The sequence below is a fragment of the Acinonyx jubatus genome, chromosome B4 (assembly GCF_027475565.1).
Source record: "Acinonyx jubatus isolate Ajub_Pintada_27869175 chromosome B4, VMU_Ajub_asm_v1.0, whole genome shotgun sequence".
Classification (NCBI taxonomy): Eukaryota; Metazoa; Chordata; class Mammalia; order Carnivora; family Felidae; genus Acinonyx; species Acinonyx jubatus.
This window is the reverse complement of record NC_069387.1, coordinates 94,443,722-94,587,900: the sequence shown is the minus strand read 5'-3', so window position 1 is coordinate 94,587,900 and position 144,179 is coordinate 94,443,722. Positions and strand designations below refer to the sequence as shown.

At 40.9% G+C, this 144,179-nt stretch overlaps 1 protein-coding gene across 1 annotated transcript; it reads right to left on the bottom strand.

Annotated features, from left to right (window-relative positions):
- Positions 1-24,391: 24,391 nt before the first annotated feature.
- TPH2 (tryptophan hydroxylase 2) lies at positions 24,392-128,747 on the bottom strand. Its single transcript, XM_015063626.3, has 11 exons — positions 128,412-128,747; positions 125,724-125,876; positions 123,019-123,202; positions 122,808-122,908; positions 117,778-117,845; positions 96,171-96,367; positions 91,085-91,220; positions 65,159-65,285; positions 35,795-35,890; positions 26,380-26,513; positions 24,392-26,249 (listed from the first exon to the last, which is right to left on the bottom strand). Exons 1-11 carry the CDS (start codon positions 128,514-128,516, stop codon positions 26,075-26,077), a joined length of 1,476 nt encoding a protein of 491 aa, XP_014919112.2. The 5' UTR covers positions 128,517-128,747; the 3' UTR covers positions 24,392-26,074.
- Positions 128,748-144,179: the final 15,432 nt, after the last annotated feature.

Genomic DNA, 144,179 nt, shown 5'->3' with positions numbered 1-144,179 from the left:
GTGGGAATACAAACTGGTGCATCCACTCTGGAGAATAGTATGGAGGTTCCTTAAAAGTTAAAAATAGAGCTACCCGACAACCCAGCAATTGCACTGCTAGGTATTTATCCAAAGGATCTAAAAATGCATGTCACAGGCACCCCAATGTTTATAGCTGCACTCTCAACAATAGCCGAATTATGGAAACAGTCCAAATGTCCATCGACTAATGAATGGATAAAGAAGATGTGGTATATATACACAATGGCATATTACCTGGCAATCAAAAAGAATTAAAATCTTGCCATTTGCAACATCATGGGTGGAACTAGAATGTATTATGCTAAGCAAAATAAGTCAGCCAGAGAAAGATAAATATCATATCATATGATTTCACTCATATGTATAATTTAAGAAACAAAACAGACAAACATAGGGAAAGGGAAGCAAAAATAATTTAAAAACAGAGAGGGAGGCAAAGAGTCTCATAAGAGAACAAACTGAGTGTTGCTGGCTGGGAGATGGGTGAGGGGATGGGCTTAGTGGGTATTAAGGAGGGCACTTGTTGGGATGAGCACTGAGTGTTATATGTAACTGATAAATCACTAAATTATACTCCTGAAACTGTTATTACACTGTATGTTTACTAACTTGGATTTAAATTTTAAAAAAAAAGAATAGAAAAAAGAAAAAAATTTTAAAATAAAATTCAGCCCAAATATAATTACCTTGGTGTATTTGGGTCCCTCGGATCTGTGTTAGTTATGCATTGCATTTCCACCATTTGAGATCTCTATTGTGGGAAGGAAAATGCTGCATTTGCTAATGAAAGAAAATGCATGGGCCATATGTAGGCCAGATATTACTAAAACTGTATTGACTGTCATTTAACATGACTTGATTTCAACGAGTGTCAGAGAAGAAGCCATTGCAAATATGAAAGGAGTGTATAAGGGACTCTGGAGAAAATTAATTCCCATATTCCACACTCTGAAACCAATGTTGAAATCGAAATGTGAGTGAGATTAATATGTTTTATTTTTCCCATAATTTTCTCTCCCTCTTCTAAGATGGCCACCGAGTCTTTATGTTTTCTTCTTACGGGAGTTCATGTTGCAAGGTCCAAGCAAAAGTTGCCTTAAGATTTTGCATCTTTCTGGACTTTTTTTCCTAAAAGCTTAAACTCATTTAGAGAGTTATGCTAAGTCTACAGGGGAAGAAAGGAAAGAAATAAGGTGAGTGCTTGGAGGGAGAACTCCCAAGACAAAGAAAGGGACTGAGATCTGTGAGTTCAACAACAAAGAGGTCCTGCAAAGACAGAAGATGGCAGGGCCCCTGAGAGAAATGATCGCCTGGTGTTTGCTGAGTGCCCAGTAGGTATGTAGGCACCCAGCCTCACAAAGACCCACACTCCAGCATGTAGCAAAAGCAGAGAGAAAGACAAACAACTGTGTGGTATCGCTTATATGTAGACTCTTGGGGAGAAAAAAAAAAGGCAAACTCAGAAACAGAGAGTAAAATGGTGGTTTCCAGGGGCTGGACATGGGCAAAATGAAAAAATCTTGGTCAAAGGGTACAAACTTTCAGCTGTAAGACGAATGAGGTCTGAGAAGCTAATGTGAAGCATGGTGACTATAGCCAGTCATACTGTATTATATACTTGAAATTTGCTAAGAGGGTAGATCTTAAGGTTTCTCAACACCAAAAAGAAAAAAAAAAAAGGAACTGTGTGGTGATGGATGTTCCTTTACTTAATTTTGGTAAACTTCACAATGTATACATATATCAAATAATCATGTTGTGTACTTTAAATATATACAATTTTATTTATGATTTTATTTGTAACTCAATAAAGCTTTAACAAAAAAAAAAAAAGCAGAGCCTGTCCCTATCCAAGATAAATGTGAGCTCAAGTAGACATCCATCTGAACCAAAGACAGGAGAATCATCCCCAAATATTCCCACTGTAGGATTCATCCCCCACCCATCCCACTTCACCAGCACTTTTGCCCAATTTGGCAATAGAGAAATCCAAAACCCACTGAGGTTGAATTTCCAGCCAACACAATGAGATAAAGGCTTGGATCAGATTAAATTTGATTTAGAGAAGTGAAAGAAACTTCTTCTACCTAAATGTTAGGGTAGAATAAAATATATTGCTGCTGACCCACTTTTAATGAGTCACTTTAATTTTGTAGAGTTCAGTCACATCGCACATTAAATGCAAAGTAGAATCATTCTTATTCTCAGCTTCCTCCACTCCCAGCTCATGAGCTACAATGTGTGAGACACTTTTCTCAACACTTCATTGCAACTCTATGAGGGAGATACTATTATTGCCCCCCTATTACATTTGAAGAAACTGAGGCACAGAGAGGTTAGATAACTTACCAAGACTGTAGCTTGTGAGCAAGAGAAGAAGGACTCAAAACCTGGCAATTTGACTTCAGAGGCCATGGTCTCTACCAGCTGGCTACTACCCTGACTGCACAGGCTGGGTGGGGCCTCCTGCCTTCAGACAAGAATCCAAATCATGTGGAACAAAAAGTTCCTTGTGCCCTCAATGTCCTGGTGTAGCCATATGATAACAAATGTGAAAATTGAACGTTAAAACAAAATAAGCCTCAGTGAATAGCTGTTGATGAACTGAATGTTTTCCTGGACAATCTCCAAAACCAGAAACTTAAAATCTTTTTCTACAATAATGCTTCTTCTAGTGCTTTTAAGTTTTAAAAATAGTGTCCTGAGATCCAACCAGTCCCTTTTTTTGTTGTTGTTTTTTAGTTTTCCACAGAAATAGAGAAAGCCCTATCAGCACCTCTTTCATTAAAGGCCATGTGGCTTCACACAAGGGAAATGCCATCCCCCACCCACCATCCCCCCACCCCCACCAGAGCTTGTGGGCATGGCTCCAGCAAGGAGGAAAACCAGAGCCAGTGGCTGGGCCAGTAGACTGTCACAAGGTGGGAACTGGGAAGGGGAAGTACATAGGCACCACCTTGTCTCTGAAGTGCGAACTCCCTCCACTCTAGACCCAAGAGGAAGACGAGGGCTGGCCTGTCATTCTGGGGAGGAGTATTATGAGGCGGGAGATGGGGTGGTAATAAAAAAGGAGCAAAGATCTGTTTAAAATCCTCAGCATATTCCCAGTCTAACCTCTTTTTTTTTTTCATTTCAACACAATTTCAGCAATTATGTTTATCCCTTAAATGCCTCCTCTTGTTCATAACTTTGATGATTCTCACATGGGCTGTAGACTGTTTACTCTAATTGTGTTCTTATTAACATTCCCATTTTAAATGGCTAAAAATAAGACTTTGACCTTCCAAAGTGAAAGCCTGTTTACTGCCCTTCCTCTGGGAGAAATTAACTTTGGAAATATCTGCAAGTATGTCCAGGGCGATATGTCCATTCATTTTTTTTTCCTATTTGGTTCTTTAAGGTAGAGCCTCTTGTTTCTTTCTGGAAGAGACATGGGGGCAAAGACTCACTGGGTCCCCAAAGAAATATCACAAGACACTAGGGACAAATGGAAAAGGTTTTCACAGGAGAATGCTGAAGTGACGACTCTTTCCCACATACCCACTGATCTATTGCTTTTGGCTTCAGGAAAGAGACCAAATAATGAAAGTAAAGTATTTCTCTTAATAGGTGCCAGCCATTAAAAATGATACCATTTAAGTTCAATTTTTTCATGTAAAGAAAACTATCATTTGATCATTCCAGGATGAAAAAACATGCATTTCTACCAGGAAAAAAAAAACCTCCTCTGAAATGTCAACATGAAAAAAGCAGGATAGTGAGGATTTTTTTCCTATACAAAACTGAAGTTTAAAAAATATGAATTAACCAACATTTAAATATGAATTAAAACAATCAAAGATCAAAAGAGTTATTTTCAAAGACTTGGAAAACCTAACCCAACATATTCCCTGTGCCTTTATAAATGTGTGTGATAAGTGGTGAGTGTCAGTGCCAAATAATAATTCTATACATTTTATTGATAATTGTCTTCAGCCTGACATATGGAAAGAAACATAATAGTTGCAGGAAATTGCAGCAATATATTTAGTTCCTTTAAACCTCTACTTCAATCACCTTTCATAAAGTAAAAGAAATGAAAGGAACTTTGTAAGATATACAAAGGAAACTAAACTTATTGATATATGCTAGGAGACCCAAACCAATTCCTTTCATCCAGACACACATAATTCTTACCGCAGACCAGGCTTTATTTTTTGGATGAGCAGTCACTCCCTCCCATTAGAGCTTGGGAAGAATGACTATCTGTGATCATGTATCACTATCATTAAAACCAAGGAAATATGCCCATCCACCCCTTGCATATGAAAGGGAAGAAAAGTAAAAAATAATCATCATCAGTGCTTCCAAGCACTGACTTTTTATATCTTTTACAGAGATCATGAATCTTCCAAAATTAACGACAATGGATAAGCTTCCTCAAAGATTTTGCAGGATGCTGCTGGCACTTTTCTGCAAGGTACAGCGATTTACTTTGCCCTCAGAGGAGGGAAAAAAGGGAGGGCTTAGAAAAATAAACTAGCTTGAACATAAAATTATAAAGCTGAAGAAATAACATATGAAAGAAACATCCCACCTATTCTCAATTTTAATCATCTCAAAACCTAAAGGAGAATTAAAGTTATTTATTTCCCCAACTGAGGCCATTTTTGCTGAAATTGCAAAACCAGTCATTTTGCAAAAGAAAGGGAACAAATAATAAAGATTTTGTGCTGTCCAGAGTAAATACTATGGATTAAAGAAGGAAAGATGAAAATAAAGCTCAGTTGGAAAGAAGTAACTTTAATAAATACATTCTCTACTATGTGCTTTAATAATAATTGATTAATCAACATCCAAATTATAAAAAATTTTCTGACAAAATAATTCCTAAATCCACAGCTGACTGCAGGAGATTATAAGTGATCAACAATATTTTGAAAGTTAAATATCCCTAAGATATTTACTGGTAATTATTCACAATTAAGCAAAGGAATGCTTTTTCTGCCCATTATGAATTAAACACTGATGAAACAGTAAAATTCAATTCAATTATTTTTTCATTCAAAAAGTATGTATTGAAGATCTGCTACGTGCCAAACATTCTTCTGGACACTGGACATACAGCAGTGAACAAGGCGGGGGAGGGGGAATCTCAGCTCGAGGAGTGTAAGAATAGAGCTTTTATTCCAATAAAGGAAGACCAAAAATGAATAAAACATATGCATGTTTGGCAGTGGTAAGTACTATGGAGAAACAATATAGGAAAGGATGATGAGAAGTGCTGAGGGTGGCAGGATTTGGGGAGAAATGGAGAGGGAGAATTGAAAAGTAACACTTCACTCAGAAGGTAGTTTTTGCGGGGTGCCTGGGTGGCTCACTCGGTTAAGCGGCCGACTTCGGCTTGGGTCATGATTTCGCGGTCCGTGAGTTCCAGCCCCGCGTCGGGCTCTGTGCTGACAGCTCAGAGCCTGAAGCCTGTTTCAGATTCTGTGTCTCCCACTCTTTGACCCTCCCCCGTTCATGCTCTCTCTCTGTCTCAAAAATAAATAAACGTTAAAAAAAAAAAGGTAGTTTTTGTGAAAATACCAGATATCTAGAACAAAAACATTTCAGGCAGATTAAATAGCAGGTGCAAATAGCAAGTGCAAAAGCCTTGAGGCAGGGGTATGGTTGTCATTTTCAAGGAGCATCAAGGAGTGTATTATTTCTGAAGCAATGTGAGGTAAGAGAGTAAAGATGACCTCATGGAGGGAAAGGAACGAGATTAAGATTGTGGACCTTCTTCTAGTCCATGGTAAGAATTTTGGCTTTTTCTCTAAGTTGGGAAACTTTTGGAGGGTTTTGAAAAGAATGACAGTTCTATTTCAACAAGACCACTCTGGTTGTAGTATTAAGGAAGACCACCAAGAGAAAGGGACAGTAGAATGGAAACCAGATAAAAGGTTATTATAATTAATCCAAATCAGATATGATGGTGGCTGGGACCTGAGTGGTATAGCAGGGAAGGTAGTGAGATGTGATCAGATTTGGGGTGTATTTTGAAGGTAGAGTCAACAGGATTTATTGATTAAATGTTGGGAGCCAGTATGAGAAAGAAGAATCAAGTATGACACTGAGGATTTTGGTTGAATGTGGTCAACTGAATTATTGACTTTAATTCCTCATGTCTCCCAACATCAGCATCCTTCTTATTACCTTAATATGGGCATCATCTGTTTCTCCACCCCTTGACCTTGGGCTCAACCACAAGCTCAAATTTGTCCAATGACATGCATATAGAAGTGACTGCCTGCTGGTTCCGAGCCTAGGCCTTAAGAAGCCTTACACGTTGTTTCTTGCCCTCTTATATCTTTGCCATCAGCTTGAAAAGAACATGCCCTACCCTGCCTGCTTGTTCCAGAAAAATCGGAAACAAGTGGAGTAGAGGTGATCAGGTGACCCACAGACCTGCACCAGGAAGGAGAACCGCCTTGGCCTCTGAAACTTGAAGCAGAGGTGCCTAGGCAAGGCCAATCTAGATTAGCCCATTCCAAATCAACCTTTAGATACATGAGTAAGAATAAATGATTATTGTTTTAAGAGTATCCTTTGAGAGTAGGATAATTTGTTATGAAGCAACAGCTAACTGATACACTGAACAACTTGATAGAGATGTGTTTACTAAAATAAGGAAGCCTGAAAGACAGTCAAGTTTGGGGGAGAAAACCAAAATCTTAGTCTTGGACATACTAAATTTGAGTTGCCCATTAGACTTTAAAGTGGAGATCAGATAGAAATTACACATATTAGGCAAGAAGTTGAGGCTAAAACATAAATTTAAGAGTCATAGGCACTTAGATGTTATTTAAAGCCATGAGGTTGGTTAAGATCTCCAAGGAAATGAATATAGGTAACGAATAGGCGAAATCCAAGCCTTGGGACACTCCAATGTAATGAGTTTGAGGAAAGGAAGGAGACAGAGTAGGAGCAGAGGTGTAGGAGCAAACCCAAAAGAAGATGGTGCCTGGAAGCCTAATGAATCAAGCCATGTGCGGAGTAAGAGAGCCACTGGACCAATTTTACTGATAGGTGAGGTGAGATGAAGACTGAGACGTTACCGTTGGATTCTGCAGTGTGAAGGTCTGATGACTTACTAAGTTTTGGTAGAGTGCTAGGGGTAAAAGCTTGGCTGGAATGAGTTCTAAAGAGTAGAGAAGATGGGCATTTGGGTGGCTCAGTTGGTTAAGCATCTGACTTCAGCTCAGGTCATGATCTCATGGTTCAGGTCATGATCTCAGGGTTCATGAGTTCAAGCCCCACTTTGGGCTCTCTACTGTCAGCATGGAGCCTGCTTCAGTCCTCTGTCTCCCTCCCCCCACCTCACAGGTCTGTGCTCTCACTCTCTCTCTCTCTCTCCTGCTCAAAAATAAACATTCAAAAAAAAAATAGTGGGAGAAGAAGAAAGTGTCAGTATATATAGATGGGTCTTTAACAAGTTTTGCTACATAGGGGAGCAGAGAAATGGGGAAATAGCAAGAGGAAGAAATGAGATTTTACAAAGAGTTTATTGGATTGTTGTTGTTTAATGGTAGGGATAATGGCATTGTTTTTTCATATGCTGATAAGAATGATCTAGTAGAAGATGAAAATTTAATGAAGGGGAGAGGGGGACGATTGATAAGCAGGAGAGAAGAGGGCATATATGGAACTAGGGCTAGAAGGCAAATAGTCTTGGATAGAAGCTTATGGAAAGCCTCTAGATTGCTTGTATTTTCTCAATGGAATAGGAAGCAAGGCCAGCGAAGAGAGGGATGAAATACGCAATATGGGAGTTTAAAGAGAGAGGAGAAAGTAGGACATAATGTGAGAGAGTGGAAAAATACATGGACCACATAAGGTCAGGCTGCCTGATCCCCACTTGGGGTGAGTGATCACAGATTGAAAGTGAGACCAACCACACACTTGTGTATTTGTCTACAATCACAGTCTGTTGCATGGTTATAGGCGCAGAGTAGAAAGATGGTAAGATTTACCCAAGTTGGGATTTTCCCCAACAAATTTCAGAAAGCAAGAATGTGCATCAGGGCAGCTGAGGATGTATGCAAGGGAGTGATAATTATTGACCCTGGAATTTAAGCTGGAGAAGAAGGGAAATGTGGACAAAAGGCAGGTGAGGGAAAATGAAAAGAGGGAACCAGGATTTTCAGAGTTGAGGTTACTGAAGGGAGCTGCAAAGTTGGGGTGTTAGCGGGAAGTAGTTCAAAACAGAACCTACGGAGAGGTTGCAGTTATTGGCAACAACAAAGCCGGGACATGAGTGACAATGAAGAGCTGCAGGAGGCTGGAGAACAGAACATGTGGGGGGGGAGGAGGGGAAGGAAAGGAGAAGTCCGGGTGTTGAAAGATTCATCCAGGCTCTGCTATCAAATTGCGAAGAATCCCATCAAGAGGAGTGTTAGAGAGAGCGCCAGTGAAATAAAAGATAAAATCTTCCAGAAACTCAAATTAAAAGTTTTGGGTTTCTGCAAAATATTTATTTCACACCCTAACTGAGTTCATAGTAAGTAGCATTTGAATTTCCCTATAAAACATTTAACAGGGATCCTGGAAGTATAGTAGAACTCTGTTAACCTACCTCCACTTAACCAACTTGCCAGGTTACCTGATACTCCCTGGATCCCTGTAAAGCTCTTCTGTTGGAGCCCAGAGCAGTGGGACAGCCACTGGCAGAGGGCACTCCCCAGCCAGCTACCTCGATGCCATGCCCATCAGCCGAGCTGGAGACTCGCCAAGAGGCAGCTATGTTTGTTCCCAGCACTGTACATGTCACTTAAACTTGTTTTTGTAATTGCATAACTTAATGAAATACCATCTAAGTCCACGATATTTGAATGCAAAACAGTCATGGCTTCTTTGAAAACCATGCTGAATGCTTTGAAAAGACTTTATAAAAGTGAGTCACTAAAAATATGCTGTCAGATTAGATGTGAGTGAGACAATTGGAGAGTATTTTTAAAGAATCATAAAAATGAAAGTGTCAGCACCCAGGTTGCTGTGCCCATGTCTTAGGTTATTGCTCTACATGAAGAAGCCAAATCAGAATTTTCAAATCATGGGTGTGGTTGATGGAAGCAAGGTGATGCAGAACTCCAATCAGGGGACACATACCCAAAATGAAGACAGTGGAGGGGCTCTTGGACAGCTCAGCTGGTAAAGCATCCAACTCTTGATTTCAGCTCAGGTCATTATTTCATGGTAGTGGGATCGAGCCCCTCGTAGGGCTCTGCACAGATAGCGTGGAGTCTGTTTGGGATTCTCTCTCTCCCTCTCTCTCTCTGCCCCTCTCCCATTTGTGCATGCTTTAGAAATAAATAAATAAATAGATAAATAAATAGATAGATAGATAATTACCTTTTAAAAAATGAATACCATGGGTCTACATTATAATACTGGTGAATGAATATAAATTTACATGTTCTTAAGGCAGGTAAAATCTATAAGGTGTCTTTTTAAAATAATTTCTTGCTTTAAACAACTTCTTCAATTAACCAATTTAACTACTGCCATGATTGCATTAGATTAAAAGGGTTCTGATGTTATTTTAAACTAGACCAGAATTTAGACAAGCAAACCACGGAGATGAAACAATTCATTCCTAAAGCAAGTCCATTATAAACATGGGAAAACGTCACCTGGTTGAACTGGGCAGTGACTTTGATCTTCCTTGTTATTTGTGTAGTCTTGCCATTATCAGAATGGGAACAATGTTATAGGAGCATCAAGGCCACACACTTGCCTTTAAGGCAGACTGCTCCTGAATTCCTAAATAAATGAGAACCTCTGCATTGAAGTTTCCCTTTGATTCCTTTTATATTAGAATATGAGTTTTGGTATGATGAATTATGTTGTAACTTTACATTCATCATTCACCAGTGTAGGCTGCATGAATGTGGTTATGAAGAAGGTAAATAATTAAACTGACCTGCTCTAGTCCAGAAGGATATATAACAGTGTGACATAGGAAATATAACAGTGATTATGCTGCTGCACAATTTGACCCAGTATTTCCACCCAATTCCAGAATGCTAGATGAACCAGGCAGCCCACAGGACAGAGAGAAACTCTACAGAGGGCTCTAAAAACAGGGCAAATATTGCAAGGGTAGTAAGGAACAGATGAAAGGTGTTCAGCATGGTAAAAGAGGAAAGCCATCCCTTTTGAACACTGATGGACTCTATATTTTAAGAAGCAGAAGGAAACTAAAAATTTGCTGCAAATAGTAAGAAATGTCCTGTTCAAAGGAAGTAGCCTTCTAAGTGGAACAAGAACACCATGAGATACACAGAAAAGGATCCAAAAAAAAAAAAACTTGTATGATACAAGGGATAAAACTAGAAACAAAACTATTTGCTCAGTCACATTCAACTAAGGCTTATACACATTCTTTAATAAGGATGATTGAAATTCTGGTCTCATTATCATCATTTAAATTTTATATGGCTATATTTAGGTTAACCAAATACTAAACTCTATATATTCTTCATCTCATAGCATGAATTCAGTCAAAATGAAAGTTCAAAGTTAAAGAACCCTTCCAGGTATTGTAGGAGCTGTGATTCAAGACTGAGTTATAGTCCTATTAACTACTGCAAGCAAAATTCTGGTACCCATTGCTGATAGCATCTCTTTCACAACAGTTTAGTGATATGTATCAGGTACTATAAATTCTTCATACCTACTCACCAAGTGATGCCCCATCTAGGAATTTAGTCTACAGAAATGGAGAGTGAATACACATTTATCCACAAAGGTTTGGAAATAATTCGAATTAACAACTATAGAGAAATGGTTAAATGAAGGTACATTGATATGTTGTAGGGTCTTCAGTGAGACCAGAAAAGTAGCAAAATGGTCAATGTGTATGTATATAGGGGATAATATTTGTTATTTTGAGAGTTGGGCCTTGAGTTCTTATTAGGATAGAAACGATTTCATCATAGGAAAGAAGGAGCAAGCTCATATACCCCAAGGAGGGAAGCGAGTGACATGGGTGAGTGAAATGGCCCATGTCTCAGAGATAACATGGAATAGTGGTAGTGGGGGTGTGGCTTACTGAAGAGCAGTTACCTGCCTATAAAGACAACCAATCCTCAGCTCCATCTACTTATATCTGGGAATGTGCACTTGTGTATCTGGAAATGTTGCCATCTCTTCTGATTTTTTTTTTCCTGAAGGAGCTAACCACCTGGATTTTTTATGCTTTTTGCTTTATGGTCAATATTATACAGCACTACTCATAGCTCAAGGGCTGCCTAGGTGTCTTGGTGAATGTGTATGTGCATGCACGGTGTGCATGTGTGTGTGTGCATGAGAGAGGGAGAGAGAGAGAATGAGAGAGAGAGAAGGAAGCTCTCTAGGGATAGCCTGGATATGCTGGGACCAGTCAAAGAGTAGCTAGCTAAACTGCCCTGCAAAAAAAAAAGTTTAATTTGGGGTTGGGAGAAAGAAGAAAAAGGGAGAGAGGAAAGGAAATAAGAAACCAGCTAACATAGCAGCAGATGGGGTAAGGGCTTGTAAGAACAAGGATTTTTTTAGGGGTGTCTGGGTGGCTCAGTCAGTTAAGTGTCCGGCTCTTGATTTTGGCTCAGGTCATGATCTCACAGTTCATGAGTTCAAGCCCTGTATTGGACTCTGACAGCGTGGAACCAGCTTGGGATTCTCTCTCTGCCCCTCCCCCATTTGCACTCTCTTTTATCTCTCTCCAAAATAAATGAATAAACTTTACAAAAAAGAACAAGAGTTTTTTAGATATCCAATTCTTTGGGTTGCACAAACCTTCAGCAAAGTATGCCATGCATAAGGACAGAAGCTGTTTTTTCTTCCACCGGGATTAATGTGGTCAAGAAAAGAACCAAGTTGAGAGATAAGTGAGTTTCAAGGCTTTAATAAAACAGGAAATCTGGGGCATCTGGGTGGCTCAGTCGGTTAAGCGTCCGACTTTGACTCAGGTCACGATCTCGCAGTCTGTGAGTTCGAGCCCTGCGTCGGGCTCTGGGCTGATGGCTCTGAGTCTGGAGCCTGCTTCCGATTCTGTGTCTCCCTCTCTCTCTGCCCTTCCCCTGTTCATGCTCTGTCTCTCTCTGTCTCAAAAATAAATAAACATTAAAAAAATTTAAAAAAAAAACAGGAAATCAGAGACAGTACCATAAAAATATAATTGGACATCCATGACACAGAAATTAGTGGGTGAATTAAGGTAACCCTACCTGCTATTCCAAGATCTCAATGATTTAAAACATAGAATTTTATTTTTCCTACACATCATAGTTCAATTGGTGGTGGATAAGAGGGTAGAAGTCCTGCTTCATACAGTTATTCAAATTCTCAGGCTGACAGACAATGCAATGCATGGATTCCAAGGTCACTCTGGGCATTCAGCAAGTTCTTGATATGAGAGAGAAAGTAGAGAATCATGCAAATTATTTCTATGGTCCACATTCTACTATCCATAATTCAATCATATGGCCATACCTAACTACAAAGAAGGCTAAAAATGTAGTCTAGACATATGCCCAGGAGAAAAGAAAAACTAGGTTCTCTGACTCAGTGAATTCAAGCCAAGTTTGTTTAAATCTTAAAGAACTGGTAACATGTACATTGATAGATGGATGGACGGATGGATGGATGGATGGATGGATGGAGATAAGGATATATGGAGGAGAGATCCCCAAATATTTGTGTATATATTTATATGTCTACATCAGGGGGTGAGGGGGGGAAGTATATATATTCATATACAAATGGGCACTTTGTATGCCTTTCCCCTTCTTCGTCTTCTCCCAGAACCTCTAAGATATTGCCATGGTTCCCATGATCTTGCCTCCCCAGATGAGGGCTAACTAAATATAACAGATATCTTACTCAACGTAGACCAATCTGAGCCCCATTAAAGAGAGTTTGGAATTAAAGAGGAGCCACAGTTTGAGTTCTTGAATTAGGAAGTCAAAGCAGAAACTGCTGGTTATCCACCAGTCCCCTTTGTCCACAGCAATAGGATTGTAGCTGGGCACCTGGCAGCATACCTAGATTTGACATTTCCCAGCCTCTAGTGGCAAATTGTGGTTAAGTGGTTTAGTTCAAATCAAAGCACTAAGAGTAGAAGCTAGCTATACAACTTCTGGATTATCTGCTACTTGAAAGATGAGTCATTTCTCCTGAAATGGTGCTCCCCTGACTCCCTCCCATGAATTGGAAACCTGGATATGCCCATGAACCAATTTCAACCAGGCAGACTCTGTCAACCCTCTCGGGAATGGCAGGGCAAAAAGATGGAAGAAACCTAGAATCCAGAATGACTGCATGGAGCAGACCTGCCCCATCGTCCTGGAGAGAGACAGAAATAAACTTCTTTTAAGCCACTGCATTTTGGGGGCTCTTTGATGCAGCAGCTCAGCCTTTACTGAAACTAATACAAGGCCATGAACTAGAGTAGCCACATGCATGTCCAAAGCTGAAAAAATTAGCGTGCAAGAGCAGTAAAATACCAAAAAGAAGCAAAGATAAGAAAACATTCTCTCTTAGAGAAATGAAAAGAGCAAACCCTTCTTTCTTGATGTACTTGAATTTTACAGATGTCCTTTCACTAAATGTCCATTTTTGCTTGAGCTCATTTGAGCTTCTGTTGCTTCTAGCTATAAAACCTCTAAGACTATAAGACAGCATGAATGTCAAGAGCAGGTGTGTCTGTGAGGTAGGTGTGCATGTCATTTTATTTACTTTTTTTGGTAATTTCCCCAACACCCTATAATGAAAAGGCATTGTTTTTTTGTTTTGGGTTTTTTGTGTTTTTTTTTTTTTACAGGAGAAAGGTTATATTGAAATTTTTTTCTACAACAAGAGGGGTTAAATAGGAAAAATAACCCTTCTAACAGAATTCTCTCTTAGCCATTCTTCTTGTCTGGGTGTGCCAGAAAATACATTAATAATAATGATACTCTTCCCCATATATCTGTCATGTGTAAGACACTGTACTATGAATTTTTACACATTATTTCATCTTTGCACCAAGTATATGAGAAAAATAATATCCCATTTTAAGATAAAGAAATTGATTAGCTTTCCCAAGGTAGCAAAACTATGCCCCCTTCCAAAATGTCCATATCCTAATCTCTAGAATCTGTGGATATTTTAAGTAACATAACAAGAAAGAACTAAGGTTGCAGATGCAATTAAGGTTGCTAATCAGCTGGCCTCAAAAAAGAGATATTATCCTGGATTACCAGGCAGACCCAATGTATTCACAAGAGTCCTTAAAAGTGAGGAAGTAAAACAGAAGAGTCAGAGAAACAGATATGATCACAGAAGCATAGTCAGAGGGATGCAATAAAAGGTTCTACCCACCATTGCTAGCTTTGAAGATAGAAGAAGGGGTCATGAGCCAAAAGTGCATTAAAAAATCACGATGTTGGAAAAGGAAAAAAACAAAAACAAAAAAAGATTCTCCCCTACAGTCTCCATAAAGGAAGGCAACCCTATAAGCACCTTGATTTTAGCCCATGAGACCCATGCCAGACTTCCAACCTAGAAAACTGTGTTGTTCTAGCCACTAAGGTTGCAATAGTGTTATAGCAGCAATAGAAAAGTAACACACCATGAACGTGACAGAGCTGCTTGTGGATGTAGGTAGAAAAGAAAGCTAAAATTAAAAAGAGTCTGAGACGAAAGAAAATGTGTCTGCCTGTGTGACTCAAACTGGCCTCTTCCTAAAAATGGTTAGAAAGAATTGCAATTAGTGACTGAGGTATAGAAGGGAAGGGACTGGTGTGATATAGTAGGCAAACCCTGAGAAATATTCGAGAATGTTAATATGCTTTCTGGCAGATTAATCAGCTCTGAAAACACCTGAAAACCTTGAACAGCCATATGACAGAGGAGCAGATGGGTTTTGTGGAGTCTGGACAAAATCTGGCCTACAGATACTATTATAGATACGTTAAATAAATTTTGAAAATGCAAGTAGTCTTAGAAGCTATATAATCCAATCTTCTGGTTTCCAATTTATTTATTTATATTTTTAACAGCTTTATTGAGGGATAATTGATATACAAAAAGCTGCATGTATTTAATGTATATAATTTGATGAGTTTGGACATATGGTGAAACCATCACCACAACCAAGGTAATAAACATATCCATCATCTCAAAAGTTTCCTCATGCCCTCTTATTTTTATTTTGGTTTTGGTTTGGGGATTGGGGGTTTATTTTGGTGGTGGGGGGAGGTTCTGGTAAGAAAACTTAACATAAGCTCTACCCTCTCACCAAAATTTTTAAGTGTATAATTCAGTGTTGTTAAGTATAGGCACAATGATGGGATATCTGGGTGGCTCAGTCAGTTAAGCCTTAGACTCTTGATTTCAGCTCAGGTCATGATCTCACAGTTTGTGAGTTTGAGCCCCACATCAGGCTCTGTGCTGGCAGTGTGGAACTTGCTTGAGATTCTCTCTCCCTCTCCCTCTGCCCTCCCTGCTCTCTCTCTCTCAAAACAAATAAATAACTTTAAAAATTTGTTTAAAAAGTATAGGCACAATGTCATACAGCAGATCACATAAACTTCATCTTGCAAAACTGAAACCATATGGTTTCATACAGAATAGAAATCATACAGAATTTGTCCTTCTGTAGTTGGCTTATTTCACATAACATAATAGTCTCCAGGTTCATCCTTGTTGTTGCATATAGTAGGACTTCCTTCTTTTTCAATGCTGAATAATATTCCATTGTGTGTGTATATAACACAAAAAAAATTAATCTCATTTCCCATAGAAAGGAAAACATCACTCCTAGAATAAGGCAGGAATCTGAGTAGGAACATATAGCCCATATGCATGGAACTTGATTGGCTATGTTCATGATTACATCCAGTACACAGGTGCTACATTCATACCTCCAAGGGCTGAAGGCTCAGTTCTTTGGAGTCCATAGCCCCATAACCCTTAAAGCTCTTCTCCTTTGGCTTCTAGGACCACACATTCATGACCCTCCTACTTTTCTTGATGCTCCTTCTCTGTTTCCATTGTCTCTCCTCTCTGCTCACCACTGTAAGAGCCCACCAAGGGACCTTTCCAACCTGCATGTTAGATTGATGATGTCAAATACAAAAGTGGGTAAAGAGTAGAGAGGGGGAGAATAGACTGGCCAAAGGTGGTGTTGACCACTAGTATAAGCTCACTTCACCCACTCCAAAAAAGGGAACGTTTGATGAGAAGTTAGCACATCCAAAGGAAGTGATAAAAATAAGACATGGGGGGTAAAGGTCCACCCCAAGTCTGGTCATTTAGGACCTAAGGACAAGCTCCATCAGGCACAATGATTTTTTTAATGAGGCAATAGTTGTAGTCTGGACTATAAAAACCCATTTGGGTTTCTTCCCATGCCATCTTCTCCCAGAACTGCCTCCCTGCCCACAGGAAAGGATCTCTGCAATTATATTTAAACCACCTTACCCTTCCACTCTGCCAACAGTCAACTGAGCCAGGAATGGAAGCTGACCCACACCAGATCAATCAGATTCTCTTTCCCAAGAATTTGAAATTTGAAATCAAGCAGCACTTTCAACAATAGCCAAATTATGGAAACACCCTAAATGTCCATCAACTGATGAATGGATAAAGAAAATGTGGTTTACATATACAATGGAATACTACTTGGCAATGAGAAAAAATGAAATCTGGCCACTTGCAGCAACGTGGATGGAACTGGAGGGTATTATGCTAAGTGAAATAAGTCAGGCAGAGAAAGGCAGATACCATACGTTTTCACTCATATGTGGATCCTGAGAAACTTAACAGAAGACCATGGGGGAGGGAAAGGAGGGGGGGAAAGTTACAGAGAGGGAGGGAGGCAAACTATAAGAGACTCAAATACTGAGAACAAACTGAAGGTTGATGGGGGGTCGGGGAGAGGGGAAAGTGGATGATTGGCATTGAGGATGGCACCTGTTGGGATGAGCACTGGGTGTTGTATGGAAACCAATTTGACAATAAATTATATTTAATATTAAAAAAATTTTTAATGAAATTTGAATTCAGAGGCAGTGAGTCTGTCTTTAGCTAAAACTATAACATGTAAAACTCAGGAGTTTTAAAGTCACCATATTCCACCATGCAGATGGGTAAATAGAAAATCCCATCTGCAGGTTTTCAAGAAGATAAAAAAAAGTTCCAAAAAGTAGAATTAAACAGATGTGCAGGGAAGGCAAAGGTGAAGACAGAAAATTCTGAAGTCTTTCCAGTTACCAGCACTAGGCTTTTTTGGAGGCCCACTACATCCCTGTTCTTGGGTTCCATGAGTCATACGTAATAAAGCTCCCCATTGTAAACTAACCCAAATTATGCAAATAATACAAAAAAAAGTCAACGAAATAAACGTTCAGGGTGGAAAACAAAGCTAATAGTTGATCAATATTTTACTATAATGTTTACTGAAATGAGGATCCATTTCAGTTCATATGTCCAATGTCCCTTCTCCCCATGTGTCAGTTATGGTCCCACCTAACCTAGATCCTCATGTAAAGGCAACCACAAGGATAATTGCTCTGTCCACGCTGGTGATGAGAAAGTACAGTATATTCAAAGTTGTTTCATTTAAAACCAAGATGAAAAGGATGCAAAAATGGAGCTCAAAGTAAAATTGAATCCAGCTACTATTCCCCTTCCCATATTAGAATATTTTTCTGAAAGTGAATTCTCCAGAGAAGAGGACATCACAAAGGAAACAGATGGTTATTTTAAGGTAAGTAGGAGACACTCCATATTGCCTTTCCCTTGCTCCTTCCTTTAACAGGAAGGATTTAAGCAGTTATGGTTATTCCTCACATACATTTCAGCCATCCTGTTTATGCGGTGCAATAGATAGACAGATAATTGTGCTCCTGCACTACAAAACAAGCAGCTGAATGTGGAATGGGACTCCGAAACAGAAACCTTGCTGCTTAGCGTTAGTGAATCATCACATGAAACAAATTGTTCACTTTTTGTTCAGTCCATTAGCTATGAGGATGAAGGGAATTGCTCTCCCAATACATAATATTCCAATTTCCTATTTTCACTTAGCACTTCCCTTTCCTGCTTTACAAATAAAATGCATTTATATTCTGAACTTAATTTGTTTCCTCTGACCAGGACTTTATTTTCATTGGAGACAGCCCCGAGCAACTGTTCTCTGAAACAGAGCCTTGGGAATGCAGTACTTCTGACATAGAATGGGTTGGCTGGGCCTGCCTTGTAATACATGGACTGGTGACTAGAACATGTACCCACCAACCATTCTGCCCTCTCTTTCAGCTTTTCTGAGCTAGAACTGCAGAGTGGCCCTGAGCCAACTTGCCATGATTCAATGAACTACAAATAATAGTTTGATTTGCTTAGTGTGTTTCTTCCAGAAAGTTCCAACCTTATATATTGTTTCATTAATTTAAGCAGGCTTTTATATTTTTATTCCCACTTCATAGATATAAATTTTGATGTCCACAGAGAAATGCAAAACATCTCTGAGGCCACTGAATCGGTTAGCATCCATTGCTTTAGAATTCCCAGGTAGTGATTTAAGGCCATCATGCAAATGATCACAAGCCTACAGATTCACACCTAAATGAGATTCAGTCAGTTCTATTAAGATCTGGTCAAATAAAAGTATGAAGAGTCACAGAAATAAAAACAATGACCCATAACACTGGTGTCATACTTCTTTGGACCATGAAGGTACAATGATTTCATCATCTACAAGTGTGGGACAAGCTGGAGATGTTTAAGTGCTGATAGATTTTAAAACAAGAAGAGAAGGAAATTAACATTTATTAAGTAATTTTTATGGTTAGACATATATATAATATTTAATTATGATAATTCCATAAAAAAATATATTCTTTCAGTCCCACTTAGAAACAAAACAGAAAACAAAACAGAAGCTCAGAAAGTGTCAATATGTCTATAGAGATCACTGAGGTAGTAAGCAGAAAAACAAGACTTTGTACTTCTGTGTATCTGATTCCAAAGCCCATGTTCTCTTGCCATACTCTGAGGGAGAATTTTTGTTTAAAGCTGCTCAATTCCATTGAAAACGAGATCCTCCCAAGAGTTATGGTGTTAAAAGAAAAAGTAAGAAAAAAAAACTGGTATGAGAAAGTCTTATACAGGTATCTTTTTTAAAATTTTTTTAAGTTTATTTATTTTGAGAGATACGGAGACAGTGCAAATGGGGGAGGGACAGAGAGAGAGGTAGAGAGAGAATCCCAAGCAGTTTCCACACTGCCAGTGCAGAGCTCAATGTGGGGCTTGAACTCACAAAACCTGAGATCATGACCTGAGCCAAAACCAAGAGTCGACACCTAACCAACTGAGCCACCCAGGCACCCCATGGTATCTTAAGTTTAATTTGTCTTGGTATTCTTTTTCCATGGAACAAATCATGGGCTACAGATTGAACTGCAAGTAGCCACCTAGAACCCAACTAAATGCTTCTCTTGAGCAATTTTTCTGGCCACGTCTTACCGGAAGACGTCATACCATTCCCAGCACTCGAGGACGCGAAACAGGTCAGACATCCCATATTTCTCTGGCATAGACTAAGCCAGAAGAATATAAATAGTACTTCTTCATGAAGTTGTGATTTCCAAAACCAAGTGGAAAAATGTGAAGAAAGCAAGTCTAAAATCTCCTGCCTCTCCTTTTGTGCTTTTATCCTGGGCGTTAGTACTTTTTTGGAGCCAGTGACAGCAGCAGTAAAATGAGAGCAAGGGAGGAGGGAGCATTTATTAGCTCACGGACCTGGAAAGTCTAAAGGTACATTTAGCTTCAGGCACAGCTAAATCCATGGGTTTAACAATGTCATTAAGACATTGCCTCTATCTCTTATCTTAGTCCTACATTCCCTACATGGTGGCCCCTAGTAATTCCAGACTCATAAACTACCACCTTCCAGTCACAGAAGAAAGCAGCACACCTCTTTCCCAATGGTTCCAGAAAGAGCCAGGACATGGCTCACCTCATGGACATGGCCCATCCCTGCACCAATTGTTGTAAGATAGCTCATTGACCAAGCCTTGGCCATGAGCCCATCCCTGGAACTGGGAAGTGGAATCAGCTTCACCCAAGCTATGAACAAAGCATAGGGGTGGGTGGTTCACAAAAGGAAAGGGTGGGGGGGGGCTGCAGTTACTGGTAGATACTGGCAGCTGGCCAGTGTATGCAGAGTGACAAACACCCTCAAAGGCATATATCCAATGTGGGAAAACCTCCGTCCAGTCTACGTAGGACTCATGGGGACTTTTCCCTCTGTTCCCAGGCAGAGACTCAAGAGGCAGACTCAGTCTGGCAATTAGCTGTCCGCTGATCACCAATCAAATGTGCTGGAGCGGGCTGTGCTGATGATTTGCACTTGCAGTAATCATTTGGCTGGGTGAATCAAATTATACTTTCCAATGCCACTTCAAATCAGGATTTCTATGTCTGCACTCGTTTTCAGCAGTAAGTATTACCCTGCAAGTTATTTTCTTTGATATTGACTATACGTGGGAAAGGGAGGAATTTCGGCTTCTTTTAAATTCTGCTCAACAGGAAAGACCAAAAAGTTTTAGAGATTTGTGAGGAGGCTAATTAGGATCCATTCCAGCTTAATAGCTAGGCTTTCACACTGAAATGGATAGGGGAACATGTTCTGCCCTTACAAGGTAGAGATTTTTCTTCCAAGTATCTATCTGATTTGGGAACCTCATTCTTTCATAATGCCATGTGCAGTGATCAATCAGATGTAATGATCAAAAGGAAGTTTGTTTCAATCAATCCCGATAACAAATAACTGCTATAGTGGCAAACCTAATGTGTTCTTCACTTCAAATTCACTTGCCAATAATTGGCCTCATTAACGCCTGTGAAGTTAGCTGTTCCCTAAAATTGGGCAAGCTGTACATTAGATGTGTTCAGTGGTTTTCAAACCTTTGGGAATAATAGACCTACTGAATCAGCATCTTGCTAGTTCCATGAAAATTAACAAGCTAAAAAGTAAAGAGACTGCAAGGGATCTGGAAGGAGGCACCAGGAAATTCCCAGCACCTTCCTATAATTAAGATTATCTCTCTCAACCTAAAAATGAGGGCTAGGTTTGCATCTTTTTTAAAGATTTGATTTTGACAGAAAATGAACTTGATTTCTTTGTGCCACAAGCTTTCAAATTACCCTACCCACATCTGTCAGATGTTTCCGTTGTTCAATTATAAAAACTGTATCCAGACTGGATTATGAGAATGCTGTTTGCAGGCACCATAACCACAGACGCCCTTAGGTTGAACATCAGGCTCACTATGATCTTCCCAAAGAAGGAAATGTGCATCCAGCTGCTGCACCAGACCCGTCCTTCTTGGAAAGAGGAAGAAATGACAGCAAGTGAACCTTTCTAGGGTATCTGAAATATACATCTGGGGAGGTAGAAGGCAGCAAGAATAGTGGAAATAGACAACTGATTCGCTTTATGAGGTCTATTCCCACAGAAATGGCTGGATGGCACGGTGAACACAACTGTATAGTGTGCTTGGAAATAAGGGAGCTTTTTTTCCTGAATTATCCTAAATGTCAGCACCACCAATTGTTCACCTACAATGCCTCATTTTCTACTTCATTTTTGCTTATGCAGTTAATATTTGTGGGTCACGAGAAAAAAAAATTGCATGGCTTTTTATCCCTAAGCTTGCCAGAAAAAGTTTAATCTAATATTACTTTGTCAAAGGAAACTTTAAGTATTTGCAAAAGACACAGGGTATCATTGGATATATGCTTCTCCAAACGATAACCCAGGTACCATTTTTCCAGTTTCCCCACTTTTCATCTGACAGTTCTAATCTACCCACCCAACTGTGTAACTTATTTAATTACTACTTTTAATAACGTCCACCATGATCCAGCAAGATACTGACTCTCTAGCATTGCAATAGCCTAATTGGTTTTACCCCACCCTCCCATCCCCCTTGGATTCATTTCCACACAGCAGCCTGAGTAACCTCTTAAAAATGTAAATCAGATCTGTCACTGTTTTGCTACAGCTCTCCAGTGACTTTCCACTCCATTTAGAACATACCTGACCCCCTCTGAAACCCTATATTATCTTATCCTTGCCTCCCATGCTGCTCTCTTGTCCTTCCTCTGTAGGCTTCCACTGGCTTTGATCTTGCTGCCCCTCTTCAAGAAACATTCTTTCCATGGGTCTCTTCATGCCTGGCTTCTCCTCATCCCATGGTTCTTAGTCAAATGCCATCTGCTCAGAAAAACTTACCCTAGCCACCTTATTCCTTCCTCCTGCCCATTGCTCCTTATCACTCCAATTTCTTCATAGAATTTGCTGTGGTCTCAAATAATCTGGCTTTTTGCCTGTATCTGCCCACCAGAATATAAGTTCAAAGTGGGCATAAACTTTCTCTGCCTTATTTACCACCATATCTTCAGTGTCTAGAAAAGTGTCTCATACAGTCCCTAATACGGTCTAAGCCACTGAATAAATGCTTTGAGGCCCCAGGTCATATATATTATAAAGAATCACCATTTCATGTTCCAGAACTGGTTTATTTTGAACACATGCAAATTTAATATTAGAAGCAGTATCTCACTATTAATTCCCTTGCCTTTTCCCAAAATATGGCAATCTGCATAAGAATCATTTCCCAAAATAAGAGAATGTCTTTGCAAATTGAAGAGGAAGAAAAAAAAAACTCAGACACACTAGAATACTCTGGACTGCTTTCTTTTTCATTATAAGTAAGACAAGGTTCATGAGAGTAAGCATCAGTGCTTGATTCTTTAGAAGTTGAAAATTAGATCAAATGAATTGGAGGACAACTACATCGTGTGTTAATGTTTTCCTTCTCGAATGAAGAAAATGAGATGATGTGAGCCATGACTCCATTTGAAAATGAAACCTTGTATTTCTATTTGCTTCCACGTTAAAGTGCACTGTTTTTCATTTTAGACTTTTCATGTTGGTAAATGTTGCAATACTTTGCATTCATTAGGCACAGGCCCATCTACTATGTGCAAGCAAGACAAGAACACATATATCATCCCCATAAAGCATCATTTCTAAATTACACAGTAAATAAATGAGACTAAGCCAGAAACCCAAGGCTCCACAAGCCTCACCACAAATGTAAAAAAATAAATAAATAAAAAATTAGCAACTTGGTTGGGTCAAAGTTCCCTACTCTTATAAGATGCAATTTATGAACAATCTATTAAGCTCTCATCATGTCAAATAAACTGATCATCCAAGCATACACTGGATGCCTGACCTTAACTTGTAACAGACAAAAATGCTTCCAGAAGAAAACTGGACTAATCAGATTTCTGGCTGTCTTTTGCCAATGTGTGATGCATAAGAAACCTGGTATTGCCAGGAATCTTGGGTTGGTTTCTGATTAGCCGGTTATAGAAGTCAGCAGCAAAGTCAAAATAAAGTAGCAATTCACAATGAGATGACAGTGAGCAAGCATCTTTAAATTTATAATTGCCCTTGATTCTATTTAATTTAGCCTTAAGTCATGAGTCATAAGTGAGACAGATGGTTATACTAAGCAGGTATCAAATATGACAAGGAGCTAGCTGTGATTATTTGGTTGTACTATTTCCATTTGGGAAATTTTTCTGCCAACACTTTTCCTATGATGGCTGTTAAATTTTATAGGATTTTTCCCACCATTAGTTGTAATAGCATTTGCATATTAAATGCTCACGACAAATGAAAACCATGATTCCTTTGTTTCACACAGTGAAAACCATGGTTACTGCTCTTCCAAATGGAGAACAAATCTAAAAAGAATCATGTAATCCCTCCACCTTATATGATAACCTATATAAGCTCTGTGGGAAAGCCTATTTACTTTGCAACTCTTCTATTTTTGAAACAACATAGATTTTGCACATGTGGGGAGAAAAAGCCAATCAGAAGATAGCTCAAGTGTTATTTTTGTTGAGGGAATTTGTTTACAATTAAATATAATTCTTCTTCCAGTCCACTTAACTGAGAACCTCCCCTCTCATGGGGCTAAAAGGGACAACCTTGATGGCTACTTATTACACCAAATTATGAAAACAAGGCGGAAGGCAGACATTAAGAGTTTCTTAGCCAATTTTCCTCTTTGAGAAAATTCAGCAACTAGTTCTGGAACTTTCTGGACTTATTATTCTGGGTTATTGTTCTAGGTTAGAATTTATAAGTAAATAATTACTCAGGGTCATCTAGACCTAGCAAAACAAGATGTAAGAAACTATGTCGTTTGGAATGTATAAAACTACTGAAATATGCAACTACTTGATCATTCTAGATCATTTTGCTTCAGCTTGCTCATCACTTCTCTACCACCAATAATCTCTCAAGGCACTATCTCTTCCATTTAAAATAGCATTTAAACTGCGTAACTGTCACATTCTGTCTACCAAATCCCTTTCCAAAACTCAGTTGTTCTGAGAATCCTTCAGAAACGAAAGACCCTCAGTAGTTAAGGAACCACTGTTCAAACCTCTGATTTCTTTTCATTTTACCTCTCTCTGATGCATATTTTCACTCTTTTTCATGTTCTTCCCAAGTACATCTAGTACAAAAATTTCTGACTCATAATGGGCCCATATGAGTATGAATTCGTTTGAAATCACATGCCATTTGTTATTAAAAGAACATCTTAGAAATTGCTTAGCAAATATTGTAGAATTGCTAACTTAAAAGTCATTTTGTCACCTTTCTCATCTCTTTTTCCCACCCTTTCCTTCATCCATCCAGCATTCTGCATGACAAAAGTACAATGTGAGGAACAGTGGTTGTGTTTGTTGAGAGAATCAGACGAAACTTATTCACTCATTCAGATTTTTATTTGTTCACTTAATCACCTGATTATACCTCTTACGGCAAAGATGGCTAGAGATTTGTGGTGCATCACCATTATCTGCCCAAATTTGCCCAAACTTTGGGCAAACTGGACAAACTCTCAGAGATCTGGCTTGGTTTGGGGGCCGTGAGAGGAAACATCTGTGCTGTTGGAAGCCCTTGATCAAAAACCAAATCCTATTTAGCGATTAACATAGTTTTGTAAGTATTAGTTTTCCCTTCTCTACTACACACAAATATACCAAGTTGAATTTAGCAATCCAAAAGTGACATGCGATGGGCTGGAAATGTTACTGCACAATTAACCGCTGCTTTGGGCAAATCACTTAACTTCTCTGAGATGCAACTCCACAGTTTTGAAACCCAGGCTCTATGATATTATTGTTCTCTAAGACAAATGGATTAAACACCTGAGCATGATAATTCTCTTTATTCCAGCATAAAATTCATAGTCCCAAGACCTTCTGCCCATTGTTTAGTCTTTCCTAATGTCCTTTCTGGAAGTATTTTCTTCCAAAATACTTTGGAAAGCATGCCACAACTCAGTTTATACATGGTCAATGCCACCTACACGTTCCATTTGCAAAATGTTCTCTTTTCTAACATTGTATAAATATTCAACCTAAAAACCATTCCAACCAGTGGGTTCACTAGTTTTCATTTTTGAAACAGAATACTGTATCTTTTGTTAATGTGATGGGAGTTTTCACACAATTCTGGGTTTATCTCAAATAGTGCTGTGGAAACACTGATACTATAGAAAATAGAAACAGTTTCACTGCTATTTTCATTTTATCTAATGAACACAGAGGAAAAGCTCAGATCTGAGGAAAAAAAAGTAATAAGCTAGAATCATAAGAGGGCTATTTGTTACAAATTTTAAATAGCTGCAGTTTGGCTAAGGACACCAAGCAAGAATGTCAAATCTACTTAAGACATTTAAACATGTTACAATATTTCAAACAATGAGTGGTTATCTGTCATTGGGTTCTTTATGGTGTTTCACACATTAACACAGTAAATTACAAGTAGATAGAGATATGCAGAATTGTACAGAATTGCATGCTCAGTAGCCAAGCCATGACTCAGAGAGTTATTGGTGTTATATGACATTGATTGAATTGCTGCTAAGCCCCAGAAAGATCATTCTGGCAATGACAATGGTCCCAGGCATCAAATCCCCAGATACTGGTTCATTTTGTTCAAGGCATCACACACTGTGTTCAAATCACTGCGAAGGTCCTGCACCACGTTTTCAATACTTCTGGTGTCTTTCAGAATTTCAATACTCTGTGTATAGGGATTGAAGTACACAGAGAAGGGACGGGTAATTGACTTTGCAAAGTCCCTGCAAAATAAACAGAAATAGAGGGATAAGTGATCAACTGTCATTGGTATAGGAGATACAGATAGAAGGAAGGAACAGAGCCAGAAAAATAAAAAGTAATTTTCTGGAGATGGAAGAAACACAAGTTTACCTCATCTTTTCTTTGGCTTCTTCAAAACTTTCTGAAACAAAGTAGGCTTCCTGGAAAGTGGTGATAAGGCATTCCTGTAAGCAAGTGGTCTTTGGGTCAAAGGCTTTCACACATGCCTTGTCAGAAAGAGCATGCTGCAAAATATACCATGAAACCCATTAAACTCGATAATGAGACTTCCAAAGTGCCATGATGTCACAGTTCTATAACACAACTCAGTATTTTTACAGAGCTGCTCAGTTACTAGTCTGCCATGAAATACGGTACTCCTTAAAAATGCAGGGTAAAATGCGTGTTAGGGGTTTTGTTTTGTTTAAGTCTGTTAGAAGCTGAGAGGAAAAATGAGATTATGGTATTATTTTATGTATTATCAGACAAATTCATATGGAAGGACAGTTCAGAGCTATATCCCAAAAGAAATGGAATTTTAAATCTACGCTATGAATAGAAGCAAGGAGACAGCATAAATATGGTCCTAAATTTATTGCTATAAGCAGTGTACTAAAATTTCACTTAAATGGCAGAAGTAATAATTACCTGCGTGGAAAGGTAATTGGGACTCTGACTGAACTATTTGTGGCCTCATTGTGAGACATTTTGAGGCCAGGCACTGTGTATCAACAGAGTCTGGAGTGGGCTTGTATATTTGAGGGTACTTGCAAAGCATTCATTTCCCTTCCAGCAAGTACAGCAGAGCAATATACAGCAGATAAATATTGTCAGGTGGGAAAAGGGAGCTAATATTAATAGTTACACTTATGCACAGAGAAGGCGTTAGGAAAACAGGGAAGCCAATGAAATTACTCTTTGAACCATCATTAGCTCCATTCAACTCACTACATGACTGGCACTGAGAACAGCAAGAAACAATGGATGACTGTCTTCTCAAGATAAATTCACTGATGCTGAAAGTTTGTGGTCACTTCCTGCCACATGCCACCTGCCTATTTATCGTCCCTAGATTAATGGTTCTCAAACCTCATGTGCATAAGGATGACAGAGGAGCTTGGGGAAAAATGCAAATACCCAGGCCTCAGTTTTATTTAGCAAGTCTGGATAAATCTCAGGAATCTGCATTTTAAAGGCTTCCGAGGTGATTCAGACTCCAGTGGTTGTGAACTATATTTCGAGAAATACTCCTCTGGATTCTGTCTTTTTCTTAATTAAAAGGGTAAATTAGTTGGGGGAGAGAAGCAGAGTGAGAGAAGAGGCAGCAGAAACTGTCTTGAACGGAGAGAAAATGGGCTCTACTCTAAATGTTACTGCTGTCAAGCTGGTTAACCTTGGCCTCTCTTCTGTGCCTCTGTTTCCATAACTGTAAATGAGACGTTTGGGATGGATGATTTCTGAAGACACTTCATTCCAGCATCTGGGTTCCACCCAAAGCACTTTTCTCCCTCTCGGTACAAGAGGTAGATTGCTAAAGTTTCCTGGAGAAATGCTGAAAAATCTTTCCTGTTCAAATTCTTGGTACACCCCCAACAATTTCAAAATGCACGGGATGATTTGCTGCAGTCTTCCACGAACAAGGCTGTGTTGCCCTAAGTTTGAAAATACAATTGCAGACCAAAGGACTAACATGCAAGAGAAAGGGCACGAGGGCCCACCTGCATGTGATTTGCTTTCCTGCAAAGTTGCATTGTCCAGATCAATGCATATATGAATCAGGGAATGCAGAGGGCCTCTAGGAATGAACTCATTCATTCTTTTTGGCCCACAGAACAACTTCATTAAAAGCAGAAGGTCACTACACCTGAAATGCATTTGTGCCAGATTCAATCCAGTGCCATGAACATCAGGGGATTTGGGTTCCACATGACTAATAATTCTGTCCACATTTTAAAAGCAACTTCACGGTTTCAAGAAACAAATGTCCTTTTCTGAGAGCTGGTGCTCCTTTGCAAAGAACAGGCCTCCTACTGACTTGCTGTGGTTTTCAGAATTAGAAGCGGCTTTCTTTGCAGCCATGTACTCGGGGTGGGTTTTACTTCACCCTTCACCGGTATCTATGTAAGGAAGGACAGTGACAGATTCAGTGTCCTTGATCTTTCCATGTTCTCATGCTCACAATCAGGGGCATGAGGAGAGTGGTAGCCAAACAGACCATGAAAACAGTTAAACCTCTGCTCCCTCAGACAGGGCATCCCTGTTGAGCCCAAGACTTTTCATCGGGTCAATACAAGCACAAGAAGGAGATGAAACTCATCTGCTTGGGTCTAAAACACTTTGGTAGGCCATTAGCCACCCAGCAGCCACCATGTGTAAAGGAGGCCTCCAGAATGTGTGTATACAATAACACAGACTGAAATCGGTGGGGTTTTAGAAAGAATTATCATGTGACAATTCCACTGGATACTCAGATGAGCCCATTTAGTTATTATAACTAGTAAAGGGGAGGAGAGGAAACCAAGAAAAAGGCCAGAAGGCGAGCGCTGTGCCCAGACTTCAAGTAAAGTCAGTGGATTCACAGAATAAAACTTGAGGCAAAGACCATTAGGCAAGACACATCACATTTGCCTAATGTAACAATCAAAGGAAAAACTGGGAGCTGATTATTTTAAGCTATCAACAATGCAGTCTATCCTCAGGGGCCTGCTGTGTCCGATATGCTAATTACCTACTGGGGACCTCTCCATCCACTGGGGTATGGGACCAGTGCTGCTCCTTAGCTATTACAATTATGGGGGTGATAGTGGTACCCAAAGATTAGCCGCCTGGAGAATGATAAGAGCCTGGAGTTGGGGGGCAACCAGTGGGTGAGGCCAAAAACGAGGTGATGCTCACACCTGTAAGTGGTCTCATTTACCTGTGGGATGACTGCCAGGAACATCCATGCAGGCTATGAGGTTCCTGTTTCTGAATACTAGAGTGTGACCCAAAGTCTATGAAATAGCATCCATGTCTCCACTGACACCCCATGGAGTGGAGCCCTACTGAGTTTGATTCTCAGCTCCCGTCCGCGTCTATCTCTAAGCTGCCTCCATGTGAGGGAGCAGCCTCCATGCTTCCCCACTATGTCCAGAGTGGATTCTCTGTAAACATGGAGTCACACTACTTGATGTCCCCGGGGACTTTGTGGCGAATCCTTCCCAAAGTGTTAGCAGTCTGATATCCTGAGGTCTGCAAGAATTTATCCGACTTTGGCAGACAGAGGCTTTATAAGGCTGAGAGAATGTGGCTGACAGTCTCTTCGTCTTAAGCCATTTTAAAAGTGCAAGAGTGCTTAAGAATCAGCTGCTCTCATCTAAATGCTGTCTAGAAGGATTGTTCTGTATTTACCAACAGTGCTAAAGACAAGTGTGCAGGACTGGGAGCTACAAGTCCTGGGTCCTAAACACAGTTGTCCCAGAGGCATGATATCGAATGAGTCAGACTTCTCCATTGGGACAGGGTGTCCTCTTTGATAAAACTGAAAAGATTGATCCACATGAATTCTAAAGTTCTCCTCACAATATTATTTTAAAAGGTCTACAGGGGTGCCTGGGTGGCTCAGTCAGTTGAATGTCCGACTCTTGATTTAGGCTCAGGTTATGATCTCATGGTTGTGGGATCAAGCCCTACAATGGGCTCCACCCTGAGCGTGGAGCCTGCTTAAAACTGTCTCTATCCCCTGTCCCTCTTCCCCTCTCCTCCATCACATCCTCTCTGTCTCTCTCTCTCTCTAAAATAAATTTTTAAAAAAATTTAAAGGGCCTGCAGGTACACTGCACTCCCTGTCATCTCCCCCCTCTCCCCAGGCAGCACACATTGACCATAGCAACCTTTCCCATGGCCTAGGCATGGCCTTCCCACACTTCCCAACACAATCCTTCAGGACACAAATGAAGACTTATGTGCCATTACAGCCTTTTAAATACAAAAACTTTTTTTCCACATCAAGTTGCCTAGAACCTATTACCTAAAGTTTCTATGTGACTTTGGGCAAGTTATTACACCTCTGGAAGCCTATTCCAGTATCCATCTGAAAAATGGGACTACTAATAGTATCTACCCCCCCAGGGTTGTGCCTGGCACATGGGAAGCACCGTATGCTGAGTTATTATTGCCACTCAGTGTGGAGATGATGTCGGTGTACACAGGCATTCAGCCACACCTGCCACCATTGATACAGCTCTTCTCCCCGCTGGGTCCAGAACCCATAGACAAGGAAACACGGCCCTAGCTATGAGGCTTCCAGGTTTCAGACCACAATAATGCCTGCCCCAAGTTCACCAATTTAAAATCTTCCTTCCTCCCAGCCACATGCCTTTGCAGACACAGGGTTATTATCTCAACTATTCTCCACATAAATCCTGTGATCCTCACCCTCTATATTAGGACTGGTTTAAGTTGGGAAAAAACTCAAGTGTGAAATCAGGTTTAGCGGTAGTTCGGGCCCTAGATTCTGAATAAGAATTTGCAAACACTCTTACACTCACACTGCAATCATCTTCTCCTTCCCCCCCACATCTGAACAGCAAATATATACTTCTGTATATGTAGATATGCATGTATGCATATATTTTTTTAAATTTCCCCAAATGTCTCTCCTGCTAACCAAGTACAAAGTGCCACCAACATCCCTATTGCTCAACTGAGTGATAACAGCATCACATCTTTTTTTTTTTTTCAGTGATGTTGAAAGTTTCATTGGTTTGAATAAGTTCCTGTAGGGGCAAGGAACAAATTCCCGCTTCAAACAATCTCTTCGATTTGTCTGTGACTAGAGTTAGTGCTAATGGCTCCAGACTTCTCCCACCTTTCCCCTGCTCAGATGGCTCACACCTACAGTCCCGGGCCCTTCCTTTTCCTGAAACCAGCACCGTTAGTAAAAATGGAGCCTCATGCTGAGCTCTACAGTGACAGTGCAGAGCCTGCTTAGGATTCTCTCTCTCTCTCTCTCTCTCTCTCCCTCCCTCTCCTTTCCTCCCTCTCTCTCTCTCTCTTTCTCCACCCTCCGCTGTTCTCTCTCTCTCTCTCCAAAGAAATCAATAAACATTTACTTTAAAAAGCAATACACAGACTTCAAGCTGTATTACAAAGCTGTAATCATCAAGACAGTATGGTACTGGCACAAGAACAGACACTCAGATCAATGGAACAGAATGAAGAACCCAGAAATGGACCCACAAACGTATGGCCAACTAATCTTTGACAAAGAAGGAAAGAATATTCAATGGAATAAAGACAGTCTCTTCAGCAAGTGGTGCTGGGAAAACTGGACAGCCACATGCAGAAGAATGAACCTGGACCACTTTCTTACACCATACACAAAAATAAACTCAAAATGGATGAAAGACCTAAATGCAAGACAGGAAGCCATCAAAATCCTTGAGGAGAAAGCAGGCAAAAACCTCTTTGATCTTGGCCTCAACAACTTCTTACTCAACACGTCTCCAGAGGCAAGGGAAACAAAAGCAAAAATGAACTACTAGGACCTCATCAAAATAGAAAGCTTCTGCACAGCGAAGGAAACAATCAGCAAAACTAAAAGGCAACCAACAGAATGGGAGAAGATATTTGCAAATGATTAAATATCAGATAAAGGGCTAGTTAGTATCCAAAATCTATAAAGAACTTATCAAACTCAACACCCAAAAAACAAATAATCCAGTGAAGAAATGGGCAAAAGACATGAATAGACACTTCTCCAAAGAAGACATCCAGATGGCCAACCAACACATGAAAAAATGCTCAACATCACTCTTCATCAGGGAAATACAAATCAAAACCACAATGAGATACCACCTTATACCAGTCAGAATGGCTAACACTCACAACTCAGGCAACAACAGATGTTAGCGAGGATGTGGAGAAAGAGGATCTCTTTTGCACTGCTGGTGGGAATGCAAACTGGTGCGGCCACTCTGGAAAATAGTATGGAGGTTCCTCAAAAAACTAAAAACAGAACTACCTACAACCCAGCAATTGCACTACTAGGTATTTATCCAAGAGATACAGGTAGGCTGTTTCAAAGGGACACATGCACCCCAATGTTTATAGCAGCACCATCAACAATAGCCAATGTATGGAAAGAGCCCAAATGTCCATTGATGGATGAATGGATAAAGAAGATGTGGTGTGTGTATACACACACACACACACACACACACACACACACACACACACACACAATGATGGAGTATTACTCAGCAATCAAAAAGAATGAAATCTTGCCATTTGCAACTACATGGACGGAACTGGAGGGTATTATGCTAAGTGAAATTAGTCAGAGAAAGACAAATATCATATGACTTCACTCATATGAGGACTTTAAGAGACAAAACAGATGAACATAAGGGAAGGGAAGAAAAATAATATAAAACCAGGGAGGGGGACAAAACATATGAGACTCATAAATATGGAGAACACACAGAGGGTTACTGGAGGGGTTATGGGAGGGGGGATGGGCTAAATGGGTAAGGGGAACTAAGGAATCTACTCCCGAAATCATTGTTGCACTATATGCTAACTAACTTAGATGTAAATTTAAAAAAAATAAATTAAAGTCAGATTTCCAGATGATTTATCTCCTTATTAACTGCTACCCAGAGTGAGGAAGATATGGAAAACCCTACCCAGACACACTTTTGGAATTCCTGAAAGTACATCACAGAACAGGTAAGAGAGGGAACAACCACTGATGAGGTTAAAAAAAGAAGTCTTTGTGGTTCTCACATACAGCTTTTACAAGCTTTTCCTTATTTATTTTGTTTCTGTCTTCAAAGGCTGTCAAAAAATAAGCATTGTAATCATCGAAAAAATAAGAGGCAAAAATGAAAGTTATCCTCTGAGCTAGAGATACACCACTTGGGAGTCCTTGACCGGCGCTGTAATGCAACATCTACGCCCAAGAAATTTTAGCCTTTTACAGAACAAATTTTAAAACGTGTTTTGTTCAAGGAGAGAAGGCGAATTTTTATGTAAAAGTGACAAAGACTGCACCCAAACCTCCAACAACTTAGCTGGGACCTACATTTGGGCTGCAGTTTAAAACAACAAGAAAGACTTTTACCACAAATGGTAACTGCATTCAAAATCATAAATGTGTTTGACACAGGAATTATTGCGATGCTATCAATAAAGTGATCCCCTGCCCTCCCCGGGTTCAGGATTATCATCTGTCCCCACAAACGACAGTTAGCCAGAAGTACTCAGAAGCTGTGTGAGGGTTCCGGACATTCGCACAGAGCGGGGCAGAGATGAGGGGAGGGGTGGGGATATGGAAAGCATCCTGTGTTATGTATTCTCTGTGAACAATCAGAAGATACTTCTCGGAGAAAGAATTTCTGAATTGTAAGAATGGTCCAAAGTAGCAATCACTGGGATGGTGGAGTGTAGAAATTTGAGAATGGAAGAATGCTAATGACCAGAGGTGATGGACCAGAACAAGATTCACGGCAGACAATGCCCTTCGGTGTACACATCCTGGCTGATTTCCATTTCTAGACTTTTCCGTCCACACCAAAAGCAACAAAAACAACAGATTCACCCCAATGCTGCCTACACATGCCCCATTAACCTGATTAGAGCGTCCTGTCGAAAGTTGGAGCAATGAGAGAGATTTGTTTCTTTTGTGTCTGGCATCATTTATAAACTTTCTGAGGAGAATGTAAATAGATGTAGCTCAAGAGCCACATCGTTTTCTAATTCTTTTCTCATGGAAATCAAGAAGCACTCCACAGAAGGCATGGGTCTTACAGGGATATGACATCATGTTATTGCTGTGGGCTTTGGTCACGGCACTGAAATGCTTTTTTTGTGGCTGAGGATTTCATTTAAAAAAAATAAATTACCACATTACATCAGGCTTTTGTCATGTTAAATGTTATCAACTACTCCAGCCATGCAGAGCCTCAGGCAGCTTCCTAAATGGGCCAGGATTTGATGAGAGCACACAATGCTGTCCGGACTATTTCCTGCATCTCATCCTCCCCTTATTCATCCTTTCCACTCCTCAAGAATCCGCTTGGGCAGCAAGGCCCTCGTCAGGAGTCTTCCCAGGCACGGCCTAGTAAGTGCCGGGCACACTGGTCACAGTTTGCATTAACAGATTGGCTGCTTACCCCCTTGCACTAGAAAGTAAATTCTCTGATAACAGGGATCCCAGGCGGGACAGCCTACTGGTTACTGGCTGGAATCCTGGAGCCTAGTCCACTGGATGTGGGTCCAGCTCCAACACTTATTAGCTGTGTCACCTCGGGGAAGTTCCTTAATGTCTTTATGGCTCAGTTTTCTCATATGTGATAATAACACTGTTTACCTCATTGGATTGTTATGAGAATTAAGTGGGTTAATATGTTTAAAGCACCTACAATACTAATTAGGTCTATTTAAGTGTCTGAGATAGCTGTTTTCTGCTTCTTCTTTCTTTCTTCTTTCTACTTTCTCCTTCTCTTTCTCCTGCTCCTCCTCCTCCTCCTTCATTATTTATTTCCCTAGAGACTGGCACAGTACATGGTACATAGTAGGTGTTCAATCAAATGTTTGAGGAATGAATTAATGAATAAATGGCACCATAAAGCAAACAGACTTAATAAAAGTACAGGAAAATTATATCTTTCAAGAATATAAACAACCAAGACGTTCCAATAATCATTACTCGACTCTAGGGATAATCAATACCCCAAATAAAAACCCTAAGATAGTCGATAATCCCGATCTTAGTCTGGATAATCAAAGAAAGATTAAATTATTTTCAGTACCACTTCCAGATTATACATCACACTGCATTCTAAATTCATCAAACCTTGCTGTCCCCCAGTGGTATAGACAGCACTTCTTAAGTAACCAAAAGATTTAAATGATCAGATGATCCAGTCCCCAACATTTCTGAATAAACGACCATTTTACTATATTTTAAGGCAAAAAAAATAGCATTCCCTAAGCATCACTACACATATTAGCTACCTCTCTGAACATAGGTATATTTCAGCTTTTTTCCCCCAAATTGTATATGTCCACAAACGTTTTAATACACATTAATTTCACAGAAGCTAACATAATCTCAAATTCCCCTTGGAAAGGAAATTCTAGGGAGTCCATGGGAGCCATGGGGATAACAGAAATGAGAATAGCCAAGCTATCCTTATAAAGAAATTTCAATGAAGCGATCACTGCTAACTTGCTGCCCACTTTTCAGTACTAAATTTAGGCCAGTCGTATGTTACCCAACACTCGAGCATACGTTTGTCATTCCCGTTGATCTGTGCACATGGCTGCTCGTCCATCTGAGCCACACCACACACCTAGAAAGGCATGACCCATTTTCAGAAGTGCAAAAAGTTAGGTCAGCACCCACATCTGAGGTGCCACATCCCTGTATCAAATATTTATGACGTACCTATGAGTAGAACTGCTCAGACAAACAAATCAATATTTTCCATGACCTTGAACCAGTTTGCTCAGGAAGGATATTTTCATTCACAGCTCATACCTTCAATTCTCCAATGGAGGAAAGTAGTCCTGCTCCATATGCCCGTAGTTGCCCTTCTTGCTTGCAAAGGCCAAACTCAATTGTGAAGAAATAGCACTGAAAGAAAAAAAATGAGGGAAAAAAAAAAAAAACCATGGACACACATCCAGTGAACTAGTTAACACAGTTCTTCTATAGAATAAATGGCACCCAAAATAAAAAGGTGCACTGGGCATAATATCTTCAATACTGTCAATGTAAATACATTTGAATCAAGATGCTTGTTGAAATGTATTCTCTTGATTAATAATCCCTCCCTAGGTTAAAGGTATACAGAAAATGTATTAATTACTAAGAGTCTTGTGCTTGGTGGATTCAGAAACCCCATAAGTCAACTCATATCCTTGACAATAATTTTAAAAATAAAAAAAAAACTACAGATTTAGAAATGAATGATTATGCCACAGTCATACCAGCGTAAGAATATGCTTCTGTATTTGCCAAGTTGTGTTTCAGTTGACATAAATAAGTTCATGCGAACATAGAAAAATAACTTGGAATCCAGTAATCTCAAACTGATTTTTGCAGTTTGTTTATTCATTCAACAAACATTTGTGGAGTACCTACTAGGTGCCAATGTTTGGTAAAGAACTGTGGTACAAAAACAAGAGCAAGACCAAAAGAGCAAGTACACGCCTACCAAATTACCAAAACCACAATTTTAGGCTGACTTTTTCAGTGAGATCTTAAGTGTATATCTACGTATGCTACACATAGACACATGTATGTGTGTGTAGATACATGTATGTGTGTATATACACATATATAAAAACATATATAGTAAGAACCATTTCACTGACCTGAATTTTACCAGCATCAACTACTACAGCTTTTCCAAGACATTAAAATCTACAGTTGTTTCTGTTGAGTTTAAGAAACCAGCCTAGACAGACAGAAACCTCTGAGCAACCAAAAAATCTCTCGATGCTCTTGAGAGAAGCTGAAATCACACTATTTTTGCTCTGGGAGAAAAGTGAGAAGTTGACAATGAGCAATACACATTGCATCAAATTAACACTGCCCTGCATTCGTGATGATAGAGCACTGACAGTGTTGAGAAAGAGAATTTAAACACCCCTGAAAAGGGGTGGAAAATAATAATTATTTCTAGCCCACAACAGCGTGCTCTATTTTCATTTGGAAGTTAAGATGTCCCTTTGTTCAGAAGGGTTTTATGCTTTTTAAACGTGAGGATGACCTGTGAAGTTCAATGGGCTGAACCCAAAGCACTGGTCATTGGAAGTCGTCGAGCTAAACCTCCCAAGGCAAAACTTCCTTCCCTGATTCACCTCCCCAAAAGGGTAAAACTGTAGTCCTTCCTCCCCTCATCACCCACAATGCCCACCAGCCCTCCTTCTCACTCTGTTCTGACTTTATGTATGATATACACTGTCATCTGTCTCCCCACTCTGAACTATAAACTCCATGAGAGTAAGTATCTGCTCGTCTGGAACAGGGTCCCAATTGCAGCACTGTTGACACTTCAGGCCGGCTAACTCTTTGTTGTGGGAGCCTATCCTGTGCATTATAGAACATACAGACGATAACATTCCTGACCTCTACAGACTAGATGTCACTAGCATACCCACCCCACTTGTAACAGCTAAAAACATCTCTAGACATTGAAGAATGTTCCCAAGGGACCAACATCACTTCTGCTTGAGAACCACTGATACAGAATAGTGTCTGAAACATAAGAGCTCAATAAATATGTAGTGAGTAAATAACGAATGAGAGAATTATCTCTAAGTCAGGCTTGTTGTATGACCGCATGACCTGGAAGAAAGAAACACATGAAGGGACCTGAGTTCTAGTCTTGGCCCTGCTTCTATTTAGCTATATGACTATAACCTCTCTGGCATGTAGTTCTTCTGCCCATGACATTCATTCTGTCATTCATTCACTCATTCATTCATCCATTCTACAAACACTCCTTGAACACCTGTTATATTCCAGAATCTGCTTTAGTTGCTAAGGATATGCAATGAACAAGGCAACAAAGTCCCTGATCCCATGAAGCCTATTTGTTGCTGGGATGAGATTTAACAACAAAAATCGATAGGATAATTCCAGGCAGAATATGCTATATATGTAATAAATCCATGTAATGTGTCAGGTATTAAGCAGAAGAGATGGCTATTTTAGATGAAGTGGCCAGGGAAGGCGTCTCTGAGGGAGTGATATTTAAGCTGCAACCCACTTGAAAAGCAGCCTTTTGTGCAAAGATCTTAGGGAAAGAGCACTCCCAGCAGAGGAAGTAGGTGCAAAGGCAGGAACGGATTTGTATTTCCAAGGGCGGTGGGAAGTCATTGGAGGGATTTCAGGCAAGAGCTAGACATGTTCTAATCTAGTCTCAAAAGATCGTGCTGGTGCTGGGTAAAGAACAGACTGTCAGCGGGGCAGGAGTGGAAGCAGAGAGACCAGTTAGGAGGCAGAGGCAGCCAAAGAGCAAGGGAGGTGGGTGACTTAGAATACGACTTGAGCCAGCAGGGGCAGGGGATTGGGAGAAGTCAGTATCACAGAGACCTCAGGAGAAGAGCCAAAATAAGAGATCTGATCAAATGCTAAAAGACAGCCCTCAAGTCTGTCCTCCAAAAGATTTCGTACAATCCTGGGCACAATGAAGAGAAGTGATTGTACAGTTGTAGAATAAGAGTCCTGCAGGTTCAGCGTTGTTTCACCCAAAGGAAAACTCAAGTTTAAGGAGATAAAGTGATTTACCCAGGACCAGTCTAGATGGTCACATTTAAGAGATCTAGAGCTCCAAATTTCAAAGAGCTCGACAAGTCACATTTTAAAGTTTTTAGGTAAAAGATTAATAGATGCATGATTCCCCCTTACAACCAAAAATGGAGAAATTAAAGTCTAAAAGCGGAAAACTAGAATCTCATGGTATCTTCTTAGTGTGTCTTTGGCTGATTTCTCTAATTTGTATTGCATTTATAGCACATGATGTAAAATCCTTGGAGCCTTAGTATTGAATACAGAAGAGTATGTAAAAAAAAGAGAGAGAGAGAGAGAGAGAGGGAGGGAGGGAGGGACAGAGGGAGGGAACTGTCATGTTCAAAAGCCTCCAACATACACATATGGAGCCAGCTATAGGAGCATTTAGGTCAGCCTGTTACGAGCATTTTTAATTTTTCTTATGCTATATCAGTGCCTACAAAATGACCTAAATCAAAACAGGCTGGGGGTGGGGGGTGGGAGGGGGTGCTGAGAAAATCTGGTGTGCCATTCACAAGGTCTTCACATAGATTTGGCATCCCATCCTATTCTAAGGCAGGAATTAAAAGGTCTGCATCAACTCAACTAAAGGTTCAAAGCTAAATCTACCAGTGTGTCCTTTGGTCCACGTGCTCTTAGAATCAGGGCAAGCTCAAAGGAAAGAGTCACTGTGCATCCTCCTTCCCAACGCTCAGAATGCTCCCTGGCCCCATACCTCGTCTGGGAGTCCTTCCAGAAACTCTGACCTTACGTAGCTCCATCTGCTCATTCCCTATCTACGTTTTCCCTTGGTTTCCTGCTGTCCCCAACCAAGGAAAGCCTCTATCCTCCTTCTACAGCCTTTTCTCTCCAAAAAATTGGTTTTTTTTTTTACTTTAAGACCATTTTCCATTTGCAGCTCCATGTGTGGCTAACAGATAAAAAGAAAATGGTAAAATGCACCAGAACTTCAGGTGTTGGCAAAATTTGAATTATGGACTTGCTCAGGACAATTTTTCTCTTTCTGTTTTCCATACCCGTGGAGATCTCACAAGACAGAGTGCCCCGGGCATGATCACTGACAGGGGAGGGGGACAGCTGCACATTTCTTCTGTCTGGTTTTAAATGCAAAGCTTGCTTAGAGTTGAACTGGATGACCCCTGGAGACCTTTCAGAACTCAAGGATAACTAATTGCTTCCCAAAATTTTAAGAAAACATAATTTGTTCTCCACAGTACTCTCTCCAGATGTGGATCTATAATATATTCCCTAGAGATCTACCAAACAAATATCCTACCTATTAGCCAAAAAAAACAAAAAACAAAACACCCTGAACATCATAAGGTAAAAGAGGATTAAAACACCTGTAAAAGAGGATTGCAGGTTCTTGGCCACTGATGTCTTTTAAACAGAAACAAATAAAACGAAGACAATCACCTCCCAAATTAAAGGGTACCTTTCATCAGAGCTGATGTTCATGAATTCCACATTTTACATACCACTAATTATATGTAATTATTTATAAATATTTTATTTGAATATAATTACATATAATCATTAACTGAAAAACCAAAACAGGAATGATAGATCAGACTTCTTCCACAGAAGAAAAGCAGAATCATTTACATACATACAGTCATTAAGCAGAAAAAAAGTCTGAGTGACAAGCTGAAATGCAAACACTGCCTTGGAAGGCAGCTCCTGGATGTGCCAGGCGGGGCGTGTGCTTAGGAAAAGGAGATAGGTCGCCCAATGCTGCCATCTTCAGATCACTACTGGTAGTACACCACTCTCGCAACCGTTCTGGTCAGCCAAATGGGCTGCAGGGGCGAGCTTGAGGGAACCAAAGCCACAGACACTCAACAAACCAACAAAATATACACTGGTCCCCCTGGTGACTTATGAAAACACGGTGCAACATCTTTGTTCTGTTTGGTGTTAGGTACCTGAAGCTTTGGCTAAGGCACACACTCCAGTTAAAGAGAAATACAACTTTTTTCAAAGAACTTGTGATGGAAAAGAAATTTACTATTCCAATTTCCCTTTTAAAGGGTCCTTTTGCCTCCCTCTTCCTCCTACTCCCTGGATGCCTTAAAATAACTATATAACCTCTTTCTGAGAGTCCTTCTATACTCTTAAATTGCATTAAAGGGTATACACAAACATCCAGGAAGAAGCCTGGGTGTCTTTCACTTTCTCCAGGAAGGTGGCTTACACATATCACTTAATAATTGACTGAAGGGAGGAGTAACGAAATGTTCTCTCTGCCACCTCCACTACAAATTTGATCTTTACACACAGGTAGTATATATTTTAAACTAGTCACATACAGCATTCCACATCTAGAATTCCACTATCCACACTTCCAGGACACGGGCACAAAGAAAGAGGCTAGCAAAGAGAGTTTAGAAAAGTCCTGAGATGTGCTAAATGTAACAAAAAGGTATATGCTAAATTTGATTTACTTTACATATAAAAGAGTCTCAGGTCCTCACTGAGATCTCACTTATCGTTATCTTGTACACCGTCTAAAGTTTACTCATGTAGCTTGAAGCCCATACCCTAACCTAAGAGGGGGATAAAAAAGACAAAAAATTCAGACCTAACAACTCAAAAACACAGAAATATAAAATTTGATACTTGAGCATACAAACCTAAACACCTCCACACCTGAGGTTATCGCTAAACAATTCAACAATGATGTTAGAACATCAAGATAAAAGGGAAAATCAGCCGGAAGATGCCCCAGTTTAAAAAAAGTATTCTCGGGGCGCCTGGGTGACTCAGTGGGTTAAGCATCCGACTTCGGCTCAGGTCACGATCTCGCGGTCCGCGAGTTCGAGCCCCGCGTCGGGCTCTGGGCTGATGGCTCAGAGCCTGGAGCCTGCTTCCGATTCTGTGTCTCCCTCTCTCTCTGCCCCTCCCCCGTTCATGCTGTGTCTCTCTCTGTCTCAAAAATAAATAAACGTTTAAAAAAAAAAAACAGTATTCTCAGGGCACTTGGGCGGCGCAGACGGTTAAGTGGCCAACTTCGGCTCAGATCATGATCTCGCAGTCTGTGAGTTCGAGCCCGAGTCCGACTCCGCACTGACGTCTTGGAGCCTGGAACCTGCTTCGGATTCTGTGTCTCCTTCTCTCTCTGCCCCTCCCCCACTCACACTCTGTCTCTCAGAAATGAATAAATGTTAAAAAAATTTTTTAAAGAAATAAAAAAAGAGAGAGGAAGGAAGGAAGGAAGGAAGGAAGGAAGGAAGGAAGGAAGGAAGGAAGGAAGGAAGGAAGGAAGGAAGGAAGGAAGAAAGAAAGAAAGAAAGAAAGAAAGAAAGAAAGAAAGAAAGAAAGAAAGAAAGAAAGAAAGAAATGTATTCTCAGGGATGTCACCTGACTACAGACTTGCTATCTTACCACTAACTGGATATAGAGCAGTCATTACTACACATATCCATTTTATAGATGGGAAGACGGAGACTCAATAATTAAGTGACTTTCCCAGATTCCACAACTCATAGCAGGCAGAGCTAGGAGTCAAGCTCATGTCGTAACTTCAAATCCAGTGTTCTTTCCTCATCAACAAGTTCACTTACAAACGTAGGGCCACTATCAGTCAGTTCCTGTTGCTGAAATAATGAAATCCTTCCAGAATGGGTATATAACTACAACCCCACACTCCCCAAGTCCCTGCCACCACCATGCTGCCCAAGCCCCATCCAGGTTCCAACCTCCACACCCTCCCCACCACTACTTCTTCATAATCTAGCAAATAAGACCCCATGCTTGTAAAACTGGGACCCCCAGAACACAGTTCCCCACTACAAGCGCTACAAGCATCTGTTCTATTTGGTGCCTAGATCATATCAAATGGGCAACGGAAGAATGCTACTCAAAGATGTTCTAACATCAGAGTCTGTACTTTGATAAGTGCAAAAAAATAAAAGAAAAACTTAAAAGGGGCTCTGTGTCTCACGGCCCTGCTTTCACAGCATTTTCTCTAACATCTTTCCATCCTAGTTCGAACAAGTAGCATGTCATAATATATACTCGAAGAATTGTTGGAAGGTGGAACTGTCCCAGGTCCCCTCCCACTCACCCCTCTACTGCCCATCCCCAGCTACTGGGGTTTGAATTTTAGCTACATCATTTCAGTTTACAAGCAGCAGGTATCTTCTCTCCTTTGGCCCAAATTCCCTTAATCTCCATTAAATTGCAAATGACAATAGGACTGGAACAGGAATGAGCTTTGATAGCTAAGCAGGAAGGTTTTTCTTAATATAAGTTATTGTCATATTGGCTTCCATACAACACCCAGTGCTCATCCCAACAAGTGCCCTCCTCAGTGCCCATCACCACTTTCCCCTCTCCCCCACCCGCCATTAACCCTCAGTTTGTTCTCAGTATTTAAGAGTCTCTTACGGTTTGCCTCCCTCCCTCTCTGTAATTTCTTCCCCTTCCCCTACCCCATGGTCTTCTGTTAAGTTTCTCAAGATCCACATATGAATGAAAACATATGGTATCTGTCTTTCTCTGACTGGCTTATTTCACTTAGCATAATACCCTCCAGTTCCATCCACGTTGCTACAAGTGGCCAGATTTCATTCTTTCTCATTGTCAAATAGTATTCCATTGTACATATAAACCACATCTTTATCCATTCATCAGTTGATGGACATTTAGGGTCTTTCCATAATTTGGCTATTATTGAAAGTGCTGCTATAAATATTAGGGTACATATGCCCTTATGCATCAGCACTCCTATATCCTTTGGGTAGATTCCTAGCAGTGCTATTGCTGGGTTATAGGGTAGTTCTGCTTTTAATTTTTTGAGGAACCTCCACACTGTTTTCCAGAGCGGCTGCACCAGTTTGCATTCCCACCAACAGTGCAAGAAGGTTCCCGTTTCTCCACATCCTCTCCAGCATCTGTTGTTTCCTGATTTGCAGGAATCTTTTGGATAGAAATGTTAAGGCAAACAAATCACCATCAGAAATAAAAAGTAAAAATGGGGACCATACTGTTTAAGCCCTGGAAGAGTCTCATGCCCCTGAAATGTCCCCCAATCACCAGACATCAATTTTTGTTATTGTTCCTTTGACCATTTGATCTACAAATACTCCCAAGAGTAGCACATAAAGCCACATCACACCAGGATGCAGTGACTACCCCAATGCTTTGTCTCCAAAGCAAGGGTTCCTGATGGCGGAAGTTCTCAGGGACCCGATTTCAAGAGACAGCAGAAAAGGGGGTTTTGCATGCTTTGTTATTTTGGCCCAAGCTAGCCTTGGATACAATAAGAGTGTAAGAAACGTGAGAAACTTAGAGCCAGATCCATTGGCCTCCTGCAGTCTTGGGGTTTCAGATGTCGTGTAACCACAGGCCACTCACACCACATCTGAAAGCCTCCACTGGCAAAACAAAGCTGCTGCTCATGTGTTCACACATTCAGGGGCCAGTCTCTGTATAGATTCCAAGTACTAGTGTCCAAATGCCTCATGTGATGGTAGCTACACCTAGATTTCTACATTCATATTTCAGCATGAGCCTCTAAACGAAAATCGGTATAGCTCTTGCCAAGTCACAACTTAATCAAAACACATTTTATCAATTTATATTTACTAAATTCCATAGTGCTGAACTCCAGCTGAGATTACAAAAGTAGGTAAAGATGTGGTCTCTATGCTCAAAACATGTGGAATGTGGGAGTGCCTGGGTGGCTCAGTTGATTGAGCATCCGACTTTTGATTTTGGCTCAAATCATGATATCACAGTTCACCCCTCACATCAGGCACTGAGCTGGCAGCATGAAGCCTGCTTGGGATTCTCTCCACTGCCCACACGCCCCGGCCCACCACCTCTCTCAAAAATAAATAAATAAATATTCAAAAAATTTTAAAGAGAATTGTTAAATATGACTGGGGAGACAAGATTAATACAAAAATAATAATAATAAACTGCAGTTTTTATCTTCCCACAAACTCACTCTGTCTTGAAATTGCAGTGTGCTTATCTGTCTCGAACACAAAGAATATGAAGTTTGTGTTGGGCTTTTAAGGATTAATGGGCCCTTAGAAGAAGGATTAATGGGAAGAGGGAAAGTAAGTGGAAAAGGTAACTTCAGGGGCCTGCATGAGGAGGGTGACTTCTGGGAACCCCAAATGAGCGTCAAAGGAAGGTAGAAGTAAGTCAAGTGATAGAATGTACCAGATCACAGTCTCCACTTCAACCGGTAGAGACCACCGCTTTTGCCAGCCATTCGCCTCAAACCAAGACAGACAAAAACAAGTAGAGAAAAAGAGGAGGGTTTGGATTTGAGTAATGTCTTGTCAGCTAGAAGACGATGATCCTGAATTGTGGAAACAGCGTATATTGTCTTAGGTTAAGAACGGCCATCGAATGAATTAAAATGTAAAAACCTAAGCTCTGAGGAAACATTACAGCAAACCTTGTGGAAAATTGATCATCAAATATAAGAGGAACATCCGTAGGGGGAAAAAAAGCGTCAGCAGAAAACAACTTTTATTGAAGAATACATTGACATAGGCGATTTTCAGCAGCACTGCTTTGGTTGGGATTTTTCTGTGTATCTCTTAACTATTGCTTCCTATGTTTTTTTGGTTGCTTCCAAGAACAAATGGATGATTTTGTTTCAGAGCCCTCTGGCCATTTCAGTTTTACTGTCCCTCCTCCAGCTTATCTGTGAGCATTTTCAAAGAAAGGCCACCTGACTTATCATTTAACATTTACTAGTTTTTACGTCAGGATTTAATGGTATTTTTTAATCTTTTAAAAATTTTTTTTTTATTTTTATTTTAAAAAAATTTTTTTTAGTGTTTATTTATATTTGAGACAGAGAGTGACAGAGCATGAGCAGGGAAGGGGCAGAGAGAGAGGGAGACGCAGAATGTGAAGAGGCTCCAAGCTCTGAGCTGTCAGCACAGAGCCCGACGCGGGGCTCGAACTCACGAACCATGAGATCATGACCTGAGCCGAAGTTGGACGTTTGACTGAGCCACCCAGGCGCCCCCAAAAAAATTTTTTTTAATGTTTTATTATCCATCTTTGAGAGAGTGAGGCAGAGCATGAGTGCAGGGAGGGGCAGAGAGAGAGGAGACACAGACTCCGAAGCACGCTCCAGGCTCTGAGCTGTCAGCACAGAGAATGATGCGGGGCTCAAACTCAAGAATCATGAGATCATGACCTGAGCTGAAGTCAGACGCTCAACCAACTGAGTCACCCACATGCCTAGCTATTTTTTTTATTTTTAAAAAAGGAAGAAATAGAAAAAAGAACTATGATGAACTAACAGTAGTGATCAGCTTGCAGTCAGCAGGAGAGCCACCCAAGCAGTTTGCCCACCCCTGAAACCCTGACAAAATTCACTCTAAGACACTCCATCCCCAGGGCTAGGCTCCAGGTCACAATGGCCATGTGCTGACCCAATTACAGACCTTCACCATCCCACTGCCCTAAAGTGAAGGCCCACACTTCTCTGTATGGCAGAAAAGACCCTCCGTGTCCTAGCCCCTGCCTCCTCCAGCCTTATCTCTCAACCCTCTGCCTCCCCATCGTCCACTCCTCAGGGAACTATTGGCAACTGTGCAGACTGCCATGCTCTCTTCAGCTTCCCATCTAGGACTTTGCACATGACCTTCCCTCTGCATGGAATGCCCTTGTCCTTGTCCAGCTCCTTTGCCAATTCCTGCTGGTTTGCCAGCTTAGGTGGCTCTCTCCTCTCTCCTGGTAGAGCACTTCTGGATCCATGTGGATACTGCCAGTCTTGTCTGTCGTCTCCACCAGGCTCTGAGCTCCCTAATTTCAGGTAACTCTGACAGGGTCTGACTTGTTTGGGTTGTTCTTATTGTTTAATATCTGGTCTCCAGCACCCAGCTGACATGCAGCAGGTGCTCAGCAAATACTGAAGGAGGGAGGAAAGGGGAAAGCAAGGAGAGTTTTCCAGTGGGCCAAGCAACAGGTCAATGCCAGTCTTCCAGGTCAATAACTACTACCTTCAGCAAATATTCCAATATTATAGACTTTTCTGTAAAGATGAAAACCCTCCTACAGTAGAAATCCAATCAGTTTTCACCTACAGCTTCAGAAATAGATCTGTCCCTTGACATCTCTTCAACAACAGCCAATGGTCCTCCAAGCCATTGAGGGAGGGAGGAGCCATCCTACTGGCAGGCCTTCAAAGACTGATTGGCATTTACTTCCTGCAGAAGCTCAGTAGTCTTGTGGTTCAGTGGCCCCTGGCCTATTTCATCACAAGCAGTAACTCTGAAGGTCCACTGATTCTGACCTCTGGATCCTCATCAAAAATGTTGGGGGGAGAGTTTTTCAGTTTGCCAGGTCTGAAACTTGTAGGCAACTGGAGACTAGCCAGGGAAAAATGCTAACTGTGCATTGTCAGGGTGTGAAGGAGTTTAAGTGTGATAGATCCAGGCCCTGAAGTGCCTCACGGCCCAGACTGCTCAGAATTAGCAACCACAAGGAATTTCTGTTGGCATCACTGCCCAGACCTTCACTGAGCAGATGATGACACATGAGATCCAACAGATGCTATTTTCTCCTGAAGATGATTTTGTGAGATGACCACCCATCCAATGCTGTTTTCCACAAAATTCTCTGGCTCTTTCAAAGGTATTATGAATACAAATAGGCTTATTTTTAATGAAGCCCTCTGGATCTACAGCTATTTTGAGTTTCACAAATCAAAAGCTGGTTTTATGTTCAGTAGTATTACTCGTTGGACCCTAGATGTAATACAAGAGTCTCGATAAAGCATCTTCATAACAAAGCAATTCACATTGTTTGGTTCTCTTTCTAAAGCAATTCCATCTTTTTCCAAACAACCCTTTACTGACTTATTATGTAACTAGCTACCTTGAAATGGTTAAACTTCACCCTGAGGACACACACACACACACACACACACCCCATTTCATTGCAGGTAGGTGGATCAGCATCCCATTTATATATGTGCTTAATCTACTTTGCACAGAAGACCTACTTAAGCAAATGCTGTAGGTTTGAAGTGCCCAAGAACTGACTTTTATAACCTAAGCAATTCTGAGCTCCTTGAAGGAGAAGAAAACTGATGAGCACATTCTCAGCCATTCATCCTTTGGCATGTCCTAAAATGTTCTGCATCAAATCACACATTCTCCCCAGATGTGGTGATTTTAAAGGTCAGCTCTCAGAGGCTAGTATGAAAAATGAGGTTTTTACTGACTCCCAAGTAAGCTGTGGGCAGTCACCACTGCCTTTAGAGGGTCGTTTTATTTTTATCCCTGCATTACTAAAAGCAACACCCTCCCAGACATTAGGGCTAAAGAGCTTGCACTTGCTCACCTATTTCTTTCCAGGCAAGACCAAGAATCCTGGAGACAATTATACACCTGAAAACTGATGAGAAAGGTATGTTTAGTGGGGAAAGCCATTCTTACCACTCCATTACACCAAGCAGTCTTCTATCTTAAGTTTTTATTAATGAAGTCATGTTTCTTTTCTAGTCACTAACCATCAGCCCTACCATCATCATCTCTCACACTCAGAGTCGACACTAACCATCTATATGTGTAAATGGGGCTGAGAAGATTTACCTGTGAACTGGGGTCCCTGTCACAATGAGGGTCTATAGGTAATTGAACCTCCAGATAGCATTTCAGCTCAATTGAGCTCCCCTATTTCTAATAATAACCACTGCCTTACTGAAACCTACTCTCCACTACAGTGCTAAGCACTTTACATCATGCTCACAATACCTCTAGGAGGCAGGCACTGCAACAGTAATATAATAGGATAGCACTTTGACTTTGGAGTGTAAGATCAGGGTTCAAGGGTAGGCTCTGCCATTTACCTGACCTTAGGAAAGTTGTTTAGCCTCTCTGAGTCTTAAGTTATCCATAAAATAAATAAAATGAATCGCTAACATTTACTGAATTCTTACTAACCCAGTGCTAAATCCTCCCATTTTACAGCTGGGGAAACTGATACTTAGGCTCAGTAACTGGGGCAAGTGTAGGGGTGATAGAGCTGGATTGGAATTGGTTATGCCTAACCCCCAAAATCTATGATGTCTGCACTGTATCACACTGTTTGCCCCCTCTTCTCTGCGACTGAATGCTGCAGGTCCCTAGAATTGATGCTCACGTCATATTCTTAATAGCTGGGCTTGGCGTGTGCCAAGAAATACAGGGGTCTGTCTAGCTTGCCCACAGCCATCCTTCCACAGCTTGCACTGGGTTAAGTGCCTTTATTCCTTTGTGGCCCCAGGATCAGCCAAGTAACACAGCACAGGCCCATCAGGAGCCAGAGAGGAGCACGCACTAGAAACCAGTCATTAAAGGAAGCCACGTCTTTTGAGTCTTGCAAGTGGGAAAGAGCACTGCAATTAGCCCGGCTCAGGAGACCTGGGACCACAATAAATTTTGGCTAGGAAATAAAACATATCAAGACTAGAGCACCAATCCCTCAGTTCTCTCTCCCTTCCTCTAATCAGCAGATTCCCCTGATCAATAAAGGGGGGACAGGCAGGAGACTGAAGATGAAATATGTCTTCTCTATTCAGGATCATGGACCCTTTCTAACAGAACAATAACTAAGCTCTGGCCAATTGTCTCCTTAGGTAAAGGCAGTCTGACTCCCAGAGACACTGGTCTTTTTAAGAGAAGCTAGGAATCTGGATGTTCATGTGTTAATGCACTTTTTTTTTTAATTTAAGCAAGGTGTAAGATGTGTATGTGAGTATGTGTATACACATACACACACATATGTATGTATGTATATGTGTGTGTGTGTATAACTCCACCTCCCCCAGGTTCAGACATTAGCCTGAAACCTCCCCCGGGTTCAGACATTAGCCTGAATCCTGCATCTGTGACAATAATTTCCTTCCAGGACACTGAGTGCATATCTCTCCTGCTTCACCTGGTCACTCTTTGCTCTGACATCCTAAACTCCTGAGAAATGGTCTGGTGTACTAGATTAGGACCGAGAAAATCTAATAGTTCAGTCCCTGCCACTATTTTACTGTATGGTCTTGGATAAGTCATTTCACTTGTCGGAATCTCCCTGTATTCATCTATATAATGGGGATTCCTTTCCTCACCAAATTTCTATTGAGCACCAATTGTGTAATCAGCACTCTGTGGACACTGGAGACTTTGTTAGGGGATGATAATATGAGTCTCACCTACCTTGAAGTGCCATCATGGGACCCAAATGAAGAAGCACACATCAAATGCTCAAGCAATTACAGCAAGAGCTGTAACTCAGATGAAGGTTCTCTGTTCTGAGGCGATTAAGATCACAGATATCTTCATGGCTGACTCATCCCATCTCAGGCCTCTGATTCTACAGAGTCATTTCTACAGAGAAATTACCTTCCGCATAGGTGATTATGAGCTTAATTACAGGTCAACAGTTCCTGAAACTCAATCAAAGGAGCTTTCTGAGATGCAAAAGTTTCCTAAAGTATTAACACCTATTCTATCAGTAAGCATATGTAACAGCAAATAAAAAATTAACAATCTCACTGCTGGGAAAAGTCTCCCCACCTCATCCAAATCACCTCTGATCATCCTGAACCTGACCTAAGTGCCCTCCTTTCCCTAACTTTGCGTTTACCAAGTTATATTTAAATCCCTATTCACTTATGTGTACCCCTCACTAGAAATAGTCCCCAAGAAGCAGGATCCTGTCTACCAGCTTCACAGTTGAATTCCCACTGCCTGAACACATAAAAGATGTTCAGTAAATGTTTACCAATAAATAAATGAGTGGGTCACAATTGATTCTATCAGAGTTGTGGAGAAGATATTTAGCAGGGACACAGCAAGTTCACGCCTTTGATAAAACACCCTCACAAGGAAGCAGAATCCAATGCCCCTTTTCTCACCAATTATAGCTTTGGTTTTTATCTTGGAAGAGCTAAGTCTTCTTCATTAGTGTTAAGAGAGGAAAGGGTGAACAGCCCCAAAAACGTTTTTGTGAGCACTGAACATCTAAATGTTTCTAAAGTATGCCAATTTACAGTATCTCCCCATGTGTTACTACAGAGAACTTTTAAACCTTGCTAGTTAGACACCAACATAGGACCCCTGTGTACAAACAGAGACACATCCAAAATGCATCAAAACTGGAGCAAACAACATCTTTTGGAACTCTTCCAATAGCTTCTTTGCATACTCTTATGTTAATGCAGCCAGCTTACAGCCAAATTCCACACACCTGGCTTGAATTCTCAGAAACTTGAACTCATAAGGAGGAAGAGCAGCCGAGATGTGAAACCCCAAATTTATTGCTTTCTTTAGTTATTAAGGGAGGGCTGCATGTATCAATGAACAGCATCACTCCTAATCTGCTTGCAAAGTTTAGTCAGGAATTCATATTTCATGCGCTCTCACCAGCACAAACAATATTTATTCATTTGTTTTCCAAAGCTGTTTCCTGCAACTTGCCTCTCTCTGTGTTCACTCAGGGGAGGTGTGCTATTAACTCTAGGGAGGTCTCCTCCATCCCCAGGGAGAAGCTTGACATCTTTTAGGGGAGGCCATACCTTTATTATTTATGGTTAAAACACTTCACATTGCAAAGTAGCATGCTATCTCTGTCTAAAACCCCTTTGTAATATAAACTGCATAGTCTTCATTTCAGAAAAGGAAAACTGAATTGTTGAAAGAAAATTACCCAAGGTCACACAGGGGCCTTCCCTGCCCTTGAGTCTTACTGATGTGGCCACCTTGACAGCTAAGAGTACAGTCACGTCAAATACACTAGCTAGCTTTTATCGAACACTTAGCACTGTACTAAGCAGGTTTACAATGCATTATCTCATTAGTCCACAATAGCTCTGCAAGACTCAATGGTATTATCATTATTCTCATTTTAAAGATGAAGAGGGGCGCCTGGGTGGCTCGGTCAGTTAAGCATCTGACTGCAGCTCAGGTCATGATCTCTCAGTTTGTGGGTTCGAGCCCCACATTGGGCTCTGTGCTGACAGCACAGAGCCTGGAGCCTGTTTCAGATTCTGTGTCACCCTCTCTCTCTGCCCCTCCCCCACTCGTGCTCTGTCTCTCTCTCTCAAAAATAAACAAACATTAAAATAAAAAAAATCTTTTTAATTTTTTTTTAACGTTTATTTATTTTTGAGACAGAGAGAGACAGAGCATGAGTGGGGGAGGGTCAGAGAGAGAGAGGGAGACACAGAATCTGAAACAGGCTCCAGGCTCTGTGCTCTCAGCACAGAGCCCGACATGGGGCTCAAACTCACGGACCATGAGATCATGACCTGAGCCGAAGTCGGACGCTCAACCGACTGAGCCACCCAGGCGCCCCTAAAATAAAACAAATTTTTTAATAAAGAATCAGATCAAGTGCTATGGGGAAGGATACTTATGACTTTACCCAGAAAGAGAACAATAGGAGGGGTGGATATCAATTAGATAAAAGTAGTACTCACTAATAACGACAAGCTAATGCAAGATTAGAAAATAGAAAATTAAAATAGGTACAGAAACCAATTTTTAATTTAAAAAAAAAAGTGGCATCTGCTAACTTTTTTCTCCAAAATGAAAGAAAAAGGAAAAGCAAACAAAACTCATTAGCTACATATGATGTTCACTGGACCACTCTGCAGTGTACCTGGGTGAAAAGTCATAAGCCCTGTATCTCCAGAGCAATTCCAATTTATTCTTTCTTGTGTAGATGTAAAAGATACAGTCTCTCCTGACAGCACAAGTGTTTGATAAATGGGTGAACACCTCATTGCTCCTTTTCCAAAGCCAAGACTCCCTTTACCAAGCTCTTACTTGACATGCCAAAATGACTTTGGAAAAACAAGAAGGCTTTATACTAAGTGTTAATAGTGGTTATCACTGGTCTGATATTACAAATGATCTTTATATTCTTTTCCTTACTTATCCATTTTTTAAAAAAATTTTATACAATGACTATATGTCAGTTGTGTAACAAGGAGGAGAAACAAAGAGTTTTGGTAAAGACTTTTCAATAACAGAGTCCCCAAGTCACCCTGCGTCCACCCTCCCTTCCTTTCAGAGAGAATGGTTGTTTATGGACACTATAAAGGACAGACCGGCAGACCCTGAAAAATGATGAGGCCCCTGGGTGATTTATTCCTCCCCACCCTCCCAGCATTTCTTACTTACATCCAGTGTGGATTTAAGCCCTCAAATGACAGCATTTCCATTTTCTGGGAAACCTCTTCCCACTATGAAGTCCACTCATCAGAAATATTCCAGAAATGCCCATCCTTACAGTGACAAGCATATAAAACTCTAAGCAAATTACAATATTTCTAAGAGGGGAGCAAAGAGATGTTTAATCACCGTGTGTTCAGTCTCGTGTCGTGTTTCTCATTGTGCTTCCATTCATCGTGGTGGCTCATACTGTACAGCAATACATTTTACATCTACTAAATGTGTTCTGGGTTTTTATATCACAGTTCAGAAGAATAGCTTTGAAAATCCTTTTGACTCCTTTATTTGAAAACTACATTTGTGGAATGGGGTAATTAAATTCCTATAGTTTGATATAATATTACCTCTGCTATTCTAGCTCATAAAAAAAAAAAAAATTCCAACCATCTTCTCCCTGCTTTTGCTAGAAATGGAATTATACCATAGACATTTCTGTTAATACAAGTCTAAGATTTTGAGAGCCTACTCCATTGTAGTTAAACCAGAAAACTCCTTCTCTTGTACATCTTTATGGAAGTGAAAATGACTGCAGAAATCTTCCGTGCTTGATGAATGCACACTAGCTTACTTTGAGAAGAAAAAGTAAGAAGGGCTCAATGTCAGGGCTTTTGAATCACAGGAAGAAGTTATCTCTAGATGAAGAGCTAGATGATTTAGGGTCTTTAAATGACTCTAAAATTATTAAATCAATAATACAGAACCTTGGCTGCAGTTAGGATTTGTTGGGTAATGGTGAGATCGAGTACTACCATACCTGAGTATGAGGTAGATAATGACAAGCCACACATCACGGAAGTATTTCCTTTCATTTGCTCCTCGTTCAGCATCAGGTGGGAGGAGAATCTCCCAGTTTTAAAGAAGACATTTGAGGCCCAAAATGGTAATGTGATTTGTCTGAGAATACAAGTTTAGGAAGTAACAAAGCTGGTACTCATATAAAAAAGAGAAGAGATAAATGCTGGCAAGGATGTGAAGACAAGGGAACACTTTTGCCCTGTTAGAAGGAATGTAAATTGGTGTAGCCACTATGGAAAATAGTATGGAAAACTTCCTCAAAAAGTTAAAAATAGAGCTGCCATATGATTTAGCAATCCCACTTCTGTATATTCAAAAGGAATGCAAACAGAATATTAAAAAGATATCTACACTCCCATGTTTACTGTATTATTATCCAAAATAGCCAAGATACAGAAACAATGTAAGTGTCCATCAATGGATGAATGCATAGAGATGTGGTATTCATTCAATGCAGCCCTGAGGAAAAAGGAAATTCTGCCATTTGCAACAAAATGGATGGACCTGGAGGGCATTATGCTAAGTGAAATAAGTCAGACACAGAAAGACAAATACTGTACGATCTCACTTATATGTGGAATATAGAAAAGCCAAACTCTTAGGAACAGAGACTAGATTGGTGGTTACCAGGAGCTAGGGAGTGAGGGATATGGGGAGGTATTTGTCAAAGGGTACAAACGGCCAGTTGTAAGATGAATAACTTCTGGGGATCTTAATGTGCAGCATGATGATTAGAGTTAATAATACTGTATTATATACTTGAAAGTCACTAAGAGACTATATCTTCACAAAAAAGAAATGGTGATTCTGTGACACGTTGCAGGTATTAGCTAACTGATCAGACCACAATATATGAATATACCAATCAGTGCATTGTCCACCTTAAACTGCCACAACATATGTCAATCATATCTCAGGCAAGCTGGGGAAAGTGAAGAAAGCTGGAACTCAAGCCCACTGGACCAGCTTCGGGTTTAGGCCCTTTCCAGCACATCACACCACACCGCATACTGCCCACCAGACACCCCAAAAGCAGCTTCATCAAGTGCTGAGGGACTCCAGCGGCGGTGCTCCTGCATGAATAAAATTAAGTGGGCACAGAGCTCACTCGCAGCACAGAACGAATAGCTACCAAAGCAGCTCTATTTTTACGAGTCTCCAAATATCTAAAGTAAGTTGTTGAGCTTTTTTTCCCTCGTCTGCAGTTACACGATGGCTCTCTGAAGCCCCTAGGATACAATTTTAAATGACGAAGAAAGATTTGAGTTGCAAAAATACACAACTATTCTGGGTTACAAATGGATTTGTTTCTAACCATAGTGGGCAATGTACAGCTCACTTTTTTAATTCCAAATAACCGTGGTGTTCTCACCATAGCTGGCAAGGCACCTCATAATGGCAATATCATAAGTGAAACATACACAAACAGAGAGAGAAAATAGCCTTAGCTCTGATATCAAAGTTCTCAGAAGAGAGATGGTCAGAAGGAAGTGTGGTCTTAGAGCACCCAGGCAAAAAAAACACAAAGGGAAAACACTGAAAAAGTTAAGCTTCTATGGGGCTAGCTGAAGAAATGTAGCACCTTGTAGGTTCTACAATTTTTCTATATGCACAGAAGACATAAAAGTGAAAGTAATGAGTTGGAATAGATACTATTAACTTTTAATTAAGTTACTCAGAAATAATACACACGCTGGTCATCTGCCCAAACATCTCAATTAAGAATGTATAAAAGTGCATTCCTTCCAGCTTTTTGTCAGCTTTGTATCAAATGATCCAAACAGCTGAACTAGTTCAAAGACTCCGCATGGAATAAATAAGCCTGGGGCTTATTGCAAGCTTTCTGTAGAGATACTAAAATGGTCATTTTTAATGTCATCCATCTTCAGAAAGAACTAGAGCTGGGCGTAAGTCTTTTAAAAGCATACATAAGGGGCGCCTGGGTGGCTCAGTCGGTTGGGCGTCCGACTTCGGCTCAGGTCATGATCTCGCAGTCATGAGTTCAAGCCCCGCGTCGGGCTCTGTGCTGATCGCTCAGAGCCTGGGGCCTGTTTCAGATTCTGTGTCTCCCTCTCTCTCTGACCCTCACCCATTCATGCTCTGTCTCTCTCTGTCTCAAAAATAAATAAACGTAAAAAAAAAAATTTAAAAAAAAAAAAAAAAGCACACATAAGTTCCCCACTCTGAGCCAGGTAGACAAAGATGTGAGACCGGGAAACAAGCTAATGTCCTCCCACAGGCAGGAAAATATTAATTAGCAATTCATAAACTAAGGTTACCTTTACAATTACATTTCTAGTGTGAATTATAGTCGATTATTAGTTTAAGACTGACTACATTTCATTACTATTCTCAGCATGAGAAAGTCCTGGTTATAACTAGAAATTCAAGCACACTTGATTCATGACCATCAAAAGCCCCAATCAATGCAAACTCTTTTACTTGGAACCAATAAATTATTTGTTTTGATAAAATACAAACAGAACCTTATATTACTAATTTCCTGACAATCCTTTTGTAGAAAAAAAGTTAAGCTGGTGATCGGGTCTCTGTTCACAATGAATTCTCCCCTTTCAAAAATCATTCTAGATTTGTATCTCCTAAATTGTGTTCCTTGGAATATTAATAGCATAGGATGCTAACACGTGTTCCATAAAAAGAGACTTCTGCAATCATATAATGTACTTTCTTAATTCTTAAGTTCACTGTTTTTACATTTTAACATTATCTTACAAACAATATCAAAAATTTTGCTAACTAAATCTTTTTTCCCCTTTAGAACAAGCTATTGAATTAAGAGTATATTTTACAATCAATGGCATCTTAAAACAGGAAAACATGGTAAGTTTGGAGAAATAAGTTTTTTATCACCTGTCTCTACACATTATCACATTAGAGTCCCTGAAAAATCTCAGTACTTTAAAAAACAAAGCTGTTTTCTTTTTTTAACTCAATGTTTCCCAAATATATTTGCCCATAGATCCCTTCTTTTCTAGAACCCATAATAACATTTCATGAGACTAATGTTCTGGGAACATATTCTGGGAAAGAGTGTTTATTCTTTTATTACCATTGGCCAAGACTCTTCTCTCATCAGCTTTCCCAAGACCCAGTGACAGAAACCCTCAATCATGAAGTGAAGGTAAGTATGTGTCAGGGTCAACAGAACTGAATGGATGACCTAAAACTCTCTGTAGAGAGAAAATTCCAACTAGGCCAGAGGCCAATTTATTCTGCTTGGAAACATCTGAGGTGTATTCATACTGATTGCTTTCTCTTACAAATGGTGCACAGCTTTGTCTGTTGCAAATGCCTCCATGATGTGAGAAATGAATAGACTGAACAGAAACCATCTGCATGATGGGACACACCGTAGATGGGAAGCACCATTTGGTGAAAGGCACCCCTTTACATTTCCCAACATTGGGAAGGAAGCGAAATCGATATTTTTCTAGAACTGATTCCTAAATCCACTTAATCAGCAAGTTTCTGTTTATGCATTCCCATAAAATTGGATAATATAAGTCATGTGGTCAAAGAGCAAGCAGCAGGGGAGTTTAAGAGTAGACACTCAAAACAGAACCAATGACATGGCGCTCATAGATGCAAGCATTCATTTTCAGGCCCAGACTAAGTCCTAAATAAACTCATCTCATATTACACAATATTAATCTCCCAATACTCTATGAATCCAGCTTGTAGAAAAAAAGTATCAAAACATGGAAATAAGACTGGAAGATTACCATGTGTCTTTTGAATGAAACATTCAAGCATTGTCTAATAGGCCCACGGGCCTATCAGGTCAACTGACCCTCTTTGACTAACAGCATCAGCATTACCTGGGATCTTGTTAGAAATGCCAGATCTTGGGGCACCTGAGTGGCTCAGTTGGTTGAGTGTCCAACTCTTGGTTTTGGCTCAAGTCATGAACTCCCAGTTTCCTGAGTTTCAGCCCTGCGTCATTGATTCCCTGCTTGGGATTCTCTCTCTCTCAATTTCCCTCTCTCTCTGTCCCTCCCCTGCTCACATTGTCTCTGTCTCTCTCAAAATAAATAAATAAACTTAAAAAATTTTTAAGAAACAAAAACAAACAAACAAAACAATGCCAGATCTCAGGCCCCATGCTGGACCTACCTGACCAGAATCTGCCTTTTAACAACATCCCTAACTTATTTTATATACATTATGGTTTGAGCAGCATTAATCTAGGGAACGTAAGCTTTCCCGACTTCCTATTTACTACTCATTAGGGCCCAGACGTTGTGAAGTTAGATGGTAACTTGTGAAGATAGATAAATCGCAAGTTATTTTTGTCCACTAGACACGCAAATGATTTCTGCCTGGGAGAAAAGACAACCTCAAGGTTATGTAGTTTTTGCCCATAGAACACAAACGACTTTGCACCTTATTCCAGGTTCTTTCTTTCAGGGACGATATGGTCTCAGTCTCGCAAATTCTTCCTTGAGCTGCATTTATCATCCTGCTTTTCCCTCATTAATTAGTTAAATAAACTTTTGACATGTGCTCAGCCCACATGCATGGCAATCATGCTTGTAACTGTTTGCAGTTTAATTTAAAACCAGTCATCTCTCAACAGTGATAGGATACTTCCCTCTAGAGAACACTATTTTCTTAGGAAAAATAGTCAGCAAACGGTAATTAAGAACATCCACTATGACAAGAGATGAACCGAGCATGGGTTGGTCCCTCAAGAATGAGGGTAGGCCTAACATGTACTCTAACCTCAGATACAAGGGCTGGGGACTGAGAGCCTAGTTCTGTTTCAGTTTGCAGACATGGTTTGTAGCCAAAGAACAGTTTGTTTTATTTTAATTTCTGGATATGAAGGCCTTTAGATGTAATGTGCATTCTCCAGTTCTCCACAGGCTCCTACACTCCTTATTATCGTATATCAGGCTGTTTCACACCTGTTTGCTACCTCTCTGGCCCCTGAAGGCATTTAAGTTTACAACCCTTAAAGAAGACACTAATCTATTAAATCCACTTAAGCCAGCACTACAGTGGGAAATGGCTCGTCTCAAAATCATAGCACACTCCAAGCAGCCCTTACTGGGAATATTTTTGCGTATCTATCATGCACAGACCCCGGACAGCTATGATGAGTATAAAAAGAGTGCAGCTGCCAAAACCAGTGGCCTTATTCATTATCCACCAGAGGGCAAATTATTTACATGTATAACAATGCATTTGAAATACATTTACCAAGCATCATCATCAATTTCTTCAGATACAAAAGAGTTTCATTTAAATGGTTCTCAGAGCATAGAAACCACTGGCTACATAAACAGCAGAGATAGCTTCATTCTCAAAGCTAAGCATTATTAAAACGTCAAAATAAATATCATGTAGAAATATAGCAAGAAGAAGCAATATCACTATAGGCAAATAGCCTGGTCCCTCTGAAATCAGACCCAGAAGTTCAAAAGCAGCTTTGGATGAAACAGAATTTAGTGGTGGCCAATTAGTCCTACTGGACATTGTTTTCTTCCTTGGATGGATTTGTTGACAGCACATCACAGAAAGTTATTAAGTGTCTGCTTTTACTCCCTATTTCCTAAGTGCTTAAATTCACTAAACAAGGAAAAGCAGGCACTATATAAACAGAGTCATTAATAATATAAATCTCACCTAGAGTAAAAGAATAATATGGCCTGTCTCATTGTGCTGCATAAATAGTGATTTCTGTGGTTTTCCATTTGTCCTCTCTATGGATTTTTCTCCTTTGGTACATCTCATCTCTCATTTTACTCCAGTACATCTTCAGGGGACTTAATGGGAACAACTTTGAGGAAATCAGCTAATAACATGTCCATTTCTCATCTGGACAGTTAAGAGGCCTCCCAACCAACACTATTCCCCCTACCACTGGACTTTTTACACCTCCCAGTGAGGCCGTAGTCAGCCCTTAATCTCTTAGTCTTTGCAACTGGGTCATTAAATTGGGCTTTTAGCTACAGTATATGGCTTGAGAGTCATTAATATGCATGTTATCCAATAGGTTATGTATTCCAGGGTTTACTTTGAAATGGCCTGGCCAGAATCTGTTCTTTCTTTCAAAACCACCTTCCAGCAGTTTCCCATTCACTTTGTTTCTGACTGAGAGATGCATTATGGTTTCTAAAGTCAACAGCAGTTTTAGGAGCATTTCAGGGAAAATCTCCTTCCCTAGCCTCCTCACACTGTGAGTCTCTCCCCCATACTCCCCACAGCACGCAGGAAAAGCTTTCCAAATTTCTCTTTGGTCTGCGAAACACTTTTTTCTTTTTCTTAAATGTTTATTAAATGTTTATATTTATTTATTTTGAGGGGGGAGGGGCAGAGAGAGAGGGGGAGAGAGCGAATCCCAAGTAGGCTCCACACTGTCAGTGCAGAGCCTGACATGGGGCTCGATCTCACGAATGGAGAAATCATGACCTGAGCCAAGATCAAGGGTCAGATGTTCAACCAACTGAGTGCCCCTGTGAAACACTTTTCAGAGTAGATGGGTAGAGTCTATAAAGCTGGAAGGAACTGGAATCACAAGGCTTGTGAGAGGCAGGAAATCAAAGGGAGCTGGGGTGGGGGCACATGCAATATGAGAAAAAGAGAAATGAGTAGATCAGACAAAACCATGGTGAGTTCCCCCCTCCACTCCCCCCACCCCACCAACTCTCCACTGCATTTAGAAGAGGTTCAAAATCTTTGTGTTAAAGTCTTTTGCAAGTTTTACTCTCTTGGGTTTTGTTTTGTTTTGTTTTGTTTTGTTTTGTTTTGTTTTGTTTTGTTTTTAACTGTCAAAGCTACTGCAAGATTCCAGGCAGGATTCTTGGCTCCCTTGGGGGACACTTGATCCTCCTTAACCTGTCACCAGCTACTTCCTACATAGAAATGAACCTGTCTTATGTGAAATTTAAGAAACACAACGGATGAACATAGGGGAAGGGAAAGAAAAATAAAAACAGAAAGGGAGGCAAATCATAAGAGACTTTTTTTTTTATTTTTTTTAAACGTTTATTTATTTTTGAGACAGGGAGAGACAGAGCATGAACAGGGGAGGGTCAGAGAGAGGGAGACACAGAATATGAAGCAGGCTCCAGGCTCTGAGCTGTCAGCACAGAGCCCGACGCGGGGCTAGAACTCACGGACCACAAGATCATGACCTGAGCCGGTCGGCCGCCCAACCGACTGAGCCACCCAGGCGCCCCAGAGACTCTTAAATACAGAGAATAAACTGAGGGTTGCTAGAGGGGAGGTAGGGGGTATGGGCTAGATGGGTGATGGACACTAAGGAGGGCACTTGTGATGAGCACTGGGTGTTGTATATAAGTGATGAATCACTAAACTCTACTCCTGAAACCATTACTACACTACATGTCAACTCACTTGGATTTAAATAAAAATGTTTTTTGAAAAGAAGAAGAAATGAAACTGCTGGCCTCTGCTCCCAGTTCTGAACCCCAGTCTCCACCACTGAATTCAGAACTCAAACGCATTTGGAAGCTTCACCTTAAATCCACTTCTTCGGCATACCTTCTCACATATATTAATAAAAGCTCACACTGACTCTGGATTTTCATACTTTTGTGGATGAAAGGTCAAAATCTCCTTGATGCAAGTATACCTTTTTGTCTTTTTCTTATTCCTACCTCATGGTACCTAGGATTCTTTAGCCATTTAAAGACTAACTATTGATTGGCTTTTGCAGAAGTACATGTATATTCCAGGAAAAAGGCAATGAAAAAATGAGAGAGAGAAACATGATTAATGACCCAATGATCTCTAACAGACGGAAGCATTTTTAGCTGTTGGACCTAAGGCAATCATAGCCAAGGGTATTAGAATCATGCTAAGGAATGTAAGTTCCAAAAGAAAACATATTCATCCTATAAATTTACTGGTCCTAGTATAATAGGTTTCAAGATACAAGTATTCAAGTATTCATTTTTTTCCTTGCAAATTAAGTATAGAAACAAAAAATAATGCTCCCCCCAAAGATGTCCTGCCCTAATCCCTAGAAAGTATTACGTTTGCAGATATCATTAAGAATATGGACCATGAAATGGTGACATTATTGTGAATTATCCAGCAGGGCCCAATCTAATCACATAAGTCCTTAAAAACAAAACACCTTTCCCAGCTTCAGTCAGTGAAGAGAGATGTGGCAATGGCAGAGAGATCAGAGAGTTGCAACGTTGCTGGCTTTGAAGACAAAGGAAGAGGTCCATGAGCCAAGGAATGCAAGCAACCTCTAGATACTCGAAAAAGCAAAGAAACAGATTCTCCCCTGGGGCCTCCAGAGAGGAGCACAGCCCTGTTGACACCTTAATTTTATTTTCTTTAATGTTTACTTATTTTTTGAGAGAGCAAGCAAAAGCATGGGGGAGGGGCAGAGAGAGGGAAAGAGAGAGAATCCCAAGCAGGCTCTGTGCTGTCAGCCAACACAGGGCTTGATCCCATGAACCGTGAGATCATGAGCTGAGCCAAAATCAAGAGTTGGTCGCCTAACCACCTGAGCCACCCAGGCATCCCAACACTTTAATTTTAGCTCAATGAGAATTGTGTCAAATTTCTAAGCTTAATGAAACTGTAAGATAACAAATTTGTGTTGTTTTAAGTCATATGTAATTTGTTAACAGTAGTGATAGATATCTAATACAAAAGGCAATCCTTGTTTTCAGCATGGCCCTGCAATCTGGTGAGCAGGCATTCCCTGCTGGGTCCCCAAATCAGAGAGATTTCTTATTCTGGCTGAAACTGTCCCTCAGGTCCCCCCCCCTTTCCCCCTTTGCAACTTGGCTGACTTTTTCATCTTTCAGGACCCAGTACAAACTTTCTCTCCTCTGAAAAATCTTAGTTTTACCTATACAGGCTACAAATTTCCCAAACATGAGGACCATGTTATATTCTTGGTGAATGTTAGTTTGAACGATGGACTTAATTAATTATCACTTTATGGAGTGTAAAAATAAAAGCCAACAAACCTACTTTTTTGTTACTGCTTTTAAAAAAGAAATAAGATCACTCACTAGGATCTACCTACATTCACATCCATGCAGCCCTACCTTATTCCTTCCCGTCCTCTCTTTGGACACACACAGAGCCTGGCAGAGTTGAATCCCAATTTGTGATTGTTCAGAGTCAGACAAATAAGCAGTACATTCATCCCTGATGAAGAGTACAAGTTATAGGGGGTTAAAGGCTGAAACCAGGAAAATTTCAAGGGAAATCTTCCAGGCACGGAAAAAGTTCTAAAACGTGGAGTTTAAAGACAGAGCCAAGGTTTGAGAATTAAATAACAGAACTCAGTGGTGTGGTGGTTTTAAAACATGTCTACAAACACTCTGACACTCCTTTCTTCCAAAGGTGGAGACTAATCTCCTTCCCCTTCAACGTGGGCTGGAGTGAGTCCCTTCTAACGAACATAATATGGCTGACATGAGCAACATGTGATCAAGTCAGAGAAGTCATTACAACTTCCTCCCCACATCGATCTCTCTCTTTCTCCTCCTCCCCCTCCCCCATTACTTGCTCTAGAGAAAGTGACTTGCCAATAGCCACATGAGTGAACTCTCTTGGCAGAAGATTCCCAAATCTTCACATAACTGCAGCCCCAGCCCACATCTTGACAGCAACCACAGGAGCGTCCTTGAGCCAGAACCACTCGGCTAAGATGCTCCCGAATTCCCAAACACCAACTATGAGATGACAAATGTTCGCTGTTTCAAGCCACTAAGTTTTGGAGTTATTTATTATGCAGTAATAGATAGCCAATATACATGAGATACATTCCCTAGGGCAGAGGTTGCAAATTGGAAGTTCAGATCCTGATTCTGTCTACAAATATATTTTCCTCAGCTCACAATGTTTTTTATGAGCCAAAATCTTAAAATCATTTAAATTCATTTAGAAATCTAGATTTCCAATCTCTCTCAAAAATTTGGAGAACTGGCAACACAAAGCCTGCACTCCTGTCTGGCAGCTGCCAGTGAAAACTGAGGACCTGCCTTCGGCAGTAGGCTCTAATGGGTTTACTGAAGCCCCCACTGACCCCACTAATTATTCATCTCTACATTGACACTAACAGCATGGCTTTTGCACTGCTGCTTCTCTTATTAGAAAAACATTTCTCATTTCTTATATCTCTATGAAAACTAGGAAACAAAAGATGAACTGAAAGGGCCAGTTGTCTTAAGAAATGTAGGAGGGGCACCTGGATGGCTCGGTCAGTTAAACGTCCAATTCTTGATTTCAGCTCAGGTCATGATCTCACAGTCATGAGTAACAGCCTGGCATCGGGCTCCGTGCTCAGTGTGGAGCCTGCTTAAGATTCTCTCATGGGGTGCCTGGGTGGCTCAGTAGGTTAAGTGTCCAACTTAGGCTCAGGTCATGATCTCACAATTTGTGGGTTCGAGCCCTGCGTTGGGCTCTGTGCTGACAGCTCAGAGCCTGAAGCCTGCTTTGGATTCTGTGTTTCCCTCTCTCTCTGTTCCTCCCCTACTCGCAGTCTGTGTGTGTCTCTCTCTCAAAAATAAATAAAGGTTAAAAAAAAAATGTAAGATTCTTTCTCCCTCTGTTCCTCCTGTGCTTGCTCACACACACGTGCTTCTCTCTCTCTCTCTCTCTCTCTCACTCTCTCTCTCTCTCTCTCTCTCTCTCAAAACCAAAAAACTTTTTTGAAAAGAAAAGAAATCTAGAGCATGTATTTCCTAGTAGGAGTGAAGAATATCCCTACATGCCTGATCTGACATCAATGTGTATCTATACCAAATACACACAACTTAAGCTTCCATTTTTAATTCCTCTGATAGCTTTGTTCATTTAGGCAAATGGACTGGCCCCTGTGTAAGTGAGTGTGCTAAAGTTGTTCTTTCTTACCCTGGTCTCTTCGAAATGGGGTTAAGGTAAGGTAGATATGCTTGCTAGATTTGCATCTTAAAGGAAGCCACCAACATGACATTTTTCCTCTCATATTGCTTGTTTTGAGAAAAATACCTTGTTGAGAACATAGTAACTATTAAATCTTTCTCTGGTTTTGTACTTATAATAATTGTTTAGCCTAAGCTTCTCATGGCTGTCTCAAATTGTGTCTGACCACACCCATATTCACTAATCAGTGATAACCTCAAGTACAACCCCTACTTTTTCATAAATGCATAACTTTTAGTATTCCTAATGTTTCTAGGGAAAAAAACATTGAACTAGAACAGAAGTCAACGAATTTCAGCACACAAGCCAAATGTGGCCCACTGCCAGCTTTTATAAGTAAAGTTTTATTGGAACACAGCCACCATTCACTCATTTACATACTGCCTCTGGCTACTTTTGCATCACAGTGACTTAACTGAGTAGTTGTGACAGAGACCTTATGAGCTGCGAGCCTAAAATATTTACTCTCTAGCCACTCCTTGAACAAGAAGGATAAAATATAAACATCTTAATGGCTGATAAGCTAAGAACACATTGTACATCAAAGGAACACAACACAGTAATCACTGAAGTCACCATGCCTTCTCCATAATATTTGCCTTGTAATCATCATGAATGACTCTAAAGCTTTGTTTACCTTACAAATGGATATAAATAGAACAGTTTTTTTCATTGAAAAAGAACTCACGGTGGCTAGTTTCTGAACATCTTCATCTGATGCTCCCAGAGATGCCAGGCCTATTTCTTGTGAAAACTGAGCAAACTTAGGATCCGCGAGTAGTGGAACATGTCCCAGGAGTTCATGACATGTATCTCTGACAAGAAAAACATCATAAAAATATGTTATACAGGAAGTCCAAACTGTCACTGGTAGAACAAGACTTAAAATCCTAAATAGAACCTTGTTACTATGATCAATTACCGTTACCAAATTTCATCAGTTCTAAAACTTTTTATCACCTTTTAACATCTCTGAAATCCAGCCACACCTCACAATTCATGGCATCTTAAATTGTGTGATATACGATATTTTTAATAAGTTGATAGCAACTACTATTTTCAAGTGCTTGCCATATGCCAACCACATGGGAAGTGTTTTATGACAAATACTGTCTCTTTTAACCCTCAAGGGAAAGTTAGAGAATTAAAGTAACTTCTTAGTGCAAAAGCCTATAGAGCAGGGATGGGCAACCTACAGTCACAGGCCAATCTAGCCCACTCCCTGTTTTCGTAAATAAAGTTTAATTGGAACACAGCCATGCCCATTCATTTATGTATTGTCTGTGGCTCCTTTAGACTAGAACGGCAGAGTTGAGTAGTTGTGACTGAGACCAGATGGCCCATGAAGCCTAAAATATTTACTAGCTGGCCCTTCACAGACAAAGTTTGCTGTAAGGATAAAGCCAAAATTTTAATCCAGCTTGTGGTGATTTCTAAACTGTTGCTTTTAACACTTAAGTTGCACCGCCTGCCATGTTACACTTTGCGGACAGCAGAAAACAGCAGAGGGATTATATTGTCATCATCAAAGTGACTTTTCCCATAAAGAACTTATCTGCCTATTACACAGGCAACTCCCTTGAGCCTGCACGTTGGAAAACCTTCCCAGTCCTCTGCTTTGGGCAGCCTGAACTAGGTAATAATAGAAGCTTAGGTCTGTTCTCATTTGCCTGAGCTTCCATTTGGAGCCAAATGATCAGGCAAAGGCAAGTATGTGTCACAGTGAAGCAAGGCAGATGCCTTCCTGAGTCATTGCCACGAATCACACACTGTTCCCTGATACCAAGCTATATTAGAATGAATTCTCCTACGACTCTCTGGAAATGGATCGAGAAGCTGCAATACTTAATTTTCTTGATGAAAAGTAATTAGCCAGGTAGTCTTTGAAAGATGTTTCCTGACTTCACCTGGCCTCCTCTGAAGTGTATCACTTTCAATAGGTGCTAAAATATAAATGCCAGGTGCTACCACTATTATCATAAGTATAAAGTACATTGGGTGGTTACATGGTTGAAGCAAGTGAATGGTGGTCAAGGGTACAAGACTGATGCCCATATAAAACAGATGGCATTACTCAGTCAAAAAATCTTGTTCCCACTACTCAAACCACATCCCCAGCCTTGGCTAGCCACTTCACAGATACGTCAGGTTGAAAGGGTAGCCAAAGGAGAATGTGTAGATGGGATACTAAAAGAAATTCCCAATTTATTCCCTATCAGCTGTGTGCCAATAGCTTTCTTTTTACACAGAACTGGATTTGTGGAAAAGAAAGATGGCAGTTACTCTCCACTCATATTATTTAAGGCAGAGAATCAGACTCATTGGATTCTAGGGAATAAGGAGAATTCAAATATTATCTGAGCCCTTCATTTGACCTATAAAGAAATTAAAAAGAGAAGGGAAAAAAGAAAGCTAACATATTCTGAGCTCCTATTATGTGTTGGGTACTGTACTAAATGCTCTTGTATCATATTAATTTATCTATACTTACAAAGAAGACTTATTATTGCCATTTGATAAATGGGGAAACTAAAATTCATGTAAATTTAACTATCTTTCCAAGGTCACAGTCTCAATAAAAGACAAGATTTGAAATCAAATTCCTCCAACTTAAACAGCTGTCCTCTTTCTGCTCTGTTGTTTTAACTGGAAGATGTGGAGTAAATGAGAAGGGATGGTTGAGGGGGCACAGCTTACGTGGTTGGGAGAGAGCTTAACCAAGTTGGTTAGCACAAGTGCAAATGTAGTCAGTATGTTGTGAATCTCTTTTCCTGCCACCCAGTGGCCCTCCATTCCTTGAGGAGAATTTTTAAGAATATCTATCTTAAGATGAGTCCTATCTAAAACCAATTCAGTCAGACTCTCTGGGATAGACCAGAGTATCTGCATTATTCTAAAGGCGCTGAAGGTGCTAAGAAGGCACAGCCAAGGTGGAGACCCGCTGTCAGAAAGATGATGCTCTGGAGCTCTACTAGCAGGCTTCAAGCAGCAAGGACATGAAACTAACACTCAATGTGATTATGTAATCTTGAGCTGCTCAAATTTAATTCCACTGAAAAGACATCATAATACTGAGGAATAATGAAAGGTGGTGAAAAATAGTTCACTAGGTAGTTAATCACTTCTTCACGTGCATTTGATTCAGTTAAAGGTCTAAAAGTTCTATGCTGGGAGTGGACCCTATAGACGTGCTCCTGTTTTTTTAAAAGGCCATGCAGGGGCACCTGGATGGTTCAGTCGGTTGGGCATCTGACTTCAGCTCAGGTCATGATCTCGTGGTCTGTGGGTTCGTGCCCCATTTCTGGCTCTGTGCTGACAGCTCAGAGCCTGGAGCCTGTTTTGGATTCTGTGTCTCCCTCTCTCTCTGCCCCTCCCTAGCTTGCACTCTATTTCTCTCTCTTTCTCTCTGTCTCTCTCAAAAATAAGCATTAAAAAAAAATTAATGAAAGGCCATGCAGTCTGCACTGGTGTTGGAATTAGGATTGAGTGGCCCACCATGGATAAATCTGAATAACTCCATTGTAGCCTATAATGTAAATACTAAAGCACCCCTCCCTATCCAGGCAGAAAAGATGACAATAATAATTCCAAAACTAGACCAGATGTCAAACTGTGGGGAAGTACTGAAGGTGACATAAACAAACAAGGTAAGCAGAAACTAAAATAGTGATTATTGTGACCAATGCATATTGAATGCTTACTATGGGACAGGTACTGCGAGAAGGCTGCTGCAGAGGACAGTCTTCTATCTACCTAGGTACTAATGGAATTCAAAAACATGAAGATAGAAGCAAAAGTGAAAAGTTGGCAACTACAAAGGAAAAAAGAAGGAAAACACTAAGATCCAAAGACATTAAGGAGTCAATTCCCTATAATAAAAAAGGAACTAACGCCTAGATTTTAAGTTAAGGTGTCATTATCAGAAACCTATAATTCTCAGCCACCTTAAGAACCTTTAATCGCATTGCAATGACAAGGTAATCCAACTATATGGAGAAGAGGATAAAAGAAATAAATCTGACAGAAAGAAATCATACAATATGGCAGAATACACTATTTCCTTAAGAAGGAAAGCCTGAAGCAAGATGTCTAACAGAATTACTAATGGAGCGTGAGAGATGCCCTCTGCCCTGTGATAAGTAGAAATGATTTGTGTTGTATCTCAGTAGTCTGTGTCTTCTTCTCAGCTCTGTGTCCACACAGAGACCCTGAGAAAGACCTGCAGCTCAGATTCCTGAGCAAGTGTGCATGCAGCATGGACAATATGGACAGCAAGTCCACTTCTCATTGAGCCAAGGCTCTGCACACCCATATTTCAAGACCAGAAACAAGCTTATTGTCGTTCATGACTTTGGTGCAACATTCTCAGAAATTAACACCAGATCATTCCCTATCCCAGTCTTTGGCTTAGATGTGCAGTGTAGACAAAGGTAACAGAAGTGCCCAGAAACTCTTCAAGCAAACAACAAAGGGATTTTTAATGTTACTAATAAAAGCAATTACTTAGCTTTGAAAAATTGACATTTTTTTTAGTTTCTTTGACACCAAAGGATCTAGAAGCTTGGATTGACTATGATTTTTAGAGGCTGAAAACTGTTACAGACTGTTGGGAGTCTGAGGGAAAAGGCTGAGCTTTGTCTCCAACCGTTGTATTAATTAGGTTCCGTTGGGCTGAAATCATGCCATTTCGCCCTATTTTACAAAGTACAACAGTGATTCTGTCCTGCATATAACATAGTTCACGATCCCTCCATTGGTTGTATCGTCCACAGCCGAACCCCTGAGTATCTAATTATGAACAGGGTTCCAAGGTGAGTCCACAACTATTGCCTTATCACAACAGATCTCTCTAAAAAGATTCAATTATTTGGCTATAATTGCACCTGTCAGCACATGCTGCCTCCAATCTCTACATCGGCAAACTTTTCTCTTTTTAACTCACATCCCTTTGATGCATTTTCGCCTGAATAATGCTTTTCAGAAGGCTTTTCACAAAAGCGCTCTGTTCACTGGAAATGTAGGACCTTTCAAAACTGTTAACACTGTAAAACATCATGTCTCCTTTTGAAAAAAAAAAAAAAAAGGAAAAAGAAAAGCTAGAGCTGATATCAGACTCTAAACTTTTGCTGCTCTAAATTGGAATCTTCTCTGATAAGCCCTGTTAGGAGGATTCTAAAGCCTGTTGAAATGGGCCCACAAAGGGGCCTGGGCAAAGTGCCTCAGGGGAATTCTTAAATCATTCTAAGAAAGTTGCGATCATCTTGCTACGGGGAAATAAGGGTCCTGGTTGTTAAGTTCACATTCAAAATGAGTCTGGCATTTTTCTCCTCTTATCAGTTTTCAAAGCTGACTCCTCACGCTACATGTTGAACAACTCCTTTTTATTTCTGCTGTAAATTAAAGCCTTTAGGACGCAGTGAGCCAGCATCCAACATTTGCTTCCCATCCCAAATCAGTGCATCTGTCTTTTAAACCATATTTCTATAGTTTTTGTTTGTTCTAAATGACACAGAAGCCAACGCTTTAGCTAAATCATGAAGGGAAGGAAAGCAAGATGAGTGGGCGGGGTGAGGAGTTTGCACTGGTGAAATGGTGCGGGAGGATGAGCTGGGAGGCAAAATTGGGTATCTTTTTCAGCTTTCACACAACATTTGGTGGGTGAGTGCAAGTAATCTGGGATAACACCCCGGGACATGTTGAAAAGGGGGTGACTTGGTTTGTTTTTACTGCACCCAGGAGATGATAACAGGACTTCATTTGGTATCGAGGCAATTTTCCTTCAGTGATCTCCTTGGAGCCAAATACGGAATTCCTTTGGTTTAGATTTAAAATAGCATACTGTAAAATCTGGCCCAGATAAAATTTTAGGCAGCCCTTATGATCACTCCCTCTTCTATCTCTATTGCAGTATAGATAAATAGATACGTGGCCTTCTTTCTGTGAAGCTGAGCACTTGGATATTGCCCTAGAGGAAATCTTTACTTTTTTCCCCCTAGGAATCATCAGGAAGGCCACCAATGTTACTCTTCTTCACTACAATTCTTTTGAGACCGACAGAACATATTATAGTTATCTTTTTTGAAATTTTGTTCAAGAAGCATTTATTGTATGCCTGTTATGTACCAAGTACTATGCTCGGAAGTGAGGTTTAAAAGTAAATAAGACATAATCCTAGAATAACTCTTAGAAAGCCACCTTACGGTTCCATAAAAGGGCAAACAGCAAGTACTAACTTTCCTGATCCAGTGAAAGACACAGTTTGCAGCTCTTACTTACACGTACCATAAAAGGGTTGCAAGGGAAACTATTGATATGTCTTTAGTTCCCCCATCATCTCAGATATTTCTTATTCCTTGAAAAAATAAGGAATTTTGAATTCTTTCTCTGCCCCCTCCCCAAATTTCACTAAATATTAAGGACACAGTATAACATAATGGTTAAAAGTATATACTCTGAAGTCAGACCCAAGTCCATTTCCCACATTCCTGCATAGGCAAATGACTTATAGCAGTTCTGTGCAATAGGACTTTCTGCAGTGCTGGAAATATTCTTTATCTGCATTGTCCAGTATGGTAGCTACTTGAAATGTGGCTAACACTACTGAGGAACTAAATTTATAGTTATTTAATTTTAATAAATTTAAATAGCCATGTCTCTACCACATTGGACAGCACAGATGGACTGTTTGCTCATCTTTTAGAATGGAGATTATATGGGTCCCTATCTCATGGAGTTCTTGAACAAGGATTAAGATAACCCATTGAAAACATTATTTCCCAACAAGTTATGTATCATTAATCATATTACATTAAATTATACTTACACCTACATCTGTACCTCAGCAAGTTTTGCCCTTTCGGAAGATATTTTATCACTTAAACAAGATCTAGTAATCCTCTCCAAGACAGATGTCATGCCATGTTCGTCTTGGGGCACCTGGCACATAATAGATACTTGATAAGTGCTATTTCAACTCAACTGAATGGAGTGGTGATGATGGGGCTCTCCGGCTCCATAAAGAGGTAAATCCAAGTGGCTCACAAGTACAGTTTTCCTAATTTCCAGTGTAGCATAAGGGCATTGAACTAGGTCTTGGTTTTGCTATTTCCTAGTTGTAGAGCCACAGGGAAACGACCTGACTTCTTTGAACTTTGGATTTGCCACCTGTAAAATGATGACAGCCCTGCCTCCCTCATAAAAATGAGTGGAATCATCCCAACAGAACATGTGTGGGAAATGTAGATCCCTTTTTCCTTCTCTTTGGTGGTGGTGGCTTTTGTACAGGTCAATAGATGTAACTCTCTGCACAGCAGTGAAGAGGTATGACCAGTGGTTACGTCTTCCCTGCCTAATAATTTCAATCACTTTGAATTTCTTCTTCTGAACTTGCAATTTAAAAATGCAAATATTCCTGAAAAAAAATTCTCCCAGGCCATCTCAGTCTTCCACACCTGAAGGTGCATAAATGAGTTTCTCCTTGACTACATGGCACTGAGGGAACATGAATTGTGGCTCAGGTGTGGCATTAGGCAAACTTTGGAGGTGGGTAGGAAGGAATCCTGCTTTGAATCCACTAATATATATTTATATATATTTGAAGGCTTTACCCCAAGTCACAACGGATAACAGCCTAAAAGAACAGAAACAGAGCTCCAGCAGACACTTAGGTACAGTTTGGTTTCAAAATGCACAGGCTTTAAATAATGTATAGGACTTTTTATTTTTCATGGAATATCTATTGTTAGAGTGCTTGGGGCACTTGAGACAAAAGGCTCTATAAAAAGTCTTAGGGTATTTTTGCTTTTAGGCACCTCACAAAACTAGACCCAATTTTATGATTGAAAACTTGGGAGTCCAGGCTTAAGGAACATACGTGGCCTTGTAACTAAGCTGGAATTTTAGGAGACCTGTCAGCCTCCCCAGGAATTTAAGAGGTACCAAGAAAGAGTGGACCTATTTGGTATTTATATAAAGCTTTTCTTCTCTGCAAAGATCAAAGCATTATTTCATTATCCCTCACACAGAGAGGTTAAGTGGCTGCCTACAGTCATGTGGAGAGCTGATAGTGGGGCCAGGATTTCAGGTGCTGCAGCCCCTAGGTCCTTCCACCTGAGGAGACAAACACAGCAGCCTTCTAGCTGCATTTCCACACCGTAGTGAAGCACTATCCCCTTCCCCTCCCCCTTCCTGGTGAAAGAGGAAACGTCTCCTCCTGATAAATAGGGCAGGCTCTGGCCCTGTGAAGATCAAAGGAGAGGGTGGGATTCTAACAAAGACTGGTAGCCCAACCGACCAAAGACTGGAGAGGACCTGCATAGCTCCAGATCATCCAAAAGGCACATACAGCAGTTAAGGTTCTGGCACCAAATTAAAGTAAGATTGTTACTCTCAACTATGTCCTATAAAATTGGTGATTAGAAAACCAAGAAAGAAGCTATTCAATGTCATATGCAGAAGTTTCGAGTTTCCCTGTTTAATGGTGCTGTTTAACGTAGAATACTGGCTGATCTCACAGAAGCTGACGCTATAAGTCTACTTGAGTTCAAATCCTGACTACCCACTTACCAGCTATGTGACCTTGAGCAAGTTACCTAACCTTTCTGTGCCTCAGTTTCCTCATTTGGAAACTCAGAATAATAACAGTAACAACTCAGAAGGTTGTTGCATTAAATGAGTTCATCCACATACAATACTTAAAATCGTGCCTCGTACATAATAGTCAATAAATATATACTTGTTAATAGTAAAAAATATTATTGCTTCTGCTACTACAGATGTTGTTGTTGAAATTACCTGTTACTACAGACAGACAATGACAATATTTTCAGGTCTTGGGGCCTCTAATGTCTTAACTAGCCCTGGGAATACCCCAAACCAAACTTGCCCTGAAGCGGAAGATGGCTGCTTTGCTGAGGGTGTGAGCTCTGGGTTCAAATGCAAGAAAAGGAGGCCAGATGGGATTGGCTTTCTGAGAATGTGCCATTTCCTGAGAACACAGAATGCTTCTGTGTAATCCTGAACAGCAACAATGATAATAGCACCGTGGAGAAAGCCAGTTGGCTAGGCAGGAAGCTTGGCTCTGCGCTCCAGGCTCCTATGGGAAAGAGCAGGTTTAAGCTAAAGAGAGTTCATAGGAATGAAGGTTAAACTCTATAAAGTTCTGGCTTATCTTCCCAGCTCTGCGGTAAGACCTTGCCCGGACTCGCCTTCAGCAAGTCCCGATATTAAAAAACACCCACAACAGTCAGGGCTTAAGTCAGACAAGTTCACATGCCCAGAATCTCTCAGATGGCAGCAAGGAGGGAAAATTGAGAAGGGAAAGATCCTATTTTCCTCTCATTACAGACCTAGTGAGAGGCATCTGTTAGATCAGGAGAGGAGCAGCCAACCTTTCTTATAAATGTGAAAACCTACGTCTTTACCTACTGATGCTATCACTTAACAAATGAGGATTAATGTCTGAGCCACAAGGAAAGAAAATAAATGGCATCTTCTGCCAGTTTTAGAGAGGGTTCTGTTGTTCTAATAAGCAAAGGCTAAGCATAAAACTCATTCACTTTACTTAGAAACAGATGAAAAATACTGTCAGAAATAATTCACTTTTATTTTTCTTATAAAATTGAAACACAGCAGTAATTATAAGAAAAATCACCTGACTGCAAAGCCTTTTTAAAACTTTAAAACAGTTATATTTAAAGATAACATTAATTGCCCCTAAAATGTTCAATGTGACAAGAGAGAATTTCCTCAACGCGAATGCATTTAGTTGTATTATAGCAATAGACATCGCAATATTTGTCAGTGGTGTCATGAATTATTTCCTAATGGTGGAAGTTCGCCCTGTGATTTGAAAAGTGGCCTACCAGGAGAGAGCAGAAGAAGATACACCCACATCAGTACGTGCCGAATAATCAATCATCCCAGCGCAGCTCTGAGTCAGGAACTCCCTCACTGAATAAGCTTATACTATGCTGTGCCAAGTATATTTTTTGCTAGTATGTTAAGCCCAACATCTGAAAATAAAATAGAATGAATATTTTAAATGTTTTCACTAAAACATTTTTAAAAGGCATTTCTGATACAAAATTGCATTATTACTTCGGTAATAGTTCTTCTGGAAAGACAGATATTGTACTGGCTTGACCTCAAAAAATTGATGTCAGAGAATGTACATTTATATTTAAAATTCCTGGTTGCTCCTCCCTGAGAAATAGACAAGGGGTAGAGGGCATGTGCTATGGATGTGTATTTCAACACTGCCCTGGCAATGTTTTAAGTTTCAAAGGGCATCCAGTACAGTACCATGAGGCCTCGGCCACCTCTGTTCAGAAATCTAGATCGGGGTGGGTTTGGCCTATGTTGAGGAGAACTAGTCCAGACTATACAGGAGTGAGTGAGTGAGTGAATGAGTGAGTGTGTTTGTGTGCATGTAGCCTTAGAAAATAGGGTTTTCTTGCCCTATCCTTCTTCACTTCTGAGATTTCAGTCAATCCACACAGCTTCTGAAGGAAAGCATGAAATTTGGCCCCAGAAGAATATGGTTTTCTTGAGCTATATATATTTTTTTAAATATTTATTTATTTTTGAGAGAGACAGAGCACGAGCAGAGAAGGGACAGAGAGAGAGGGAAACAAAGAATCCAAAGCAGGCTCCAGGCTCTGAACTGTCAGCACAGAGCCCGACACTGGGCTGGAACTCATGAACCTCAAGATCATGACCTGAGCTGAAGTCGGATGCTTAACCAACTGAGCCCCAGGCATCCTGAACTATATTTCTTATTAAAGAGCTCTGCATTTCTGAGGAGCCTGGGTGGCTCCGTTGGTTGACCTTCTGACTCTTGATTCAGCTCAGGTCATGATCCCAGGGTCGTAAGATCAAGCCCTGCATCGGGCTCCATGCCCTGCTTAAGAATCAATCTCTCGGGGCGCCTGTGTGGCTCAGTCAGTTGGGTGGCCAACTTCGGCTCAGGTCATGATCTTGCAGTCTGTGAGTTTGAGTCCCGCGTCGGGCTCTGTGCTGACAGCTCAGAGCCTGGAGCCTGTTTCAGATTCTGTGTCTCCCTCTCTCTGACCCTCCCCCATTCATGCTCTGTCTCTCTCTGTCTCAAAAATAAATAAACGTTAAAAAAAAATTTTTTTTTAAAAAAGAATCAATCTCTCAATCTCTCTCTGTCTCTCTCTCTCTCTCTCTCTCTCTCTTCCCCCCCCCCCATCTACCCCTCTCCTCCACTCATGCTCTTGCTAAAATTAAAAATTAAAAATTAAAAAAAAGAGCTCTGGGGTGCCTGGGTGGTTCAGTCAGTTAAACGTCCGACTCTTGACTTCTGCTCAGGTCATGATCTGATGGTTCACGATGGAGCCCCACATCAGGCTCCATGCTGACAGTGAAGAGCCTGTTTGGGATTCTCTCTCTCCCTCTCTCTCTCTGCCCCTCCCCACTCATGCACACGTGCTCACTCACTCTCTCAAAATAAATAAATTTAAAAAAAATAGAGCTCTGCATTTCTAAGATACCACTGGGCATCAGGACTCCAGATGTAATTGAAAATCATATACACAAGTACATGTGCACATGCAAATTCGGTTAGCAGATGTTCAACAACCACCTTGCACAAAACACATTCAAGGAGTCTGTAGAAACTATGAGCAAGAGACCGCAGATCCCCTGGAAGGACATGCCCAGGGAGGAGAAATCAAAGGAACTAAAGCAGAGCTAGGAAGAGTGGAATACATACTGCACCTGAAAATCCAAAGCACCTTGTAAGAACCAGAAGCCTGATGTCAGAGACCAAACCAGGGAGTGAGGGAAAGGTCCCTGCCTACAATTTGCTTCTCCTCCCAGTATGCCTGAGACTCCTCAACTGAAACACAGCCACTCCAGCAAGAAGCTTCTAGAGACAAATCCAGAGATGCTGATGCCTCCCTGATCCACTCTTCTCCCTGGGGGAGGAGAGACATGTCATTCATGTCAGACATGAATGACACATCGCCCTACATGGGTCCCTTGGGAACCCGCACTAGTGCTTGGCAGGAGTTGCCAATCTCCTAGAACTTCTTCTTAATGTAATATTTTAAATATTAGTTCAAATATAACTTAGAACATGTCACAGGATGACATTATTTTTAATGTTTATTTATTTTTGAGAAAGAGAGAGAGAGAAAGAGAGAGAGAGAGAGAGAGAGAGAGAGAGAGCATGAATGGAGGAGGGGCAGAGAGAGAGGGAGACACAGAATCTGAAGCAGGTTCCAGACTCCGAATTGTCAGCACAGAGCCCAATGCAGGGCTCGAACCCACGAACTGAGAGATCATGATCCGAGCCATCCAGGCACCCTGGAATGACATTATTTTTAAAGTTAGGACAATGAGCTTTCCTGCCTTTTAAGTGGGACAATATTTGGGGTTAGTTACACAAAGGCAGAAATATATACCTTTTTAGCACCATGTAAAGTGCAGACTGGTTCCCTCTTTTCCTCTCTCTGTTTCTTTCCCTCCTTCCCTCTCTTGCTCTTTTTCTCTCATTTTAATAAGGGGGAGGTGGGGACAACTTGCACATTTCCTTTTGCCCTTCTTCTCCAGCTTCACAGTGAATAACCACTTTTTTATTCTGAAACGATCCTTATCCCAAACACAAAATAGATGAGCAGGATAGGATGCCCCTTACAGGTGTGAATGAAGAGAGGGTCCTCTGAGCCAAGTGACTTATCCTCACAGCTTCAGTTGCTGCCTATAATTGCACCAGTAAAGGTTCAGGGTTTTGCCTGAAGACAGTGAATGTGTGAAAATTGGTCAAAGGGTGTCCAGACATGTCCCTGAAATCAGAGTAAAGCCACTGGGAAGAGGGGAGGACACTCCCCAATACAGGGCTGCAGCCTTTCCAACAGAGGCCTCACCAACACACCGTGCATGCCCAGGGCTTCAAATAAATCCGCAGGATTCACTCCCCTGTACTCCCTCACTCCACGGATCTCTGACTGGGTCTGGGACTCTGAGTGTATCTCGAACCTGGCACCTCCTGATAGCAGTACTGTCCATGGCTTCAGCCCACACAGGACTCAGTTTTCACCTTATATGCCAGGTTTGGGGATCCACTGCTCCCTCAGTCTGACCTCCTTGCTTCCACACCGCCTGTGCCAACCGGCTTTGAGTTCATTGCAATCTTATGAAGGAGGCTGACACATGCAATTAATTACCACTCAGTGTTGTCAGTGCCATAATCGAAGTCACACAAAGTGTTACAGGATCATCCAGCTCCGACGAGAAGAAACTTCACAGAGAAGGTTGTGACTGAGCTTTCATCTAGAGAATTAAAAGGATTTTACCAGAGCCATTGCAGGTAGAATGAACCACCTGTGCAAAGGGGCAGGGGCATGAACCAGCAGGATCACAGGTATGGTGAGAAGTGCAGTGTGACCGGAGCACACGGTTTTGGAGGAGGCAGAAAGAGAAGCAGAAGTTATCGTTTAATGAGATCAGACTTTTCTCTCTACACACAACACAGAACAACGGAGGTTAAACAAGGGAATGCTATACAGCATTTATGTTTCAGAAAGGAAACAAAGTCTACAGACTGCTTCTCAAAGAAAAGAGAGCAATAACTGGCAGACAGAGCAACAACGTCATCATGACCTGTCAGATTTCTTCTAGAACAGTGGTTCTCACTGGGGGCAATGTTGCCCCCCTCAGGGGACAACTGGCAGTATCTGCAGACATGTGTGGTTGTCACCTCTGGCCTCAGTGGAAGGGTGCTCTTGACATCTAGTGGATAGAGGCCAGGGATGCTACTAAACATTGTGCAAGGCACAAGACAGCCCTCCACAACGAAGAATTGTCAACAGTGCTGAGGATGAGAAACCCTGTTCTAAAAGATGAGGTGGCCAGAGGGTGCACTATGACACAGCCACAGTGGATTTCCCCGAGAGGCAGAGAGGAGACCTGGAGATGGTGGGCCTTCTCAAATGACTGTGCCACAATTCACGTGCTGGGTGATGCTCACATACCTATGCACCCTGGATCTCTGCATCTTTCCCTCTCCTTCCACTGAGTGAGAAGGACGCTGCTGTTGGCATAACCTTGAATTTGACCCAATAGATTTATTTAAAGGAAATCATTTATAAACTTCAATACTCAATTAGTGACAAAGTGGTGTGTGATCATAGCCGATCAAAGCATGCAGCCACACAATGGTGATGTGCAGAATCCGTGCCCCGAGTGCTGCATAAAGGGAGAAGGAGATATCTCCACTTCTAGCAAAACCAGTAACCTTTCAATATAGGTAGAAACATAGGGAAAAGCAAGTCAGTCCTCCCAACCAAGAAAACCAGGAGTCACTGATTCTCCAGAATGTTCACTGCTGTCCTCCAGGCCAGAAAACTCTCCCCAAGGAACCAATCCAATCTGCCATCACTTTTTAAATTAAAGTTCCACTATCTGGCCAAGTTTAGAGAACACAGAGCCTTTAGAATGTAAAATGCTGAAAAAGACCAAAGACATGTTTAAAACCCAATATTTGTTGAGAGCTAGGATATCAAAATGCATTCTACCCAGACTGAGAAGGAAAATAAAATCCTTTTTTCAGATAATGTCTTTTTGCAGCTTTCACTCTCATTTCTACCTGCATCTTCAGGGCTCACCTTTGTCTCATTAGCGCTGCCTCCACTACAACATTTCGGCAATTGAAGGCGGTTATTTGGAAGCCGAGTACAGGCACCAAACACAGGGGCCAAGTTGAACTTCACAAATTGGAGAATCTGCCCTCTGTTGGTTTTCAATTGAGGAAATGGGATTTCATTACAAAGACAATGCCTGGAAAAGTGCTTGGGCAGGAACCGGCACTCCCCGTGTGGGGCCCCATCCATTCAAGGCTGCAGCTGTGAAGGGACTTGGGACTTTGCAATACAAATTAAAGGGATCTTTACAGAGAATTGTGTCTGCACAGTTTACTTCTGGAAGGGTGCAGTGGAAACTGGCACCAGTGGTCTCCTGGGGAGGTGAAGGGAGTGTCAAGGGAGCAAAGGAGGGAAAGGAAGTCACTGTTTACAGTGTGCTTTTTTTTTTAAGTTTATTTATTTATTTTGAGAGAGAAACAGTGAGCATGAGCAGGGGAGGGGCAGAGTGAGAGGGACAGAGAGAATCCCAAGCAGTTTCCACACTGTCAGCACAGAGCCCCATGTAGGGCTTGAACTCAGGAACTATGAGATCATGACCTGAGCCCAAATCAAGAGTGGATGCCCAACTGACTGAACCACTCAGGCGGTGTCACCACCGCCCCTTTTTTTTAAGTCCACATTGTGCTTTGAATTCTGAATTATGTACATGTATTACGTACTCATAAAATAATAATTTAAAAAACAATGAATGATAGAAAACCCACTCCCCCCCAAAAAAGATTCTGTAAAACATCCAAGTTAGCAAGTCCCAGGTTTCTATCCTCTGACTTAAGCATCCTCTTTCTTGTCTGTATGGTCATTGGAGTCATAGAAGAAGAAAACACTCACATCTATAGTGGGAGCTTTAAATTCACTTCTGAACTCCCAACACTTACTTCCAACTACCAGGGGCTTCTCCAGGATGTCCACCCCTGGGCACCTCAAAGACAACATGCCCCAATCCCAAATTCTCCTCTTCTCTCCCTCCTTCCTTGCCCCTTCCTTGCCCTTTCCTTCCAAGCCTGATCCTGCTCTAATATTCTCAGCCATTTTTAGAAAAAAAAAACTATCCATTCAGCTTCCCAGTCTAAAAACCTTAGTATTATCTTGAGGACCTTCTCCTCACCCTCATGGTCGCCAAATATTGTTAATTCCATTGCGATGATACTTTTCAAATAGGTGACCTCCTGTCCTATCCCACTGACCTTTTCTAGGTCAAGAACTTATAAACTATATTCCTTCACTGGAATGTGAGCTCCTGCTGCTTTTCCAACTTGTTCATTCTTTACACCTCCCCAACCCCCAGTCCCCATCATCTTTCTCAAATACAATTATCTGCTCATGCTCAAGAACCTTGGATAACTCCCTGTTGCCTACAGAATTGTCCAAGTTTGACAAATGAGCATTTATACTGCGAACTGAAAAAAAAAATCCATCCTTAATACATACCCTATGCTCTGGCCACTCTGGTGTAACAAGCCTTGCTCACTTATGCCTCTTGTGAGCTTCCACAACTTTGCACTTGCTGTCTGCTTGACTTGAAAGCTTTCCCCTCCCTCCCCACCCTGCCTTGTACAAAAACATAAATTCTTATCCACCCTTCTAGACCCCCACTCAGTTTACACCCTCTCTGAAAAGCCTTTCAGGACTGCTTTATACACACCCTCATTATAGCCCTAACCACACTTGCATAATTATTTATGTTTCTATCTCCCCTGCCAGAATGTGAGCTGCTTTAAGAAACAGCTGCTATATTTTATTCATCTTTGAATCCACTGCACCTCCCTGCTAGCATTGCACATAAATGTTTGCTGAATGAATTGGCTGAAAGTACTTTGGTAAAAATGTAACACATTATCCCAAAATTTTATAGATCTCTGTGGCTAAAATCTCATTTCTTTGCCCTCTCTCTCTGCATACCTATTGGCACGCTATCACAGGTCTCACGAGGGCCAGTTATTCAAAAGGAACTAACAAAGTGCCTGCTATTTGTAAACAGGGCCATTTGTAAACCCTCTGGGCTAGATTTAGAGATTGCCTTTCTAACTCTGACAATGCTCCTTTGAGTACTCACTCCAGTATAAGAAGCATTTCTTTTCCAAATGTCTTGAGTCCTATAAGTAGTAACCTTTGTTTACCCTGAAAACACTTTCAGGGAAGCTGAAAGGAGCTTAGAAAGCAATGTAGTGACACTGCTGGGACCTACCTGGTCAGTGAGCTGCCTGCCTGCTGAAGAGGAGGAGGGGAACTTCAGAGGCTCAGCTCAAATCCCTGCCTACGTCCACCACCACCACCAGCTAGTCAACTGCTTCAACCTTCAAGGACTCTCTGCTCCACGGTGAAGATCAATGGCAGCCCATTAATCACAATATTATTCTAGTAAAACAGCATCATAAGCAAAGTGATAACCCCAGTGTCCTGAAGAACAATGGGTAACAAATGAGAGTAAGATTAGGGGTCGGTGCTTATTCAAGTGGAGCCCAAGGGGGCAGAGACCCAGTGACAACTCCCAGTCTTGGGCTCTTTGGCTCTTGCTCTTTTCTCTCTACCTGGAATATTCTACCAGGAAATATTTGGAAAGAAGAAAAGGAGGGGGCGCCTGGTGGCTCAGTCAGTTAAGTGTCCGACTCTTGATCTCAGCTCAGGTCATGATCTCACAGTTTATGGGTTTGAGCCCCACATCAGGAGGCTCCCCACAGAGCCTGCCTCGGTTTCTGTCTCTCCCTCTCTCTGCCCCTCCCCCACTCGTACACACTCATGCTCATGTGCTCTCTCTCTCTCAAAATAAAAAAACAAACCTAGGAGTGCGTGGGTGGCTCAGATTGTTAAACTGCAGATTCTTGACTTCAGCTCAGGTCATAATCTCACAGTTTATGAGTTCAAGCCCCACATAGGACTCTATGCTCATAGCAAGCCTGCTTCGATGCCTGTCTCCCTCTCTCTGCTTCTCCTGCATGCTCTCTCTCTTTCTTTCTCTCTCTCAACAATAAATAAATGTTAAGAAGAAAATTCCTAATAAATAAACTTAAAAAAAAAAAAAGGAAATGTTTGCATTCAGGTCTCTGTTTGAATGTCACTTCCCAAGAGGCTTTCCTGATGACTCAACCCAAAAGAGCAACATCCACTACTATTCATCTTCTCACCCTGTTTTATATGTCTTTAAAGCACTTTTAGCACATCACAGCACTTACACCCAATATCATATTACCTAGGTGTTTGTATGCTGACCATTGTCCTCTACCTCCACTCATTCATCCAAGAGAACAGGGACATTGTCTTTAGACAGGGACATTGTTCCTAGACAATCTAAGCACATAGTAATCTCCCAATAAGTGTTTTTTTTTAAAGAATAGAAAGAAATATTCAAGTAGTTTACAATTTCAGTAAAGATGTAAGACCCAAATTAAAAGGTTAAAATCTAGCATGGTTAAATACATGTAATAAGTGGATGATAAGGAAAGCAAATAACATTTGCTGAGGAAAAAGCGATTGTGCACGGGGATGGCAAGAGAATGTTTCCCAGAGATGAGATTTGTGTCTGCCTTGAAGGCAGTGGAAAATTCAGTAAGTTTAAGAAACCGTGCCAGTAGGAGCCAAGATGGCGGAACAGCATGGAAGCTTTTTGTGTTTCGCATCCATGAAATACAGTCAGACCAACACTAAACCATTCTGCACACCTAGAAAACTGACTGGAGGATTAACACAACAATCTGCACAACCTGAACCACAGAATTCAGCAGGTACGCGGCACAGAGAAGTGAACTTGGGGAGCGAGAGGCACAGGAAGGGAGGTGCTTTTGTGGTCAAAGAGAGGACAATGACTGGGGAGGGGGGAGAATAAGGGAAAAGCATTCCTCCCCAAAAGCAGCTGGAGAGAAAGTGGAAAATTGGAAACAGCCTCAGGGACTAAACTAAAAAGGGAGAAAGGAGAAAGGAGAAAGGAGAGGGTTTAAATTCCATCAAGACTGTAAACAAGGGGAGTGCAAAGGCTGCAACTCCGCAGCTCAATACCTGGCGGTGCTCTGGTGGGAAGGGCGAATCCCCAGGAACAGAGTGGAGTCCAGGAGGTTCTCGGGCCACAAGGGGAAAAGCAGTTCCACTGCTGGAAGGACATTTGGTAGAGACTGTTGAAGCCACCTGGTCCCAGCAGACCCCAGAGAACAGCCACATTTGCTGTTGCTAGAACAAGGTCATTAAGGGTGAAGCCTGGTGCCAGATGTGTGTTGTGATTTTCCATAATCCCTGAAAAGCTGCAGCAACACTATCTCGCGAACTTTTTCTGAGGCGGGCTGGCACCTGGCCGCAGTCTTGGGGCACCGGCCGCAGCAGGGCCCAGCGGACATTCCTGGGCGCAGCCGACATTCGGCCATTGCTCATTCAGCCATTGCTCAGTGAGACCCTCCCGCAGAGGGGCGGAACGGGTCAAAGCCGCAGTCCTTCGGAAGTAAGGGGCGGGGATAAACAGCCGCATCTGAGACAAAACTTGGGAGAGAGGTACTGCCTGGGGCCTGGTCACGGAGAGTAAAAAAGCAGGGAGTGGACGAGAGCTGAAGACAGAGGATGGGTGCGCGATTGCTGATGGGGAGAACAGACTGGGTAGGCGGGCGCCGCCATTTTTATCACTCCCACGCATGTGCATGCGCACCTACGAGCTCTGCAACAATCCACCCCAGTAGGCTAGCAGCGCCATCTAGTGGAGAGCGGAGCTGTTACAGTGGGCCCCGCCCAACTGGGCCAACTTCACTCTTCAAGAACACAAGTCTCACCGCCAGCTTAATTTATGGAATATAAAGAGCTACATAGACTGCTTCTAGGAGAAAATGAAGCAGTTTCAGTCCTACTTCAATCTGCTAGCAGGCTCAATTTTCATTTTTCTTTTTCTCTTTCACAATTCTTTTCTTGTTCTTGAATACAGAAAGAGAAAAAATTCATTTTTATTTTCAATTTTTATTAAAAATATCTTTAATTTTTATTACTATATATTTCACTTTTGTGTAATTTTTTTTCAAATTCTACTTTACTTCCATCATTTTATTTTAGTCTACTTCAGTGTACTCACCTTTTCAAATTTTCAAACAATTTCCTTTTTTCTCTTTTTCTTTTTTCTTTTTCGTTTCTTTTCTTTTTCTTGAATGCAGAAAGAGAAAAACTTCGTTTTTACTTTCAATTACTATTAAAAATATTCTTATTTAATTTTTAATTTTGCTTACTATATTTTTTGCTTTTATGTAAATTTTTTCAAATTCTATTTTACTTCCATCATTTTATTTTAGTGTATTACAGTGCGTTCACTCTTTGAAATTTTCAAACGATTTCTTTTTCTTCTTCTTTTTTTATCTCATTTATGTTTTTTGTTTCTTTTTTCTTAAATACAGAAAATGAAAAAAAATCATATTTATTTTTAATTTTTATTAAAAATATTTTTCTTTAATTTTTTTCTACTATATTCTTTACTTTTGTGTATATTTTCTCAAATTCTATTTTACCCTCATCATCTCCTTTTAGTCTACTTCAGTTTCTTCATTTTTTCAAATTCTCAAATGATTTCCTTTTTTTTCCTCCCCCCCTTTTCTTATTCTCTAATTTGTCAAACCACTTTCAGCACCCAGACCAAAACACAGCTAGGATCTAGCATCATCTATTCAATTTGTGTGTGTGTGTATGTTTTTAATTTTTAATTTTAACATTTTTTAAATTTCAACTTTTTAATTTCAAATTTTCTATCTCATTAATTCCTTTTCTCCCTTCAAAATGACAAAATGAAGGAATTCACCTCAAAAGAAAGAGCACGAAGAAACGACAGCCAGGGATTTAACCAACACAGATACAAGCAAGATGTCTGAACCAGAATTTAGAATCACAATAGTAAGAATACTAGCTGGAGTGGAAAATAGATTAGAATCCCTTTCTGCAGAGATAGAAGGAGTAAAAAATAGCCAGAAGGAAATTAAAAATGCGATAACTGAGCTGCAATCACGGATGGATGCTGCGGCTGCAAAGATGGACAAGGTAGAACAAAGAATCAGCGATATAGAGGACAAACTTATAGAGAATAATGAAGCACCACAAAAGAGGGAGATGAAGGCAAAAGAGCACAATTTAAGAATTAGAGAAATCAGTGACTCATTAAAAAGGAACAACATCAGAATCATAGGGGTCCCAGAAGAGGAAGAGAGAGAAATAGGGGTAGAAGGGTTATGTGAGCAAATCACATAGCAGAAAACTTTCCTAACCTGGGGAAAGACACAGATCAAAATCCAGGAAGCACAGAGGACCCCCATTAGATTCAACAAAAACCGACCATCAACAAGGCATATCATAGTCAAATCCACAAAATACTCAGCAAGGAGAGAATCATGAAAGCAGCAAGGGAAAAAAAAGTCCTTAACCCAGAAGGGAAGACAGATAGGTTTGCAGCAGACCTATCCACAGAAACTTGGCAAGCCAGAAAGAAATGGCGGGATATATTCAGTGTGCTGAATCACAAAAATATGCAACCAAGAATTCCTTGTCCAGCAAGGCTGTCATTCAAAATAAAGGAGAGATAAAAAGATTCCCAGACAAACAAAAATTAAAGGAGTTTGTGACCATTAAACCAGCCCCGCAAGAAATTTTAAGGGGGACTCTCTGAGAGGAGAAAAGATGAAAATATATATATATATATACCAAAAGCAACAAAAGATTAGAAAGGACCAGAGAACACCACCAGAAACTCCAACTCTACAAGCATCATAATGGCAATAAATTCATATCTTTCAGTACTCACTCTAAACGTCAATGGACTCAATGCTCCAACCAAAAGACATAGGGTAACAGAATGGATAAGAAAACAAGGTCCATCTACATGCTGTTTACAAGAGACCCACTTGAAACCTAAAGACACCTTCAGATTGAAAATAAGGGGATGGAGAACCATCTATCATGCTAAAGGTCAACAAAAGAAAGCTGGAGTAGCCATACTTATATCAGACAATCTAGACTTTAAAATAAAGACTGTATCAAGAGATAGAGAAGGGCATTATATCATAATCAAGGGGCCTATACACCAAGACCTAACAATTGTAAACATCTATGCGCCAAATGTGAGAGCACCTAAATATATAAATCAATTAATCACAAACATAAAGAAACTCATCAATATTAATACCACAATAGTAGGAGACTTCAACACCCCACTCATAGCAATGGACAGATCATCTAATCAAAAAATCAACAAGGAAACAATGGCTTTGAATGACACACTGGATCAGATGGCCTTAACAGATATATTCAGAACATTTCATCCTTAAGCAGCAGAATATACATTCTTCTCCAGTGCACATGGAACATTCTCCAGAACAGACCATATACTGGGACACAAATCAGCCCTAAGTAAGTACAAAAAGATCGAGATCATACCGTGCATATTTTCAGACCACAACACTATGAAACTCAAAATCAACCACAAGAAAAAATTTGGAAAGGTAACAAATACTTGGAGACTGAAGAACATCCTACTAAAGAATGAATGGGCTAACCAAGCAGTTAAAGAGGAAATTAAAAAGTATATGGAAGTCAATGAAAATGATAACACCACAACCCAAAACCTCTGGGATGCCGCAATGGTGGTCATAAGAGGAAAGTATATAGCAATCCAGGCCTTCCTAAAGAAGGAAGAAAGACCTCAGATACACAACCTAACCTTATGCCTTAAGGAGCTGGAAAAAGAACAGCAAATAAAACCTAAAAACAGCAGAAGACAGGAAATAATAAAGAGTAGAGCAGAAATTAATGCTATCAAAACCAAAAACAAACAAAACAAAACAAAAAAAAACAACAGTAGAACAGATCAATGAAACCAGATGCTGGTTCTTTAAAAGAATTAACAAAATTGGTAAACCACTAGCCAGTTTGATCAAAAATAAAAAGGAAAGGACCCAAATAAATAAAATAAAAAATGAAAGAGGAGAGATCACAATCAACACAACAGAAACAAAAACAATAATAAGAGAATATTATGAGCAACTATATGCCAAAAAAATGGGTAATCTGGAAGAAATGGACAAATTCCTAGAAACATATACACTACCAAAACTGAAACAGGAAGAAACAGAAAATTTGAACGACCCATAACCAGTAAGGAAATCTAATTAGTAATCAAATATCTCCTAAAAAACAAGAGTCCAGGGCCAAATGGCTTTCCAGGTGAGTTCTACCAAACATTTAAGGAAGAGTTAACACCATTCTCTTGAAGCTGTTCCAAAAAATAGAAATGGAAGGAAAACTTCCAAACTCATTCTATGAAGCCAGCATTACCTCGATTCCAAAACCAGACAGACACCCCACTAAAAAGGAGAACTATAGACCAATTTCCCTGATGAACATGGATGCAAAAATCCTCAACAAGATATTAACCAACTGGCTCCAACAATACATTAAAAAAAATTATTCACCATGACCAAGCAGGATTTATACCTGGGATGCAGGGCTGGTTCTATATCCGCAAAACAATTAACATGATTCATCACATCAATAAAAGAAAGGACAAGAACCATATGATCCTCTCAACAGATGCAGAGAAAGCATTTGACAATATACAGCATCCTTTCTTGATAAAAACCCTCAAGAAAGTAGGGATAGAAGGAGCATACCTAGAGATCATAAAAGCCATATATGAACAACCCAACGCTAATATCATCCTCAATGGGGAAAAACTGAGAACTTTCCGCTAAGGTCAGGAACAAGACAGGGATGTCCACTCTCACCGCTGTTATTCAACATAGTATTGGAAGTCTTAGCCTCTGCAATCAGACAACACAAAGAAATAAAAGGCATCCAAATTGGCCAGGAGGAAGTCAAACTTTCACTCTTCACAGATGACATATTACTCTATATGGAAAACCCTAAAGATTCCACCAAAAAACTGCTAGAATTGATTCATGAATTCAGCAAAGTTGCAGGATATAAAATCAATGCACAGAAATCGGTTGCATTCCTATACACCAATAATGAAGCGACAGAAAGAGAAATCAAGGAATCAATCCCATTTACAATTGCACCAAAAACCATAAAATACCTAGGAATAAATCTAACCAAAGAGGTGAAAAATCTATACACTGAAACATATAGAAAGTTTATGAAAGAAATTGAAGAAGACACAAAAAAATGGAAAAAGATTCCATGCTCCTGGATAGGAAGAACAAATATTGTTAAAATGTCGATACTACCCAAAGAAATCTACATATTCAATGCAATCCCTATCAAAGTAACACCAGCATTCTTCACAGAGCTAGAACAAATAATCCTAAAATTTGTATGGAACCAGAAAAGACCCCGAATAGCCAAAGCAATCTTGAAAAAGAAAACCAAAGCAAGAGGCATCACCATCCCGGACTTCAAGCTATACTACAAAGTTGTAATCATCAAGACAGTATGGTACTGACACAAGAACAGACATTCAGATCAATGGAACAGAACAGAGAACCCAGAAATGGACCCACAAAAGTATGGCCAACTAATCTTTGACAAAGAAGGAAAGAATATACAGTGGAATAAAGACAGTCTCTTCAGCAAGTGGTGCTGGACAGCAACATGGAGAAGAATGAACCTGGACCACTTTCTTACACCATACACAAAAATAAACTCAAAATGGATAAAAGGCCTCAATGTAAGACAGGAAGCCATCAAAATCCTCAAGGAGAAAGCAGGCAAAACCTCTTTGATCTTGGCCGCAGCAACTTCTTACTCAACACGTCTCCGGAGGCAAGGGAAACAAAAGCAAAAATGAACTACTAGGACCTCATCAAAATAAAATAAAAAGCTTCTGCACAGCGAAGGTAGCAATCAGCAAAACTAAAAGGCAACTGACAGAATGGGAGAAGATATTTGCAAATGACATATCAGATACAGGGTTAGTATCCAAAATCCATAAAGAACTTATCAAATCCAACACCCAAAAAACAAATAATCCAGTGAAGAAATGGGCAAAAGACATGAACAGACACTTCTCCAAGGAAGACATCCAGGTGGCCAATCAACACATGAAAAAATGTTCAACATCCCTCATCATCAGGGAAATACAAATCAAAACCACAATGAGATACCACCTTATACCAGTCAGAATGGCTAACATTAACAACTCAGGCAACAACAGATTTGGTGAGGATGTGGAGAAAGAGGATCTCTTTTGCATTGTTGGTGGCAATGCAAGCTGGTGCAGCCACTCTGGAAACAGTATGGAGGTTCCTCAAAAAAATAAAAATAAAACTACCCTACAACCCAGCAATTGCACTACTAGGAATTTATCCACAGGATACAGGTGTGGTGTTTCGAAGAGACACATGCACCCCCATGTTTATAGCAGCACTATCAACAATAGCCAAAGTATGGAAAGAGCCCAGATGTCCATCGATGGATGAATGGATAAAGAAGATGTGGTATATATATACAATGGAGTATTACTCAGCAATCAAAAAGAATGAAATCTTGCCATTTGCAACTACATGGATGGAACTGGAGGGTATTATGCTATGTGAAATTAGAGAAAGACAAAAATCATATGATTTCACTCATATGAGGACTTTAAGAGAAAAAACAGATGAACATAAGGGAAGGGAAACAAAAATAATATAAAAACAGGGAGGGGGATAAAACAGAAGAGATTCATAAATATGGAGAACAAACTGAGGGTTGCTGGAGGGGTTGTGGGAGGGGGGATAGGCTAAATGGGTAAGGGGCATTAAGGAATGTACTCCTGAAATCATTGTTTCACTATATGCTAACTAATTTGGATATAAATTTTAAAAAATAAATAATAAAATTAAAAAAAAAGAAAGAAAGAAAATGTGCCACTGTTGGGGGCACCTGGATGGCTCAGTTGGATAAGCATTCGACTTCAGCTCAGGTCATGATCTCACAGCCCATGGGTCCAAGCCCCACATCGGGCTCTGTGCTGACAGCTCAGTCTGGAGCCTCCTTCAGATTCTGTGTCTCCCTTTCTCTCTGCCCATGCTCTGCTCGCATTCTGTCTCTGTCTCTCTCTCTCTCTCTCTCTCTCTCTCTCTTAAAAATAAATAAACATTTAAAAATTAAAGAAAAAAAGAGAAAACAGGCCAGTGTTTCACACTGGGAGACTACAATCCATGTGTGATAAGGCCAAATTATGAACACATGAGAGTTCACAGCTTACCCAACCCTTGGCCACCCATTGTCTGAGAGAGAATAAAAGCCCCAAAGGTGCATTCTCTCAAAGAAAGCTGACAGAGTCAAAGAAGAATCATTAACCCCATATAAATCTAGAGGTGGTAGGTAGGACTGGAGGAGTGTTCAAGAAACTACGACAGCAGGAAGAGCATAGTAAAAAGTTCTGAGTTTGGGGGTGATGTGAAACACTGAAGGAGAAGGAATCAGTCATGAGAATTGTCATGGTGTATGTGCATGAATTTCCTTAACATGGAAGAGCCTCCTCATGGGAAGAGACACGTGAGTCCCAGCTGTGTTAACGCTGACTTATCCCTTTGTGCCTGCATCTTCCCCTCAGTAAAAATGGAAATAATCATCTACATCATGGAATTGCTGTGAAGAGTAAGTGAGTTGATGAGAGTAGCACCGGGCATGTTGGGATTATCCTTATTATTGGCATTTTGAGCCCTGCTCCTTTAAATGCAACATCGTCCTAATGGTCTATAGGGATCGTGGCTTTATAAAAATTACACAGGTTTTAAGGAGCAATATCACCAACAGCTGGGCCAAAGCCAAAGCCTCAGTGTTGAGATAACCTTAAAGAGACAAACCTAAGTGAGGATACGGAGATCCCACATACCCAGCTGAGGAATTTGGTTCTTTGAACGAGCACTTGGCTCGCTGGCTAGACCAACACGATTACTTTGGAGATCAAAGAGGGCCTAAGTCACTTCCAAGTACAGTGAGCACTGACCACTTGACAGTGTGGTGGTCTTCATCCAGCCTAGGCATCCAATGTGGGTACTCACGGTTCCGGGGTGTAGAGGGGGTCCGAGCCATGCCGGACGTACTGAGTGCAATGGAACACTCTGTAGGCCAGTCCTGCCAGAAAGTCTCGTGGACTCAGGTATCCAGCCACCGGCCTCACCGTGAAGCCTGATCTTTCTAAAATGGCAACAGAAAGAACCAACTAAGTATTAACTTGACAAGGTTTGAGGGCCCAAGCAGGGTGTCCTATTATTTATAAGGAGGTTCTAGAAACAAAGTAATCAAGGTCTTAAAACTCTTGACAACTGAATGACGTATACGGTTAATAGCTATCATGTTTGTGGTTTCTGATTACTAAAATATACTCCCAAATGATGGTTTCCAGGGGAACAAGGCATTTATTAAAATGGGGGGAAAAAGTGAAAAAATTTTGAAAGATTTAAATTCAGAAGCTAAATTAGGATAAGAAAGCTCAAATTCACGGGACAAGTGATGCTTACCACATATTACCTGGTATGTTTCTAAAAGACACACGCCCCCAGGTGGGGATCCATTCTGCCTGTATGTGTTCAGTTAACACACGGTAAATTCACCCCCTTCGCTAGCCTTGTGGAATCAGTTCACACTACAGCTTTCTATCATCAATACCACCTAACTCCTTCATTCCACATTGCTGTTTTCTATGATATTATGAAAACAATCATTAATTTCTGTAATTTGAAGAGATACACTAAAGCTCTACATGTCTATTGGTTTATGGTAAGAGGAAACAAAATAAGTGGAATACAATGCAATCTATGAAACTGCCCTATCCTGCTAACTCAATTAGGCCGTGGGTCATCAGTATTCTCAATTTAAGCACTACCTAATGCTTGCTTTTCATGAAGGCCCAGGAAATTTACAACGGGAGAACTACTCTTATCTCTGACACCAGCTTTGTAAAGCCTCCCATTCTGAAAACCTCATCTCATTAGGAGAGTGTCTCAGAATGGCTAGAATGGTTTTAAAAGGCAAGAACCAATTAAGCTTATAAAACAAGTTCATCCTGGGATTTCTGGTATCTACATGAAAATATTCCTGTTCTCAGGCCTCCTCAGACCCATAATTCTAACAATAATATGTTCATTCCAAAAGCTTTTCCTTTGGATTTTTCCCTAGAGAATATCAAAAACTTAAGTCTATTTTCTTCTTCTTCTTTTCTATGCAATGAAACCGGTGTATCCCACATGTAGGACCTGTGTGGGGGTGCACAGAGGATTGGTCCTTTTTTGAATAGTTATGTATCTTATTTTTATATAATTTCAAGAACTTTGAATTTGTGGATATCATTGCTTATAAAGTTTCCTTTTTAAATAAATTAGGTATTTATGGGGGCGCCTGGGTGGCTCAGTCAGTTGAGCATCCGACTTCGGCTCAGGTCATGATCTCACAGCTCGTGAGTTTGAGCCCCGTGTCAGGCCCTGTGCTGACAGCTCAGAGCCTGGAGCCTGCTTCGGATTCTGTGCCTCCCTCTCTCTCTGCCCAACCCACTCGCATTCTGTCTCTGTCTCTCTCTAAAATAAACATTAAAAATAATTTTAAGGGGCGCCTGGGTGGCGCAGTCGGTTAAGCGTCCGACTTCAGCCAGGTCACAATCTCGCGGTCCGTGAGTTCAAGCCCCGCGTCAGGCTCTGGGCTGATGGCTCAGAGCCTGGAGCCTGTTTCAGATTCTGTGTCTCCCTCTCTCTCTGCCCCTCCCCCGTTCATGCTCTGTCTCTCTCTGTCCTAAAAATGAATAAATGTTGAAGAAAAAAATTTAAAAAAATAATAATAATAATTTTAAATAAATTAGGTATTTAAAAGTGAGTCAGTTAACAGACAAATACCACATACATTTACATTATGCTTGCTAGGTGCCAATGAATGGTGCAGACTGAGCTCCCAGTGTCGGGTTGGTAAGGGTTGTGAAAATAACAGCAAGAACAAGAGCAATAATAACTAAGACGCTGCTGTGCTTAACGTATATCAGGAAATAACTATAGGGCTTCTAGGTATAGTGGTTATTTCCTTTCCCAGCCACCTTGCAAGGTAGATTAAAATTGTGATCTCCATTTCCAGAGAAGAAACTGAGGCACAGAGAGGTTAGGATAACTCATTGAGGTTACCCAGCCAAGGACTCAGCCCAGGAATTCTGCAGCCAGATTCTGTGCTATACCACACCGCCTCTCATCAAAATATTAAGTTGGGAGACAGATGTGGCAAAAAATTATGGGATGGTATTCTAATTACTGGAGTCTGAGAAACAACATGGTAAAAAGCAATTCCCGTAGATGAGCAATCAAGCCCATGGTAAATCTATAATACGCACATAACTCTGTGAGAAACAAAGAGGGACATGCCAGAGGCAAGGCCGTTAGGGAGAATATAATCCAGTTAAACAACAGCCTAAGACATTATGTAATTAGGCACTAATTAAGTGATACTGATTAGTGGTTCTCAGTCTCTTTGTCTTAGTACCCAATATCATGGGTGGTGTTCACACATGGGGCTCTCCCATTGCACTAGGTGTGGTTCTCAGGGTACCTGCTCTCAGACCATGCCTGTCTCTCTCCCGATACACACATGATCTACAAAGAAATCCGAAAGGGAAAGGTCATGGTGACTGTTATGCTCAGGATTCATAGAGGTGGCAGGACTTGCTCTGAGTCTTGAAGAATAGGTAGAATTTGATAGGTGGAGGAGGAATGAGTTTTCTAGCAAGAGACAGAACGTGAGCAAGGGTATGGAGAGCCCACAGGTAGAACAGAGGGTGTGTGCAGCATGGTTGTCACAGGAGACAATCTTGGCAAGCTGGGTCGGGGGCCTTGAATTGAGGCTGAGCTGTTCAGAACTTGATTATATAAACCAGAGATCAGCACAGCATGGCCTATAGTCCAAATCCAGCTTGCTTTTCTATACCCCATAAGCTAAGAATAATTTTTACATTTTTTTTAATGGTCACATTTAAAAGGTTATCTAAGTACCTACATAATGGCCTCAATTTTGCCTCTTGGCCAACAAAAACTAAAATATTTATTATCTGGGCCTTCACAGAAAAAAAAAATCCAGCCCCAGTAACATCAAAGGGGAGCCACTGATAGCTTCTGAGCAGAGATGCCAGGAAGGAAGTAATGTCTTAGGAAGCTTCATCTGGAAGCAGTGGACAAGAGGGTAGAGGGGAGAAGATACAGACATCAAGTCTGTAAAATAGGGACCTCAATTTGGGTGGTGACAGTGGGATGGAAAGAAAAGAGCAGGTTCATGATGGTGCCAAAGCTAGACGTGGCAATACCTGGAGACTGCAGTAAACTAAATAATAGCCCTCCAAAGATGTCCACATGCCCTAATGTTCTGAACCTGCAAATATGCGGCAAAATGGACTTTGCAGGGGTGATTAGGTTAAGAATTTTCAGATGGGGAGATTATCCTGGATGACTCAGGTGGGTCTGATATAATAACAAGGGTCCTTACAAGAAGGACAGAGGAGGGTCAGAGTTAGAGAAGGAGATGTGACAAAGGACCGAAGAAGTTGGAACGGTGTAAGGAAAAGGCCAGGGGCCAAGGAATGCAGGTGGACTCGAGAAGCTGAAAAGGCAAGGAAATAGAAGCCTCCAGAAAGAATGCAGCCCTGCCAAGACCTTGATTTTAGACTCCTCACCTCCATCACTGTGAGGTAATGCAGTCACTATATCTGTGGTGACGTGTTACAGCAACGATAGGAAACGAGTAACCAAGACCATTTACACAGCTGGGAGGGTGGGTAGGAAGTCAGGGGACGGGTCCTTAGAAGTGGGCCTAGTGAGTCTAGAGAATAAGGTATCACCGATAGGGGCGCCTGGTTGGCTTAGTCGGTTAAGTATCCAACTTCAGCTCAGGTTATGATCTCACACTCCGTGAGTTCAAGCCCGGCGTCAGGCTATGTGCTGACAGCTCAGAGCCTGCAGCCTGCTTCGGATTCTGTGACTCCTACTCTCTCTGCCCCTCTGCCTCTCACTCTGTCTCTCTCTCTCTCCCTCAAAAATACATAAACATTAAAAAAATTTAAAAAATAATAAAGTATCACCGATAGAAAGGGTAGGCAGGCAAGGAAGTGAGTCCCAGGAGAGGAGGAGGGCAACAAGGCTTCTGCTTTTACCACTGCTGCGATGGAAACAGGGGAAGAGGAAAGAACAGAGAACCCAGAGACTCAACCCCAGTGAAGCTCAGAGGACGGAGTGCAGCCACATGAAACCCCACCCCCATTGGCCACGCCCAGAAACTCTCCCAGTTGCTGTCCCAGGAGGGCCAGGGAGGAGAGCGACCATGCAGAGGACATGAACTTGAGGTATCACTGTACCTCATCTTGTTCCTTCCCATATCTGCCATGACTATGGTCCCTGGCACATAATTTATTCATACAAAAATTGCTTTGATTAATTGACTGGTTTCCACCAAAGGAAAGTCACTAGTGTTCAAGATCACCCATGATATTTCTTCATGCAGTACATAATTTTTAACAAAGCAAATAAAATGTCACCTTTGAGGCCGATCTATCCCTATGTAGCCCCACAGAGTAGTTCCTGGATCAGAAAATCTCAAAGCTGAACTTGCAAACATCCTTTGGGGTTTACCACATAAACAGCCAACCATGAGAGAGCCCACCGCGCCCCTGAGTGGCATGAACAGCTGAGTCCCCCTCCCTGCCCATGGTCCCTGCTCTGCTTTCAGCAGGTGGTCCCAGGTATCACTGCTTCCGTGCTCTCCTTTTTTTTTTTATTATTATTATTTTTTTTTTTTAACATTTATTTATTTTTGAGACAGAGAGAGACAGAGCATGAACGGGGGAGGGTCAGAGAGAGGGAGACACAGAATCTGAAACAGGCTCCAGGCTCTGAGCTGTCACCACAGAGCCTGACGTGGGGCTCGAACTCATGGACCACGAGATCATGACCTGAGCCGAAGTCGGCCGCTTAACCGACTGAGCCACCCAGGTGCCACCGTGCTCTCCTTTTTAAATCAAAGGGAGTTTGTCCTTTTTTGTAAAAAGGGCCATTGCTGCAATGTGTGTCCTTGGAGGACAAACAAGGATGTTGGCTGGGAAGAGAAGAGACAGCCTGTGTGAAGTCTTACCTTTGAGAAACACGGACACATCTTCAAGTTGAGGCACATTGTCCTCCCGGTAGCCACAGTGTTTAGTCAGCAGAGGGAAGTTTTTCAAATACTCCCGGCAAGCATGAGTGGGATACAATTTGGAGAGCTCTCGGAACACAACGCCCCATGTTTTTGTTTCTTCCTCCGTGTACTCCACCCTGGGAATGGGCTGGCCACTGGGCAAGAGAGAAGACCGAAGAATGAATCTAGCTCTGTAACTGAGTTAAATGTATTCTCACTTCATACCTACCATTATTTTTTTTTATTTTTATTTATTTTTTTTTAACATTTATTTATTTTTGAAAGACAGAGATAGAGCATGAGCAGGGGAGGGGCAGAGAGAGAGGGAGACACAGAATCCGAAGCAGGCTCCAGGCTCTGAGCTGTCAGCATAGAGCCCGATGCAGGGCTTGAACTCACGAGCTGTAAGATCATGACCTGAGCCGAAGTCAGACACCTAACCGACTGAGCTACCCAAATGCCCCAAGAATTATTTTTTTAAGTAAATTCTAACCTTGTAAATCTGTGTATTTGGACTCCTATATAAATGATTTGATTAAGTTATATCTTCATACATCCTATGGAAACTGGATAGGATATATGTTCTTACACTGAGATCAATAACTAGTAAGAGTTCTGCGTTGGGAGAAACTGATTTAGGTACAAAGGTGTGCTCTGGAAGCCTTTCCTGCAATCACCTAACAGTGGCAATAAATGGATGTTTTCTCTAGAAAATGAAATTGCCTGTGGGTTCTCTTTCCCTTGTGGGAAAATCACCCTAATCTCTGAGTGTAATTTTGAGATTGTTTTGTTTAGTGAATAAAACGTCTGGGAAATGCTTAAAAAAAAAAAACTATACTGAATTCTTGGGGTGTCTGGCTGGCTCAGTCAGTAGAGCATGTGACTCTTGGTCTTGGAGTTGTGATTTTGAACCCTACACTGGGTGTGGAGATTCCTTAAAAATAAAATCTTAAAAAAAAAAAAAAAAACCTATACTAAATTTTAAAGTGAGAGTTTTACAAACTTCCCAAGAGGGCCATTCATTACACGTCATGTCGGTAGGTTCATACGTTAAGCTTTCTCACTTTAGTAGAGGGGGTCAGCAAACTTCTTCTGCAAAAGTCCACAAAGTAAATATTTTTTTAATGGTTATTATTTATTTTTGAGAGAAAGAGAGAGAGACAAACAGCCAGAGCATGAGCAGGGGAGAGGCAGAAAGAGAGGGAGACACCGAATCCAAAGTAAGTTCCTGTCTCTGAGCTGTCTGCCCAGAGCCTGATGTGTGGCTTGAACTCATGATCTATGAGATCATGACCTGAGCCTAAGTCAGATGCTCAACTGACTGAGTTACCCAGGCGCCCCATATGAAATAAATATTTTAAACTTGTGTGCCATACGGTCTCTGTCAGAACTGTTCAAGTCTGCCATTGTATCTCAAAGACAGCCAGAGACAATATGTAAACAAATGAACATAGTTGAATCCTAATCAAACTTTCATTACAAGACCAGACAGCTGGCTGGAGTTGACCTACAAGCAGTAGTGCTGATGCGTGGATTAGAATATCAAGAGGTGACTCAGGACTGGAACGGGCACCGAGAGCTTCCTGGAGGAGGCTAAGCCTTGTCTCAGGGAGGATTTGTGAGTTCCCAGACAGAAGGGTAAGGGGGAATTGCTGTTCTAACAGTAGCCAGTAGCCATGAGCAGGAAACAGAGCTCCTGAGGCAGCCTGGGACCAGTAGAAGGAGGGGAGTATGGAAATGTGCTTTTACAAAGCTACTGTTTGACAGACCAGAATCCAAATTTAGCCTCTGATTAAGATACCTATTTTAAACGTGAATTAGGGTTTGAGAAAACCTCTCATGACATACTCAACAGCCACCTGCAGCACCCCTCCCTCCCCGCCCCCCTCCCACTGCCCACCTTGGCCACTCAGTCAGAAGTTCTGGTCCTGCAGTCAGCACATATATGCACACAACATATGGAAGTCCAAATACATACACATCAAACTAGGAATTCTACCGCTGCCATCTACATAACCCAGCCTGCAGCAGGCAGCCACCACAGGAACCCAACCAGGCAGCGAATTGCCACTCAGGGTTGCAGCAGCTGCAGGGCGCCTTCAACAAGCTGGGACCACCAGGAGTACCCCCTGAGGAAGCAAAAAAAAGGGAAGGAGACAATTACAAGATCAGGCTAACAAACAGATCCAGCAACCATTCTGTATACTTCAGTGCATTCCTGCCAAAATGCTTTCTGTTTAAATGTTAGGTCCAAATGTGGTTCCTACTGCCCCAAATAATTTTTATTTAAAAAAATATTAACTGCAGTACATGAGGGAAAACACATGTAAGAAAGAACAAGAAATTAGCATTTGCTTTCTCTAAGTACCAAGACTGGGGCTTATGCAAACCAAATTAGAACAAGATTAGCCTTGTTTAAATTTGGCTGTTGATAACAAATAAAAAATTACAACCTGGCAAATATTTGCGGAGAAGATCAAGACTGCTACCACTTAGCATCTATGATAAGTTTAGAATGAAAGCTTGAAATGGAAAGGTAAAAATAGAAAGGATGTGATGAAGTAAATATACAAACAGTCTGCCTCTGGTTCCAGAAAATTCGACGAAATCTATCTGAGTCAGGTAAGCCAATAAAACTAATAAGAGCTGTGCACAATCAGAAGTTAGGAGAGCGATGAGGCTGAAACAATAAATGAAATATTGAGAAGCCATTTGAAAAGAATCGTTAGGTCAAACTTTTCCCTTCGATACTAATCTGCAAACCTTTCAAAGGGGAGCTGAATGTAGCCCACAGCAAACAGCAGAAGGAAAGCAGGTGGAGGGAGAATGGGAACAAAGAGTTTTACAGATCTGTTACTGAGTAACGAATCTCCAGGGTCAGTCTTGGGTATATGGAGAGTCTTGTACATTTTCATTTGTGTCCGCTGTCTGTCCTGCCTGGGTGGCTAATTAGCCTACTCCCTGAGTTCTTGGCTGCCTGTATGGCTGCTACTCCAAAGGCAGGTAAGGCTGACCCTGATCGTATTGAGACACCTCATTCCACTGTAGTCCCTACCCCCCAGGTAACTAGGTAAATGTTTTAAAAAATTTCTGACGTTTATTCATTTTTGATAGAGACAGAGTGTGAGCGGGGGAGGGGCAGAGAGAGAGGGAGACACAGAATCTGAAGCAGGGTCTAGGCTCTGAGCTGTCAGCACAGAGTCTAGCATGGGGCTTGAACTCACAGACCATGAGATCATGACCTGAGCTGAAGTCGGATGCTTCACTGGCTGAGCCACCCAGATGCCCCTCTAGGTAAATGTTTAAAAGCCAACAGCATCACAAAGCAAATCCTAATTTGATCCATTTAATTTCTATCATTAATATTCAAAATACCAATATCCAAGCAAAAACAAGAAATTTCCTATTTTTCTCTGTAGTTAATAGAGTATATAATTAAACCCCATCCTTGAAGGCTCACTATGGGCCAGACACTTTTTTAAGGTTAAGTGATTTTTTTATTAATTAGTCCACTTGAGTCTCACAACAACTCTGTGTAGTAGACACTATTATTATCCCCATTTACAGGTGAGGAAATTGAGGCTCAGAGAGATTAGGCTATTTGTCCTAAAATCATGGAGCCAGGCTTAAAACCCAGTCAGTCTGGCTCAAGATTGTCTGTAGTCTTAATTAATTGGTATACACCAATGAAATAAAAAATTTATTCCAGACACCAATTTGTTTTCATGTACCAAACTGAAATAAGACTTATAGGTATGTATATTTATATATAGAAAAGCTACTATACAATCATATGTAATAATGGTCCTTCATTTTTTTATAGATCACGTAAAGTATGTCCGTATTTATTCACTTATTTAACCCTTTCAGTATGACTGGAGATACTGCTTAGAGCACTAGGAAAGCATGTATGTTTTTAAAACTTTGAAATTTGACATTTGGAAAAATTAAAACTGTAGTCATGAGGAAAACAGAATGCCTTGCCCTTCTTTGCCCTTGTCATGGATTAATGTATTTTTGTGTGTGAATTATATATGAAAAGGATGACAGCAGGGTGTTCTGATCTTTTTAGGGCCTATGTTATATACCCATAATCATTTCATATCTATCTGTGGGTACACATTCTAATGTATATGTAACAGGTATCATATTTCAACATCCTTAATCTCTGCTCTGGCCCAAAACTAAAGTCACTTAACTACTTCACATTCTAGAGAAAGCCCCTAGCAGCTGGAGCTGGCCAGCCCCTTGCAGGGCTTATTAAAAGGCGGCAGAAATGGTCTTGCTTCTAAAAAAGTTCTCTCAGGGGTGCCTGGCTGCCTGGCTGCCTGGCTGGCTGGATAGAACACGTAACTCTTGATCTCGGGGCTGTGAGTTCAAGCCCCACGTTGAGTGTAGAGATTACTTCAAAATAAAATCTTAAAAAAAAAAAGTTATACCATCCTTCCCGCTTCACCCCCAAACCTCACCCACCAGTCTAACAGGATATAAGAGATGTGCAGGATTGTGGGGAAGGCCAGCCTTTGAGGAAAAGGCAGGTTCTTTCCCCTTACCCAAGTGAGGAGGGTAGGCTGTGCACATACATGTCAAACATTTAGAGGGACCGCCCACAAGAAGTGGGGCCTGGCATCTCATTTCCCAGCTGGACCCTGGCAGAGCAGCAGGACCATGGGACCCCCCCCCCCACTGGTGTGGCCACCAGTGGAGCAGCAGAGGACAGGAGGGTATCTGGAAGCTAGGAGTAGAGTGCTCTATGGGAAAGAAGAGGGGCCCTTTGACATGTGTCCTCTGAAATTGGAAGTTCACAGGAACGTGGAGCCAGATGCCCAGCAAAATCTAGAGATTTTGGTGGAATCCAATGTGATGTGCCTGGGAGGAAAATGCAGAGGCCTCACCCCCTCTAATTCTGCTCAGCCCTCAGGAGGCAGAAGTGGCTCCCAACACTCCTGCTTTGTGAGGGGTTCATTTCCAAGCTCTGGTGCACACAACCTGGAGAAGGGGTTGGTGGTGTGGCCACTGAGAAGGCCAAGGGGATGCAGGGCACATGTCTGTAAGGATGGAGGCGGGGGGAAGGGTGCAGCCCCAAGAAACTATACATCACGCTCTGCAGAGACCATATCAACAGAGACCACCCCAGCAGAAAGGATCTGTCTAGACCCGGGTAATCCTGGTTCAAACAATCCTGTAAAAAGTTCTCAGCCACCTCCCTCCCTCCTTTTAGCTTCTAACTGTAGAGGAACGAAGTCTTTGAAGAGAGAAGAAAAGGTGTCTCAGAACCAGCACACGTACATTTACACACAGACACATTCACTCCAAATAACAGAGGGGGAAGGAGGATACACTTTGAATCAAGTTTGAGATTAATCTTTTTTTAAATGAATGGGACTAGGCTTTAAATACCCAAATGAGACTGTACTAATAATTGAAAATGACAGCAAATTAGATGTTGCTAAGGAACTTGCTTCCCAGCAGGAAAGTAGAATTCAACACAACACAGTTGAAAGCAGTGAGTGGGGAAAATAAAACCATTTTACCGTTGGTATAAACCCCAACAAGATGAGACTTCTCAACAAACTAATGACATGTAAATACTATAATTAGATCTTTAGGGAGTCTCCTCCATGTATATGGAGTTAGTTGGGATTCCACAATTCTCAATAACCGCCAAAATGATTATTCACAGATTCCTAAATTACTGGAGAAAAATAGATCCAACTTTCGGTAGCTTCTATTCACTGCCGATTCTGTTCCCTTACGAAAGATGGTAAATTAAGGCTTTATAAACACAATAGGGAACCAGTGCTCGGTGAAGACAATACCAGGGAAAGGACTACAGTGGTCACCGTAGATTTGAGGCTTGATGATGGGAAAAAAGAAAACCCTGGTGCAATATGTTACTCAGAGATGACTAGGAACCTCCTTTGTAAATATTGAAGGCTGTGGGAGGCATCTTTCTGCCTATAAGTTTAAATGCCACGCTTCCTAAAGGTGGGGATGATTCTGAAAAACCTGCCTTGTCCCCACAGAGAGAAGAAAGTGGAAAGTACAGAGACAAACATAACTGGGGACAGGTACCTTTATAGTCATTGTAGGCAAGTCCCGAGCTTGTTAAAGTTGTTTAGCAAATACATTTTTGCTACTGAAAGCCAGGGACATACACACACCGCCCGGAGGCTGAAATTATGGGAGTTCTTTCAATAGCCAGATGAATAAGGCAACAATGCCTTTTGTTTTATGTAACTATTTCTTTGATCTTCTGCTCCAGCAGGTCCAACCACAAGACATTTTTCTTATACATTTTTTTTTAATGTGGGGGATTGGAAAATACTTGATTCCAGCGGTACATCCTGGCTGCCTCCTGGAGTCCTTGCTGGTGGGATTCCAAATGTGAGATGCACTCTCTTTGCTTATGTTATGTTATCTTTAGAGGAATTCCAGAGTCCGGAAGCAATTCCCTTATTCAGGGGAGGAAGATGTAATAGGCTGCAACTGATAGTATTTACATCAAGATGGCAACATTGGCTGAAACACAAGGCAGATTGTGCTCTTTGAAAACAGTTGGATCTCCTCGGTGGCAAGAACCAAGCAGAGCAGAAGGTAAGCAGAGAATTGGTTAAAGGGACGGGGGGAATCTGATAGAAACAGTTAGGAATGAACTCATTTTCTATTTGCTTTCATTACATGCTCCTCGGGCCAGGAGATGCCTCACTTATTCAACAGCTGTTTATCTGCCTGGAATAGACTATCCCTCTCCTCTCTACCTCATCTTTTCTCCCTTCCTCACCTTAGGCAGTTCTCTTGATTGACACTTCCACCTGGGGGTTTGCAGAAGGGAAATGAGAAGAGATGAAATGTAAAAATCCATCAACTTTGCAACTCCTTAGCAATTAGCAGCTCTGCTAAGGGTTTGAACCAGGCCTTTGGAGGAAGAGTATAGAAACATAAAGGCAGGAAGTCTCTGTCTCTGCTCCTTCTTGACTTATGATGCACCCACATGCTGCCCTCCTCAACAAGCAATGTGCCGCATACCCTGAATTCTGCATAACTTTCAGGGAGCTTCTGTAATCCATCCTCTTTCCTTCCCATCCAAGAAAACATAGAAGAACATAGAAGAGTAAGACTGACATTATTCTAACTTATAAGACTAATCTTTATCTTGATCCAATGGAATTTTTTTTAAAAGAAACATTCATCATTCACAAAATTTACTATCAATTGTTACCAAGAATGTTACACTTCATACAACTGAGGTGTGAGTCAGTCACTTCTGATTCTGGTGTAACTGGTGACCATAATGTCATCCAGTTCTGTGCCAGTTGGTACCACCTTCATCAAACAGTAGCACCTGCAACCAGGTGTCCCCAGACTAGAGTTGTAAAGGTCCACAATTGTTCAACAGGAAGATGGCTTATGCTTCCGGGACTGGAAAAAATGTTGCCACAAACCAGAGCAAACAAAATCCTAAGAAGTGGATGGATTCCATTAAAATTTAATCAAAAAGCAAATGCCATTTTTTCTGATTTCCAAAAGCCAAGGGAAAAACGTCTAAGACTCCTGCATTTGATAAAATTACACTTCAGAATTCAGATCCTAAAGGACACTCAATAACTTTATGATGAAATACTGTCAGCAATACCAGGGGGGTAGGGTGGGGGAAGTAATGTATCCAAAGATAATACTCGACTAAGTCTACTCCCCCATTACAATATACGCTCCTTGAAGGCAGGGATTTTTGTTTGCTTCGTTCGTTTTTGTATCCCTGTCACCCAGAGAAGAGCCTGGAATATACAGGTGTTCAACAAATATTATTTGTTGAATAAGTAAATCAATCAGTCAGACTAAAGCAAACCACAAATTTAAGGGTGGAGAAAAATTATAGGTATGTACCACAAAGTCTGGCAGATATGTATTTGTCTTACTCCATCTACACTGTCAGCGCAGAGCCCCACACGGACTCCATCTCACGAACCGTGAGATTATAACCTGAGCTGAAATGAAGAGTCGGACGCTTAACCAACTGAGCCACCCAGGCACCCCCCTGCCTCATATTGTAATTGCTATCAAAAAAGTAAGTCCAAAGACCTTGAGATTTTAGTACGTTTTCTGGTAGCTTCCAATTATCCCTATGTACTACATACTTTATATGTAAGGGTTTCTTTTTTCTAATTTTCTTAACTCTGGCTTCCCAGGCATTGTCACCTATCCTACTTGTAGCCTAAATTTTCATCAGGAAACAAAGCAACATCTACAAACCCAAAGGGACATAAAAGCCAAACTTAGCTGAACACAGGGATGTTTCCTTTGCTGGACATCTTAAGGAATGAACTTTCAAAGGTATTTTCAAAGACACAGAGCATGATGATTGAATGCTATTTTTCTAAAGGGAAAGTCACAAATCAGTACAGTGACATAACAACCATCTGTGTTATGTCAGGATTTCAAGCCATTCGAGTTGTCTGACATAAATAAAGTGGCTTGATGAGAGTTCATTTGGTAAGGAGACGGGCAGCCCGAGATGGCTACGCTACGCCATAGAATAAACGTAAAGGCACAAACTCATTTTCAGCTAGTCCCCTAGGCCAGTCAGGTAAAGAGCATTTGTGATCACATATTTTATTTGCTTTTGCAAATGAGTTTTGCGCACATGAATTCTTGCAAATGAGTCTATGGGCCCTAAGGAACTTTCAGATGGTGGCAAACAAAAACGTTAGTTTATTTTGTTCACATTGTTAATATTGGTGCTGCCTTTACAAGAGCATAATGAAAATAAACTATTACACCTAGGGAGCCTCAGGGAGAGTGAAAATTTAACTCCTGGAAATTATTTGTTTTTATTTGTCCTATGCACCCCAGGATAGGGCTTCCCACCATTTTCTCGCCTTGCAGAAAGCCCTCTTCACATTCTAGAGGAGTGATTTTCTTCCACCAAAACTATCCTGATATTAAATACAAAGAGCAACAACAATGGGTCTAACATCCATCGATGCGTGCCTGTTCAACATACAGAAGGAAGTGGAACTCAGAGAATACAATCCAGAAAAGAGCTGCAATTCAATAGCAGCCAAAATCTCAGGGCACACTGGAATGAGGAGACCCAGCCCAGGGTCTCCAAGGGCTCCAAATGTAATCCCATACATCTTGCATCATGACCAACAGGGACCAAACATTGTTAATTACTGGGCCTTGATGTCTTTTAGCGGTGGATGAGTGAATATGGTTACCCTACAGTTCATGGCCCTAAGGAAACTGATAATAGCATCCATCCATTCATTTAACTGTAACAATAACAGGAACATAATAGCATATCACATGGATAATGTCATATAATGCTCACCTTCTCAAGTAATTAAATGGCTGTTAGTATCCCTATTTTATGGTTGAGGAAACTGAAGCTTACAGACATAGTCATCTCTCCAAGATCAAACAGCTAGTAAGTGGCACAGCAGGGATTCAGATTATGGAAGGCTAGCCCTAGGGACCCCACACTTCACCAACACACCTCAGTGCAAGGTACTAAGTACCTAATGTGTAGGAAGCATGGAGGTTGGCTTCTGTTTCCTCATTTGAAACTGAGGGAAATAAGACAACCATACAATGCTGAGAAGATCACATGATGTCATCTGGAAAGCACCTGGGCCAATGCCTAGCACCTAACAGGTACTCAGTACAGTTGGATCCCTTTCTCCAGGCAAAAAGGAATGAATAAAATCTCATCACTTCCCTGCAGGGTTGGGAATAGGTCTGAAGACAAAACAACACTCTTCTGTATAAATCCATACACCTCTCAGACAGGACTCGTGGAAAATAATTTTAATCCTTCATGTTCCTGGAAATCATTTTAAAGTAAAATACTCATATCTCATTCCCTGTGAAAGAAGTTAGAATTTGGTGCAACTCCTGTCCTTGTCAGTGACACCAGGCCATACTGTGCTAATGTTTTCCCCAGCTGTGGGAGCCATGCTATAATCAGACAACATCCTACTGAGGCATTCATGCACATCTAAAAAACCCGCCAAGCCCAAAAATTGAAAAGGAGAACCCTTTTCCAAATCAATTTCCCCTTTTGTCTTTCTTTCATTTCTCAGGCTCCCTTCCTTTCAGCCATTGAGCTGAACTTCAGGTAGAGAGAAACATTTGGCATGAAAATGATTCTTCCATAAAGCCTGACATCTTTTAAATACTTCCAAGAACTATGCATTTCAAATACGCCGAGACTTCTGTAGAGAGAATAACTTTTTAAAAACCCAATCATTTAATTCTTCTGCTCTTGTTTTCAACCTGTGTATAATATCATCTATGTCAGATGGAAGTTGCTACATAGATAGAAAAAAAGAAAAAGAAAAAGAAAAAGAGGCGTGGCCTCCTGAGCAGAGAAAGATATTTAGATTCTCCAGAAGAAGCACTCTTGAAAATCCTAATGTGACCTTCCTCAGAAACCATCCCAGTCATCTGGGAAATGACCCCGCACAACAAATATTTGGTTTTGTTCTACTTTTCAATTTACCGCTCCATTTCAGAGAAATTAAAGCATCAACAACTGGTGTTTATGCAGGAGTCACAAAGTACCCAAACAGCCACATATATCTCAGTTTCATTCAAAACCTGGGAAAGCAAATCAATGGAGGATAATGGAATGGGATACAATTAGCTCAGTAGGGGAGAAAACATATTTGCCTTCTAAGGTGCGTCTCCTAAAAAGGCAGAGAAGGGAAAAAAAATTAAACTTGGGCCCACATCACAACAAAGCCCACAATTCATCAAGGTGACCATCTGCCAGCAAAACTGATGAGGAAAATAGAACTAAGGATAAAAACTTGCCGCCCCCCACCGTTAAGTTTTCTTCCCTGTTAAGAAAGCAGAACTTTTCCCTTTCATTCTTCCTCCACCTTCTATTTGTGATGTTTCCAATTAAGATTCACCTATCTAAAAATAGGTAGTGTGGCGCTCACAACTCCTGTTAGTAATGTATTCCTTTTAGCTACATTCTGAAACCAAGCAGGATCCATAAATCATGCCTTTTCTCCCCTGAAATGAGAAATGCTAGGGTCACCTAAAATTTCTAGGAAGGTGGAGAAGTGGAGCCACCCCAGTTATACTTCTGCAAGTTGCAATAATTGCAAATGCCTCCTAGGAAAGACACAGCATCGGTAATCCTCCAGCTCAAACAAAAGCTAAGTCGCCACAGGTTCCTGAGGTCGGGAAACCCCCGTGTGGACAGTCGTGGGCGCGGGAGGTAAGCACAGGGTGGCATCGGCTCTACCAGTATCCGCCAAACAGTTCTACTGGAGGTCTGGAGCCTGCCTGTGTCTCTGATCTGTCCCCCTCCTTCCTTTCTTTGCAAACCTAGGGGACTCCTGCAGAGTCATGTAGTGCAAGAGGAAACAGAGAAGACCTCCCAAGAAGTGAGATGCTGGCTTGGAAGTCACATCTATTCTATACTATGTATCTATTCAACATCTTCGAGGCCTTGGCATTTCAGTCCCAGAAAGTTGTGTTGACATGTGGGGCTGTGGGTGGGGGAAGAGGAGGGTGGCAAAATAGCCTTACTCTGCTTTGATGAGAAGAGGAGGTTAGAATCATCGCCAGTCCATGCTGAATGAGAGGATTCTCTCTCTCTCTCTGATGGAGCGGAGTAGAATATTCACAAGTTCACCCAAATTGAATGTGCCTGCTGGGCTGGTGATTGCACTTTTCAAATATCCCAGTCCCCATTTGGGGCTGTTTTGTTTTAGAGTCTCTGTTTAGCTGTGTACTTACGCTCACAGCAAACGAATCACAAAGGGTGCAATTCTGTTAAATCAAAAAATCAAGAAATAAATCGTTTGGCGACTAGAAAAAGCCAGAGAGGGACAAATCCCTGGCAGTTGTTTTTCAAGCTTCAGCGCAGCTGTGTTTATTTCCCTCCATCATCTATCCCACAAGGGGCAGGCCTCAAGCAGGACAGGAAGAACACAGGACCTGGCAGGCCGGGCGAAATTGCTACACAGTTTGGGACATGGCTCTACCTCGCCAGGGCCAGGTACATGTTCCAGGCACCCTGTGACATGGCTTAGCCTTGAAGTCAGACTGGCTGGTTTAAGTCCTGGCTCCATAAAGCCTTAAGTGAACCGAACACATACAAGAACCGTGCATTTCAAATATGCTGAGAATTCTGTAAAGAGAATGACTTTTTAAAATGCCAAGTCTTAGTTCTGTGACTGCTATCTTCAACCTGTGTATGATATCACCTATGTCACGTGGCAGTGCTACAGACGTGGCTTCTTGAGCAACGATGGAGAGTGTCGTTAAGAGAAGTACACTTGAGGGGGGCCTGGGTGGCTCAGTCGGTGGAGCTTCCGACCTTGGCTCAGGTCATGATCTCAGTTTGTGAGTTCGAGCCCGCGTCGGGCTCTGTGCTGACATATCAGAGCCTGGAGCCTGCTTCAGATTCTGTGTCTCCCTCTCTATGCCCCTCCCCTGCTCATGCTGTCTCTGTCTCTCAAATATAAAATAAAACATTTTGGGGCGCCTGGGTGGCTCAGTCGGTTAAGCGGCCGACTTTGGCTCAGGTCATGATCTCGTGGTTTGTGAGTTCGAGCCCCGCGTCGGGCTCTGTGCTGACAGCTCAGAGCCTGGAGCCTGTTTCAGATTCTGTGTCTCCCTCTCTCTGACCCTCCCCCGTTCATGCTCTGTCTCTCTCTGTCTCAAAAATAAATAAACGTTAAAAAAAATTTTTTTTAATAAAATAAAACATTTTTTAAAAATTTAAAAAAAAGAGAGAGAAGTACACTTGAGAGTCCTGTAAGCAACCTTATTCAGAATCTATTCTGGTCGTCCGGGAAATAAACCCAGGCCTACAATATTTGCTTTTTTCTTCCTACTCTTCAACTGATTGCTCAATTTCAGGGAAGTTAAAGCATCCACGGCTGGTGCTTATGCAGGTAACATGATCAGCTGTGTCACCTTTAGCAGATTTCTTAAGGTCTCTGAACCTCAGTCTTCTCATCTTCGAAATGAGCACAATAATGGGCATCTATCCCAAAGGTTTTTTTGTGAGGTTAAATGAGCAAAAATAAGCAAAGTGTTGAGCACAGTGTCCAGCACATGGCAGGAATTTTACTGAAAGAAGCAAAAACTACCCGAATATGCCAACTGAGTGGTATGTACAGTGAACATTCCTACCACCGTCAGCCATTCAGGGATTGAGCCAACACAGTCCAGATGCAACCCGCACCCTCTAATCTTAGCGGAGACTCACTGGCCTGGGAAGGCCTTGGAGAGGGCAATGTTTCAACTGAAGAAGCGAGCTGCATGCAGGAGTTACATGAAACTAAAAAGTGCACACACACACACACACACTCACACACACACACACACACACACATACACGCATATATTTTTGAAAAGCTCCTTTAACCCAGCCCACCATGGAGCCTGAAATTCCCTGATTTATTCACTCCTTAAGGTCCTTTATTCATTTTAAATGAGCTTAACAAATGATTACACAGAATCGAGGAACACCAGCTACTTAACACATGATAATAATCACATCTATAGATGCAACCCCAGCTTACACCAGCCAGCACCTGGGCCCTGTAATCACTGGTAATCCCCCCAACCAACAAGGTGGGTAAATATCGTGCCCGTTTTAAGGTAAGAGCACCGAGACGCAGAGAGACTAGGTCAGCACTCATGGCCCCCGAGTGTATTTGGTGGAGCAGGAGTTCAAACCCAGCTCCCTCTAGCTCCAAAGTCTATCCATTCTTCCACATGTGCTGCCACTCCCATGCTCTCATGAGGAGGACTTCTACAGACAGTACACCAGACCCAGTGTGGCGGAGCTGTTCGAGAGGGTCTTGAAGAAATAAAATTGAACACAACCTCGGTATATGGCAGCCAACCTCCTTCGTCTCCAGTGAAGCCTGACTCCTGGCCTCTATCCCATGTGTCCCCTCCCATAGGGTGGCAGGGTTGGGCAATGAAAACAAGAGACTACATCAAGAGTGATGGTATGTCCCTTCTGAGGCTACGTCATAAAAGGCATGGTAGATTCTACCTTTGGGCCACTTGATTTGGGGGAAGCCAGCTGCCCTATCTTGAGGACACTTGGCAGCCTAGCGGAGGGACCCATGTTGTAAGAAATTTTGGCATCCAGCCAACAGCCATGTGCATGACCATATTGGAAATAGATCTTCCAGCCCTAAGCTTTCCCTGGTCAATACTTTGACTCCAGCTTCATGACAGGCCCTGCTCCACAACCACCCAGCTAAGCCCCCTCTAATTCCTGGCCCTCAAAAACTTTGTGAGATAGTAAATTGTTGTTTTAAGCTGCTCAATTTGGGGGTCATTTGTTATACGGCAATAAATAACCAATACAGTGTAAAAAAATCAGACAATTTCAGGGCCTAAAGAGAGTCTTGGCCAAGGGGAATTGAGAAGGGTATTAACCAAAAGGTAATACAAAGATTTGGAACATGTGGGTAGACAAAAAGGAGAGACCAGTTGAAGTGAGAAAAATTAGAATAATATTAGCAAGCACTTATGTAGCATTTCCTATATGGTGTTCTAAGTACTGCTAATATATTAGCTCACTTAATCCTTTCAACAATCCTAAAAAGCAGTAGTAGAGTTACCCCCGTATCCCAGATATGGAAACTGAGGCATAAAAGACAAATCATTTGTAGGAGTCACGCAGCGGGCAAGTGTTTAAAGCCAGAATTCACCCCAGGCTTCTGCACTCTTAAGCACACCACACACTGCCTCCCACGTTGAAAGAAAAACCAGAGAAAGCAACCAAGGCCCTCCAAGTGGGCCAGGAGTCTGAGTAAACCCCAGGCTTTTGGTGTAGACTCTTTGATTATTGTTTTGAGAGAGATGAGAATAAAGTACACTGTATGGCAATGTTCCATTGATTTCATTGAATCCTCAAAATACTCCCAGGAGAAAGGCAGAAGAGATATTATTATCCCCAACTCACAGAGGAGAAAACTAAGGCTGCGAGATGGACTGAAGTGGTTCCCTGACATCATCTGAAGTCAAATGAGTTTTCTTGGCAGGTCAGGGAATTTTCCAACTTGAAGCAAATTCTGACCGTTTTGAATCTCCCTTGTTTACCTTACCCTCTGACATTGCATTTACCTATTTACATTTCAGATTCCATGGACTAAAAATAAATAAATAATAAATAAAAGAGGACGTAGCCCCTTGAGAAGGATGGAAGGTTCATGTACTCCCTTAATTTCAACCAGAAGAAAGTACATCCTTAACAAAACACAATCACAATAATATTCAAAATCAATTTAAGCAAACAAGAGTGGCATAATTAAAGTCAGAGCTCGGGGCCTCTTTCCAAGAGAGTAAGATGGATTGACATAACTCCCACCCCCACACACACACCAAAAATATAATTAAATATGCATGCATACTGTTGAGGAATAATCGTTATAATAGCCTTCAAAGAAAAATGCGTTTATTTCTAGTCAATTGAAAAAAAAATGTATTGCTGATTCTTCTTCCCCAATAACCTAGCAATTGTGAAAGCTACAGAAATGCAGCAAAGCTAATGCCAAGGTTAATATGAAGGTGCCAATGACAGAAAGCTGGATAGTTTCGGACAAACCTAACAGCTACCATATCACAGTCATAATTTTGTCTTCCTCCACATGCCATCTGCCCCCCACGCACTTCCATTTTCTCTGAACTGTCTGCACGCACATCGCACCATCTAATCGAGGGGTACTTCTTTTTCTGTTTATCCAGGAATTTCTTCTATTTGGGTTGGGGAGAACAGGGGGTGATTCGCATTCTCTCACACAGGATTTTAGAAACAGTGCCCTCTCAATCCAGGGCGTTCATTCTCAGGTCTTCTATGGCGAAGTTTTTGCACTAATGAATGTTTTCCTCTGCTATTATTGGTGAGGCAATTAGGCCTTCCCGACACTCGTGGCCACAAGGCTCAGGCATGTCTGCAGGCAGTGGTGGACCTCTGGGTAATCAATCATGTTTCTCAGCAGCGCTGTCAATCAGAGACTCGCCTGAGTGGCACCCATCGACGGTTCTCAGCGTGCCGACACCTTCCCTGCTCCCTCTCCTCTTTCGGGTTCATGGTAATGCACACTTTGAGCCTGCTGTTTTTTCATCATAGACTGGAATTTTTTCATTTTCTCTGCTTGTGTTGATTCTTTCCCCCTGCTTTATCCTTTCAAGACTATCACAGAAAATACAGTATTCAACACGAATCCCCCGGAGGGCTTCTTGGCCACGGTTTCAATATCTATTATTCTGCATTTCAGTTCTCTTCCCTCCCTTAACCCTCAGCACCTCACACTACATCGTGCCAATCCCTACAACAACCCCAACCATCGGTACTCCATCTCTGTCTGTATCTCTCACCATATATTTGCCTGCTCAGGGTCCAGAAAGCCTTAACTAGTTATTAAGGGGAATTGAATTGCTCTCCACCTGTCAGAACGGCCCCTAATTTTATCACCAGACTAATTTGCTGAGACATCTCATGCTGGATTTTTCAGGACCACGTCAATTTTAAGTAATCTGCTTCTCAGACCGGAGGTTCCAAGCTTCGGATTGGAAAATCAGATTGTAGCATGCTGCCAGAAGCCACTCTAAGGAGCTTATTTTAAGTTATTATTGTGTTGACATCTTTTTCCTTTGCTCTCAGAAAGCCATCAGCACTAGAAAAATGCCTATTTCAATTAGAAATTGCATCTTTATTTTTTGTAAACAGAAAGGAAACCTAACTTACTTCATGGCAAACTGGAGACAATGGGCCAGGCCCACCTGGGATTCGTTAGCACCTGTGCCCCACACCCACATGCACCAGAACCCGAGCTTGAGCCCCAGCACTCCATGGGCTTGTGTGCACGCTCGCACATACACACAGATATAAACACACACACACACACACACACACACACACACACACAAATAGCTAGCCCTTAGCTATCCTCAAACTCATATTCAGAGAAGCCACAGCAGCAATGACATAAAAGGCATTAAGGAATGATTCTTTTCTCTCTACTTTCCACAGGTCCTGGGTTTGTGCTTTCCAGATCTAACCTCTCCTGATAGGCATCTTCCTCACTCTGGCAACTTACAAGGAGCACCAAGGCAACTGACAATCTGTATCTGTATTGTGGCAGCTTCCCACACACACAAATGGGACTATGATTGCCTTCTATGAAATCTTTCCCTAAAGAAGGATGTCGCTCTGCCCAGAAAGCTTTGGTATAGGCAACAGTCTTTAAATGGGGAACTGAAGTCGTTTTCATCTAAGGATTACTTCTTGCGACATTTGAGCTACAGTATTTGTTAAGGTGGCAGCATGGTGTTAACGTAGCTAAAGAGCTAAACAATAATAGTTCAACTGGAAACTGAAGACAGACCGTGACAAAAGGGAAGGGGGAAGATGTAATAATAATAAGTGACACATGATCACAAATCGTGTGCCAGGGCCTGTGCTAAACACAACACGTGCCTTCTCTTCGGTAATCCTTACTACAACCCTGGGAGATGGGTCGTATTTGGAGACTCACTTTCTAGATGATGAAACAGGCACGATGAGGTTGATTACCCAGCCAGGAAGCAGTGGAGTCAGGACTTGAACCCCAGACTGTCTGGCTCCAGTGTTCTAGTCATTTGTTGTTTTTAATCTCCTTGTTGTTAGAGGTAGTCAATCTGGACTCAGCACTGTCCCGGGAGAGGCTTATAATGCCCCTGGATTCCAGACTCTCTTAAACACCGTTTGGTTTGACTCTATATCCACCAAATAACATTCAGGTTAGCATTTAGCCTCTCTGGGGTCATGACAACAGGGAGTTTTGTGAGTCATATGAGAGTAGTTTCTCCCTGTATAATGATGAATTGGCGGTTTCCTGCCAACCTCAGCCTCTTGAACATCAGGGCCCTTGAAACTAAGCACCCTGTAGCCCTGCAAACAGGGGCCAGATCTTGGAATGTTTCAGCTCCATCCAGAGCCTTCTCTGTGTAAAATCTCCACCATTTCCAGCTGCAGGTCTTGCAAGTCTGTGTCCTGTTGCAACAGCATTTGAATGGAATATACCCAGGCTCCCACCACCCTCCAACCTCTTTTCCGTTCATACATAACCTTTGGAATCATCTTCTCAGCCACCCTCTGCCTCTGGAACCAGCCAACACCATCTTTTGAGCATAGCCTGTTTATCGCCCACCAATGCTGAGCTCCCAATTTGGTCAGAATTATTCCACCGAGGAGGAGGCCACCATCAACAGCCTGGTCGGCATGCATCTGCTGGCCTCCTGCACCTACCTCTCTCTGGGCTTCTATTTCCACCATGCTCATGTGGCGCTGAAAGGCACGGAGCACTTCTTCCCCAAGTTGGCCAAGGAGAAGCATGAGGATGCCCAGCAACTCTTGAAGACGCAAAACAACACAGCAGCCTGGCCCTCTTCCAGGACACACAGAAGCCATCCCAGGGTGAGTGGGTTAAACCCTGGGTGCCATGGAAGCCGCCATGGTTCTGGAGAAGAACCTGAAACAGGCCCTCTCGATCTCATGCCCAGGTTCTGCCAACACAGACCCCCAGCTCTGTGACTTCCTAGAGAACCACTCCCTAGATGAGCAGATGAAACTCAGCAAGAAGATGGCAACCCCTGGCTAACTCCACAGGCTGGCGGCCCCCCAGGCTGGGCCACATAGGTATCTCTTCCAAAACTTCATTCTTTGAGAGGCCCTCTGGCATCCCTTGGTGCCGAGGCTTCTGCCTGAGTCCCTCCCTGCAGGCACTAGGCAGCTTTTTAACCACCCTGGACCCTTCTCCTGAGTAGTGGACCAAATGGAAACAATAAGCTTTTTGCAGGAAAAAAAAATGTCCACCATTTCCAACCACCAATTTTTACTTTTGTTTTCCATAGACACGGCAACTCAATTTTACTCTTCAGCTAAGGGAAGGTGGCAAATGTAAACTCTTGTTAGTGCTTTGAGAACCTCACCCTCCATCATTTTCACTACATGTTCTTTGCCTCTTCTCTCCATCTCAATATATTTTCCTTAAAACACAAACACTCCCCATTATCAATGCTCTTTGAAAGTGTTTGACTCATATATACCAATTCTATTAGTGTCACCACAATATCAGCTTGCTTTGTCCAGTTTCTGGAATCTACCAAGAAGAAATTAGTAACATTTGAGATAGATCTTTGATCACTATGCTAATAAAACCCTTTATATATACATATACATATATATATACACACACACATATATACATATGTGTACATACATATATTTTCACATATATAATACATATATCATCTATGCATAAAATACATATTTATCCATCTGTTTTGTCTTTAAAAAAAGGCTCTGCCAAGCACTGAGCTTTTATCATGTCCTGGGGAGTTCATGCCCTAATGACCTGTCCCACCCCACCCCCCTTCTGAGGACCCATGTATGACATGGTTCCCCTGGGGACAATCTGTGAAACAAGAGGAGCAAATCTTAAGTCTCACAATCACTCGTCAGACCCTAATGTGAAAAAGTGAGCTCAGCCCATCAGAGTCCCCTCTTAGCAATTTGACTGGGAAACAATGGGAGATGGGGCTAGTGAGTGATGGTGCTGAGGGTAAAAATGGGGCAGGAGGTTGGGCTTGGGCCAGGACAAGCCTTATGTATGCTGACATTGTGAGGGGGTAGAAAGTCACATGAAGCTAAAGGCGGTCAAGAAACTGCTTGAGGGGTGGAGCAGGGGTACCTGGGTGTCTCAAGTCGGTTAAGTGTCTGACTTTTGATTTGGGTTCAGGTCAGGATCTCAGGGTTCATGAGATAGAACCCCACATCAGGATCTATACTGACAGTGTGGAGCCTGCTTAGGATTCTCTCTCCCCTTCTATCTCTGTCCCTCCCTTACTCTCTCTCTCTCTCTCTCTTCCTCTCTCTCTCTCTCTCTCAAAAATAAAATAAATAAAAAAAAATTTTTTTTTAAAGCTGCTTGGAACAAAGGAAATAAAAATGAAGTAGACAAGGGCATTTGGGTGGCTCAGTCAGTTAAGCCTCTGACTCTTGATTTCAGCTCAGGTCATGATCCTAGTGTGGTGGGATTAAGTCCCACATCAGGCTCCGCACTGAGTGAGGAGGCTGCTTGGGATTCTCTCTCTTTCCCTCTCTCCCACTCACTCTCTCTCTCAAAATAAATAAATAAACATTTTAAAAAATGGGGGAGACACATGTGGAAAAGCATGTGCCAAGTGGTTCTGGTTTTTAGGATCATAAACATGGTGGAGAAAGAACAAAAGGTGTCTGTGTCTTGGGAGGAGGAAGGGAAGAGCACTAAAGCAACAAAGGAAGTTATACATGAGCCAACAACTGATCCAATCACGGGTGTGATGTGGGGTCCTTTGTTTGACTTTGCTTTAAGCCCCTGTGTGTTATATTCCTCAACGAAAAAAAAAAAAAGAGGAAAAGGATAAAGCAAACACTGATACTCTCTAAAACACACAAAATGTCTGAAATTCTTACCAAGGAAAATTTGCCCCACAGGACAGTCAAGCTTCTCAACTACTCACAAGTAAAATAAGAAAGAATCTCTCCTATCGGGTATGGATTTACATTTTATTCTGAAGACAAGGTTCATGTAGTCGATCACACACCAGACAAAGGAAAGGCAGCAGTGTGATGGTCTACTAGCTTTATTAATGTGAGCAGAATATCCTAATATCCACTCCATTTTCCTACACATGGCCTGCAGTCAACACATGACATCATTACTGGTCTCAAACATCCTGTCACTGCTACTTAGCACCATGCATTATGCAGGTCCTAACCCCAATCCTGAGGTTCTCCAACTTTATCCCCACCCTAATTTGGGATTAGGTAAGAAAGTCTTCCACAAGCCCTCCAATTTATAGCAAATTTCCCTTTCCATGTAAAGCAAACACATGTATTTTTTATTAACGCCGCTCACATGAACCCTTGTACCAATCCTGCTGAATCTTCTACTTTCACTGGGGAAACTGGACATTGAAGCAGATTACTGACAAGTCAAATCAAAAGTAAAATGAAAACACATTTTCCGGGTGTGCCCAGATGGCTCAGTCGGTTAAGTGTCCAAGTTCAACTCAGGTCATGATCTCACGGCTCATAGGTTCGAGCCCCTCGTGGGGCTCTGTGCTGACAGCTCAGAGCCTTGGAGCCTGCTTCCAGTTCTGTGTCTCCCTCTCTGTCTGCCCCCTCCCATTCACGCTCTGTCTCTGTCTCTCAAAAATACACATTAAAAAAAAATTTTTAAACACATTTTCTAGACCCTACAGAGTATATAAAAACGGCACCTTGTCTTGGTAGAGCAGCAAAGACAATGGTGAAAATGTAGCACTTGGCCTGTGACCTGCAGGACTCATTATTTTACAATTATACCTGCATGTCAAACATCAGTGTTGGCATTGAAACCCTACAAAGTTGGTGAGTATTTAAAATGGCTCGTGCCTGCCTTCTGAAAAAGGTAAAGTGAAGACAAGACAGGTCTATTTAGCACAGTGTGTGTTTTCCCTAATTCGCCAGCAACAAGTCACAGAAAAGAGTTACACAGGTACTTACTATTTATAACCCATGGCCACATCCACAAAATACTTTCTTCTCTGTCGATAGACATTGTCCTTAAATCCCTTAAACAGAAAAGAGATTAAGTTATTTAACAAAGTACCAAAAAGTAGCTGCAGAAGGCCTAAAAGAAAATCACTGGGGTGTTTGTTGAGTGTTCAATTCAAATGTAAATCCGATCCTTGGATGACCATCTTGATGACACAGGCAGAAGCGAATTGTGCTTACAGTAAAACCTCATTAAATTTGGGTTGTACTAATTTGGGATGCGCGGGAATTCAGGCTAAAGTGAATGACACCCTTTGGTGTTCAAGTATCATTTACATGTAATTGATGTTAATCACAAGTCAATCTTACCCTGTTCATTAAAACAGGTCCCTCTAACACGGTTACTCAGTAAGTTAACCTAAATGTAATTTTGTGTAAATAACCAATAAATGCACATTTATTAAAAATCCTGTCATTCAGAATAATCACAGAATCCCCAAATTAGCATGAATTAAAGAGGTTTTGCTGTTTTTTTAGGAGGATAGCCACACAATGCAAAATCGATCATAAGGGATTCATGCACAGCATAGCAAGTTAGTTCCATTCCACGGTGACTTCCCGTGATGCTCTTTAGTCGTTAGCAACTGTGAGACTTTTATTCATCATCATGCACCTGGGAAATTAAACATCCTGTCTGCCACTGTTCTGTCAGGCAGACTACTACTGAGAGGAAGCTCCTGGTTTACTCAAGAATCTCTCCTCTTGTCAACAGACTTTCCATTCTCCTTTCCTTGAGGTACTTTCAATCAATTCTTTCTGGGGTTGTTTCTTCAAACTGCTGCAAACCCAGAAGGAGTTGTTTCAATTTAACTTCTTACGTCTGCAACCCCTGCAACCTTAAAAGGTAGCCAGGAAGCAGTGACCACTCTGAGAATGGAGGCCAGGCAAGACGGGCCGCTGGGATCCCTGGCTCTGAGGGGAGAGCTGGGACAGGCCCACAAAGGCCTAGACTACCCCTGCTGTGGCTAGCATGCTTCTGCAAAGGTGGGCTGGTCAGAGGAACCTCAAACTCAGAGAAAATCATTCTGTTCTCTTGTATGGTTGGAGGAGAACTGGCCTTCAGGACTGTCTGCTGGGCTGAGGTAAAGAACTTCCACTGCCAACAGCCTTTCTCTCAGAAGAGCACTCCTAATGGCAGGAGACAGAGAGTATCTGAGATCACCCAAACACGCTGCAGAAATGAAGTACCCGCACCAGAGAAGCTGGTGCTGTCTTTCTTCTGCTATGAATTGGGAATTTTCAAACTAGTATTCACAGGCAGGCTTATGAAAACTTATAATGTGCACACGCAAAATGACGTGACCGTAGCTACCACATTCACAAATGGGCCTGTGACCTGAAAATGGGTTTCCTGCTTTCGACGAGAAAGTATAAGTTTCAACTCCCTAGTGATACCAAGCAGCCCAGGATGCTAAAACTGACGAGTTCCAAGCACCTTTATTACTCAAGAGGAAAGAAGGCCTGACAAAGGGAAAAGAGTCATGTGAAAAGCACAGCACCTGTTCCCCAGCTCCTGCCAAACCAGACACCATCCTGTAAGCATCGTTGTCTGCTGGGCTTCCCAAAGATTCTCGACTGCCTTTCCTTGGCAAACACCTGCACCTTTTCCCAGGCATGCAAGAGAGTGATTTACTCATCGTGCCTCATTAGCCTCGGATGGCAGTGGTTACGAAAACACCAGTGGTGATCCAGAGCTTCTAGGCTGGAGCTGTGGACTAGCAAAATAAAAGAGACCCCAGCTACACCAGTGATTACAGGGACAAAGAATTCCTTGGCCATCTATTCTGGACTGAAGGCAGGGATAAGTTACCAGATAAAATAGAGGGCACCCTTGTAATATTTGGAGCATACTCATACCAGGAAATTATTCCTCCTTTACCTGAAATTCAAATTTAACTGGGCATCCTATATATTTATTTGTTAAAGCTGGCAACCCTAGTCCCCAGCAAATATCTGTCGCATACCCATCCTTCCTCTCTCCATTTAAATCAAGGAGAACTAAAGACGCAGCCAGTACCCTAAAGAGCTCAGCCAAGTGTGTGTTGGCACTCAAGCAGCTCTCCCAAATCGTTCAACGCTGGTGAAATATTAGAATCCCCTGGGGAGATTTAAATAATACTCCAGGGCGCCCAGGTGGCTCTGTCAGTTAAGCATCTGACTCTTGATTTCACCTCAGGTTATGATCTCATGGTTGGTGATGTCAAACCCCACCTTGGGCTCCACGCTCAGCTGGGAGCCTGCTTGGGATTCTCTGTCTCCCTCTCTCCTTCTGTCCCTCCCCTGCTCATGCACGCATTCTCTCTCTCTCTGTCTCTCTCTCTCTCTCTCTCTCTCTCTCAAAATAAATAAACATTTAAAAGAAAAATAAATAAACAAATAATACTCCAAACCTAGATGCACTCCCAGAGGTTCTGATTTCAGCACTCTGAGGTGAGACTGGCCTTAGTAGTTTTTTTAATTCTCCACAGATTATTTGAATGGAAAGCTAAGGTTGACAATTGTTGAGCTAGAACATTCGTTCTCAAAACACTAGAGCTCATTAGGATCTCCTGCAAATCCTCTCAAATGCAGATTCTAGGGTCCATCTTGAAAGTTCTGATTCAGGGGGCTGGGCTCCAAGGAATTGAATTTTTAATAAGCACTTTATGGGTGGGCCATGAATCACACTTTGAGAGACCCTCCCAGTCCAGATCCCTGCTACTCAAAGTGTAGCAGACCCCTAGTGAAAGCCTCAGCTGGGACCTCACCAGACACGTAGAATCCCAGAACTCCCATCTGCACTTTGAAAAGACCCTCCAGGTGATTTGTTTGTCCATTAAAGTTTGAGAGACACTGACCTAGATAGATATTTAACCCTTTCTAGGTAGCCTCAGCAACCTGACTCTCCCATCCCAGCTCCTTCCGAGCCAACCAAGAGCAAGAGTGCCATCCTAACACAATAATCCCTGTCTTGAAACTGAGATTATTCCCAGGAACCCAAAGTCCTTAGACAACGTTCTCCTTGCTCATCAAATAATAACCTACGAAAAACACCAATTTACCAATACCAGATTTTGCATAACAAACATTTGGCGTGCTTATAAAAGGAATACATGTGATTTAAAAAAAATGACGAGTGAGGTGGTAGATTGCTAAGTACTTGCAATTATTTCAACTGGCTGCACAGAAAATAAGAGATGGTATCATAAAGTAGGTATAATTAGGAATAACAGAACAGAATTAAACACAGAAAAATTCACACTGAGTATCGGAATAAATTTTTTTTTCAAAGCAAGGTCAGTGGTTCCTGTGGTTGCTCCACTAACAAAGCTGACCCCCTTTCTCCAGGTCGAGTAATTTAAAAACTAGACTAAGGGGAATATTTGGAAATACAAGGTTAGCAAAAATTCATTTACTATCCAGGCACTGATCTGAATGACACAGCATTTCCATCCCTGGGATTAAGCATTTACTCTTGCCAAAGTGCTTTCCAGTTGTTTTATTAAGTAGGCTTTTCAAACGCCCCTTAGAGATCAATAAGAATTTTATTTCCACTTTTTACATAAAGAATTTGAGGTGCAAAAATAGAGGGACTCGCCCAAGGTCATCCTGCAAGTTAACAGCTGGTATCCGGAAAGTCCCATTACTGCTAAACTCTTAAATCAGGCGTCTGTGCTAATTCTGACTCTTCTGGAAGTGGGAAAGGGGAAGATAACAAATGGATGATTATTAAAGGCACTTTTGAGTGTTTTTCTAACATTTGGGAGCGTCACTCATGAGTTACTGTGAATTATTCTGAAATTTTAGACTGGCAAATGTAACACACCACATCTTTGGATAAATTCAGCTTCTTGAAAATAATGCAATTGAATTAGGTCTGTTTGACCATTACTTGAATGGTATATTGTGAATTGGTTTGAATTGGTATATTGTGTGAAATGACTAATTCGATTGAAAATTTCCTTGTTTATTGAAGTTGTCATAGTTTCCTCTAAAGCAGTGGTTCTCAAACTTAGATGTGGGCTTGTTATAACAAACCCCCAGGTAATGTTGATGGGGCCGATCCTGGGACCACACTTGCAAAACCACTGCATAGAGTATAGTCACACTGTCACATTTCTAGATTTCTTCCATTTAAAATAAAGGAATAACTGTACACCATTACCCTCAGACTGCAAAGCCCTTCCATAAACATGACTGATCTGCTTGGGTTTCACTCTTTTATCTGCCCATTTTTCGACAAGGGGCACCAGGAAAAAAGTGCTTGTAACAAATGAGTACATTGCTTACTTCTCCCAGACTATTAACTATACTTCATTCTGACCATAAAGAAGTTCCAGGTCTCTTGTGTTAAATAAAAACTGATGTAAAGGGGGAGGTAGGAAATAATGGGAAATGCTTACCTACGTATCATATTTCTTTACAGGTGGCCATTTTTATTGGAATAGACGAGAGATAGTGGTAAATAGATTCAGAGTAGATGTGGGAAGAGATGTGTTTTCCATCACAACCTCATTCTAAAACCCTCTGCCCTTCCATTGAGACTGAAGCCCACCACATTACTCTGCTCCTAACTACCTCCAGTCAAGGAAAATAGCGAGGAGAATTTTATTCTCTCACTGAGCCCCATAATGCCTAGGCCTCCCTCATTTCTCAAAGGGGTGATCAATTTCAGTTCATCGTTTTTCCAAGGGTCACCATCTGCAAGTATATCTCAGGCTGTCTAATACTACAGAAATATTCTCCAAGGTTTTGAATCTCCTCCTCTCTCCAATCCTTTTAAGAACAAATGTTATGTGGAAATGCCATCCTTCTAATCTGCTTCCAGCCACTGCATATGTACAGGGAAGCTTTATCATTTGAAAGTCTGCTCTCCGTGATGGGGAATACATAATAAATTGCTCTACAATAAAGCGTCACAGCACACAACATGGCACACTAGCTGGCACACGCGTGGAGCTGGAAGAGCCTGCATGGAATGGATCTTACTGGACACTTACTGGGTGATCGGCGTCAAGCTCAGAACCATACATGAGAACTCTGTGAGAGCATTTGTCTAACTCAGAGATCTTCCGGGGGAACCAGGGCACATCCTCTAGCTCTGTTGGAAACACAGTGCGAGTTCAAAAAAATTAGCTCACAGATTGTATTTTCCTCTTTGCAACATTTCTCAGATTGCTAAATCACCCGACAAGGAGAAGCTGGCCTTGCCTTCCTCCTCCGTCCAAATGTTCTCCGGCGGATTTAGCGTTACAATTGTACTTTGAAATTTCAGCAACTGGATGAGCTCGTTAAATTCCGTTTTGCCACACTCACAGTCCACGAAGATTTCAACCTCTGAACTTCTTCTCCGGGATTTCCTGGACTCGATATGAACCATGTTGACATGTTTCTCCTGTGGAAATGTAAGCAACATCTCTAAATTACCTTCAGGGCACAATAAAAGGGACGCCACAGGCTGTTCTTATTCAACTCTTAAGAACAGGTGCTAAGTGCCCACAGAGGAGGAAAAGACCATCTCCTTGCTCTTTGGTTGACTAAAACATGGAAATGTTTCCAACCACTACCTCTGTTAATGGAAATAAACACTGTATATAGTTTTTCCCGTCTTATTTTTTTAAAAAAGAGGGCATAAAAGAGCATACACAGGGCCCTATAAAATGTATTATAATTATGGATATCATTGTTTTCTTGAACAGCCCACATCCCGCTGGGGGGTGTACATGACTATTTGGAGGGGGGAAATTAGTTTATATCATCATATGATCCCCAAATTTATATTTTTATTTTCATATGTTTCAAAAAAAACCATAACTAACCTCGAATCCCTGATTTTATAACAGTATAAGTTTTCCTCATAAATTAAAGGTTAAAACACAATAATCTTTGAAAAAATAAGTACATGGTACAAATGGCAGGCAAATGAGGCAGACACTGGGCAGGTGGTATGAAAACGACTGATAGTTGGGAGACACAAGCCAAAGTGCAACCCACATTGTAGAAAAAGAAAAGGAAGAAAAGCAGCCAAGAAAGTATCTCTACAGGCAAAAACAAAAACAAAAACAAAACAACAACCAAAAAACACACCTAAATGGGACCATTTATCAACTATTCTGTTTCAGCAACCTCCAGACTAGTTTCATGCAAGGATACATCATTGCAAACCTCACCCTGTGACGGATTTCAGGGGTAAAGTTCTCCTTACAATAAGGTGTTCAAGGGAGGGCAGCAATTTAGTACTTTATTTATCGGGTTGAAATTTGTCCAGCGATGCAGTCCACCCTTCCCCTGAGTTAACTGAAGACTAAGTGCTCCTCTCCACCCTACCCTGCCCTTAAATAAGCCAAAACCTCCCCATCACACCAGATGGTATATTGCAATTATCAATTCACATTTCCTCATACAATCCTGGATGGTCTCAGAATTTTCAGCACGGGAGCAGGATAGGTGGTTTCCAGTACAGAGTAAGATCGAATCAAACAGATCCTCCCCTGTATAAAGAAAGTAGTCCTGAGACCAGGAAACTAGATACTCTATTTCTGTTTTTATTAACCTTTACAATAACACCGCATTTTCTAAATCGGCTGATAATAAAGGCAAGACTAATATTAAGGTCAAGAGTCTTCACACACATGCTGTGTCACTTTGGGCTCTTAATGTCCATTGGTTGAAGCAGAGTAGGTATTTTTAGACAAGGGAACTGGGGTTTGGATGGGTTAAATGGTTTAGCTCTGACCCCATGACTAGCTGATGGCCTAGTGAAAACTCTGGGCTGCTAACTCCTTCTCCAGGGAGTCTGGCCTGCCTTTGGGCACTGAATGGCGATGGCCCTGGATGATACAATTATGTGCAAAATATTTCCCCAGATTTCCATTACCACTGTTAATGGTCCCTGATCCTTTCTTCCAGGTCAAGAGAGAACGAGGAAATATTTGCCAAATGAGGCTGCTAATTCCCCCTCTATGGTCATCAAAGAGACCTTACAATAAAGGCGTCTTATCTGTACACTTTGACAAAGCCCTTTCACTCATATTAGTGTATCACAACAACCTTGTTTGGTAGGAATGATTACCGCTACAAATGAAGAACTTGAAGCTAGGAAGCAGCTAGTGATTAGCCAAACCAGGAGAACACAAGTCTGAATTCTCTGACTGCAATTCCAATCACCTTTCCACTGCACCGACAGGCCCTTAGGCACCATACAGAGCTGGGCTCCCTATCTTGCAGCCCAAATCAGCAGCCAGTGCCCCCAAACCAGATGCATTTGTAAGGGACAATGCTTGCTGAAGAGTAAGGTAGCCTGGTAAGAGGGCAACAGTGTTTCTGGGCTTTTCTAACCTCCCCCTCAACCAGGCTCTTTCTTGGGGGTTCAAACCACCAAATTGGACCTGGAAAAAAAGCTACTACATTTCTATAAAATAGAGCTAGCCCTAGCTTATATATGGGAAGATTGACTCGTCTTTCCAAAAGACATTAAATTCATGAAATAATGAGGCATAGGAAACTACCAAATGCCTCTCCTTATGTATCTCATTTTAGGCAATAAATGTGCTCATAGAACATGCACACAACTCAAATGTTAACAAATCAAATAAGGCTGCAGGCTCTTGATATTTAAAGATAGCCTGTTGGCTCCTCTTGCATTTGCTTTCTCAGGTGTGAGACTCCCATTTTTAATTACTGACTTTCTTATCTGACTATAGTCTGAGGAATTTCTAAGAGGCTAACTCAGAATTAATAAAACATAGCTGACGCAAATCTGCTCATTTCATTGTTTGACAGACACACTTCCCTTGTAAAGCTTCATGAAATTTGGTTTCTTTGAAATGGATTCAGTGATGTTTCACAGCAGAGGACAGGTGTGTAATGGGGCACATGATCACTTTTAAAGTTATGTAATGATGTTTTACATTTACCTGAAAGAGTTTCAACGCTTTTACCAATCCTCCAACTTCATTTTTCAACGAGAAGACAACAGCCGTCTTGCCACTTTCGGGACCAGTTTCACTTTTGCTGTTCCCCTTGCTGCTTTTTTTATCATCATTTTTGCCAGAGTTAGCTTTATTTAACTTCAAGAAGGTAGAAATACACACACATACACATACACATACACATACACATACACACACACACACACAAATATTGATTAGGATTCCAGAGTTCCCCTAACTAGAGTTTTTGTCAGATATTCCATTCATATGCCAGAAACTTCAGCAATCCTATACACTCAAAGAGAAGCTACCACAGAACTCATAACTTTTGATCATAAATACTGATCCAATGTATTCTGGGACACTATTTTCCAAGTGCTCTAAGATACCCCTCAGTGGTTGAAATCTGATCCAGGGGGGTCAGATTTGGTTCACTTTATTTAATAGTAACAAAAATCTGACCATCATAAAGTCTCATATATAAATAATTCCTGCTTTTCTTTCTAGGTTTATTTTACAGCATGAAATTTGGTCTGTTAGCCTACTTGCATAATATGGAAACTATAGTAATTAGTAAATAAAACAAAAATTAAGACCAAACATTTTTCACAACAATAATTTTAGTTTCAATTAAATCTTCAAAATAAACTACCCATTTCATTCTGAAATATGTCAGGACATGCACTGAAATTGATAACCTTACTTTCTGCAATTAGATCCACATTGTCAGTGTGAATCTATATCTGCACAAGTTCAACACAGAGGAGCATATTCAATTAAGGCCATCTGTGTTAGCGATAATATCTGAAAAGTGGCTGTTACAATCCAGCCACAAATAAAAGAAAAAAGGGAAAGGGAGGAAGGAAGGGAAAAAGAAAGAGACAAAGAAAGGGAAGGAAGGAAGGAAGGAAGGAAGGAAAACTAGCTAATCATTAGAAGCAAAGAGTAAAATCTGAGAAACTGAACATGATTAACACTTCATTAGCCATTCAAGATATTGTAATACAGGACTAAGTGATGACTATTAGCCCTATTGGTTAAAGACAAAAAATGGTAGATTTCAGAAACTTGGATGGATCACATTGTCAGAAATACAGAATAAAAAAGCTGGGAACTTTCACGTAAAAGACAAAGTGAAGTTAGGTTGTACTTTTTTGTGTTCTTTATACGCAAACGAAGACTTGAGCAAACAGAGATGTTTCTCCCCGGCAAGTAGTAAGTTGGTACAATCAGACCAGTCTCAGGAAACTGAGTTTCTCACGTAGCTGAGAAAAGTACATTTGATATGTACCCAGTGAACAGGGACTTGCCACTCTCTTCCTCTGATTTCCCTACCAGCTGTATTTTTACATGTTTCACATTTTCACATTGCCTCACTCACCAGATTTTTATATCATGGAAATGAATATTTTATTATATGACTTGAAAGAGAAAAAGTTCACGCAGACATTGGCATTTGACAGTATGTTTAGTCATTAAAGGCTCAAATGCCACAGCACTCTCACACAACATCTGCCTTATCCTCACCACATAACACACAGATCTTATCTATTTAAGTAGAATTTTTTATACAAAAGAGTCATACATTAACCATGACTCTGAGTTCTTTGTTTTCCTTCTAGCAGTTCATTATGACTTCAAAATTCCTCAGTGTAATATCTCATCCAAATATTCGTGATATTTAGATGTTAAAAAATCTATTTACATGTTTGGTCTCCTTTCTGCAAATTGATTTAAATAGTTCTATAAAACTTACCCCGATTACTTTTCAACACTTTTACCACTAATAATGCACTGTACAATACAACCTTCTGGCACATGTTTGGAGCTACAACGTTAGAACAGAACTTTCTATGACACAAACTGAATTGTAATTGGTTTGATGAACTCTGAGGTTATAATAATGAAATAGTATTTAATATTTTAAATGACTAGGAATCTGAATAGATTTTTCTGTTCATTGTCTTTTTTATTAAATCACATGACTATTACCTCAAATCAGGATCTAAAATCCCACAAAATGTTTCCTTTTTTATTCTGTTAGTATTTCAATACAAAAACTATCTTAAATACTGAAGCAAGTGGTATATTGCTTTCATTACTCCATCAATTAAAATGGGGGGGGGGATGGGGTAATGACGAAAGCAGGAAAACTTTTGAAAGGAACCAGACTTTCTTTTATTCCAATAATCAGCACCTATAGGCAAGAATAGAAAAGATTACTTCTGTGTTAAAAAAAAAAAAACAAGCTTTGTAGATGGTTAGAGGTATAGGAGACACAATAATCTTGCGGGAATCGCAGAAATCTATTTAATTTCTTCTCTCTGTTCCTACTCATAATAAATGGCCTTTCAAAATTCTACACACTCTGTTTAGTTGTAGATAGAAGACATTGGTTCCTACAACCTCTTGTTCCTGATGTTCAGGAACTTCTTTACTTTCTACTTATAAACTTTGAGGAAAGGAAGTTGAGAACATAGCGATCAATATACCCACTTTATGGAGAGAGAAGAAAGACTGAAGGCAGACAGCAGATGATAGAGGGTATACAGATGATAGAGGAACAAGTTGAGGCATGTGTGCTTGGTCTATATCAGGTGTCCCTGTGGCAAGGATAAAACGATGGCTACCCTAGAAAACACTCCTCTAGAGTGCCAGCTACTCAGTACTCACTGTTAAGCTGCCAAGTATCTGATGCTCTTCAGGCACTGCTGAATCCAGAGAAAACCCTCTCCTTGCCCAGTATTTACTGGAAAACATCATCATTGCCGGCTGCATGGATCCCGATGTAATTTTCTTTCTCTGCAGCAGGGGGGACTAGAGGGGCAGTTAGCAGCGCTGGAGGCGACAGAGCGGAAAGGGAGTAAAATAGACGGCTGCTCCAGGCTCTGTCCACAACCCTGGTGCTGACGAAAGAGCAATGAGAATCGTCCCCTCCCCAGGCTCCTTTATATGAGTGACTGGGGACTGATGGAAGGCTGATTAGAAAGAAACTCATTTCTGGCTGCCGATGGCCACGATCAGATTACAGACCTGAAGGCTGGGGTTATCTGTGCTCCTGTCGCGGTTTGTTTCATAGGTTGAACAGTCGTTTGGGTGTGGGTGGTGGAGAACAATACATAATGGGGATGTTATTTGTAAAAGAAAACATCTGTTCCCTGAGGTTAGCTCTCATCTCTCAAACCTGCTACTGGCAAGCTAACCTCAGACTTTAGGTGACTATGAGTTCAAAGGTTTTGGGCTTTCTTTCCAAAAGGAAAAAAAAATTTTTTTAGAAAGATCAGCACTGTTGAATCCTTAAGCCATTTTATTTTGTGTTAAGTGTTTTCTGATCTGATGTGTTACAACTGTATGTGTGTGATGGCTTTCATAAAAGGCACTGCTTCCCAATCCTATGATGCCGCTGTGTGGTGATATTCAGGCAATTGTATTGTAAAGGATATGTAAGGCTTTGATTTAGCCACATATGTGGTTGAGACACTAACCCTAGAATCTTCTCCACTTTGTGAGAAGGAAAAGGAAAATAAATGCCTGTATATCAGTCATTCCTTTGATGCTATTGACGGTTTCTGAATTTTTCCTCTCCACTTGTAACTAGATCAAATCCAACAATTTGAAATGTATAGATCAATTGAAGTACTTACTATTCAAACTTTAGTAAGTGATAATCACCATGTCACAGGAAAATATTATCAATCTCCTAAAGGCTGGAAGACTCTTAGCCAGATATGCTTATTTGACTGCAAAACTAAACAAAACCTGGGGCTGGTGCTGCTTCTCTGTACAGAAAACAAGATGAAAAATTTTCAAAACAGAAATGGATGAACTAGTATTAACTGGATATTAGTTGTTTCTGGAATCTTCATGGAACATAATTATTATTTGACCTAATTTTGGAAATATTATTTGGCATGGATTTCCTCCAAAAATCAGCTCTCACAAACTGACAGGAAGATGAAGTGTATTTTTTTAAGATTTTATTTTTAAATAATCTCTACACTCAACATGTACTTACAACTCCGAGAGCAAGAGTCATATGCTCTATGGACTGAACCAACCAGGCAGCCCCAGTAAGATGAAGTTTAAATACATTCATTGAGGTTTAGAATATAGGATTTTAAGATTTTCCAACACTGTCCTAAAACATTTCAGTAAAATCATGCTACTTCTTACTATTAAAAATATAAAATACATTGATTGAAGTAATGATAATAACAATAGCTAATATTAGTGAGTGCTTAGCATTTTCCAATTTCTATTCCAAGAATTTTTTTAGGTAAAAACATGTTTGATCATCACAACAACACTAGCAAGGCAGTAACTATTATTTCCATTTTATATAGGCAGAAACTGAGGCACAGAGAATTTAGGTAACTTGCCAAAAGGTTCATACAATGAAAGAATGGCTGAGGCAGGATTTAAATTCAGGCAGTCTGCCTCCAAAATCCATGCTCTCAACTATTACATTATACAGCCTCTTAGGTATTCCACACGAGGAAACCTAAGTAGGCTCAAGAGACCACACATACATAATTTCAGCTAGAACAGGGTTTGGGATGATGTGTAATTCAACAAAACTTCGTTACGCAGACACTTTCTGTTAGGCATTGAAACTGAGTTCTGGCGATGCAAAGATGAATGAGATACAGTGCCTACCCTCAAGCAAATCACACATGAGCTGCAAGAAGCACACATGAAAATAAACAAGTGAAACAAATATATTGACTTATGAACAGAAGACATTAGGAGCACAAGAGACAGGGTGCTCAATGCTACCTTAGGAGAGCCGGGAGAGGCGCCTAGGAGGCACTGCCTGGGCTGAATATTTATTTATTTATTTATTTATTTATTTATTTATTTATTTATTTATTTTTAATATATGAAATTTATTGTCAAATTGGTTTCCATACAACACCCAAAAGATGCCCTCTTCAATGCCCATCACCTACCCTACCCTCCCTCCCACCCCCCATCAACCCTCAGTTTGTTCTCAGTTTTTAAGAGTCTCTTATGCTTTGGCTCTCTCCCACTCTAACCTCTTTTTTCTTTTTCCTTCCCCTCCCCCATGGGTTTCTGTTAAGTTTCTCAGGATCCACATAAGAGCGAAAACATATGGTATCTGTCTTTCTCTGTATGGCTTATTTCACTTAGCATCACACTCTCCAGTTCCATCCACATTGCTACAAAGGGTCATATTTCATTCTTTCTCATTGCCACGTAGTACTCCATCGTGTATATAAACCACAATTTCTTTATCCATTCATCAGCTGATGGACATTTAGGCTTTTTCCACAATTTGGCTATTGTTGAGAGTGCTACTATAAACATTGGGGTACAAGTTGGGCTGAATATTTAAAAGTGAGTATGTTCTGGGTGTCTACGCTAGAGAAATTAAAGCTTGTATTCAAACAAAAACCTTTACAGAGGTTCTGAAAACAGCCCAAATGTCCTTTGGTGGGTGAATGGATACATAAACTGTGGGGCATTCATAAAATGGAATACTTGTTAGCAATAAAAAAGGAACGTAACTATTAATATACACAAACTGAATGAATCTGAAAGGCATTATGCCGAGTGGAAGAAGTCAGGCTTGAAAGACTGTGTATATTTATATGACGTTCATAAAAAGATAAAACTGTAGTGGGGGAGAACTGATCAGTGGTTGCCAGAGTTTATGGGTGGGGGAGGGTGTGACTCCAAAGGGATAGCAAGAGGGAGTTTGAGGGGGAATATTTTATATCCTCATTACGGTGTTGGCTACACTAATCTCTCCATGTCAAAATTCAAACTGCACAAGTTGATTTTACTATATGCTAATTTAAAAATAAAATTTTAAAAGCTTCAAAAAAAGTGTTTGTGTTTGTTAATCAGAATGGAATAGGAGATAGAAAGCAAGCTATTCACAATGAGATACCACCTCACACCAGTCAGAATGGCTAAACTTAACTCAGGCAACAACAGATGTTGGTGAGGGTGCGGAGAAAGAGGATCTCTTTTGCACTGCTGGTGGGAATGCAAACTGGTGCAACTGCTCTGGAAAACAGTAGGGAGGTTCCTCAAAAAATTAAAAATAGAACTACTCTATGGCCCAGGAATTGCACCACTAGGTGTTTACCCAAAAGATACAAAAATGCTGATTTGAAGGGGCACATGCACCCCAATATTTATAGCAGCACTATTGACAATAGCCAAATTATGGAAAGAGACCAAATGTCCACCTGCTGATGAATGGATAAAGAAAATGTGGTATGTATATACAATGGAATATTACTTGGTGATCAAAAAGAATGAAACCTTGCCATTTGCAATAATGTGGATGGAACTAGAGTGTATTACACTAAACGAAATAAGTCAGCCAGAGAAAGATAAATATCATATGATTTCACTCATGTGGAATTTAAGAAACACAACAGATGAACATAGGGGAAAGGAAGGAAAAATAAGATAAAAAACAGAGAGGGAGGCAAACTGTAAGAGACTCTTAAATACAGAGAACAGACTGAGAGTTGCTGGAGGGGTGTTGGGTGGGGGGAAGGGCTAAATGGGTGATGGGCATTACGGAGGCACTTGCTGGGATGAGCACTGGGCATTATATGTAAGTGATGAATCACTAAATTCTACTCCTGCACCCATTACTACACTATATGTTAACTAGCTTGGATTGAAATAAAAAAATTTTTTTTAAAGAAAGCAGGTTATTCTAGGTAGAAAGAATTTAAGAAAATATACAGAGAATTGTTGTTGTTCAACAATGCTGGAGTACGGATTTGAGGCAAGGGTGCCCTGGGAGAGAGAAGGCTAAGGAGGAAAGCGGGGTCAAATTCTGCTAAAACTTGAATGGCATTCGGTGGGCTTTATGCTTTATCATCACCTTTTGCTGCAGGTGAAAGAGAACAATTAGAAGGGCGTTATGCAAGTTAATAGCATAACCACACTGGTATCTTAGACAAGGAGCAACTTGGAGGAGACTTCGAGACTGAAGGCATCCACCCCACACCACTTAGGGCTTGAAATAGTCTAACCAGTAGATGATGACCTGGATTAAGGCAATAGCATTAAGGATGCAATAGCAAAACCAGAGATGTTAAGTGCATCTCACACTTGGATGTGAGAGCAGGGAAAAAAGGTGCCAGAACAACTTCTAAGTTTCTGACTTGAGGGACTGGGTTAATGACAGTGGCATACATTAATCTAGACCACACATAAATAATAGCAATTTAAGAGAAAAAAAATTTTTAAGAGAGAGAGAGAGACAGAGCAAGAGTGGGGGAAGGATGTCAAAGAAGAGAGAATCCCAAGCAGGCTCCACATTCAGCACTGAGCCTGATGCAGGCAGGGCTCCATCCCATGACCCTGGGATCATGACATGAGCTGAAATCAAGAGTCAGACATTCAACCAACTGAGCCACCCAGGAACCCCTGTGTTTTACAATTTTTTAAAATGTTTTCATAATAACTAAATAAAACCCAAGAGAACCCAGGAACTAAACCATGGAAGATGCTCACAATTAAAGGTAGAGTGAAAAAGGGAAGCCATCAGGTAAGAAAATGATTAACAAGGTGAAACATGAAAGCTTAGGAAAGAGATAAGAAAGACTTGTGGTCAATAGTTTTAAATACTAAGGAAGAGGGGTGCCTGGATGGCTCAGTTGGTTAAGCACCCGACTTCGGCTCAGGTCATGATCTCATGGTTTGTGGGTTCAAGCCCCGCGTCAGGCTCTGCACTGACAGTGTGAATCCTGCTTGGGATTGTCTCTCTCCTTCTCTCTCTGACCCTCCCCCATCTTGTGCTTTCTCTCTCTCTCAATAAATAAATAAACTTAAAAAAATAAATAAATTCATAAATACTAAAGAGAAGAGGAAGGAAATGAGGACCAGAGGAAGACCACTAGATTTGGCTATGAAACCGTTGTTGGTGACTTTAAAGAGTGCAGTTGTAGCAAAAGAGAGAACATAAAACCCAGTTTACGGGAGTTAAAAGGAGTGTGGGTGCTGAAGTGCAGGCCACAGGTCTAGATCATCTATAAGATATCAAAAGACACTTCCTAATTAAGAACATAGATTTAACTACTTCTGCTCCTTTCAGGAATCCAGCTAAAACAATAGTATAAGATTTCCATTCCTTTTTAAGGCACAAAAGAATAGCATAAATCCAAGAAACAACAGCAACAGAAAATGAGAAGCTGAGAGGAGATGAAAGAGTGATCAAAGATTTTGCAGACCCGAGAAAGCTAAACTTTAAGCTATCAAAGACTGAGAAGCAACTCAATTTATATTGTAGGCTCCCGTAAAAGCTCAAACACCTCTAGAAGAGGAAGCAAATGGAGGAGACTGGAAGAGAGTGGTCCAAATTCTGTTTAATTTCAAAATTTAACAAAGTTACAGTAATCGAACTGAGACTGTATAGGGAAAGCAAGAGGGACTTAACTCCCTTAAAGCCACTGGTCTGAGGTAAAAGTTAAGTTTCCATACGCTTAGAAACAAACACCTCTTTCTGGGAGAGAGAACAAATGAGAGATAACAGCCATTAATGGGAGTAATGGTTGTCGGAGCAAAATTAGAAGTAACAATTTAAAGCCTGCTTGCACAAGTATTTCTATTTTCCAGGAGCCCTAAAGAATGTTGACCACGAGGAAAGGTATCCTGTGATTGTCTTGTGTCTACTAAACAGTAATGACCACAAGATAATGACCATGGGACTGAAGGACACTTCCCCACTCCCAGCCTTTCACTCTTTGGAAAAGTGCCTTTATAAGCCTTACATGTTACCCCTTCGGGGAGTGATATTCCTTTTTTTTGTAGACTCCCTCATATACAAGCTATCTCTAATAAACTCTGCCTGCTTTCTTTCTCTCAAGTTCAGTGTTCATTTCTGTGACATTGAGACTCAAGAACCTGGTGCCGGGGCAACAAAATCAGTGTGGCACTGCAAAAGGATAGACTTACAGATAAATGGAAACGAATTTAGAGTCCAGAAATAAACCCTTTACATTTATGGTCAATTGATTTTCAACCAAAGTGCCAAGACAATTCAATGGGGAAAGGATAATCTTTTTAACAAATGTTAAAAAACTATATCTTCATAACCTTGGGTGAGGTGATATGTTTCTCAGATATGATACCAAAAACATACTCAGAGGAAAAATAGATAAATAAGATTTCGTCAAAATGAAAAACTTTTGTTCTTCAAAGAACACAATCCAGAAAAATAAAAGACAGAAAAAATTAAAAGATAACCCACAGTTTAGGAGAAAATATTTGTAAATCAAGTATCTCATAGGAGACAGTGTCCCAAATATATAAGAAACTCTTATAAGTCAACAATGAAAAGACAAATAAAGCAGTTTTTAAATGGGCAAAGGATTTGAATAGACATTTCCCCAAAGAGTATATGGCCAATAAGCACATGAAAAAAATGTCCAACATCATTAGTCATTAGAGAAATGCAAATCAAAAAACACAATTAGACACAATTTCGCAAACCACTAGTATGGTTGAAATTAAAAAGTCACATAAGTGTTGGAAGGAAGTGGGAAACTTGAAGTCCTCATACATTGTTGGTGGGATGGAAATATGGTACAGCTACTTTGGAAAAGTTTGGTAGTTTCTCAAAATGTTAAACATAGAGCTATCATATGACCCAGTGATTTTACTTCTAGGTATATGTCGGTAGTGTAGTCGCTTCAGAAAAATGTTTGATAAATGTTTAACTTCCTCCAAAAGTTAAATCTAAAGTTACCCTATGACTCAGCAATCCCACTCTTAGGTACACCTCTAAGAGAAATGGAAACATACGTCCCCACAAAAACCTGTACATGGATGTTCACAGCAACATTACCCCAAATAGCCAAAAGTGGGAACAACTCAAGTATCAACTGATGAAAAGACAAAACATGGTAGATACATAAATGGCAATGTAAAGGAATGAAGTACTGATATGTGTTATGGCATGAATAAACTTTGAAAACATGCTCAGTGAAAAAAGCCAGTCGCAAAAGACCACATATTTTATGATTCCATCTACATGAAATGTCTAGAAGAGGGCAAAAGAGAGGAAAAGGAGAGACACAGGAAGTAGATTAGTGGTTGCTAAGGACTGGAAAGAGGGGTGGGGTAGGTAGGAATCACTACTAACAGGTGGAGCGTTTCTCTTCAGGATAATAAAATATTCTAAAATTAAATATGGGTGATAGTTGCAAAACTTTGTGAATATACTGAAAAACACTGAAGTGTTTTTAGAGAGTGAGTTTTACAGCATAAGAATTCTATTTTAATTTTAAATCTTTTCTTAAAGACACTCTATTTATTTTTTTTAATTTATTTTAAAGACACTATAAAGACCTATATTTTCTGCCCCTATTCTACATAGCCAAGACACCTCCCTTCTTGCCCCCAGTAGATGAATGGAGCTTATTCTCTGGAGAGGGTAAAATAGAGGGCCTCTGGACTGACAGGCACCAAAGTTGAGAATAGGGGTATCACCCTGAAAGGAGAGTGATTAAATGAACTGGATACTGAGACTCACAAACCTCAGAAGGCTGACAGCCAGGCATTTATCCTCCAGCTAGGCAAAGCCTAGAGCATCTGAACAAAATGGAGCAGTCAGATCACCCTACAGTGAAGCCCACAGTTGACAAGCCCCAATTTAAATATTTGGTAGAGAGTGTGGGGTTGGATTAGTGAGAATTATGTATAAGATCAGTAGGTGAAAAGCCTCGATAAGAATTAGCTCCTCACTGTATGTTAACTATACTAGAATTAATCTTTTTTTTTTTTTTTTAAGGAATTAGCTCTCAAAGGAAAATGAATGTTGGGGCTAAATTGCCTCAGCTAATTGCTTTGATCTAATCCATATTGCGGTATCAACTATATTGGCAGGTGGAAAGATACAGAATTTTGCATATGCATAGGGAGGACTGAGGGGAGGGGAAAGAGGGGTAAATCCACATCTTCCAAGATGGGGAGTCAGTGGACAATGCCTAAAACTGAAAATTAAAATAGTAGCAATACAAGCATATTATAGCATCAAGAGATATGGAAATAAATTCCAAAAGAATTAGCTGAAAGCTGAAAATCTTGCCAACAGGGAAGAGAAATTAGAGAGTGGGGAGAAGGAAAAAGAGTTTCTCATAACAGCAAAACGTATGGAAACCATGTGCATATGTGACATTAATTACAAAAATTAAAAATTTTAGAAATACATTATACTGCATCAAAATACAATGCTAACTAAGTTGGGTGTAAATTTTAAAAAATAAAAAATAAAATTAGAAAAAAATACAACACTAGTTTTGGATAACCCAGAGTTTAAATCTTTGCTGGGCCACTTACCTAGACATATTTGAGGACCTGTTACTTCATGTTTCTCAACCTCCATTTCTGTCATACAGGGTGATTAATATCTACATTTTATAGAGCTGTTATGTCAATTAAATGGGATGTGTTTATAGTGTTTATCACAGTGACTGATAGATATTAGATGCTCAAAGTGTTAGATATATCCCTATCCCTCATTGATTCTGAAACCAGAGTGATAGAAATTTGGCACTGGTTTATAATCTTTGGAGAAGACGTCCAAATACAAAATATTACAAATGAAGAGGGCCATGTAATCATTAATGGCCATGTGAGTAAAAAGTTAAGAAATAAAACAGGGTCTACAAAATTATGGAAGTTTTATTTTAAGGACATCAGTGAGTCCTGAACAAAGGTATTTGTGATACCTATTGAGGCATTTGTGAAAACAAGAAAGAAATAATATGGGCCATCCTTTAATCAGCTGGAAAACAGAAGGACCTCCAGCCTGGGAGGCTTTTGACAATCAGGACAAAGATATAGAAAAAGGTGATATAAATAGGCTAAGGAAACCAAGGAATATACATGGTTCACAATTGGAACAGACCAATCTTCCCAATCTATCAACTTTCCCCACCCCACACACATACTTCCATTTTATAGGCAAAAGATGAGAGACCCTGAGGACTTCCTATTTTTCCCTTACCACTCACTCCAATCACTCTTGACATCAAGAGAAAGCTAAGCTTCAGAGATGCAAAGATATGTGTTGGGGGAAATGATAAAAAGAAATAAACTAAAAGTAAGAAAGAATTCTCCTGGCTACTCCCAAGGCAAATGGAGAAAGCAGGTATGAAGTTATTAAAGAATAGATATGAAATGTGAGAGTATGGAAATAATTTAAAGAGAATCAATAATGGTTATTTTGAAATTGGGAATCAACAAAAGTCTGATCTTGTCCTTAAATAATTTATTGTTCGGGTTTTAAGCCACTATTTCAGCCATTCAAGTTTATGTCACAAGCAAATTTGATACATGCCTTCTGTGCTTAAACTCATGTTGAATGAAGCAAAAGAAAAGGCTGAACTTGATAACACAAAACCAACCTAATTATTTTGCTTGGCTTTTCTTCCCATTGACATCTGACTCCTACATCTTACAGGGTGAACTTCAGGCTCCATGGCAGGAATTGTTCACCATCACGACCCCACTCCTAGTTCCTCCAACTTCACCATATGAATACCATGCCAAAATAAATGTATACCATGTATGAAGTATTTCCTTGTTGCAGTAGTAATTTATCAATAAAAGGAAATGAAATAAGCCTGCCATGACTACGTTTTGGGAAGCTCAAGCAGGCCCCTCCATAACACCATTTTCAAGGTATTCACAAACCAACATCATGTACATGGTTAATGAAGTAGCTGTTTATCTGGTACTTTAAATATCTACAAAAGGATCCAAACAAATAAGGCAGCGGGATGAAAAAAAAGTCATAGGTTCAACTAAAACCTTAGAAAAATGTCAGTTTAACTTTTGAGTCTTCATCAAAATTGATTTTAATCATGATAGTCAATATGACTATGCTCACATTTCCACCCAACACCACACAAGTGCCTCCACCGCCTCAACCCATATTAGAACAGGTGAAGGTATTTATAACACAACGGACACATATTTATTCCTTTCGGGTACCCCTAAATACTACAGAAAATATTACTTTGAGGGGGGAAATATAAACAAAGATAAAGCTCTAAACTCTGCAAGAAGTTTGTCTCAACTGACCAGATATCTAAACAACATAATCTAAAATTAAATCACAAAGGACGATTTGCTGTCTGACTGAACCTACCTATGGTTGAAAAATAACCTAAAACAGCAACCCACCACCTTAGGCATCTATTTGTTCACTGATAAAATGTTCACTGTCAAATAAACACCATAATTTCCCATACTACTAAAAAGGCTTACTGCAGATAGATAGGTTTTATGATTGTTTTTAATTTTTATGATTACTGTATTTGCTATATTGACCAAGAGGGGTTGGCTTGAGAATGATCAGACCTCATTAATAAGCAAAATATGAGAAATATGCTGGTGTTCCCTATCATGTTTTTATAACAACTTTCATAAAAGGAGACTGATAAAAGACCAGCACATTTAAGCAAAATTTGAAGAGGATAAAACTGAAGCACAAAGGAGATAGTGCTTTACTTTGGAGTCAGTAGTCAGTGTTTCAGATGAAACCAGAATACATGGTTCAAGACTTAAACTCAACATGACCTCAGTCAACAGGAAACAAACCATATGGTGTCCCAAGGCTGTTCCTGTAGGATACTATGTTTTGAGGGGGAAAAAAACAAACCACAGAGCTTTAAGATAAAAAAAAAGATGACCTGTGTGATATTTGGTTGCCATCAGATAACAATGATAGCATTTATCAATGCTTAATCATGCCAGGCACCACATTAAATGTTTTGTATGTTTTCCATTTACTCCTCACAACTGGGGTATTATTTTTCACCTCCAGATGAGAAACAGAAGGCTCAGAGAGAACAGTTATGGTCACAAAGCAAGGCAACTGAACCAGATCTCAAATCCATAACTGTCTGCCTACAGTTTCACTTTTCTGTTCCATATTCTTAAGTTCAGTGGACATTTTCTACTATGAACAATTCCATCAGTTTGACTGAATTTTTCCCCTGACATCTGACTCCCAGAACTTATGGGATAAACCCTATGTCCACATCATGAACCTTACAAAGCTTAAGATGATGAAAGCATCCACATCCTACCCCAAGCCACCTTGAACTACTTGAGGAAACAAATGCCTCAAGCAAGTTGCACTATTTGTCCAGAAGTACCCCATTAATTCATATTCTTTGTGTTTACATGGGTATGTAACTCTAAATTATGACCAAGACACTTTGAAATCAGTGATAAATAACAAGAAAAATAAGGTATGCAACACTCCCTAAGGATTTTAAAAGCAAGTTTAGGGGTGCCTGGGTGGCTCAGTCAGTTAAGCGTCCAACTTTGGCTCAGGTCATGATCTCACAGTTCGTGAGTTTGAGCTCCTCGCCTGGAGCCTCCTTTGGATTCTGTGTCTTTCTCTCTGTTCCTTTCCTGTTCGCCCTCTCTCTCTCAAAAATAAATAAAACACTTAAAAAAAATTTTTTTAAAGACAAAGTTTAACAAAGAATAGCATGTAATATATTTAAAATCCATAGTGATGCTGTCAGACAAGGTGAGAGCCCTTCAGACAAACTTGGGAATCTTAGAAAAGAGATTAAAATAAGAGGGATCCCCCTAGACCAAGGCCATGCCTTTCATGGATTCACTCTACTGTGAAACCATCCCATGATATGCTCAGCCACATGCAAAAGAATGAAACTGGACCATGATCTTACACAATACACAAAAACCAACTCAAAATGGTTAAGAAATGCTTACAATTGGGGCGCCTGGGTGTTCAGCCAGTTAAGCATCCAACTGTTGGTTTCGGCTCAGGTCATGATCTCACAGTTCATGAGTTCCAGCCCCGCATAGGGCTCTGTGCTTATGGCACAGAGCCTGCTTGGGATCCTGTCTCCAATCTCTCTGACCCTCCCCCACTCACGCTCTGTCTCTCAAAAATAAAAAAGAAATGCTTACAATTATTGAGTCTTCATAGAATAAACTCCCACTCTTCTAAACTTACCTTTTTATGTCTATTTCTGAAATACAGAATTGAAAAGGGATATGGAAATGTCAGCAACCTGGTTATGTGAAAAGCATTGCAAAATCAAATTTAGAGCGTGGCCAAAAGAAGCAGTAATTTCTGTGGCAACGAATCTCCTTTTCCCCCTACAATACGGTAATCGTATTACTTGGTATTTACCCCAAAAATACAAAACACTAATTCGAAGGGACACATGCACCCCTACATTTATTGCACCATTATTTACAATAGCCAAGCTATGGAAACAGCCCAAGTATCCATCCACTGATGAATGGGTAAAGATGTGGTGTGTATATATGTATATGGGTAAAGAAAATGTACTGTGTGTGTGTGTGTACACACACATGGGTTCAAACCCTGCATCAGGCTTTATGCTGACAGCACGTGTCCTGCTTGGAATTCTCTCTCCCTCTCTCTCTGCCCCTCCCCTGCTCATGCTCTCTCTCAAAAGAAGAAGAAGGAGAAGGAGAAGGAGAAGAAGAAGAAGAAGAAGAAGAAGAAGAAGAAGAAGAAGAAGAAGAAGAAGAAAGAAGAAAGAAGGAGGAGGAGGAGGAGGAGGAGGAGGAGGAGGAGGAGGAGGAGGAGGAGGAGGGGGAGGAGGAGGAGGAGGAGGAGGAGGAGGAGGAGGAGGAGGAGGAGGAGGAGGAGAAGGAAAGAGTTCTCTCTCATGTCTGGAACGAGTCCACTGGAAGTTAGGACCAAGGGAATAGATTAGGAAAAGGATCCTGTTGAGGCTGTAATGGCCCCAAGATCCTGTCACCCGAATTCAATCTGCTGGCCATCAGCTCATAATTAAGAAAAGATGTGCCGGGGCGCCTGGGTGGCTCAGTCGGTTGAGCGTCCGCCTTCGGCTCAGGTCATGATCTCGCGGTCCGTGAGTTTAAGCCCCGCATCGGGCTCTGTGCTGACAGTTCAGAGCATGGAGCCTGCTTCGGATTCTGTCTCCCTCTCTCTCTGCCCCTCCCCCACTCATGCTCTGTCTCTGTCTCTCTCTCTCTCTGTCAAAAATAAACATTTAAAAAAAAAAAAGAAAAAAAATGTGCCTAGGCCAAGGCTAACCCACCCATTCTGTAAGTTTCAGTTTATGAAACTAGGGCTTGTCACCCTTCTTAGGTATGAAATGTCAAGGAAAGCGATTCTGTTCCCCTCTATCCTCACCAATCAGTAAAACTATGGCATGAGTCATACATACTAAACAGAAAGCATAAAGGCTAATTTGGAAAACCAAGTAACAGGATGTGAAAGAAGCTAGTGAGAACCATAAGACTGGGCTTCCCCTTCTTTGGGAAGTCCATTAGCCTTTTCTAGACTCCTTAAAAGCTCTGTAAACCAAAACAAAGTATTTGTCCCAAAGTTACTCAGAAGTTGAATTTAAATTGGGCAATTTAACAAAATTCAGTTTTTAGACTTCTTTACAACCTAATATGTGCAAAGGAATGTATCTTGAATTTTGTCTTTTTGGGAGGAAGAGGATATAGGAACACCTATGTGTTTATAATAGCATGTCTATTAAGAGTACAAAAAGTAAAAGTACTTAAACAATTTCACTCAGAAAACTTAACAATTTGGTCTTCACATTGCCTATTTGGGTTAGATGCTGTTAACTGCTAATGACTTCCTAGTCAGCAAATACTCCATTTGGCCCACTTAACACTTGACTCAGCTAACAAAAAGCAAGTGCCCTAAACTTCCTTTGGGTGTATCCTGCATAGTTGTGCCCAACAGTGACAGCAGCATGCAGTGTAATTGCTGAGCACTCAGAAGTACCTTGATGCTTCTCCACTGGAGAGCAATTTGGTTTACAAAGTGAGCCTGTGACACCCATGAAGAGATTCTAGTCCCTCGTACAACCAGGACATACAGTATCTAAACCAATCTAGAAACAGCCCTATTTGTGTTTTTAAAGCAGTCTGCTAACCCATTGGGTTTGGTGCCCCCAGACTAGTGTGGTGTTGGAAACATCTATTTATTGACAGTCCCAGCAAAAGCCCATCTCTGAGGGTTAATAAGTCTTCTTAATTAAAAAAGCTGAATCAGAAATGGGACTGCTCATTGATCACAGCTAAGCCTATTGGAATGTTCTTTTCACTCTATCTTCTTTTGCACATAGATATATGAGAAGCAATATACCATATAGATATTTGAGGAGAAGCATATTAAATAGCTGACTCCCTGTTATTCTAACATTCCAATTATAACTTTAGGCAAATATGGTATTTCTGATTCCTGACAGTTATTAGAAAAAGAGACTCTGGTTATAATCAGCTTTTCTTTACAGTGAATTTGTAAACAGTATAATTTCCCACAGGCTAAAATAAAAGTGCTTTGGATATCTAAAAAGAGTTACAGAAGTATGTCCAGTCCAAATTGCCTTACCCCACCCCACCCCACCTTTGCATCAAAGGGCAACACAATGTTTTTCCCTATGTCAAGATGGATAACCTAAAAAATAGGAATCTATTTACAAAACAGTGAGAAAGAGATTTATAATCAGAATACTCAAAAATCTACAACTTAAAATCCTCATATAAGAACCCAAGAGGAGAGCAGGCCACATACACTGCAACGTTCAAATGACAATGTATTCACATTAAAAGTACAGATGTTTAGTATCAGGTAATGACACTAGATACTGATGGAAACCTCTCATATTCACTTCAAATTTAATCCTGTTTCATGTTTAGGAATAAAGTAACACTGGGAGTGCCTGGGTGGCTTGGTTGGTTAAGCATCTAACTCCTGATTTCAGCTCAAGTCATGATCTCACGGTTTCTGAGTTCAAGCCCACATTGGGCTGTGTGCTGAGAGCATGGAGCCTGCTTGGGATTCTGTCTCCCTTTCTCTCTGCCCCTCCACTTCCCACTCTCTCTCAAAACAAATTAAAATAAAAACGTTTTAAAAAGTTACACTAGAAATTTATCTTCAAAATGTAAAACGGAGGGGGAAAACTACATAGAATAGGCCATGATGACTGTCCACTTTTTACTAAAAATGGTGGCCCAAACTAGGGCAAATCCACCTTATCATCAAGAAACTATTTTAAAACTCACAGACTTGTCTACTAGACCGTAAGTCAAAATTTTAACCTATGAAATATATAATGGCAGTTCTCTAACTTCAGGGAGGCTCAGGAACCACCTGGATGCCTGGAGAAAATGAGAGACGCTTTGCGAAACTATGTGACTTGTCCCCAAAAATATGCACACAAGACTTCAAATACAGTAAAAGATTCATACATCTGAAAGCCCCAAGTAAAGAAATCCAAGCTAGAAAGATGTTGCCTGGTTACAGTAACACAAAAGTCAGGTAAAGTTCTAGGTTCTTCAATAAACATTCTCGGTTACTTTATACAAATTATCTTTAATAATGGACATATATGAATTTCCCGTAAGTTTTCATTGGCATCCATAAAAACCCTTGGAAAT

Coding starts and splice junctions, on each gene's coding strand:
- TPH2 (XM_015063626.3), bottom strand. CDS start 128,516: ATGCAGCCGGCAATGATGATGTTTTCCAGTAAATACTGGGCAAGGAGA. Junction 35,891..65,158: donor ATGTTCAGAAACTAGCCACC/GTGAGTTCTTTT, acceptor TTTTTCTTTCAG/TGCTATTTCTTCACAATTGA. Junction 26,514..35,794: donor CCTCCATTGGAGAATTGAAG/GTATGAGCTGTG, acceptor TATATTTTGCAG/CATGCTCTTTCTGACAAGGC.